Source organism: Schistocerca nitens, chromosome 6 (genome assembly GCF_023898315.1).
Source record: "Schistocerca nitens isolate TAMUIC-IGC-003100 chromosome 6, iqSchNite1.1, whole genome shotgun sequence".
Classification (NCBI taxonomy): domain Eukaryota; kingdom Metazoa; phylum Arthropoda; class Insecta; order Orthoptera; family Acrididae; genus Schistocerca; species Schistocerca nitens.
Window position 1 is genome coordinate 699,620,502 of NC_064619.1, and position 144,179 is coordinate 699,764,680.

The 144,179-nt window shown below is 41.1% G+C and overlaps 2 protein-coding genes across 2 annotated transcripts; both read left to right on the plus strand.

Moving 5' to 3' along the window:
• The first annotated feature begins 3,116 nt into the window (after window positions 1-3,116).
• LOC126263576 (E3 ubiquitin-protein ligase TRIM71-like) lies at window positions 3,117-75,309 on the plus strand. Its single transcript, XM_049960669.1, has 8 exons — window positions 3,117-3,196; window positions 37,950-38,232; window positions 47,385-47,618; window positions 50,821-51,155; window positions 55,280-55,451; window positions 67,002-67,322; window positions 67,857-68,421; window positions 75,212-75,309. Exons 1-8 carry the CDS (start codon window positions 3,117-3,119, stop codon window positions 75,307-75,309), a joined length of 2,088 nt encoding a protein of 695 aa, XP_049816626.1.
• A 5,154-nt stretch (window positions 75,310-80,463) lies between these two features.
• On the plus strand, window positions 80,464-108,128 carry LOC126263577 (uncharacterized). The gene is made up of 3 exons (XM_049960670.1): window positions 80,464-80,479; window positions 89,177-90,465; window positions 108,120-108,128. The coding sequence occupies exons 1-3, from the start codon at window positions 80,464-80,466 to the stop codon at window positions 108,126-108,128; spliced, it is 1,314 nt and encodes a 437-aa protein (XP_049816627.1).
• Window positions 108,129-144,179: the final 36,051 nt, after the last annotated feature.

Sequence of the window (144,179 nt, forward strand, 5' to 3'; positions counted from 1 at the left end):
CTTCAGATTAACTGCTGCGATACTGGAAGGAAAGACATCTTCTGTTTGGTTTTGAAGAAGCTGCTGATGCTCTTTATTTATAACCTCTTATATTGCATTTTCGCAGCAATATCCGAGAAGTGGTTCAGATTTTTGGAATACATTTTGTTCAATTATTTCTTCTCTATTTTTATTTGTCTTTAAGTTTAGATAGTTCTCACATAGCTTATTTTCCTTACACTGGAATCTGTTCGCTTCCATACTGGCAGAGACTTATGTTCCTCCATTATGGACTGTGTTGCCTGGCCGTGAAGAGCTGTTGCATAGCGATTTGATTCACGGATCCAGTTCTATGACTCCTTCAGTGTATAGCTATTTTACGCGTATGACGTGTGGGGCCTGAAGATGGCATCAGTGTAACGCCGAAACTGGTAGCATATAACAAGTTCAAAAAATAAATTTCTACAATACGTACGGCTGTTGGTAAATTATTGTGAGAATGTCTAATGCATGAGGTAATCTTGCTGTTAACTGAGATACTGGCTTTCCAAGGAGCCAGTTCGCAGATCATCTCAGGCTAGTAGCAGTAATAGCCATCCATATTCTACATCTACATCCATACTCCGCAAGCCACCTGACGGTGTGTGGCAGAGGGTACCTTGAGTACCTCTATCGGTTCTCCCTTCTATTCCAGTCTCGTATTGTTCGTGGAAAGGAGGATTTTCGGTATGCCTCTGTGTGGGCTCTAATCTGATTTTATCCTCATGGTCTCTTCGCGAGATATATGTAGGAGGAAGCAATATACTGCTGGACTCTTCGGTGAAGGTATGTTGAAACTCTTGCAGAGTCTTCCACTGGAGTTTATTTATCATCTCCGTAACGCTTTCGCGATTACTAAACGATCCTGTAACGAAGCGCGCTGCTCTTCGTTGTATCTTCTCTATCAACCCTATCTGGTACGGATCCCACAATGCTGAGCAGTATTCAAGCAGCGGGCGAACAAGCTTACTGTAACCTACTTACTTTGTTTTCGGATTGCATTTCCTTAGGATTCTTCCAATGAATCTCTGGCATCTGCTTTACCGACGATCAACTTTATATGATCAGTCCATTTTAAATCACTCCTGATGCGTACTCCCAGATAATTCATGGAATTGACTGCTTCCAGTTGCTGACCTGCTATTTTGTAGCTACATGATAAGGGATCTATCTTTCTATGTATTCGCAGCACATTACACTTCTCTACATTGAGATTAAATTGCCACTCCCTGCACCATGCGTCAATTCGCTGCAGATCCTCCTGCATTTCAATACAGTTTTCCAGTGTTACCTCTCGATATACCACAGCATCATCCGCAAAAAGCCTCAGTGAACTTCCGATGTCATCCACAAGGTCATTTATGTATATTGTGAATAGCAACGGTACTACGCCACTCCCCTGCGGGACACATGAAATAACTCTCACTTCGGAAGACTTTTCTCCATTGAGAATGACATGGTGCGTTATATTCAATTATTCATTCGCCTGAATGGACATGAGCAACACCTAAACAGAATTTATTAAGATTTTTGCACAGCAATCACACTACCCTGGAGGGCAGAAACAGAGTACTTGGAGCAAAGATTGGAACAATTCCTTCTCTTAACATTCTATTGTGAACCACGCTACTCTCCCACGTTCCCCAATTCTTTCAAGGCTCCACACAGACTTTGCAGTGTGCGACTTGTAATTAGCTGTCCTGTAATTTATTAACACATGTACAAACATCAAACTCGCTTGGACGTAAGTCCGCGAGTGCTGCTGAGCCAGAGCAGTGGGGCTGACCGCCTCGCTTGTCTGCCCCGCAGCCACTGACGGCGAACCCAGCGCCGCGCTAGCACGACAGCCGACGGCTCCGCAGCAGGTGACTCCCGGCCTCAGGTCCGGCACAGCCCCGCAGCCAGGCGAGTGGGACGCCGCCTTCACAGGAGGCGCCGCCCAAGGGCAGCAGCAGCAGCAGCGACAAGCGGAGGCGGAGCCGCCCTCACCGCAGCCGCCAAACCCCTACCTGAACAACGGCGACCAGGAAGGCCCGTTGACCATCTACCACGCTCTGTCCGAGGTCTTCGCGAGCTACGAACTCGGGTAAGTTCATTTGCAGCTGTCTGGAAACCCAGAATCTAGTCTGTAGGAATAAACATGGATTCCGGAAACAGCGATCGTGAGAGACCCAACTCGCTTTATTCGTTCATGAGACCCAGAAAATATTAGATACAGGCATCCCAGGTAGATGCCATTTTCCTTGACTTCCGGAAGGCGTTCGATGCAGTTCCGCACTGTCGCCTGATAAAGTAAGAGCCTACGGAATATGAGACCAGCTTTGTGGCTGGATTGAAGAGTTTTTAGGAAACAGAACACAGCATGTTGTTATCAATGGAGAGACGTCTACAGACGATAAAGTAAGCTCTGGCGTGCCACAGGAGAATATTATGGGACCATTGCATTTCACACTATACAGGGTCTCACAAAAAGGTACGGCCAAACTTACAGGAAACATTCCTCACACACAAAGAAAGAAAATAAGTTGTGTGGACATGTGTCCGGAAACGCTTACTTTCCATGTTAGAGCTCATTTTATTACTGCCGCAGTTTTCTTCCTAGCATTGTTCATACTTTCTGTCGAAGGTATAAACTACTTTCAAAGTGCGAATAGGTACAACAAATGAAGTTCCTGTCAAACGCTGCACCCGCAGTGTTTAAACACTGGACTCGCATTCGGCAGGACGACGGTTCAATCCCGCGTCCGGCCATCCTGATTTAGGTTTTCCTTGATATCCCTAAATCTCTCCAGGCAAATGCCTGGATGGTTCCTTTTAAAGGGCACGGCAGACTTCCTTCCCCATCCTTCCCTAATCCGATGAGACCGATGACCTCGCTGTCTTGTCTCCTTCCCCAAAACAACCCAACCCAAACGCTGCACCGTGCAATGTACTTACGGGGAGACAGACGCAACTCTTGAATTCCGTCGCCTATAGATCATACACGGCGGTTCTGTGCCCGCGGATAAATCAAGAAAATTCGCAGGTTTACCCCCACGCACAAACGGACACGGCCTGCGGGCGGATCGGAGAGCTAGGTTCTAGGGCGAGGTGACTGCATGGCGGCGAGTCCTGGAGAGCGCGTGCATGTGTCGCTGGCGGCCTGGCCTGTTCAAATGTCTGCACTTCGATGGAGGAGGTCGGCAGCGCGCAGTGTACGATCGAAAGACTGCATCAACACCGCAGAAAGCACGGTTATTACGGACACCAGCACACGCAGGACAGAACTGCTTCCTGGACGGCAAGTGCTGCTATTTATATAAATATCGAATATGCAGGTATTACAAACATGCGAAACTTCGAGAACCTTCCAGAAACGATGTGTCTGTGACCACATTTGAAATGACCCGCAAAACGCCAGACAGCGACGACAACGCTTACACATACACCCTTAGGCAAAAGTACTGAAGACCCTAGGTAACTTAGTGTTCGGAAAAATAAGAAAATTAAATATACGTAAATATTTAGTAGAGTTTATAATGTTTATTGGTAACACAAAATAAATATTTTGTGGGCTCACCTTTTGCCCTCATTAGAGCATAAATTGTTTTCGGTAGATATTACACCAGCTTTTTACACTCTTCGGCGCTTACGGCGTTCCACACAAGGCCGCCTTAGCCTCAATTCTTCTTTTGAGTTACTGTGTGCCGCCTGACTTAGCGCTTCAATAAACCACATAAATGCTGTATGGGGTTCAGGTCAGGTGATTGGGCAGGCCATTCTAGAAGCTGGATATTATTTTCCCAACAAAGGCCATAACAGGGCAGTAAATCAGATTCTAGGACGGCTGTATACATCGTGGAATCCATGCGACCTTCACATACCACCACCTGTCCCATTTCTGCAGTGCTCATGCAGCACCAGATCATGACTGTTCCTGCGCCGTGTTTTACGGTAGGTACCTGACACTCAGGGTTATATTCCTCAACCATCCGGCGACGGACATATGTCAGACTTTATGTAACAAAAATCTGAATGTTAATAAATATTGTAGAGAATTCATTCATGAGCTTTTGTATTAATACATTTTTTCTACCCAAACTGGTATGTGTTAGAGGGTGAAGTTGACAAACCTACCTGAATGTTTGCCTCTTCAGGTCACACGATAGTTGACCAATCTCGTTCGGTGAACGTTTGGAGTTTCACAGTCCACTCATACCGTACCGCCGGCTGTTCTGGCCGGGCGGTTCTAGGCGCTTCAGTCTGGAACCGCGCGACCGCTACGGTGGCAGGTTCGAATCCCGCCTCGGACATGGATGTGTGATGTCCTTAGGTTAGTTAGGTTTAAGTAGTTTTAAGTTCTAGGGGACTGATGACCTCAGAAGTTAAGTCCCATAGTGCTCAGAGCCATTTGAACCATACCGTACCTTTCTATTCTTGTGAGAGAGCCATTGCTTCTTCCTGGCTTTACAGCCTTTCCGCTCAGCACCGAGGTCTGGAGATGTTGTCTTCCTATCTTTTAGCGACTCTCTTACTATCATTTGGTCTTCACGGTCTGCTATGGTCCCTTTGCGTCAGGTTCTGGGCCTATTAACATGCGACCTGGTCGTGGCGAATCACTCAATAGCATATAGTACTGATCGGCGACAACATTTCACAGTTAACCGAAATCTCCATCTGCTATTTCCCTTGCTCATGCAAAAGCTTTAACTGTGCCGCATTCGTTTCTTTTAGGCATAATGCAGCAGTATCACGATATCACAAATCCGAACAGGAAAAGGGCACTAAGTACCGATACGTGTCGATAACATACGTCGATAACGAGCGAATGTAGCGAACAGATAAGTACACACAGAAACATTCGAACGACAGATTTTATTAGTACATGTGCTTTATTGGTGACTTTGAGGTGGATCACTATTTTTGACCCTCTTCGATGCCGTCATAATCCTTTTTAAACGAGAGTTTATTACTATTACTATTACGTACACCGCACGCGTGTAAAATTTCTAGGTTGATAAATACTTATGGCCAAGGGTGTACTAACAACAGTTCGCAGGCGGGGAGACAATCTAAGCTTTCCTCAAGCAGTTCTGGCACTACACATGTTTGCCGTTTTGGCACGACAGTTTCTTCTTGATGGCTATGTTTTATATAGGTGCTAAATGTTTAGACCGCCAGTGTTGGAAGCGGTCGGATGATGGAGGGACACATACAAAATTGTCAGGCGCTTAAGAGCGTGGTCATTAGCGCTCTATCCCAACATCGTGGTTCTCCTATTTGAGTACTTACTTTCGTTAAAACGAATAGCATAGACCATATAGCTACATCCTCAGTAATGGGAAAAATTCAGCTACAACCTCCAGTATCTCTCTTCATGCCGTTGTCATGTGTTAATCGAATTCATGAAGCAGCGGGCGGCACTCAGATGGTTGGTTGACTGCGGTCACCGTATAACAAATTAAAATCTTAGCCCACTTAAACGGGGCAGAAGTCCTGACGCCACACAAAACGTTAACAATTTGTTATCGTTTCGTCCTCGCCCGAAAGTCGTTCGGTAGACAAAGGCTTCCCTCCTCTGTCTTTTAAGACACATGACGTGAATGGGACGCCCCAAACATTGCATTCTGGTGGATCTCCCTGCCTCAGAAGACTAGCATGCGACTTTGGGCAGTGGTTCCCGCAGCGTCCGATACGAAGGCGAAAGGGGTTACTTACAAGGGAACCTCCCCATCGCACCCCCCTCAGATTTAGTTATAAGTTGGCACAGTGGATAGGCCTTGAAAAACTGAACACAGATAAATCGAGAAAACAGGAAGAAGTTATGTGGAACCGTGAAAAAAATTAGTAAAATATACAAACTGCGTAGTCCATGGGCAACATAGGCAACATCAAGGAGAGTGCGAGCTCAGCAGCGCCGTAGTCCCGTGGTTAGCGTGAGTAGCTGCAGACCGAGAGGTCCTTGGTTCAAGTCTTCCCTCGACTGAAAATTTTACTGGCTTTATTTTCGCAAAGTTATGATCTGTCCGTTCGTTAATTGACGTTTCTGTTCACTGCAATAAGTTTAGTGTCTGTGTTTTGCGACCGCACCGCAAAACCGTGCGATTAGTAGACGAACGGACGTGCTTCTCCAATGGGAACCGAATCGCAAGGTCATAGGTCAACCGATTCCTACACGGGAAAACACGTCTGATACATGCTACACGACACTGGTGACGGCATGTGCGTCACATGACAGGAATATGTTGTCGACCCACCTAACTTGTACACTTAGCGAATGGGTAAAAAGATTCTTCTACCTTGCCCGATTTAGGTTTTCTTGTAGATGTGATAATCACTCCCAAAATAGTGATGACAACGTAAGAGTTTGTCACATAAACTGAAAATAAAAAATTAAAATTTTCACTCAAAGGAAGACTTTAACCTAGGACCTCTCGTTCCGTAGCTGCTCTCGCTAACCACGGGACCACGGAGCAGCTTGCGTTCCAGCGTCTCTGATGTTGCCTATCTTCGCATGGACTACTGAGTTTGTATATTTTACTGATTTTTTTCATAGTTCCACACAACTTCTTCCTGTTTTCTCGATTGATCTGTGTTCAGTTTTTCAAGGTCTATCCACTGTGCAAACTTATAACTAAATCTGAGGGGGGTGCGATGGGGAGGTTCCCTTGTTAGACCCTTCTTGGAGATCGGGAGGAAGTGCGACACGGCCGAACCGTTGGTTAGACCGACCCCGGCTTGTTGTTGGCCACTTCCAGACATTGTCTGTCCCATCAGTCAACAGTCTCATCCACAACACGACAGCCTTTATAAAGGGACGTTAAGTTGAAGTCGCAGGCTGCTTTCGCTGCTTTTTAAGCATCTTGGTTCTCCTCGATTCCCCGTTTTCAGGGACCCAGCAGAATAACTCTTCGCTCTGGCTGTTCAGGAGTTGGGCATTGTCATCGAATAGTTGCTGAGTAACCTGCATAGCTCTAAGCGTCCATGTACACAAACTTCCCTCCACAAAGAAGTGTCATGCACTCCAGTGCCGAACTGACCAGACAGAGTTTCTGCATACAATAAACCGAGAAGTGACTTAGTAGGCATACTTTAATGATAAAATCTTGTAAGTTCACAGAACATCCTATGATTGTCCCCTTGCTTTTAACTGTCGGTAAAAATTACCATGTGCTCGTGAGACTCTGATAAAACGCCGTTAAACCACCATTGTTGGTCGGACACAAATCAGTCGTGGCCTAAAGTCGATTCAGAATAAGGAACCTCTCGTCCAGGGCGTTATGAATCATACGACCACCAATATGAATAACGTCCAAAACCATCTGTGTTTTTCTTCTCCACTCAGAGAAGCATTAAATAGTTCCCACCAAGAAAGAGATTCCAGCCGTGTGTAAAAGTACACCAGCGGCAAGACACCATCAATACCTTCACTACGCAATAACAATGGTGACGTTACGGATGACAGCGCCATTGAAACAGTGACTAAACAGTTTTCCGAAATTCCTTCGCCGAAGATAATGAAGTAAGTATTCCAAAATTCGAATCAAGAAGTGATGACTTCAGTAACTTTGTAGATATTCTCGGTATAGCGAAGCATCTTAAATTAATAAAGGGAAACCCTCCGGTCCAGATTGAATACCATTCAGGTTTCTATCAGAGTATGCTGAAACAATAGTTCAATAGAATAGTTTCAGACTTAAGCAATCATATAACGTTGATTTTACAGTAGGATTTTGGAACACATACTGTGTTCGAACATCAAGATTTGCGAACCAACACGGATTCAGAAAATGTTGTTCTTGCAGAACACAACTAGCTCTTCATTCTCGCAAAGTAACGAGCTATTAACAGCGGATGTAAGATTGATAGCATACACTATGTGGTCAAAAGTATCCGGACACATGGCTGAAAATGACGTATAACTTCGTGGCGCCCTTCATCAGTCAAGCTGGAATTCAATAAGGTGTTGGCACACTCTTGGCCTTGATAGCTTCCACTCTCGCAGGCATACGTTCAGTCAGGTGCTGGAATGTTTCTTGGGGAATTTCAGCACTCCTAAAGTGTTGTACAGGCTACAGGTCAGGACTTTGTACAGGCCAGTCCATTAGAAGCATGTTATTGTCGTGCAACCACTCCGCCACAGGCAGTGCATTATGAACCGGTGCTGGATCGTGTTGAAAGATGCAATCGCCATCCCCGAATTGCTCTTCAACTGTGGGAAGCAAGAAGGTGTTTAAAACAGCTTGTGCAGTGGTAGTGCCACTCGATACAAGGGGTGCAAGCCCCTCCATGAAAAACACGACCACACCGTAACACCACCGCCTCCAGATTTTGATGTTGGCACTACACACGCTGGCACATGACGTTCACCGGGAATTCACCATACCCACACCCTGACATTGGATCACTACATGGTGTACCGTGATTCGTCACTCCACACGACGTTTTTCCACTGTTCAGTCGTCCAATGTATACGCTGCTTACACGAAGCGAAGCGTCGTTTGGGATTTACCGGCTTGATGTGTGGCTTATGAGCAGCCGCTCGACCATCAAATCAGTTGCCATACCTCCCGCCTGTCATATAATGTCGTGGAGGCAGCACGGTTTGTTGATAGAACACTTAGAAAATGCAACGGATCTGCTAGAAAGACTGTTTTCATTACGCTTTTCCGCCCTGTAGATCAAAGAAGGGCAGCTCGTTTTGCATTACGCCGAAAAGAGTGGGGGGGAGGGAGTGCTACGCAGATGATAAGCGAAGTGGGGCGGCAATCATTAAAACAAAGGCGTTTCTCGTTGCAGCAGAATCTTCTCGTGAAATTTTAATCACCATCCGCCTTCTCGAAGAGTGAAATTATTTTGTTGGCTCCCACCAGGGGGAAATGATCATGGTAATAAATCAGAGTTCGCGCGGAAGGATTTAAGTATTCGTTTTTCCCGCGTGCTTTTAGTGTTGAACGGCAGAAAAAAGACTGAATGTCCGATAAACCTTCTGTCAGGCATTTAATTGTGAATTGCAGAGTAATCATGTAGATGTACACCTAAAACTGACTTTCCGTGTTAAAATGGTTATTTTATGAGAACTGTTTCATCACTTTATGCTCATACAATGCCCGAAAAAGTCCACTTGGAAAGACGACGTTGATTTTGATCGAATGGCAGCATATGCCACCTGGTGGATAGTAGACGTACTGATAATGGCTCCATCGTCGTCCGCCAACAACGTATTGACATAGCTAACACATAGCCAGTTGTCACCCTTTAACACAGAAAGCTCACAGCCAAATGGCTCAGTGTGATGCAAACATGTGAAGCAAGCAGGCAATCATCCCATGGAGACGCACTCGTCTTTCCTATGGCCAACTGAGTTGGAAAATGGTCAAATTGTGGTCTTCCAAGTGGTGGGATGGTTCTTCTGCCACACAAGTTGAGCTTGCTACGTCAGTTGTGCAACGATACTGGCATCAGTGGTCACGTGAATGTTCTCAGACCAATAGACGAGGTTCTGGATGTCCTCGCAGCACAGATGACCGCCAAGAACATTTGACCGCCAAGATCATCGTATTGGAAAGGCAGCAGTGGCAGATCGTACAGCTACCACAGTTAACAGGTCTTGTGAGCCCATAAATGACAACTCTAACTGCTGAGAACCGGTTATTAGCAGTGGGACTACGAATCCACACACCTCTGGCCCGTCTTCCACTCACGCCACATCATCGACCTGCACGGCTGGACTGGTGCTGCCAGAGGATTACCTGGAAGATGGAATGGCGCACCATGGTCTTGAGCGATGAAAGCAGATTCTACCTGCACGCAAGTGATGGTCGTTTGTGTATACGACTAGACCTGCTGGGCGCTGTCTCGTAAAGTGCATCCTTCCAAGAGACACTGGCCTCTCGCCAGCCTGGGATGCGAAAAGTTAAAACTGTCGTTCGCCTTTGATGTTTCTGTAGGGGACGCTAACCAGCGCTTGCTACGTGCTGAATGTAGTTCGACCCGTTCTTTTGCCCTTCTTGCATCAGGAAGGCGATGTGTTGTTCCAACAGGATAATGGTACTCCCAAGACCACGTGTGAACGTCAACGTGCTCTGCAAGATGCCCAACACGATCTCTGCCCAACACGATCTCTGCCCAACACGATCTCTGCCCAACACGATCTCTGCCCAACACGATCTCTGCCCAACACGATCTCTGCCCAACACGATCTCTGCCCAACACGATCTCTGCCCAACACGATCTCTGCCCAACACGATCTCTGCCCAACACGATCTCTGCCCAACACGATCTCTGCCCAACACGATCTCTGCCCAACACGATCTCTGCCCAACACGATCTCTGCCCAACACGATCTCTGCCCTTGTCCCCAATAGAGCACGCGTGGGCTATGATGGGACGAGAGTGGCTCGTGCGACCCGTCAACCAAGAGCCCTTCGTTAATAAGGCGAGCAGGCGTGGTATAATGTATCCCAGGACGGCAGCCACAATCTAAACGATCGACTGGATGCTACAGTCAGCAGCTGCATTGCCACCCATGGAGGCTACACAACGCATTACTATGGGTGTTCGAGCATGGGTCGATACCTTGTGCCTCATAACTGCTTGTGTTGTTGCTCTGTAAATGTAATCACTGTATTCACTGTTGCAACAATAAATCTTGAGTTTATTGAAAACCTCTGAAAGGGCACACACACTTTTTTCCGACAACGTGTTTGTGGGCAGTGTAACCTTTTTTGTTTGTCCCAATGTGAAACTTTAATCATTGCCGCTTTCAGATATCTGGCTGTTTCTTCATTAGAATAGGTCGTCACTACTCCCCACCCCTCCCCTCCACCGCAAAGACTTAGACATGAATAATTGCCGCTATTAGAAATGCATTGTGGAATGTATTGGCGCATGCTTTTGAGAGTGTTCTCAGCAGGCGCTACTACGGCACTGTTGTTTCTCTCCACAGGGGACATCAGGGACCCGCAAGCAGCAACTACGTGAACGGTTCAGAGATGGCTGCTTCGCTTCAGCAGAGGAACTTCGGAAGTGCCATTTCGCGGGACTTGCCCTGGCACCAAAGATCGTAAGGCTCTTTCCTTTTACTCTTTGTTTTCACTGCTATATCTGTTACTAGTGCAGGACGTTCAGGGGGGCGGATGTTAAAGAGGGGCGTGAAAAATCTTTAAGATACAAAGACCATAATTGTTGTGTGTGAATGAGACATTCCGTGATCAGGGGTCCATGTTAACACACTGCCCACAAGGTGGGGTGGAAAACCAACCACCTGTTCTACTTTCTGTAGTGCAAGCGGGATGTAGCTTAGGTCTTACCTTCTAGCCCGTCACAGTACTGGAGGGGTCGTGTGCTCCATGGTACGTACCACCCGAATGGGATTCCACTCGACCTTCTTGTTAATGTCCTTATAATCCACCACTACATACCCCTGTAGGATTGACAAGCAAATGTCGAAGGAAGGATACAACGTGAGACGTTAAAAGGGCCATGCCGAGTGCAGCACTGCTGTTATTAAATCAGCCTCAAGTTTGAGAACAGTTTTACCTTTTCGACCATTTTTGCACCTCCAATAGCAACAAAATACTTGTTTGAGGCTGATATACAACTTCCAAGTGGCGTATTGTATGTCAACAATGAGTTCAAAATGTTGTTTAGCTTTTTTCGCAACTCACTCGTTGTGACTTCGCAAATTTCTTGAATGATGAGGATTTGGAGAGGTTGCATACTGTTTACACTGTAAGGTTGCGTGGAAAATGTAAAAACCCTCGAAGCTATTCAAATATTCTTAGTTTTCATACGCGGACAACGAAAACGATTCGAAACGTTTACGTTGTCTGCAACGAGTATGTCATTGAATGATGCACGACACCTAGTTATTTCGTAGCTCTGCTTCAGAAATAGGATTGGTCATGAAGCACTATGAAAGATAGTAGTACACCAACCAACCTTCCCCATGGCTGGCTGTGACAATGCGTTTCCCTGTATCGCCATCACCACAGCAATCGCAATATGTACGTTGCTTCGCCTAAGTAAATCACCCGCTAATGGCGGTACAAGGTAAAAGTTACAGCATTGCGTTGCATGTCGGTGATCACTGTTACTGATTCCATTACAATCTTCTTATGGCATTCTACTGCGGCCGTAACAATTGTGGTATTTACCTTATCCACTGTAGTGACAAATCATTGAGAACTTTTCTTTCCCGCGCTGATAGATTGTTCCTGGTCGGTTTCGCTTCGCGCTGATTTCTTGATACATCGTGTCTTACACCCTTCGCGTGAACCATCGGAACAGGAAAGAAAACTACGTTTCTACGACACTGCTGATTTCTTCTGCAGGTATTTTCTTAGGTCAGTTACGAAATTAGTCAGTACAGAAGAAAGTCCTTGATAAAATTTCTTTAACGAGAAGTTCACCGCCGCACGTTTTGGGTTGAGGAATGAAGTGCTCTGAAAAGACGTCCTTCTCGAATAGCTTCAGCCATATCTATCCACTGTTATAAAGCTGGCTCCTCCATATCAGAGAACAAAGATCATGGATGTGGAAGAATGGCAATGCAAATACCTATACATCCATACAGTTAGGTTTTCCGAAGATCTCTTATGAATGGTCCTTCAATCATGAGTATGGCCATTATTCCATTCTTGTTTATCCTGGACTGTGTTCGCTTTATGTGGATGGCACTATGAATACCCAACAACACTAAAAAAAATTAAAGAACTACAGATTTGTCTTCCGCAGGTACACTAACTCAGCAAGACATCGTGCAATGTGTGGCGGATGGTACTTTGTTCTGTTATTACCCTTATCCTTTGCTTATCCCACTTTTGTGTCAAAAGAGGAAGTTTTCTTTCACGGTAGGGTGTGACCTCTAAAAATGAACTCTGTAGACTCTTGAGTACACTGGGCGGTCTTTCTTTCATCGACATCAGGTCAAAGATTCCAGATCGTCTCGTATATTTTCTTGGGGGCTATGCTGACCAACGTGACTCCCTCCTACTATCACTGCGCCTAGTTCCTTTCTATTCTTTCTCCAGGCCACTTGTTATTTGAGTTCGGCAGTTTACATTTGCACTATACCTTCCCAGAATTCTCCTGACATGGGTGTCCCATTCGCTTTCTGTACTACTGATACCACGTTAATTGTGATATTGTTTCGTAAGTGTTTAAATGACAGGCTGCTAAAGTCTGAAAGGTACTGCAGTCTAATACTGCTATGTTTCCCTTGCTTATCATCAGAACTGGCATTTTCCTCCTATTAAGAGGAGCAGTAACAAATCCAAATAACTATTGTATTACATGGCTTTCTACTCTAGTAATATGGTGAGCGTTTAATTTGTGCCTTTCCGTTATTATTTTAGACTTCTTTTAAAAAATTTGAACAGTGATCGTGTTACATGATTTAGAGTTGAAATATGAGTGAGAATGGGAATTAGTGAGTGGGATTTTAACAGCCTTTGTTATGCGGTTTATAAGTTTAATACTTCCCTAGCCATATTAGTCCCGCCATTCTACAAAGTGCACTAAAACCTTGCCACCGAACATCCTAAACGCCACGCCCCCGCATTTACCACTCTACTTACTGTTGCATATCCTTATCCTGTATGATGCTATTTTGTAAGCTACATGTGTTACCAGGTCCAGAATTAGAGAAGACTGATATGGCATTACATTTAGCTGGACTTTCTGCCCTAAAATACAGACTACCTGTCTGAAGTACAGTCAGTTGGGTACCTTAAATCATTTATTAATAATAAATTAGTCATTTTTTCCGAAATCAACCATAATAGTGCTTAAATTAAAAAAAACAGGAAATGGGTTTATAATTTGGCATTTCTTATGGCATCTAAGTACTCAGTCTTTCTTCCTAATATAATTCTGCTCGATCGGTATGAAGAAAACCATAGCAAACAACATAAGAATAGCACTGGTTGATGTATTTGTATATCCTCATGGTATACCTTGCACTAGTTCCTTGCGCTTACGGCTGTAGCTAGGAATGGGCCTTAGTTGTGCTAAAAAAACCTAACAAAAGCTTGACAGGCAGGAGTTGTATATTTCTGGCCGGACACGACCGTAAAAACGCCCGACATGTCAGACTAAATTCATTCGCCTGGCAACTCTAAGACCACAGTATCGTCAGCGTACAAGGTGACTGTTTTACTGAACTTGAAATTGGAAACAGTATCCATTCAAAGTCTGCAGGCATCAGTTCACTACGCCTCAACTACTTAAAAACCCTAGCTGTTAGCTTACTACCCACTGGTTACACAGACCACATGTTGTGAAACGAATGTATTAACGCAGTTATTAGAAACTGACATGAAGTCAGCGGTAACGACAACTATGCCATTATATTGACCCGGTGTGGGGGCTTACAGTTGCACAGCAGAAATGACGTCTCACTTGTTGCAATGTTTTGTCAGTCCGTTGCTAACTCGCCGGCAGTGCTGAAATCAAAGCTGATGTATAAATTTTCAGTCTGCCTTACATTGTGACACAGATTTGCTTAACCTCCGCTTGCAACGCGATATGTCGAATACCTTGTCTAGAAGATACGGCTACCATTTGTGAACAGAACTAGCAACCGTGTCAACGCACGCCCGCAGTTACACGTTAAGATACCGCCGTACTGACAATGAAGATGGACGCAAGCAGTACAGCGTTCAATCACAGATGGAATTGGTTGGCATTTATCATAAATAATCAGTACTATTAGCCGTTATTTCCCTGATTTGTCAGATCGATAAATAAATAAATTAAATAAATAAATAAATAAATAAATACTCTAAGTCCGTTTCAGTGACGAAGGAATATTTGCAGACGATGGATTCGAGCCGAAGTAAAATTTCTCCGACATAGTACAGAGCAAGCAATTAAATTAGCATTTGTTCCAACAGAACTGCAAAATTTGGTGAATGTTTCATGAGTATCTGTACTAAAAGTTGAAAGAAAGCCTTGAAGTAGTGATGAAAGTTGATCTTCGACTGAGGTAGCAATGGAAGCAGACGGGTGGTGTTGCTTGAGGAAGAATCTAAAAGTGCTTCAGAAAAGAGTAGTACCAGCTGTAACGGTAATTCCTCATTTTTTACTTTAATAAAAAACGTTCGAAAACACAATATTATTAGCTTCAATGTTGAAATACAATCATTATTTTACAAGTAGGGTTGCAAATTATTTTTCCAATTTGGAGTTTAGATAATTATTTCCGACAGTTAGCTATCAATATTATCAAAGCTTCTATAAATACTACATGAGGATCTCTGTAAAAGTCACTTCGTTTTGCAATCATTGGTTTGTATAAAAACATTGCAAACTCTTGTACAAATCTGTTCAAAGAAACTACTTCCTAAATTTGATATATTAGTGCAGCCTGTATTGACTAACAGAGTAGCCAGACAAGAGCGTAGTGTATCACCCATCCTCTTCAGCACATAGCTGGACGATGCAATGCGAGAATACTCCGATGGTGGACGCCCAGTTTAGTCATATTTCCGTGCGACACTTTTGCCGAAAAAGGTGACATAAAAAATAAAATTTTTGTTGGACACGATATGTGAAGGTAAGCCTCATATATCAACAGGAAAATATAAAGCCATGGGTTTTAAGGGGAAAGACCCGAAAGGATCAAACACGGTTTTTGATAATGAAATACTTGAACGGTTTAAATATTTAAACTAAAACCTGACACCTCATAAAAATACGACAGAAACACGCTGAGGTGACAGAAGTCACGGTGTGCCTCCTAATATAGTGTCTGACTTCCTTTTGAGCGGCACAGTGGCAGCGACTCCACGTGTCATCGCCTCAACAAATATCTGGAGGTCCCCTGCAGAAATATTGAGCCATGTTGCCTCTATAGCCGCCCATAACTGCGGAAGTGTTGACAGTGCAGGATTCTGTGCACGAACTGACCTTTCGATTAAATCCCACATATGTTCGATGGGTGGCCAAATCATTCATTGCACAAAATGTTCTTCAAACCAATGGCGGGCAATTGTGGCCCGGTAACATGGCGCTTTGTCATCTATAAAAATTCCACCACTGTTCGGGAACATGACGTCCATGAATGGTTGCAAATGGACTCAAAGGTAGCCGAACATAACAATTTCCAGTCAAATATCGGTTCAGTTGGACCGGACAACACAGTCCGTTCTGTGTAAGCACAGCTCGCACCCTTATGGAGCCACCACTAGCTTGCGCAGTACCTTGTTGACATCTTGGGTCATTGGCTTCGTGAGGTCAGCATTACACTCTAACCCTACCGTCAGCTCTTACCAGGTGAAACCGTGACTCATCTGACCAGGGCATGGTCCAATCGATATAGTCACGAGTCCAGGAGAGGCTCGGCAAGCGAGGTGCTATCAGCAGAGGCACTCGTATCGGTCTTCGCTGCCATAGCCCATTGACGCTACATTTCGACGTACTGTCCTAACGGATACGTTCGTTGTATGACTCACATAGACTTCTGCCGTTACTTCACTCTGTGTTGCTTGTCTCTTATCACTGACAACTGAACGCAAACGCCGCTGCTCTCGGTCATTAAGTGAAGGTCGTCCGCCATTGCGTTCTCAGTGGTGAGAGGTACTGCCTGAAAATTTGGTATTCTGGACACACTCTTGACACTGTTAATCTCAAAATATTGAATTCGCTAACGATTTCAGAAATGGAATGTCCCATGCGTCCAGCTCCAGCGGCCATTCCGCGTTCATAGTCTCTTAATTCGTATCATGCGGCCATAACCACGTCCCTGACCACAAATGACAGCTCCGCCTATGCAGTGCCCTTTCATACCTACGCGATACTGCCGTAGTCTGCATTTCGCTCTCCCACGACTTTTGTCACCACAGTGTAAAAAGACAGTAGGTAAATTTACAAATGTGCGTAGCTCAATAGGCGCTTGAAGAAAATGTGGGAAGAGACGCGATTGATGTTCCACAAGAGCATGGCTGTTGCTACTTTATAGTATGGAAGTGACTCAAGGGCCACATACAAAGAAGAGGCAGCAGAAATTAGAGTTCTCAAACCACTAAAACGATGTAGCGGACTCGCGAAAATAAAATGATTACGTGAACTGAACATCTACTAGTTAGAAAATAAAATCGATGATAACATTACAAAATGGAATGGACACATTAACTGGCTTAGTAGTCAAAGATTGCCTGTCACAAAATCCGGTGCTGAAGGGACAAGATGTCAAGAAAGTGCGAGCAAGAGACGGTTATAGCAACGGGAAATCGCTGACACTTCAATGAGTAGTAGGGGACAACTATTTTAGGTCGGTGCCAAACCTTGTTAGGGATGTTGCTTGACATGCAATGGTGCCCATTGGTAGAGGTGCGCTACAGTAGCGGGCAGAGACGCGGGCGTCCGGCAGTGCTCGGGCAGCTGGCTCCTGTGGGTTCGGAAGAGATGCGGCGGCCGCGTGTGTGTGTGAGGGATGGGACTGTGGGTCGCCTCCCCCCCCCCCCCCCCCAAACCCCCGACCAGCCCAGCAGCACAGCCCTTGACCCACATAGCTGACGCCGCGCCACAGGGGTGAACACGCGCTGCCAACCGCCGGAAGTGCCCAAGCGTAGCTTTCTCTTTCACACAGCCACTTCCGACCACAGCCGTCACATTTTTTCGTTTAATTTTCTTTTGCCTGTTACAATGACATAGAACAGAACGTCAGAGGGACAGGATAATGCTTCACATTTACGCATCGTGTATTTGGCAAGTATAAGTACGAGTCTCCGTGAATATACGTAACTACACATCAACATATCCGCAACATTAATGGATATACGAGGGTGGTTTGATAAGTCAGGTAACCAAGCAAAAATGTTTCGTAGACAACTCACTTCTCGACATAGTCTCCTTTGAGGGATATGCACTTAGTCAAGCGATCCGCCAGTTTTTTCATTCCATCAGAAAAATAGGTTCTGTGAAATTCTGCAAAATACACGTTGACTGCAACCACCACTTCCTAATTTGGTGAAAATTGCTTCTCAGCACTTCGGCCGCGGTGGCCGATTGGTTCTAGGCGCTCCAGTCCCGAACCACGCTGCTGCTACGGTCGCAGGTTCGAATCCTGCCTCGGGCATGGATGTTTGTGATGTCCTTAGGTTAGTTAAGGTTAAGTAGTTCTAAGTCTAGGGGACTGGTGACCTCAGATGTTGAGTCCCATAGTGCTCAGAGCCATTTGAACCATTTTCTTCTCATCAAGCCAGTGTTTCAACTTAGGATCAGGAAAAAAATCAGTTGGGGCCAAGTCGGGTGGGTAGAGTGCATGAAGAACAAATTCAGAGTCCAAAGTCATGTATTTTAGACAGTGGTATCGCTGATGAGGATGGTGCATTATCATGGTGAAAGAGCACATTCTGGCCTGCCAACCTTGTTCTTTTTTCAGCCAACCCAAGTTTCAAACGGCAAATAGTGTTTCATAATGGACCAAGTCACTGTTCTGACTTTTTTTCAAGTAACCTACGAGGATTATTCCTTGGGAATCCCGAAACACACTGGCCATCACCTTACCAGTCGACAAAATGATCTTCTTTCGTGCACTTTCACCAGCCTATGACCATTTTTTTACTGTCGTTTTGACTCTGGTGTGTAATGGTTCAGAATGGCAAATCTTCTGGAAAACCTGGAATTATTTGGAAATTACATTTTTACCTTGGATGAATCAGGGAAATCGCAGGGAATTTCATGAGTTCCATAACATCTTAGGGATTTAAAATTTTTTTGACATATCGTTGAAATTGAATTTTGTGTTTCACAAGCTTAATACTTCAAAGTACGTCAATCATAAGAATATTATTAGATATAAATTATTGATGTTTAGAAACTTAGGTAAAACTATTGCTTACGGTCGGCATACAGCTCATCTGAGAGGGAACAAATATTATTGTGGTATACTTCCCTAACCCCCACTCTGCTCTCAATTTCCATTAATTTATCAGGAGCTTCTTCCCCACATCTTCTTCTTCCCCACATCTTCTTCTTCCCCACATCTTCTTCTTCCCCACATCTTCTTCTTCCCCACATCTTCTTCTTCCCCACATCTTCTTCTTCCCCACATCTTCTTCTTCCCCACATCTTCTTCTTCCCCACATCTTCTTCTTCCCCACATCTTCTTCTTCCCCACATCTTCTTCTTCCCCACATCTTCTTCCTCCCCACATCTTCTTCCTCCCCACATCTTCTTCCTCCCCACATCTTCTTCCTCCCCACATCTTCTTCCTCCCCACATCTTCTTCCTCCCCACATCTTCTTCCTCCCCACATCTTCTTCCTCCCCACATCTTCTTCCTCCCCACATCTTCTTCCTCCCCACATCTTCTTCCTCCCCACATCTTCTTCCTCCCCACATCTTCTTCCTCCCCACATCTTCTTCCTCCCCACATCTTCTTCCTCCCCACATCTTCTTCCTCCCCACATCTTCTTCCTCCCCACATCTTCTTCCTCCCCACATCTTCTTCCTCCCCACATCTTCTTCCTCCCCACATCTTCTTCCTCCCCACATCTTCTTCCTCCCCACATCTTCTTCCTCCCCACATCTTCTTCCTCCCCACATCTTCTTCCTCCCCACATCTTCTTCCTCCCCACATCTTCTTCCTCCCCACATCTTCTTCCTCCCCACATCTTCTTCCTCCCCACATCTTCTTCCTCCCCACATCTTCTTCCTCCCCACATCTTCTTCCTCCCCACATCTTCTTCCTCCCCACATCTTCTTCCTCCCCACATCTTCTTCCTCCCCACATCTTCTTCCTCCCCACATCTTCTTCCTCCCCACATCTTCTTCCTCCCCACATCTTCTTCCTCCCCACATCTTCTTCCTCCCCACATCTTCTTCCTCCCCACATCTTCTTCCTCCCCACATCGGGAATAATCAGATTCCCCCGTGAGTTTTAGTAGCCAATCTGTGATGGGTCCAGATTTCAACAAGTCAGAAGTCTGCTTGCGGATTGCGACTAAACATAGCCAGATATTGTGTTGAAATGGTGTGCCAGATGTGCATTTCGTACACTGTGAGCCATCGCAGTACCCACCTCGCACGCAGCTTCTTCATAGCCAGTTCTCCCTATTATGCACTCGCTCCATTGAGAGGTCTACAATCTCAGGAATATCTCGAACATTTATTCGACGGTCTTGCATTAAAATATCACGGGTTTTGTCTGATTTCCTTTGTGCTGACCTCGATTGAACGGCTGGAGATCGTCTTCGGTGCTTGTCCGACCACGTTTCAATTCATTAAGGGGGATAGGACGTCAAACGGGCCGACTTGGAGCAGGAGAGGCATCACAGGATATTTTAATTTCCACTGTCTATACTTTTACAAATAAATTGATAAGACTTTGTCAGCATGACCAGGAAGGATTCAGAATTTACACTCACAGCAGTGGAAGTTCGAAAACATAACAAATTGTAACGGATGGGCGTGTACGCGTATGGAGACAACCTCATGAATCCATGGACCTTGCTGCAGGGGACCGTTCAAGCTGGTGGAGACTCTGTAGTGGCGTGTGCAGTTAGTGTGATATAGGACCCCTGATACGTCTAGATATGACTCAGATTTTGTCCGTCATTGAAGCAACCTGGAAACTTGAGTGAAATGATCCGCATGTGGAAATGCTCGTGTAAAAACTCCAACACAGTGTTTGCAGTATGTGACCTTGCTCCATCTTGCATGAACCACTGCGTGTTGAAGGGCAAGGTAGTAGCAAGAAGCTGTGGAATGTAGCTATTGCGAAGCATGCTCAAATAACGCTCGCTGTTCAGTTTCTTCAAAGAAAAAGGTCCAATAAGTCCGTGACTGGAAATTGCTGCCCACGCTGTAATCCTCGGAGCATAATGTTGTCGTTCATGAAGCACGTGTGGGTTTTCAGTGGCCCAAAAGCGTACATTTTGTTTGTTAACCACACCGTCTAAATGAAAATGCACCTCGTCTGAAAACTAAACGTTGTTGAGTTTCTTCCCTATCCTCCGCCCACTGAGCAAACAGTACTCTCTGCTGCTTGTGTTCTTCAGTGAGCTTCTGTGCACAGGTCATCTTGTATGGGTACATATGGAGGTCACTTTTAAGAATGCGTTGAACGGAGCGTCTGGATATTCAGAGTTGCGCTGCTGCCTTTCTACACGATTTCCTGGGACTTCCCTGTACAGCAACTCGTACCGCTTCAATATTCTCCGGCGAACAAATAGGCCTAGGCCGAGGTCGCTTCGCTTCCAATACTGTTCCTTCCTGTACAAATTTATCGTACAACCTGTGGATGGTCTCCTTGCAAGGGACCCATTGTGTGTTAAACTGTTGTCGAAAACGCCTCTGAGTTCAAATGGTTCAAATGGCTCTGAGCACTATGGGACTTAACATCTATGGTCATAGGTCCCCTACTTAAATCTGGCTAACCTAAGGACAGCACACAACACCCAGTCATCACGAGGCACAGAAAATCTCTGACCCCGCCGGGAATCGAACCCGGGAACCCGGCGCCTCTGAGTCACAAGGCTTTTCGTTTCATGAAAAAGTAACACAATTGCCGATCGTTGCTGTGTCGTCAGTCTTCCATTGTCAGCCATTGCTGCTTACTAGTCTCCCAGCGGCAGTATCGTGAATTACACGTCATTTCGTAACTCATTTGTTTTTCCAAGCTTTGCTGGTACTGCTGTAGAGATCCCAGCGGGATAAATAATGTGCGTCGTAAATTGTGAAAGAAACAATTGGTAACACATTTCGTGCGCCACCCTGTATAAGTGTAGGATCACTTGCGATGAAGGGCAAGTAGAATATCGTCGACATGCCGCTGTGCTGTAAGGGTACTGCAGATGACAGCCACAGGGGTCCTGCTATGAAAAGGAACGGCACCCCAAACTATCACTCACTGGTGTCGGGCCGTAAGGCGGGCGACAGTCAGGTTGATATCCCACCTCTGTCCGGGGCATCTCCATGTATGTCTTCGGCTTGGAATGACGTTGACTGGAGTAGAATTGTATTCAGTTGCGAGTCCCTCTTCGAACCGGCACGTATCTTGAGAGGTCCTGAACAGTTATGGAGTACCTAGCTGACTGTCGCCTGAGGTGCGGCTCGTGACGCAGGAGTGATGGGCTGGCGTGTCATTTCATCTCGTAATAGGATCCCTTTTGTTGTCATCCACGACACCCTCACAGCACACCGTTACTTCGACGATATTCTACGTGCCGTTATGTTGCCTTCGTGGCAACTGACAAGGAATCCTTGACTTCCATTTCAGCAATATAATGTTCACCCATCCCTTGCATACCGCTTGTCTTCGTGTTTGGCGAACTTTACCTCGGCGAGCAAAATCACCCGATACCTCCCCAGCTGAGAATGTTTGTAGCACTATTAGCAGGGCCCTCAAATCACCTCGGGATTTTGACGATCCCACGCACCGATTGTGCAGAGTTTGGCACGATACCCCCAACAACATTGTCTGTCAATGCGGAACCGAATAACTGTTTTCAATATGGCCAGAGGTGGAGCAACGCGTTATTGACTTGTTCATTTTGTGAAGATCTTCCTACGGAATTAATAATGCAATTGTTTGCCTGTACATGTGCACCACATCTGCCGATTTCCACGCCGTTCGAAACATTTCGTTGATGTAGATCTTTTCCTTGGTGCAGTTTCATACAATCTGAAAAATTTGCCACTAATTTGTTACGCTGTATTATTAATTTTGCTACGGTGTCGTCCATTTATTCTCGTATCAGAGATACAAATAAGTTAATACCAAGTTATTCGACCTACTGAATTAAATCCGTTCTCTTGTCCGACACAAACGCCATCGTTTGCGATTTTTTCTTCTCTGCCAAAAGTAATAAAAATGCGGTCATGCATCGCAATCTGCTCTTTCATGCACAGAACTAAGATTGAAAAAAATCTCATGGAGAGATCTCTCAGCTCTCACAGACGCTCTCGCTCTGTGTGTAAACGCTTCAGACATATGTCCTTGCAAAAATGAGTGTTATACAAAGTACTCCGCAAGTAAGTATCAGTGAAAATGCTCTACTAGTGTAAACGAATCTGCGATTACTGTCTGTAAGTACCAAACTATCGGAGACAAAAAACCCTCGCGTGGATCCCAGATCTTACTCTAGCCCATTCTTCGGCGGGCATCCTGAGTTCGAGGGTGGTTTATACGGTGGCGCACTGAAAGCTTTAGCTGGCTCCAGGCTACTACATACGGTTGATTGCTGCATCGAGTGGGGGGGGAGGGGGGGGGAGGGGAGGGTAGGGAGGGTTGCATGAGGTACGGGAGCTGTGTTCGTGCGTTGTCATCTTAAAGACAAACCTATGACCGAAATGCTGACTGTATGAGTGGGCAGTATCCTGTCTAAATACTGCGCAGCTCCTAAATTACCCCAGATAACGATCAGAGCCGACGAGGAGCCTGACAGTCATACTAGATTACGGTCCGAAACAGGATGCGCACATCCTTCCTCCTCAACGGCTTGTGTAACGGTGCAAAGCGATATGAAATGGAACTAACACGTAGGGTCAGTAGAATGCTTATTGGGAGAATTCTAGGAAAGTGTAGCTCATGTGTAAAGGAGACGGTGTATACCCACTTGTGACCCATTCTTGAGTACTGCTAGTGTGTTCGGAGTCACATCTGGTTGGGTTACAAGAAGAGATCGAAGCAATTCAGAGATGTGCTTCCAGATACGTCACCGGTAGGTTGCATCAACATGAGACTACTGCGGAAATAATTCTCGAAATAAAATGGGAATCTCTGGAAGGAATGCGCCTTTTTCCTTCGGAAATACTGTTGAGAAGTGTGTTTGCATTTGTGGTAGTGTGTAGGACAAGTTTACTGCTATTAACATACTTCACTCAGGAGTACAGCGAAGACAAGAGAAAAGAAATTAGTGGTGCTATGGAGGCATACACATACTATAAAATTTAAATTTGTTGTTGGGGGGATCTAATGTTCTAATTTGTAAAATTAGAAGCAAAGATTGCTTGATCTTAAATAGTTTTTCACGATCAGTTTAGGCAGTAACTAGCTGTCACAGATCTACAATGCACGGATAAAATAACGTTATGATGGTACAACACTTACACACAGGGAACCACGTTATCTCAGAAATATACACTACTGGCCGTTAAAACTGCTACACCAAGAAGGAATGCAGATGATAAACGGGTATTCATTGGACAAATATATTATACTAGAACTGACATGTGACTACATTTTCACGCAATTTGGGTGCATAGATCCTGAGAAATAAGTACCCAGAATAACCACCTCTGGCCGTAATAGCGGCCTTGATGCGCCTGGCCATTGAGTCAAACATAGCTTGGATGGTGTGTACAGGTACAGCTGACCATGCAGCTTCAACACGATACCACAGTTCATCAAGAGTACTGACTGGCGTATTGTGACGAGCCAGGTGCTCGGCCACCATTGACCAGACGTTTTCAATTGGTGAGAGGTCTGGAGAATGTGCTGGCCAGGGCAGCAGTCGAACATTTTCTGTATCCAGAAAGGTCGTACAGGACCTGCAACATGCGGTCGTGCATTATCCTGCTGAAATGTAGGGTTTCGCAGGGATCGAATTAAGGGTAGAGCCACGAGTCCTAACACATCTGAAATGTAACGTTCACTGTTCAAAGTGCCGTCAATGCGAACAAGAGGCACCCGAGACTTGTAACCAATGGCACCCCATACTATTACGCCGGGTCATACGCCAGTATGGCGATGACGAATACACGCTTCCAATGTGCGTTCACCGCGATGTCGCCAAACACGGATGCGACCATCGTGATGCTGTAAACAGAACCTGGATTCATCCGAAAAAATGAAGTTCTGCCATTCGTGCACCCAAGTTCGTCGTTGAGTACACCATCGCAGGAGCTCCTGTCTGTGATGCAGCGTCAAGGGTAACCGCAGCCATGGTCTCCGAGCTGATAGTCCATGCTGCTGCAAACGTCGTCGAACTGTTCGTGCAAATTGTTGTCGTCTTGCAAACGTCCCCATCTGTTGACTCAGGGATCGAGACGTTGCTGCACGATCCGTTACAGCCATGCGGAAAAGATGCCTGTCATCTCGACTGGTAAAGATACGAGGCCGTTGGGATCCAGCACAGCGTTCCGTACTACCCTCCTGAACGCACCGATTCCATATTCTCAACAGTCATTGGATCTCGACTAACTAGAGCAGCAATGTCGCGATACGATAAACCGCAATCGCGATAGGCTACAATCCGACCTTAATCAAAGTCGGAAACGTGATGGTACGCATTTCTCCTCTTTACACGAGGCATCACAACGACGTTTCACCAGGCAACGCCGGTCAACTGCTGTTAGTGTTTTATGAGAAATCGGTTGGAAACTTCCGTCATGTCATCACGTTGTAGGTGTCGCCACCTACGCCAACCTTGTGTGAATACTCTGAAAAGCTAATCATTTGCATCTCTCAGCATCTTCTTCCTGTCGGTTAAATTTCGCGTCTGTAGTAAGTCATCTTCGTGGTGTTGCAATTTTACTGGCCAATAGTGTAGCTACATGTAAGTCTCGTCGCCATACGAGTACTGAGAACATGCTTCAAATACGATAACACGGCTGTTTGTCAAATACATAAAACATGCTAAATAAGATATTTTTGGCACCAATAAGGGGCTCAGGGGCAAAAACAGGTACGTCAGTTAAGATGATGCTTGGACGGCAACTCATATTCGGTGCTTAAAAGCATTATCGCCAGGCGGCACCGCCGCTCCTAGACGACGATGTGTACACGATTATTTAGAAAGTTGTCCTAACTATTTACATTTTTTTTATAAACAGTGTTATTTAATGAAACTATGGACAGGAATGTCGTTTCAACTGGACGGTAAACAGTGACTCAGCTCACACCACAAAACAAGTATATAATCAGGAATAGAGTCGAGTAGATTACAGGTATCCATGATAACAGTATGTAAACATCATATACATGATGGTTGATTAGTATCTAGAGCAAGAACGTTTATTACTTCGTTACAGAAGGTCAGTATATCGAAGAATATAACATGACTTGTCATTTATGAATCCAGTCTTACATACTTTCGTTAATTCGCACTTCATAACTTACGTTACGTGCCTATGTTGTACCTAAGGATGTGCTCAGTTCCACACCACGTTTATATGCTTCCATTTAATGACTGTATATTAGGAAACGTAATAATATATTGCTCTAGGTATGAATTTACCATAACTTACGCATTATCTATGTTGTTGTGTTGTGGTCTTCAGTCCTGAGGCTGGTTTGATGCAGCTCTCCATGCTACTCTATCCTGTGCAAGCCTCTTCATCTCCCAGTACCTGCTGCAGCCTACATCCTTCTGAATCGGCTTAGTGTATTCATCTCTTGATCTCCCTCTACGATTATTACCCTCCACGCTGCCCTCCAGTACTAAATTGGTGATCCTTTCATGCCTCATAACGTGTCCTACCAACCGATCCCATCTTCTAGTCAAGTTCTGCCACAAACTCCTCCCCAATCCTATTCAATACCTCCTCATTAGTTATGTGATCTACCCATCTAATCTTCAGCATTCTTCTGTAGCACCACATTTCGAAAGCTTCTATTCTCTTCTTGTCCAAACTGTTTATCGTCCATGTTTCACTTCCATACATGGCTACACTCCATACAAATACTTTCAGAAATGACTTCCTGACACTTAAATCTATACTCGATGTTAACAATTTTCTCTTCTTCAGAAACGATTTCCTTGCCATTGCCAGTTTACGTTTTATATCCTCTCTACTTGGACCATCATCAGTTATTTTCCTCCCCAAATAGCAAAACTCCTTTACCACTTTAAGTGTCTCATTTCCTAATCTAATCCCCTCAGCATCACCCCATTTAATTTGACTACATTCCATTATCCTCGTTTTGCTTTTGTTGATGTTCATCTTATATCCTCCTTTCAAGACACTGTCCATTCCGTTCAACAGCTCTTCCAAGTCCTTTGCTGTCTCTGACAGAATTACAATGTCATCGGCGAACCTCAAAGTTTTTACTTCTCCATGAATTTTAATACCTACTCCGAATTTTTCTTTTGTTTCCTTTACTGCTTGCTCAATATACAGATTGAATAACATCGGGGAGAGGCTACAACCCTGTCTCACTCCCTTCCCAACCACTGCTTCCCTTTCATGCCCTTCGACTCTTACAACTGCCATCTGGTTTCTGTACAAATTGTAAATAGCCTTTCGCTCCCTGTATTTTACCCCTGCCACCTTCAGAATTTGAAAGAGAGTATTCCAGTTAACATTGTCACAAGCTTTCTCTACGTCTACAAATGCTAGAAACGTAGGTTTGCCTTTTCTTAATCTTTCTTCTAAGATAAGTTGTAGGGTCAGTATTGCCTCACGTGTTCCAACATTTCTACGGAATCCAAACTGATCTTCCCCGAGGTCAGCTTCTACCAGTTTTTCCATTCGTCTGTAAAGAATTCGCGATAGTATTTTGCAGCCGTGACTTATTAAACTGATAGTTCGGTAATTTTCACATCTGTCAACACTTGCTTTCTTTGAGATTGGAATTATTATATTCTTCTTGAAGTCTGAGGGTATTTCGCCTGTCTCATACATTTTGCTCACCAGATGGTAGAGTTTTGTTATGACTGGCTCTCCCAAGGCCATCAGTAGTTCTAATGGAGTGTTGTCTACTCCCGGGGCCTTGTTTCGACTCAAGTCTTTCAGTGCTCTGTCAAACTCTTCACGCAGTATCGTATCTCCCATTTCATCTCCATCTACATTCTCTTCCATTTCTGTAACATTGCCCTCAAGTACACCGCTCTTGTATAGTCCCTCTATATACTCCTTCCACCTTTCTGCTTTCCCTTCTTTGCTTAGAACTGGGTTTCCATCCTAGCTCTTGATATTCATGCAAGTGGTTCTCTTTTTTCCAAAGGTCTCTTTAATTTTCTTGTAGGCAGTATCTATCTTACCCCCTAGTGAGATAAGCCTCTACATCCTTACATTTGTCCTCTAGCCATGCCTGCTTAGCCATTTTGCACGTCCTGTCTATCTCATTTTTGAGACATTTGTATTACTTTTTGCCTGCTTCAGTTACTGCATTTTTATATTTTCTCCTTTCATCAGTTAACTTCAGTATTTCTTCTGTCACCCAAGGATTTCTACTAGCCCTAGTCTTTTTACATTTTTGATCCTCTGCTGCCTTCACTACTTCATTCCTTGAAGCTACCCATTCTTCTTCTACTGTATTTCTTTCCACCATTCTTGTCAGTTGTTCCCTTATGCTCTCCCTGAAACTCTCTACAACCTCTGGTTCTTTCAGTTTATCCAGGTCCCATCTCCTTGAATTCCCACCTTTTTGCAGTTTCTTCAGTCTACATCTGCCCCTGGAAATATCTTACAATTTAAAACCTGGTTCCTAAATCTGTCTTACCATTATATAATCTGATACCTTTTAGTATCTCCACGGTTCTTCCATGTATATAACCTTCTTTCATGATTCTTGAACCAAGTGTTAGCTATGGTTAAGTTATGCTCTGTGCAAAATTCTACCAGGCGGCTTCCTCTTTCGTTTCTTCCCCCCAATCCATATTTATCTACTACGTTTCCTTCGCTCCCTTTTCCTACTATAGAAATCTAGTCACCCATGACTATTAAATTTTCGTCTCCCTTCACTACCTGAATAATTTCTTTTCTCACATCATACATTCTTCAATTTCTTCGTCATCTGCAGAGCCAGTTGGCATATAGACTTGTACTACTGTGGTAGGCGTGGGTTTCGTGTCTATCTTGGCCACAATAATTCGTTCACTATGCTGTTTGTAGTAGCTTACCCGCATTCGTATTTTTTTTATTCATTATTAAACCTACTCCTGCATTACCCCTATTTGATTTTGTATTTATAACCCTGTATTCACCTGACCAGAAGTCTCGTTTCTCCTGCCAGCAAACTTCGCTAATTACCATTATATCTAACTTCTCTTTTTAAATTTTCTAACCTACCTGCCCGATTAAGGGATCTGACATTCCACGCTCCGATCCGTAGAACGCCCGTTTTCTTTCTCCTGCTAACGACGTCCTCCTGAATAGTCCCCGCCCGGAGATCCGAATGAGGGACTATTTTACCTCCGGAATATTTTACCCAAGAGGATGCCATCATCATTTAACCATACAGTAAGTCTGCATGCCCTCGGGAAAAATTACGGCTGTAGTTTCCCCTTGCTTTCAGCCGTTCGCAGTAACAGCACAGCAAGGCCGTTTTGGTTAGTGTTAAAAGGCCAGATCAGTCAATCATCCAGACTCTTGCCCCTGCAACTACTGAAAAGGCTGCTGCCCCTCTTAAGGAACCACACGTTTGTCTGGCCTCTCAACAGATAACCCTCCGTTGCACCTACGGTACGGCTAACTGTATCGCTGAGGCACGCAAGCCTCCCCACCAACGGCAAGGTCTATGGTTCATGGGGGGAGGGCATTATATATATAAATAATTATTATCGATACCTGTAATCTGTTCGACCCTATACCTGGTTACGTACTTCGGTGTACCGCGTCAGTCCTTCTCGTCCAGTTGTAAATACGTTCCCGTCTATAGTTCTGTTCCGTAACACGGTTTATTAAAAAAAATATAAATAGTTTATTTGTACAGTCTTTCAAATAATAGTGCACACATCGTTACCTTTGTGCGGTGGCGCCGCATGGCGACAAAGGTGTTAACCACTTAACATGGGCTCTAAAGAGCATCGGCCCAGTTTTCCTGATTTATCTTCGACGCACCATTTTTACTGATGATGTACCTGTTTTTGCAACTGTACTACTTCCTCGTGCTATGGATATTTTATTAAGCAAGTTCCATGTATTTGACAAATCAGCTATGCTATTGTATTTGGAGCATGTTCTCAGTATCTTGACGAGAGTTACGTCTCGTTATATTCGTATTTCTGAGAAGTATGTTATTTCTATTATTCCGATGATGTTTTCTCATTTATAATTGTTGTACGATAATGCAAATTACTGCAGTCACATTTTTACCCGTACTTTGTAGATCTGAGAACCTGAAGTTGACAGCTAGGTACTGTCGAAATTAGTCGTGTGATAAACTATTTCGCATGAAGCGCTCTTGGCTGAGGCGTCAGACAAATTCAGCACTAATCAACGAACTTGTGACGTCACACTAGTCACCTAGTCAGACATACGAGGGCGTTTTATAAGTAATGCAACACATTCCTTTCTTGGCCAGTTTCGGTCGAAAGAATGCGGAATTTGTTGTTGGACATCGGGGAATATTCCCGCTCAAACACCTATAATTTGATAAAGTTCCGGTAGGTAGCGGCGCTATACGTAGCCTTGAGAATGGGGTCTTCAACGGACGTGCGTTCCAAGCATAGAGCTGTCATTGTTTCATTTGGAGGAAGACCAGAGCATCACAGGTATTCATAGACGGTTGCAGAGTGTGTATGGAGACCTGGCAGTGAACAAAAGCATGGTGTGGTGTTGAACGAGGCGCCCGTCGTCATAGCAACAAGATCGCGCAAAACCATAGGGTCCCCAGCATGCCGTCCGGCTGCATATACCTGTGACTTCCTGCAGTGTTGGAACGTGCGTGTGCTCTCATCCGAGGTGATCGATGGATACAAAAGAAATTCTTCTCCATGACAACTCGAGCCCTCACAGAAGTCTGCGCACCCAGAGGTGCCCACAAAACTTCACTGGACTGTTCTTCCCCATCCAGCCTGCATCTGTCACATTCCGACCTCAGTCTGTTCATCCCAATGAAGGATGCATTCCACGGGAAGCAGTATGTGAATGCTGGAGAGGTAGTCGATACGGCAAGACGTTGGCTCATCATGCGCCAGCTTCAAATCGGTTTGCTTTTTCCAAGCCTGTCGCCCGGCAGTGATGAAGTGCGAAAAGCTAATCAATCTAGTGCCAGCACGGAGATGCTCGTGGGACCAGAAGACACCTCAGTACTACATAAAGAATGTTACCTAAAAGTTGTGGGACGAGGTAGCAATGGAATTAGGAGAGATGGGTGATTTTCTTCGCTCTCGTGCGTTCAGTCACCGACCAATAAGTGCGATGTTTTCCCAGTTTGTCCCAAATTCTTAAAAGCGTTGTTTTGTGTGTAAAGATTTATTACGGTAAAAATTCTTGGTGACGTTAAGAGGCAGGAACTTTCTGACTAGTTCCCTTGCCCATTCCTGTAAACTGTTGTAAGTAAAACTTAACTAAGGCAGGAGCTGGGGAGTGCCAGTGAAAGTTAAACCTGAGGACGAATATTAGAGTGTAACTTCTTGCACCATTGCTGAAGAAATTTGAGAAATTTGTCATAAGAAACCAGGATAATTTGTAATGTCGCAAATTAAGATACTTAAAAAATAAGGCTTAAACTTAATTAGAAGAGACATCTACACAAACACTCTATGTTACACAATGGTGATTTAAGTCTTGTAAAACCACTGTTACAGTCCACTCCAGTGACCCGTAATAGAATCTCATCTCACGTATCGACAAATAACTTCTTAATTTTACAGTACAATACATATGTAAATGGTGACAGTATTGTTTAATAATACAATACGTTGCCAAGTGCTTGATGCTTGGGAGCATAATTTTAAGTGTCCGTCACATACGATTCTCAACAAACAGGTTGTATGCTCTACTTTCACCTTTGATGCAACGGCACTAGTTCTATCATGTGATCTGAAAATTGGTAAAGGCCTGTCGGATTATCTGTTTCATTGCAAAGTTCACAGAGCCTTCTTTGTCAATTACTATATGGTGTAGCATAGTAATTCATTTTTCATAGTATCCTGTTTTGTCAGGGCCAGCGTCAGTTTCTTTCAGTGAAAGACGCCATTTAATTGCCTTTAGTCCAAAAGTACTTTCGACCACGTGTCTTGCGTACGATAATCGTTTACTGAATAACTCAACGGTGATGGCTCAAATTTGTGAAGTTGTAAAGGGATATGGCAGCATGAGAACTTAAAGGGAATGCCTCTGTCACCTAGAAAGACATTTAGTACTCTATTTATTTCTAGGAGGCTTTTTCTCGCTGCTAAATTGCAGAGCCCCACTTTGTGACCGCACTTCACTGTCTCCTCTGTAGGCTCCCCCATTGACGCTAATGAACCTGTAATTAGCTCCCACGGCTGCCTGCAACACAATTGAGAAAAAATTCCTGCAGCTACAGCACGTACTTCCAGAAAGCTTCGGGAACTTGATTCTAACATGTTTGCAACATGCACAGCTTAAGGTTCCAATGTCCCAAGATTTTGTCGTGATGCATTACACTTCTTCTTTTAGATTATGGAAACTGCGAACATTGTATCACCGATACGATGCTGCAAACAGCCGATGCGAATAACCCAAAGTTTCAAATGACGAACTGGTTGCGGCCCTGTAAAATTAAATTACTCACTGTATGAATAACACGAGTAACAGACATCGCAACGATATTTTGTTGTAACTTCAGGAACGAAGAAAAATTGACAGACAGAGGAATTATTTGCGGAGAGAAGGAAAAGATACGAATACGTCTAAACAATGTCCTTCCTTCACTCAGATGATGATCCAGACGGACACTATCAGTCCAAACAATATACAAAACAGAATTATCAATCAAGTATAAAAGAATGCTTCCGATGACGAAGATAAATGGGATAGTGAGGTTGACTCGAGTGCAACGTGTCGTAGTGAAGAACAATTTACTGATAATGATCATTTAGATGGTATTAAAGACAAGGACACAACTGCAAACCACGGCAACGGCTACAATTCAAGAAAAAAATTCAAGCGCCCGTGAAGAAATCAGATTCAGAAGACAGATTATATTGAGAACCCAGCGCTTACTTGAAACGGAAAACAAGCATTCCTTTCTTCAGAATCAGGCTGCACATAACTAAGAGTGATTATTTATTATTTTTGTTGCCACATCGGCGTGACCTTCCTCCACATACGAAGTTATGCAGACGTGGAAAAGGAATTAACGATCTCATAAGGGAGCAAGAACAGCGGCTCTTCCTTCAACAACATTAGTCATCCGAAACAGTCGTATCTTCTGGGTACAACACGACAGACAACAATTCTACAGGTCCTTGCTACAGTGAATTTAATTTTCAGTATAAGTGTCGTTTTTACAGTTTCGGTTTTACATTACTTTTGAACGACTTCTTTTCTAAACAATTTATTTGAAGGTTTTGTGAAAGTACGTTGCAATGAGTAAAACACTTACCTTGGAGTAACTGCCAGAAATTCTTTAGGTGTCAGTTTCTCTGAAGCCACTATATCCTCAGTATGGGTTCGTGGATATAGAAAGGTGTATTCACTTATTCTAAAGTAGGGGAAATGATGCTCATCATTTTCCGGCGCGTTCTTATTTAAGCGAGCAAGTTCTCCATACAAAGTTCACACGGGACTCCCAAAACCAGACTTCATAAAAAATTTCCCAATACCGCTTCTGGCTCATGTAAACACTTCAAATTAGTCTGGAAATACGCTTCTAGTTAGCGGTTTTCCAATTCCACAATCTCTTTTCGCTCCCAGGCTGTCAGATTTCGCCTAATATGTACGGATTAGCTTTTTGTACAGTGAATGATAAGTTGATTTATTAGACTGACGCTGTTTATATCTCGCCTAACTGAAGAGAAATAGCGATTGTTCTGACTAAATCGGAACTGTAACCGCTGGTTTTTCAGACGCTATATATTTAACCGTGTCAGACCTTAGCATGTAAATACGTCAGCGGAAAACTGTTTCCGAAATCCGGTTTTCGGCTTTCGGAAGACGTGTCGCATGTAAACGTAGTGTGTAAGATACATTCACCATTTTTTTCTTTCTTCCGTCCTTTGTTTCTTCGTCTTCTGATATGTCAAGTGTATACCGGTACATGAAAAGTAATTCGAGGAAAGACCTGACACCTTAACTAGCAAAGAGGCCGACTGCACTGATTTGGTCGATAGCGTGACACAAGAGGACCTGCGACGATGTCAAGCGTATTTTTGCACCAGTGGAAACCTAGTCATTAACTGCAACGCGCGCTCAGTCTAAGCTCGTAATGACACACAGAGGCACACTGACTGAACGGCGTAGACAAGCTCCAAACTACGTTCACAAACGAAACTGTGTGTGACGAAAGGTCTGAAACCTGGACTCGGGTAACCATTCTTTCTTGAATGACAGATTCATCTGTCCATAGTAGAAAGTGACAATACCCAACAATACCCACCAGCGCCACTACACCACACGACACCAAGTTGTCCGCTAGAAAAAAGCATTGTTAATGTCTCACCGTGACAGAGGAAAACTATGTAGGAAGCGCAGAATTTGTGGGTTCGCTTATGGTCTGTTTGTCACATAAACAACACACATATTTAAAACCGTGCGTTGCCGCGTCGTATCTAAGCTGGTATTTCGAATTTCCGTAATGTGCAACTGTGAGAATAAGTGAAAAGGCATCCGTTCTGTTCAGACGCTTTCAGCTAGCGTTAAAATAAGATCACATTCGTGTGATTATTTTTAAATTATATTTCATTGTATTTCAAAGATTTTTACGTATGTTACGTGTCTTTCATGTCTTCGTTGGTGTCTCTATCCGAATCTAAATTGTTATTCTGAACTTTTAGCTTCACTTGCACCCCTGACTACGTTTTAGCTAGGCTCAAAATAGCCAGTTATATAACGGCTAAGATATGAAGTTGAACTACAGGTTCCTCTTAAAATTGTTTGGGTGACTGGCGTATAAAGAGCCTAGAATAAAGTGTGGCAATTCATTGTGGTGTTCGAACCACCTTAAGAGTTGATGCTGCCTTCCTCACAGAGTTTCTTCTCCATTTCATTGACGCGTCCTTTAATGGCGCAACGAATGCAGGAAAGGAATTGCTCTGCAGACTAATGGCGGACTTTGCGTCCAAAAAGATCTTCCATTTTTCGAAAATGACAGCAGACAGCTCAGTGTGTTGTTGAAGATAAATTTGTAGCCATGTGATGAGGTATCCACTACCCCAAAAACAAGTGCAAATTTCGCGTTCTGTCAAAGGATATTTGTAAATTTAATTTCTTCTAATACGGATCTGCAGCATGTATGACTTCTTTAAAGGTCATAATTTTGCGCTTGTAGCGGAAAAAAACTTTAACAGCCGTAAGTTGTAAATTTGTGACAGGCCAGAGGCCACAGACATCATAAATGTCAAAATTGCTGAGGAAAAGTGGCTGTATGTGTTTGACCTGTGCTACTCATTCGTGTCTATGAGGGACAGTCAAATGAAAATGAGACCGTGGAATGATTCCATTCAAAGTAATCACTACACACATTAAAACGTTTATTGCACTGGGAAATGTGGTGATCAATTCTTGTTTCCTAGAACGTGGGCCGCTGCTGACGGATCCACAACCACACCCACTCTTGAACTTCCTCATCTGACTAACCCGTGTGTGTGCATGCGTGCATGCATGGATGTGTCTTCAGGTCTCCAAAGACGTGAAAAAAACACAGGATGAATGGTCCTGGATGTATGGAGGATGTTTCGGTTTCCCAACCGAACTGCTGAAGTGTAGCCTCCGTCTGACAGTGGAGGGTGGAGGTATCGTGCGACAGAAAGATTCCGTCAGATAGTGTTCCTGAGCATTTTGACTCTGTGGCATGTCGCAGTCCCTGCAAAGTATTTTCATAGCGCTATGCATTGATTGTGAGTCCACACTCGAGAAACTCGACAAGCAGAGGACCTCTACATTCGGAACTTGTATGAAGAGCTTTGGATTTCTTTGGCAGGGAAGATTTGAGATGGTCCCACTGTTGGCTTTGACATTTGGCCTCGGGCTCAAAATGATTGTCTTGCCTTCCATTGGGATAAATGTGTTAACATGTACAGTGATGACTTCAGAATGCAACCATTCCATGGTCCCATTGTGGTGGGTGTTTATTATTTGACTGCCCCTTAAATTGTCAAGTGATGCTCATTGAACTGAAGTACTTTGCTGAGTTGATACACAGCAGCAAACCTCCCATCCCCATCTGCACTTCCAGTTCTTTAAATACTCAAATTCCCACATATGCAACAGCTTTGAAGATCAAATTAGCTCACAAGCGAATTAGTGCATGAAATATTGGACATTAAGCATGAGAAACCTTTATGGCTGAAGACACAAAACTGTAGTTATGTTGCTTCCAATAGTTCCTAATTATTCACTCGTAGGTTAATGAAAAGCTCGTTTCTCGTGCAACTCAGTGGTTATAACAGTCATATTTCTTGAAATTCTTGCCATACGATGACAATGCCTGCAAAATTTGTCAGGGAGAGAGTTATCAGTAGGCCTATTTAATTAGTAAATTACAACATAATGCCTTGTGCATGAAAAGTGAAGACATAGAGAACAATAAACTTTCCCTTTCATTATTCTGTACATGTGGGTGGGAGGAAGTAGGTGGTCATCAACAAAACATTTGAAATTACATGTAAAGTTTGTTGGGAGCTGTAATAGTATTCTCTCAAATACTGCACGAATATAGTCTGGGTAATGTGTGCATCATGAGTTACACCATCCTAAGATGTACATACGGTTTCTATCTTCAGTACTTCTGTGTCAAACCTTTGAAGTAAGCTTACATCTCTTAAAGAGTAGATTGTGACAGGAATTTAACTGTTTGTTGCCTCGTGGAAGTCATTAGTTGGGCAACTCGCAACTGGCTCTGGATGACTGGGCAACCCTGTTTGCCATTTTGCGATACAGATAATACGCAAAGGTCAGGCAATAACTACAAACTGCTATCTTATGGTATGTGTACCTAAGATTTTAAAAGTAGAGACTAGACTGGTTAAAGTGACTCCATGTGCCACCAAAATGATCCTGCTGACAGGAGTGCCAAGAAACTGAGCATTTCTTCAAGATTCATTTAGCCACAACATACCTCATGATGCACAAACAGCATCTGGGCCCTGAGTTGAGATGATGACAAAGATTAAAGTATCTCACTGATGCATTTTTGCTCCACGGGAAGTGGAAGTGGCTTTGCAGAAGAGCTATCTCATAGTGGTTTACCATGAGAATCAAACTAAATTACGTAAGAAGGCGTAAGAGTTGCTGGAGAGTTGCTCAGTGGAATATTTTCATAGTGTCTCATAAAAGGATATGCATTGATCATAAATTTTCCCTAGGATTGGCTTTTGTGAAAGCTTCTTAAAACGTTATGTCCAACTGTTGATACATGACAATCAATGGTGATGTGGTTTCCTCTTCGAATTGGGAATTTCAGAGTTCTGAGAACAAAAACTGCCTCACCTTTGTAGTGTTGCAGAACACAGCTGTAGCAGATGCAATTTTGGCAAGAGGGATCATTTAGGATTCTCATTTTGGGGAGAACATAGCCCTAAGGATAGTGACTATCACCTTCTGATTTTTAATTTGTTACACACTATTTGTATGGAGTATTCCATTAAGCAAATTCAGAATTTATGTAGTGCTTGCAGAATACACTTTCTAATTGTATAGTTTACAAATTATTATTTCAATTTCTGCGAGGGAGAAAATGGGGCAGAAATACCAAAAAAAGTCTACTTTGGACTGGCATGCTGAATATTACACTTAAACTGCATAAAATGTATGTTACATAGGATTTAAACTCGGCAGTACCCTACTAGGCTTACTTTGTAATGTGCTGAAGTAGTATCTTGTAAAGATAGGCTGTGTATGAAATGTGACCAAGTAAATTCTGATTTAATGAGAAAGTTAATACTTTGTGTACATCTATAATAAGTAGGATAATAATTCACAGTAAAGTCAGTGGCAGTTCATAAGCAAACATTGGAAATTATCTTGTGAAAGGCTCATTTGGGGACCCATGTTTACTGGATGTTTTGTTTCTGCTATTGTACACTTTCTCCTTTAAGCATTTGCAAAAACTGTGCGTGCGTACGTGTGTGCGTGCGCGCGCATTTGCATGCAATTATTATTATTGAGTAATGTGAAGGTAATGTAAATGTTGTATTTTGTTTGCAGAATGGCTGCATCATATTCAAATTTCCAAATGAATCACACCCCTTGTCCACCTCAGCAAATGCAAGATCAGCAACTTTCTCAGTGCCAGCTGCAAGAAGACTATCAGAACTGCCCGTCTCCACTTTTAAATGACAATCAATGCTGCCTGAGCCCTGGATTTCCACCTATTACTGTGCCACCTCAACAAGTGCCTATATCTAGCCAGGTACCATCAGTTACGGGACCACAAACTCAGCAGGATAATTTGAGAGATCCTGTGGACTTAATTAGTGATTTTCTACAGGTATGCTTTGACAGAAAGCTGAACTAGAAAAATTAAATTATACTATTTAGTGATATAATAATGTACACAAAATTGTGGTTGAGAATTAGGAATTATTTAGGAATAAAGGACATAACTCACAGAAAGACAGAAGTGCTGTGTTGTTGATAGGTGCACAAATAAATGGTGCAGAGATTTGCTAGCTTTCAGAATGGACTTCCTTTTCAGACTTGAAGGAAAAACATGCAAGTGCGTGCACACTAGGTTTATGCCAGGGAGGTTACAGGAGCGAAGGGTGTGCTGTAAGGATAGTTCCTGTCTGTGCAGCTCAGAAAGGGGGTGGTGGTGGTGGTGGTGGTGGTGGTGGTGGTGGTGGTGGTGGTGGTGGTGGAGGATCCAGATGGCACGGGTTGTGAACCAGCCTTTGAAATTGTGCACATAGTGCCACTGGGTGGTCCACCTTGTTTTTGGCAACAGTTTTGCAGTGGCCATTCATTCTGGTTGACAGCTAGTTGATTGTCATACCAATGTAAAAGACTGTGCTGTGGTTGCAGCAGAGATGATACATAACATGGCTGCTTTCCCAGGTGGACCAGCCTCTGATGGGGTAGGATAAGCATGTGACAGGATTGGAATAGGTTGATAATGGGTGGGTGGATTTGGAAAAGAAAGTTCATTCCAAAAGTTAGCCAAGCTCTCTACCTTTTGTTTGTTTTGTTGTGCTTCTGCCTTTCAGTGAATCATCTCCTTTATTCCTAAATAATACTATTTAATGGCATCCACAATCATCTGATTCAGTGATAGAACTGGGTAACATTATGTGGCTGCATGTTGTTGAACTGAACATATTTGTGGCCTTTGCAAGTAAACAAACTTTGTACTAATAATAATTTTAATAATAATGAAATCTCTCATAGGTATTTCACATTATGTCATAGGCAGAAATACGTGGGGGTCAACCAAAGATCTAGGTGGCAACAAGATCAACAGTCTTGTGATATGAATGATTCAACAATCTAGATGATGCTAGATTAAATATATGTTAACTTCTCTTCCCTAATTGTGCAGTGTTTGAATTTTTGAACTTTTTCACATTGTCTGTAATTTTTGTTGATACACTGCTGTGCATAATATAGCAATTTTTCACTGTTGTATTAATTTTGAACTGATCTATATTAGCAGCTAATGAAAATATAACCATTGTTTCATGTAAATTATTTTCCAAAAATTTTGTGTTAAGTTTTTTCAAGTCATCTGTACAATGATGCTTATTATATTTTCTGATAGAACTTGAATGCATAATCTATCACTTCATATATCATAAATTTCATGTGCTAGAAAACAGTCATAAAAAATGGAAAATAATATACTTCCAGTGTTTGTTAGCATGACAGCACTTCAACAAAGAAGGATCTTTTGTTCTTCAGAGTGGTAAGTGTGAGTATAGTAATGAGGTTACTCTGTAGCTGGGGGCATTGTACACACTTGCGAAAGAGTAGGTCAACAACATGTGGCACATTTGTCACACTAAAAAATAAATTGTGACAAAACTCAAAATAACGTGATTCAACAAATATCTTGTTAACACATTCCCTGTGGAGGAAGATTTGATGTCTCACCTCTACTGCATATTGGACCACTGGTGACCTGACGAACATTTTTCTGAAATGTGGCTCAGGGCACCAGTGTCCCAAATGCTGCAAGTGTGATTATACCTCTGTATGATGTTACTTCACCACGGCTGGGCTGTCTATAGCAAAGGGGACATATCTCTGCATACGCTGTTGCAGTACTGGCCAGCTAGACCCCAAAAAAACCACAAAACAATGTGTTTTTCTTGCATATTTTTGCAGTACTGCTTTATTTCATAACCACATATCTTACGGGAAACAATACTAAAAAACAGTTTTCAAAATTACTTTGGACTTTCTAACAATTAGGATCTGAAAAAGTCATACTTGATTTTGTTGTCTTTGCTTTTTTGTTTTTGAAGGACATTTTACCCTACTAATTTATTTGCAAACACACACAGACAAGTCATACAAACAATACAAATATTCTGTATTAACATAACCTTTGCAACATTTAAACAGTGCAATCTTAAAAAGTCATTCCTAGATATGGTTTTTAGTGGAATGACTCCCCCCTGCTCACCACTCTTTGGCAGGTACGTGCTTGGCTACTGTGGGGCCCCAGCCTCTGCAGCATCTTTTCCCTTCTGTGCTGGATGTCTATCCTCTTGCCATTCTTTTCCCCTCCCTTGTGGAACATGTCTGGTGTGTTATTGGGAATGTTCTGCTTTGTCTGTCATTGACATAAGAAGTCTCTCACCACTGTTTTTTGTTCCCTTTTCTTTTCTTTGTTGCCCTTCTCCTATACTTCCCCCACTTCAGCATTTGAAGTCCTCCTCCTCCTCCTCCTCCTCCTCCTCCTCCTCCTCCCTGTGTGCTCTTGATGGCTGGCCCATGAATGTGGCATGTAACAGGTGACTAGGTAATCTGTAATTCCCATCCGTGGGTCGACAGGTGGGGTTCTCACACACCCCTGGTACAGGCCAGGCCCAGGGAGGAGTGATTGCCTGAGCTGGTACCTTCCCAAATTGCCGATTGGTCTCTGTCAGGTGTGACTTGAGGTATGAACAGTCACCTGAGGCAGGTGCATACCCTTGTGAAGTGGGCCCCCAGTTGGAAGGAGTGTACCATCTCAGATGATGGCAATCATGGGGATTTTCTAACAATGAGCCAGTCATATTGACAATCAATGTCTATAAAATGTAAACGGAATAAGGCTAATAAATCAAAGACCCTCCCAATTGCACTGCCTCATGGTTCCACATACTGAAGATAGTCAGTCCTTTGCAGTGGTAAATCTGTTAATTATTCACAAAGGTGTTGATGCAATTGCTGGCCCTGTGAAATCCTGCTCTCATTTATGGAATGGCATTTTGCTTTTAGAAACTACTTCTGATTCTCAAGCACAACTACTACATGCCGCCTTGCTTCTCCAGGCTAACCTGTTCATGTCAAGGCCCATAGGCTGCTTGACAGTCTGAGAGAGACCAAAATCCTATCGTACCGCTCTGATCAGGGTGTCATTGCTGTCCATCGGCTGATGAAAATGGCAGATCCCTCATTAGTGCCAACATGCACTGTTTTTCTCACCTTCGATAGAGTGGTGCTTCCATCCAAGATCAAGGCAGGCTATGAAATTATCACAGGCCAACTGTGTATTCCGAACCTGATGCACTGCTACCAGTGTTAATGTTTCAATGACAGTAGAATGCCTTGTCAACATCCAGATGTGTAACCTGTGGTAGGGATGTGCATGACGAGGGCAATTGTCCACCTCCTTCTCCCTGCTGTTTAAACTGCAACGGCAGCCATGCTGCCTCATCTTGAGATCGTCCCGTGTATCTTGATGAGCACGCTGCAGGTAAAAAAAAAAAAAAAAAAAAAAAAGAGACCTTACTCGATCGCTCGCAAGTTATTGGCTAGTAGCAAATCCTGCGCTCTAGCATCTGGTGCCTGTGAAAGGACAGGAGTAGTACTTGCATGAAGGCTTCCTATGTCCCTCCAGCCAACCAACACAAGTCTTCCTTTGCTAACCAGAAAGTCTCTAAGAAGGTCAACAAAGGCAAATGGTCTTCTCCTTGACTGACTCAAAGATTATCTTTGATGGTGTCACCAGAATACCTTCGCCCAGTCAGCATCCGTGTCACTGGTGTGCACCACCAATCATCTTTCTGCATTGGACTCTGCAGACCAACAGCACAAGAAAGCTGATACTTCTGTGAACCTCATGCAGTAGGATCCTCCTTCCTCTGCGTCCTGTAGCAGCGAATCTTCGCAGGCTGGCACTTGGCAACTCCCGAGGTGACACCCCTTCACTTTTTCCTCATCATGACTCCCCCCAAATGAACATTTGTGGCCTTCAATCCCACAGACGATTTACTGCTGCTTTTAGGATCACAGCATTCACTTGTACACTGCCTTCTGGAAACGCTTTGGGCTTTTGCATTTCTTCCCAGTCTGTTTTGACCTTACCCTGATGTCGGCATTCCATCTCGTGGAGGAGTCATGCTGCTCATTTGAGATGACATTCATAGTAAACCCATCTCCCTGACTACCCATCTTGAAACTGCTGCAGTTTAGCTCTCCCTTCCTCACTTCACTGTTTCCCTTTGTACTGTTCACATCCCTCCGTCATTCAGTGACACCAGCGCAGACTTCCTCCAGCTTATTGGGCAGCTACTCACCCCTTTCTGCTGCTCGGTGACTTTAATGTGCACTGTCCCCTTTGGGGTTCTCCCAGAACCTGTCAGAGAGGTGCTGACTTTCTTAATCAACCTCTTCTGCATTAACACAGGAGCACCCACATGACTTTCCTACTTCTCATACGCCTATTCCCATTTGGACCTATCCATCTGCACTGCCTAGCTTGCCCATCCAGTAGTCCATTCTTTTCCGCACCTACTCAAGCAACCATTTTCCATGTGCTATCCATTTCCTGACTCCTGCCCCACCTGCATGCAAGCCCAAATGTTAGCTTACTAAGGCTGACTGGCAACTTTACTCCTCCCTGGCGACCTTTGAAGAAGATAAGATGATTATTTCCCCAGTTGCAATGACAAACTGGAATATAGTACAATCATTATCCTTACCACTGCAGAATGTTCCATTACTCAAACTTTCTCTTTACCATGTCATGTCCCAGACCCTTCCTGCACCAAGGCACACCATAATGCAAATTTGTGTGAACAGACACGCTCTCCGCATTTTTAACTGTCCTCCTATGATCGCAAACTGCATTCATTATAAAAGGTTGCATACAGTGTTGGTGCATTATTTGGGATAGCAGAAAAAGCTAGCTGGATTTCATTCACTACTTACTTTAACAGTTCCACTCCTTCCTTTGTTACGGGGGCCAACATCCGAAGGCTCTCTGTGACCAAGATACGTTCCCCAATTTCTGGCCTGACAGTAGCAGATAGTAATCATGGACCCTATTGCTATCTCAAACACCTTGGGCTGCCATTTTGCAGAAATTTTGAGCTCTTCCCACTATCACCCTGCCTCCCTCCATCGGAAACCAGCAGAGGATGCTCAGGCAATACCCTTCTCTTCTCAGAATCATGAGTGCTGTGCTATAATGCCACCGTCACTGTGAGGGAGCTAGACCGTGCTCTGTTCATTCCGATCTGCCATCCCAGGGCCAGACATTGTCAACATTCAGTTGTTGCAGCACCTCTCTTTTCCAGACAGGCTCTTTCTGCTTAATATGTACAATCGCATCTGGGTAGAGTGCATGTTTCCCAGATGCTGGCGTGAAGCCACAGTCATACCCATACCTAAGCCTGGTAAGGACAAACGCCTTCCTTATAGTTACTGCCCCCCCCCCTCTCCCCGTCCTCACACCAGCTGTGTTTGCAAGGTGATGGATTATATGATTCATGCCCTGCTGGTATGGTGGCTAAAGTCTTGCAATTTGCTGACCACTGCACAGTCCAGATTTTGAGCACATCATTCTGCAGTTTACCATCTTTGTCACGTCATCCATCCAAGTCATTGATTGTTTTCTGCACAAATCCCAGACTGTGGCCATGTTTTTTGATTTGGAGAAGGCCTATGACACATGCTGGAGAACTGGTATCCTCTGTACTCTTTACATGTGGGGCTTCCATGACCCCCTGCCCTTTTTCCTTGAGAAATTTTTAAAATACCGGGTTTTCAACGTGTGTGTGGGTTCTGCCTTGTTGGATGCCTTTATCCAAGAAAATGGTGTACATTAGGGTCCTGTCCTAAGCTTTGTCCACTTTGCTATCACCATTAACCCTATAGTGGCCCGTCTTCTGCCGGGCATCTCCTGCTCCCTTTTCATTGATGATTTTGCCATTTATTGCAGTTCTCAGAGGACCTGTCTCATTGAGCAGCGTCTTCAGTGATGTATTGATCATCTTTACTCATGGAGCAGTGACAGTGGTTTTTGTTTTTCCACTCATAAAACCATTTGTATGAATTTCTGGTGGCGCAATTGGTTTCTCCCACCAACTTTACATCTTGAGCCTGTTGCCCTTCTGTTCATTGAAACTATGAAATTCATTGGGCTCTTGTTTGATAGGAAACACTCTTGGTCCTCCCATGTATCTTATCTGGCAGCCGACTTATTTGGGCCCTCAGTGTCCTCCATGTCCTCAATGGTACTACCTGGGGTGCAGATTGAACCATTCTCCTCCATTTGTACTGGTCCCTTTTCCACTCAAAATTAGACTACAGGTGCTTTGTTTATGCATCTGCACATCCATCCCTATTATACCGTCTCAATACTATCCACCATCATGGCATCCGTATGGCTATTGGCGCCCTTTCTGGTAGCCTGGTTGAGAGTCTGTATGCTAAAGCTGCTGAACTACAACTGTCCTAGCACCGTGACTTTCTCTTAAGCAGGTGTGCATGCCGTTTGTCTGTCATGCATGGCCACCCATCCTATTCCTCCTCCTTCAATGACTCCTTTCATCTCCAGTATGGTGAGCATCCGTCTTCTCTGTTACCTCCTGGAGTCCACTTTTGGCACTTGCTCTGGCAGTTTTATCTTTACATTACGTGTAACTTTCCCAGTGGGTGTGACCCCTTCACCACCTCAGCTTTGTGCGGTGGCCCACGTTCGCCTTGGCCTTCATTCAATTCCTAAGGACACTACTGCAGTCTCCCTCAGTCGCCTTCAGTTACATGACCTTCAGTTGGAACTTCGCGATAGTGTCTTTGTATACACGGATGGCTCTTGGACTGACTGTGGTGTTGGATTTGCCATCATCATTGGTGCCCATGATTTTTGGTATTGGCTTCTGGCACACTGCTCAGTATTTACAGCTGAGATCTTTGCCCTGTATCAAGCTATGGAGTACATCTGGTGACATAGCATTTTCAATCGTGTCCTCTGCTCACACTGTCTGTGCCCTTCAAAGTCTGTGTGCGCTGTACACCTCCCAGGAAACCTGTCACTTGTTCACTCTTGATGGAGCCACTGTGATGATTGTGTGGGTTCCTGGTCATGTTGCTCTGCCAGGAAATGAGGCTGCTGAGAAAAACCCTGTTGCTGCACAATGTGCAGTGTTGCTGAAATTTTCTATCCAGTTCCTCAATTTTTCTCAAAGTATTGACTTTCTCTATGGAGGAGTGGCACAGGCAGTATTTAGACATAAATACAAGGCAATGGACTCTCTCTGAAAATTCAAAATGCCATTCTTCCTGTCAAAGTGGTCTTTTCACAATGCAAAATCAAAGCTTTTTCTCTGGAGGTCCAGAGTAGAAGTTCCATTGCAACTTTTCTCCACCATTTCACCCCCTTTCTTAATAGTGAATAATACCACGCCATCTGGTCACAGCTCCATCACAGCCTTTGGCTTCATTATTACTTCTCCTTTTCTGTTCTCTTTCCCAGAATCCTCTAAAGCATAAGTATGTCCAGAAACTGTTGAAATAATTAGAACTCTTCTTTTATCTATTCTGTTAATTTTTTTTTTTTTTTCATTATCATTCTCTGCTCCACATACTTCCCTTTTTAAGCTGCTTCTCCACAATATTCTTCGGAAATCCTGGTCTATTTTAATGAATTGTTCTAAAAACAAAGATAATGTGACTTACCAAATGAAAGTGCTGGCAGGTCGACAGACACACAAACAAACACAAACGTACACACAAAATTCAAGCTACAAACTGTTGCCTCATCAGGAAAGAGGGAAGGAGAGGGAAAGACGAAAGGATGTGGGTTTTAAGGGAGAGGGTAAGGAGTCATTCCAATCCCGGGAGCGGAAAGACTTACCTTAGGGGGAAAAAAGGACGGGTATACACTCGCGCGCACACACACACATCCATCCACACATGTGTGCCAGCAAGATGATAATGTTATAAATCAATCACAAGGCATAGTGGATTTTCTAATTTTATTTTCATACAGCAGATTCTTTGACAAATAAATTGAATTTTCTGGAAGCTCATTTAACCCTTTAGTTCACATCATGCCACTAAACTTGATAATTCCTTTCTCAGAAATGTCAGCCCAATTCGCTAGTCAATCTGCCCCACCCCCCTCCCCTTGGGTTTTGGACAGTTTCTGTGCTGCATATCATTTGTGTCCAACAACGTACTGTATTGCTGTATTGTTTCATATGTATTGTGTTAACAACATTTTGTGAACATCAGAAGGGATGTCAAAACTGGTGAAAATATTAAACTTCTGAATCCCAATCAAAATTATTCTTGTTATATTTTGTCCAGTTGGTTTCCAACTGTGGATACCATTTTCAACAAAACTATTACCATTATCAGAGTTACATATGTTATGATGAATATCCTCAGAACAGGACTCATTATCACTTACATTTAAATCCAAAGAGGCTCTTGCATCTTGGGACTGTAAGCTTGATCATGAGATGCAGGAGACATATCATAGTCCCTGGAGTCACATTTATTTAGGCATTAGTTCAGATAGTGGTGTGGTCTCTCCTCATCTAATGGTATACCACATCTTTGTTTCCTTGTTACTGGCAGCCCAGAAGTAGGTAGACCCATTTTTAGCTAAACATGAGATGAAACATGATCACTACTGGTGGGCAACCATAATTATTATAGAAGACAAACAATAATTTCATAACCATAAACAATATTTTGCCACATACATTAAAGCAGCTGTTCTTGCCTGCTAACACTAACAGATGTTGGCATTTGAATTTTAATGTACAATAATAAGTGGCCTGTTTTCTCTAGTGTTTGGTGCGAAAAGTGTGCAGCACAACAATCTGGACACAAGGTGACCTGAACCATTGAAAACCAGCATGAAAAAGTGTTATCAGGTCACTGGTGGGCCAAATGGAAGCAATTTGAATTATTTATCTCACTGTAAATAAGTATATACCTTTGAGCTTTTTGTAGCTCAGAATTTGACATAATAATCACTTCTGCAATTTTGGGAAGTCACTGAAATCCACGCCCATCAGGTGGAAGGAAATGCGTCTGAACACATGGTGGGTGGGCCAATTATCAGGGAACATGTTAACATAAGTAACTTGAAGTATAAGAATAAGCAGTAAGAGAAGTGCAACCTGATCTTTTGATTATTTGATAATTGTTTGCTTTTTCTTGGACTGTATTCTAATACAAATCTCTTATTTTCTGCAGGCAGTCAGAGTTGAGTCTCCTTTGGACCCATTCAATTTTAGTAGCAGTGGAAGCACTAGCCCAGGTTCTAATCAAGGTAGCAACATTGCAGTTACACCTTTCGTATCTGAAAGAGGTGACTCAAAGGTGTTCAGGGAAGTTGAAGCTAGCTACCAAACTATCAGAAGTCAGATAGAACATCTGAAATTTATTAGAGAGTGTATTGAACATAGGGCACAGCAGGCTGTATCAGAGGTATGAATCACTGAATTTCATATTTACTATTTATTTAGTATTTTTTCATTTACTTGTATGTTAAGTTTCTTCATGTTGCATAAATTCTGTACATCATGCTTGAAGCTCAGAGTGCCACACATTGTGATGACAATTACTAATCTAAACAGTAAATAAAATAAAAAATAGATTATTCTTAATATGTAAAGATTGATATAAAGTCTAAAAATGTTGATGTAATGAGTGAACCTTCCTTTCATTGCAACTAAAGCACCATATAAGTATGTGCTGTTTGTCTTGGTTGTAAGAGAAATGTATTTTGAATGATTTTCATTAATGTTAGTAACCAATGCAATCAACATAGTCCTAACCAGACTATGCAGTAATAATGAAACTCAATGAAGTATTTAGTTGTCACTGTGATCAATATAGGTCATAGAGCACTGATGTCAGTTTCTAAAACTGATCAGCTCATGGCATTCTATTGTTACAAAGATTTTTGCTGCTTATGAGACATTGATTTCTAAATTTATAACAAAATAAATACAAAGTAAAAGTGTGAAAGAATAGCAGGTGAATAGTGCATCTAGAAATGCAGCATTCATTCATTTTCCTTGGAGGGTACAGCATTCCTCTGTTAAATAAATTTAGCAAATTCTCCTGATTAATTTTTTGTAAAGCTCAGCCTATAGCCATTCTGAATTTATAGAATGCAATAATGTATCGTATGTTAAAAACATTTGTCTCATAATTGTAACCAAAAGTTGAAAATAAGGTGAGATTACAGCCATGATTTTTTGCTGGGGACATGCAGTTCTAGTGTATGCTTAAATGATGGCATCTTCTTGGATAAAACAATGTGGAGGTAATATAGTCTCCCCCCCCCCCATTCAGACTATTCAGAAACACACAATTATCTATCATGAGAAGCAAATCTGGTGCTCTACAGGATGGAATGTAGAATGTTTGCTCCCTTAATCAGGCAGATAGATTAGAAAATATAAGAAGGGAAATGACTTGGTTAAAGTTATAGCAGGCATTTGTAGGAAGTGTGCTGGCAGGAAAAACAGGACTTATATGATTTGGTGAATACACTGTTGTAAATACAAAATCAAATATGAGTAATGCAGGAGTAGTTCTAATAATGAAAAAGAGAATAGGAATGCATGTTTGTAGCCAAGATAAATGCTGAGCCCACACCCAATGCAGCAGTAAAAGTTTTTATGTCATCTAGTTCCACAGATGAAGAGATCGAAAAAATGTATGATGAGAAAAAAGAAATTTTCGGATGATTAAGGGAGATGAAAAGTTAAATTGCAACGGAGGATTTGAATTAATAACAAGAAAAGGAAGATTAGAAAAAATGGGTGATTATGGATTGGGAGAAAGGAATGAAAGCCAGCTTGTAGTATTTTGCATTGAGCACAATTTGATCTTAGGAGTTACGCACAGTGAGCCTTCAGCTGTACATGTGCAACTTTATTTCTTAACTAGTTTCATTTGTTACAAGCATTGTTACTGTGCAGTAAAAAATCAAAATGAGATGAATGTCAAATAGCATATTCCCAACATACTGTCTGTGGAACAGTGACCAATGTAAAGGCAAAAATGCATGTCTTTCATTCTATAGTCTCAATTGATTTGCCAACTGCGTATTGTTTTCAGTACAGTATCATCTTCAGGCCAACGCCTGAGCTGCACACTAGGGGATGGCCTAAAGATGGTACTGTGTACCAAAATGTTAAGCTAATTATAAAAATAAATTAATTGTGAAACATCAATATAGACTAGGGTGTGATTGTATGTTCATATAAATAGATGTCGTGACCAAATGCATACAAACAATAAAACTAACTCCTTTGCGACTGTTGCATGTAGTGAGGATGCTACCTGTATGAACCACATTGAAGACAGCTTTATTGTTTGTTTGCACTTACTGACATTTAGTCATATGGAACATATGATTATGCCCTATTTTATGTTAATGTCATTTTGATTTTCCACTGTATAGGTTTTCCTCTAGTGACAATGCTCATAATACATGAAACCAGTTGAGTAACATTGCACATGTACAGCTGAAAGCTAGAGGTGCTTTACTTCAAATACCTTAGAGCAGTAAGCAGTTAACTTCAAAAAGTTTGTGTACGGTACTTTAATCGTCGCTAACACTTGGTTTAAGAATCGTGAATGAAGTCTGTACTTATCAGAGAGACGTATACACTGAAAGGTTTCATATTGATTATATAATCATAAGACAGTATTTCAGAACCAGCTTTAAACTGTAAGACATTTCCAGGGGTAGATGTCTGCTCTGACCACATTTTATAGATTATGAACTACAGAATAAAACTGAAGAAAATTGCAAAAGATACTTTAATGAAGAGATGGGACTTGAATAAGTAGAAAGAATGAGAGGTTGACCAAGTGAGGTGGCATGGTGGTTACCACACTGGACTTGCATTCGGGAGGATGATAGTTCAGACCCACATCTGACCATCCTGATTTAGATTTTCAATGATTTCACTACATTGCTTCCAGCAAATGCCTAGATGGTTCCTTCAAAAGGGTATGGCTGACTTCCTTCCCCATAACCCAATGGGACTGATAACCTAACTGCTTGATCCCAACTCCCATACCAATCAATCAATCAATCATTATTGGCCCTCAATATTTTCAAAAAAAGTATTGATATATCAATGGAAAAATAAACATGGTGTACTGACCTATAAAAATATTAGGTGCACATTGTAAATATACTGCCAGTTTGAGAGCTGTATATTTAAGTACTGATTTATTGTTATTGGTTTTTATTTAAGTATTGAGTACCGATTTATTGTGCAGGTTCCAAACAGCTCCCTCATGTATTTCATAAAAAATATTGACAAAGATAATAATGCAGCGCAGTTGCGTCACAATTCTAAAACAGCAAACATTCTGACCATAGGCATAAACTCTTGCACGAATGTGCCAGCATGTGTACAGACGCTGTTACTGAATTTGCTGTTCCTCACAAAGGAGAGGAAGTAGAGCCATTTGCAGGTATCGAAAGTCGGACATCATTATTTGGCAATGGAGTAACAGCAGGGGAGGGGAAGAGGGAAGTCATTGCAGACAGGACAGTGGTAGTATCTATACATTCCTTGTTGCAGACCAGTTAACACCCCCCCCCCCCCTCTCATTAAAAAAAAACAATTAAATAAATATGAAAATTGACTGATTTCAGATCCATGCCATGAAACAGCACATTGTATCATCTCTTGATGAACGTGAAAGGCAGTTGCTGCTACTTGTAGATCGTGTCAGGACACTGAAGGGTCAAGCTTTGAATCATCAGTCAGGTACACTGAGTAAGACTTTGGACACTCTTTCAACATGGCTTAAATGTGCTAGAAAGGCACTGCGGATGGGTGGATTGACAACTCAGATGACAGCAGGTGCCCGGAAACTGCTTGCAGACATACGTGAATCACCATTCCAACCCTGTGAAAGTGATGCATTAGCTTTCACACCTGTACCATTCAACAGCATGATCACCATTGGCAATATTTCAAGTTCTGGGTAAGTAAGTAATTAGTCTCAACAATATAAATTGTAAAGTATATATAATTGTTTTAGTATTTTGATATTATGTTAAGTAGATAATTTTTGGGCTATTATTGTTGAAATGTCAGCTTCATACTTTATAAAGATCCAACAATAACACTTTTAATAATATTATGAAAAGGATGTATTACGTGGTCAGAATGCAGAGATGTCATGTATAGTGGAAGCAGCAATCTGGAGTGGGGCAGAGGAGTGGGATAGCAGGGTATGGCTGGTGGGGAGAGTAGTAAGCACTGCCTGACAAAGTATAGGGACTGGATGACCAGACAAGGCCATCTCGCACGGCCTCCAGAGGTTCTGGGTGGGGGGGATATGGAAAAGAAGAGCAACAAAGAAGGGGAAAAGAACAGTGGAATTGGTAGAGGCAGTGTACAATCCTTCCATCACCCTGAAGAACCAGCTACAAAGGTGTGTCCCCTTCATTAATCAATACTTCCCTGGACTGGAAGAACTGAATCACATCCTCAGTAAGGCTTTGTCTGTAACCGTTCCATGAAATGATGGACATCCTACCCAAGATCCTTCAGACTCCTCAGGTGTTTCATCACCCACCCAACCTCCACGCCATCCTTTCCCATCCCTACACCACTCCCAATCCCATCCCATTGCCATAGGGATTGTATCCCTGTGGAAGTCCAGGTGTAAGACCTGGCCAGTCCAGTATACAGTCCTGTCACAGGCTTATCCTACCCTATCAGAGGCTGGGTCAACTATGAAAGCAGCCACGTCATATACCAGCTGTGCTGCAATAACTGAACAGCTTTTTGTAGTGGTTTATCTACCAACGAGCTATCTATCAGAATGAATGGCCACCACCAAACTGTCACCAAGAGCAAAGTGGACCACCCTGTGCCAAAAGCTGAATGTAACATGCTTGATTTCAGTGACTGCTTCACAACCCAGACCATCTGGGTTGTTGCCTCCACCATCAGCTCCTCTGAACCGATTCTCCGCTCCTGAAATTATCCCGGCCTCAACCTGAGGTAACTTACTGTCCCCACACCCTACACCAAACAGTTTCTACCACCTCTGTTCTAATCACCTCATCCGAATTTACATCCTTCACCCTCGCTGTACTCGGCTCTGTGCCAACACCACTTGTCGTTTCCCCTTCTCTGCAGTCCTCATTCTCTGCTCCCCATCCCCACCCCTCCATCCCCCACACCCCACACAGCCTCCCAAGGCTATGCCAGGGCATCATGTCTCAGCACCATTTAGTCCCTACATGCTCTTACCAAGAAGCACTGACTTCTATTTACCCCCACCTGTAACCAGCTACCCCTTCCCCTTCTCTGCCCCATTTCGGAATGCTGCTTCCACTCAATGTGACACCATTTCATTCTGGCCCCAGCAGATGGAGAGAGGAGGCATGTATGTGTTGGATGTGCTTGCTCATGTGAATGTGGGTGTTTTCTTATCTGGAGAAGGCTTTGTCTGAAAGATCAGTGTGTAAGCTCGTTGTGCTTGTCTGCAACTCAACATGTCACCTTTGTGGTGAGTAGCTACCTATCCTTTTCATAATATTGCTGAGATTCCATCCTGGACTTTCCATTGTCTAATTATATATTTAAAACTTTCATTTAGCAAATGAACTTAACTCTTCCAGTTCCATTAATTTCAACCAGAAATTTTAAAGAACAAAATCAGTAATATCATACCATAAATTCTATTTTTCATTGTTACCAAGCTCATTTTCAAAGGTTTCGGTCACCTGAATTCTGAAGTGTTTTGATATAGGTAGATGACAGTTGCAGGTTTTGCTGATACAGCTTCTGATTTCAACTGTTGTTTACGCAGATTTTTATACCCGTAAACAACAGAAATAAAACTAACAAAAAAAGAAACAGATTTATCTTTATAAAAGGAAATATCATACCATATATTGCAGCATAAGAGGCCTCACAACACTGAGGCACGTGAATTATGTGACGTTTATGGTAACATGTAAAAGAGCATGTAGAGAACCTACACAGAAAATAGAACATGTCAAATCATATCTATTTATTCTCTTGTCTATGGAAAAAAGATTTAATCATCCACTAAAAGTATTATTCCAAACTTCCTCATTTATACAACTAGTTTATAATTTTATTTTCCTCTAGTTTTGTTATTATGTAATCATATTTCTTTGTTTTCATGTTCCCTAATACCTCTCACAAAATTGCATGATTACAATATTAAATGAATTTGTACAACTAGTTATATTTTTGAATTATTTGATTGCCTACTATGATTGAAGGTACAGATGTCAGCCCGCCACCAAGAAAGCAGTTGTATGCAGCCTGTATTGTCATACTTTTGAAGTGTCGGTTATGTTTTACTATGTCATGCTGTTCCTTTTTGTGGTTGGTGTACTCTTTGCTGAAACCACATAGATTTTATCCATATATTAAAGTAGCTGCACTAATTACTTCTCCAGTCATTACATATGCAGTCACTCAGGAGAACAAAAGTTTTGGACCTGCTTATGCTTATATTGCTGAATTAAGCGTGGTATCTTCATTGACTCAAATTTTCTGAATTTACAAAAATTAACATATTTAACATATTTAATATGAACACTGAACATATGCATCGTGTAAAATTTCAGAATAGGCCCATAAGATTAATGCAAATTAAGGAAGAGTAGTTGTTAAAACTGCTGATTAAAAATATTTATTTCCTACTACAGTAACTTTAGCAAACTTCACAAATCAGACTATCTTTAGTTGAAAAGTAGATGTTGTTCTTCAAAATGTGCCATCTGTTGCACTTCATCATATGTAACATTGTAAACAGGTATGTCCAGCATAATCTGATGCTTTGCATCCTGTCAAAATTATCATTATTAAGATCTGGGTAGAATGGAAGGATAGAATGTTGTGTAAGGAATTGAATAATTTTAGTTGTGTATAAAGTTGTAAGGAGAGTAATTTGCTTAAAATAGGACTTAAAACAACTAGACAGTGGAATTGCCAATGGCCTTACCTCAGTGATAATACTGGTTCCCGTCTGATCACTGAAGTTAAGTGCTTTAGGGCTGGGCTAGCACTTGTATGGGTGACCATCCAGTCTGCCAAGTGCTGTTGGCAAGTGGGGTGCACTCAGCCCTTGTGAGGCAAAACTGAGGAACTACTTGATTCAGAAGTAGTGGCTCCAGTCTTGGAAGCTGACATAATGCTAAGAGTGCAGTGTGCTGATAACATACCCCTCCATATCTGCATCCAGTGACACCTATGAGATGAGGATGACATGGTGGCCAGTTGGCACTGTTGGGCCTTCATAGCCTGTTAGGCAAGAGTTTAGTTTTAGTTTTAGTTTTAAACAATGTAATTATTTTGATGATACAAAATTGTTAAGGCTTTCGTGGCCACTTGTTGACACACTGCCTAATGGCTTCTGTCTCGGGTTCTTCGGCCGACGTTCGTCTAATGATTTTTCTCGTGCTGGCGAAACGTCAGAAAAATCATTAGATGAACGTCGGCCAAAGAACCCGAGACAGAAGCCAATAGGCAGTGTATTTTGATGATATCTGAACTGTGCCTAGACAGATGTAAATGACAGACTGTTCTGCAAATAGTTAATAATGAAATATTGGAGTGAATTGTGACATAAGTAAAATCAATACCATGGGATAGTAGTAATAAATTTAACTGCTAAAATATTGGTTGTAAATCTGACTCCAATGAAGTACCATTTTTCTGTATCATCAAAAAAACTGCAAATATTTCAAATTCATTTAAATAATGGTGTTTACTAAAGTACCATTCATGTGACAGTTACCAGGAAGGGCAGTAGAAGTGATCCACAAACTACCAACCAATGTCTTCGACACAAGTTTGTTGTAGAAACTTATATTCTGAGCTTAAACAGAATGAGGTATCTGAAACCGAATGATTTCATCCACGCCAGTCAGCATGGGTTCTGAAAACATTGATCTTTTATGTGAATATTTTTCAGGTCACTATTCTTGCTATACTGATTAAATGTATAATTTGTATACATTACCAAATATACATATAAATAAAATAATTTTAAATGACACATACACAATGAAATGAAATGAAATGAAATGAAATGCAGGTTGTTTGTGTTTTAAGGTATGCCCCACAATGTTGTGTGTTGGGTAATGGTGTATCGTCTGCACTGTGTGGTAATGTCACAACTTTCATGGTCAGAGTAAAGGATCATCTTGGAGAACAACGGAGAGTAGGTGGTGATCTAGTTTCAGCTGTTCTGGCTGAGCCTGGTCGGAGATGGAAAGCAGCTAAGGTGAGTTTGAGTAATGATTGTAAATTGACTGAAACATAAAGTATTACTTTTGACACTTTCCTTGAATTAGTTCATTAACTGAAAAATTACTCTGATTTAAGGATGAGTTTTGGGTATCTCTGTGAATTATTTGAGTAATGTTGGACTAAGAATTATCTAGGTAATAGCATCTTAGTTCTATAAAACTATCATGTTTCACTTTGGTCAAGCACTTTTGAGCCTTGTTAGTTCTGAAAGTGTGTACTGTAACACTGTTCTTAAGTTGGTACACTAATATAATTGAATTTTGTAAGAGCTGCATACAGCTGTATTGCATTGACATTTAGAAAAAGGCCTGGTAAAGAGTGCTTACACCACACTTGTCCATACTCTTCTGGACTATTGCTGTGTGGTGTGGGATCTGCAACAAATAGTATTGATGAAGGACATTAAAAAAATTCAAAAGAGGCAGCTCATTTTGGATTATCACAAAAGTGGAGAGAGCGTCATAGATATGATAGATGTATTCACAAAATTTCCATTACAGACTTTCTCTTTTGAATATGAAAATATTTTATCACCCACCTACATGGAACAAATGTTCATTACAATGTGATTGGAGAAATCGGAGCTCACACAAAGATTTAAGTGTTCATTTTTCCTACGCACTGTTAGTGGAACAGTAGAGAAGTAGCTTAAAGTTGGTTTGATGAACCCTCTGCCAGGCACTTAATTGTGAATTGCAGAGGAATCATGTGGATGTTCATGTAGTACTCACATGTTTGGTGAAATGTTGCTACTCTTAAATAAGACAAATTTTTCTCTGAAGTTCTATATATATAGATTGCATTTTCCCTCAAAACTAGTTGAGGAGATTCACAAATTACAGAAGTTTTAGAGCCAAAAATGTTACTTCCATACAAGGCGTATTGTAGAATTTGAGGGCGATGTCCATTGTTCATCTGTTCACCGCAAATGTCCTAGTTTTATTGCGTTTTTGGAGGGTACTGAATTCCTTAGCAGGTTCTAAAAGTTTTTTTTTTAATTAAATGATCCAGCATAAACACACTTATAAATTTTTTCCTTTTCTTCACTCAAACATTACCACTGACAAGTGGCATAAACCAACTGACAACTAACTTCAACTATCCAACTTCTATTGCTTGACACTGGCCCTTACCTAGAAAAATAACAATTATTGTTGGTAAATACACTAATGGTTCTGATGATTTTATAAAGTTCAGTGAAAAAGTGTGCATTCACAAAAGCTTTCCCTAAATGAGAGAAACATTCACCCCCCTCAGTTTCATTGAATAATCTAATTTTTTACACAAATTAGAAAGTATCCAAATTCCTGCTGAAGTACACAATTATTATGATAACTAACATCTACATAAGTTCCTAGTCATATTTTTTCATTCGGCAACTTATTTCATGCATTGTTGCAAATTACTAAACAGTCTTGATTTTTTCCATGTATGCTTTCTGGTAGTTACTGAACAATAATTTCATAAAAAACCACTTTCAAATTCAGCTTTAACTGAATACCACTTCCATCTATCCAACGGCCTCAAACACATGATTGTGTTACAAATGAGTTAATGTTCTAAATATGTGGCATTGAGCATGTGAGAGAGATAAAGCTTAGGAAGCATTAGAAATTATGATTAACACTAAAATGGTGGATTTCCAGCATTCTTAAAATGGCAGAAAGGCTCATTTTGATCTCACATAAAATATTTTCATACTGACTTAAACAATACTTTATTTTAGTGTATGTTAATCCCTACCTTTCTGAGAGTTAAAAGATTAATTATTTAACATAATTATTACATTATTTACTGTGTTATGAAATCTCATCAACTTCCTGTTGTTCATCCTAACATTTTCCTAGATTGCAGACCTCAATATATAAACTAGTTGCCAAACCTTCTATACACATTTAACACAGTGTTCATATCACAACTCATGTGTTCTGAACACAAGTTTCTTGTACTTTTTATGCAAGACTTTGGAATCTGATAGATGCATTTAGCACAGGACATTTCTGTTTTGCCAACACATTTTCCATGCACGTCTTTCAGACATTACACAATTGTTGCTTGTTGCTTTGCAGAGGCTGATTTGACAGTACTTCTGCTCTCTGGATGCTTTTGGTCCTGTATCCTTGTCTTTGTCTGCTCTTTTTCCTGCCTATTTTCCCCTTGGCCATTTGCCAACTGAAATGTTCACTCATTCTTTCCATTTTCTTTTTTGTTACTATTTTGTAAATGACCTATCCAATTATTGCTGCCATGTCCAAGATTTTGTAGAAGACAAGAACAGTTCATCTCTACATGAAACATTTGTAGTATATTTATGGGCCATTTGATAAACCATGTCCACCCTATACTTCGTTGCCTTGTAGACTATGTCGTTTCCAAGTTTCTTCTTTTTCTTATTGGTATTTAAGCATTTATTGCTCTCAGCAGAATATTTTATCCTGCTTTCCTTTATCTACATTCAGGGTGAAATCGGTGTTGACAGTCTGGCACAAGGTGGTAGTGGGGTGTCTTTCAGCTTTCAACTTGTTTACCTGTTGAGGGATCTCATGACTGACCTCCTTCATTGTATGAACTAATGAAGTTTCTTTTTGAGCTTCTTAGCAAGTTAAACATAAAGTAGTGATCTATTGTCAAGTTTCTTCCTTGATTTAAGACTGGCTCCATGAAGCACATAACAACTCGTGTGTCCTTTCATTAGCTATGTGGAAGTATTAAGCTGGCCATTTGCAATCTGATCAATTCTGCAAGTAATACATGTTGTGTAAAAATATGCAGTGTCATTGCACCAACAGTGTCAGGGAGTGGGGCGAAATCTGAGATAGTCGCACTCTGTCAATTAAGACCTCTCATGCAAACTGTACCCTCCATGTCCAGAGAACCACTCTCCATAGCTCTCACAGAAGAAAACTATACTGGCGTTGTCAGGATAGCAGAGAGTACTCAGTGAGTGGTGAGCAGCCATATTACATCCGTAATTTGTGGCATATTTTTAAATTTTACACTACCACATTATGGCAATAAATTTTGCCAAACTTGGGCACATATTAAATGAAAGCATCAACAAAACTGTGTTTTGACCAACAATCTGTCACTGTGGCATGTTTTAAAGTGAAGATATCATCTGTTACACCTCCTATGTGAACAGCATGAGCAGAAAGCCTACTCTGAACGTTTTAGGCTCAAGCAATGCAGTGCAGCAAAGATATTGTAAGAACATCTACGAAAATCATCTACAGACTATACAGAATCAATAAGCAGAAAAAATACTCAGAAGACTCACTCCTACATTTATATGAATGGGAAAGCAGCACATAAACCATTGTTCCACATAGGCACTGCAACTAACAGCTCTATAAATATTTACCAGTGCCAGTTGAGACTACTGCTGTAATGAATACACATGGCAAAGTGAACATCAGCGGTTTTTTGGCAAAAGAAGTATTGAAGAAGGCTACCAGGAAGTGGACTTATGACAAAGTTGTGCATTTAATTAGTTTGTTTTAAGAAAGGCCAGCATTATAGAATGTACAGTTACTTGAATAGAAGAACCAGGATAAAAAGCGAAGTTTGTTGGCTGTAATGCCTACATTGTCTTAGCACCCCCACAGAAGAAATTTACTGGAAAACCCACAATTTAAGGAATCGGGTGGAGCAGTTTTATAGCAAATTAACATAGAAAAAAAGGTAAAGCTATGTTTGAAAGTAATCATTGTGGAACTCTGACAGTGACCAATTACCTTAAAGTAGTATAGCTGTATCTGTAACTTAAGACATGGTATTTAATTATATTATTTCAAAGGATATGAAATAACAGATTTTGAGGAATTTGACTAGTTCACAAAGTCAATAAAAGTAAATATATGTCTGGAAATGCTTAATTAATCAGACATCAAACTTTTTTGGTTTTTGAATGAGTATGGGTATCAAGGTGAAATCCGATATAATGTTAATTTATTGTAATTGTTACTTCACAAAATATTAAATATAATAAATATACTTGAAGAAAGAAATCTGTCACAAGCAGTCTGTCTTCATATTGTATGGATTTATGCATAATAGTGTCTAGCTTGGCAATTTTGGGTCCAATTATAAAGAATATTTGTTTCATTTTCATAAAATTTTGATATTGTTGCATATCTTCCACTACAGGCTGCATGATAAGGTTCCTGCATGTTCTAAAATCATCCCACCACCCTATTCACTTTCTTATCAAACACAAACAGTTTTTTTTTAAGTTTCTTCTTTGCCATTAAAAGTATTAGACGTGCACCTGGTGCCCTACACTCACACATTGGAACGTCTTCCTTGACACACATAACTAAGACCTGAAAACTCAGCTCTGACTCTCTCTCCATGCTGTGTGTAAATGCTTCAGACATCAGCTCTCTGACAGTTCCAGAAATCGCTCCCAAAACAATCTCCCAAAACAATCAGACAAAAATTATTAGCAAGAACCCTCCTGTAGTGTAAAAATTCATGTGTCCCAGCCCTTTATATACATGCTTTGCTACTACACTGACAGCAATCCAGAATTAGAAACAATATTTGTTGGGTTTGTTGGACATAAATTGAGTGAACCTGCAGCTTTCTTTGCTTGCTACTAGCTGTTCACCTATGGTTATATTTGCTATAGGGTGGTGAGAATGAATACTATTTTCCATGAATTCTGATAAAAGACCAAACTTTTTGGCTGCCAGACATCCAGCTCAGACCGATTTTTCATCACAATGGAGAAGTCTGAGAAGGTCCTGTCCTCTGATATGTTGTATATGAAAGTAGCCCACACCTTAATAATGTGACCAGAGGTTGTCCACTGAAAACTTCATGTGAATGATAACCCAAGCATATATGATGGCTATCATCTTTTCCAGTTCTTCGTGTAACAAGTCCAATTACTGTTTCTAATTTTCTCATGGGATGTAGCAGTGCTTCATTAGAAACAAGAAGGAAACCACTGATGAGTGGGTAATGAGTGGGACCACCTCTCTCCTTGGGGAATTAACAACTGACCACCTTAAAGGAGGAGGAAAAATTGGCAATATTCCACTCAGTTCCATCCCTAACAGCCATCTATGTAGAGGCATCCAGTTGAGCCTGCTGTGAGGGATGAGGCTAGGATCTACACTATGTGATCAAAAGAATCTGGACACCTGGCTGAAAGTGACTTTAAAGTTTGTGGCACCCTCCATCAGTAACACTGGAATTAAGTATGGTGTAGGCCCACCCTTAGCCTTGATGACAGCTTCCATTCTCACAGGCATACTTTCAACTAGGTGCTGGAAGGTTTCTTGGGGAATGTCAGCCTATTCTTCATGGAGTGCTGCACTGAGGAGAGGTATTGATGTCGGTCTGCGACGCCTGGCATGAAGTCAACATTCCAAAATGCACCAAAGGTGTTCCATAGGATTCAAGTCAGGACTCCATGCAGTGCTGTCCATTACAGGGATGTTATTGTGCCACAGGCCGTGCATTATGAACAGGTGCTCGATCATGTTGAAAGATGAAGTTACCATCCCTGAACTGCACTTAAAGAGTGGTAAGCAAGCAGGTGCTGAGAACACCAATGTAGGAGTGTGCTGTGATAGTGCCATGCAAAACAACAAGATGTGCAAGCTCCCTCCATGAAAAACACGACCACACCATAACACCACTGCCTCCAAATTTCACTGTTGGCACTACACATGCTGGCAGAGGACATTCACCTGGCATTTGCCATACTCGCACCCTGCCATTGGATCACCACATGGTGTACTGTGATTTGTCACTCCACACAATGTTTTTCCACTGTTCAATCGTCCCCCCTCCCGCGCGCCCAATCATGAAGTTTTTATGTTCACTTGTCTCTGGTACAAAATATATCTTCATCGGTGAAGTAAATTTTGACTTCGACATTGGAATTGTCAGAGAAGTAACATTTCTGAATGAGAGAGATGACACTGATGAGACATTTTCAAAAAGTATTTTAGGGGCCAAAGAATATTACCTGAATGACATAACTGCAGCAGATTGAAATATGGATGTGCTAAGAACAGTAATGAGCAGCATCAGCTGTGCATGATTACCAAGTGTGGCTGCTTCATTGTTCAATTATTTATGTACATTTAGAAGAGTAATTAGTGGTGTCAAATTGGCCACTACATATATACCAGTGTTACCAGTGTTAACACATTTGTGGGCTGTGGGGAATATTCTTAAGTTACTGTGTTTCTTTACTGTATTTAGTGGAATACCTCACAGAACTTCAGTATGCTCCTTGCATCTAACAGTAGTGCACCACACTAACTGTAGTTTCTGTTTATTGTGAAATATGGTTTTTAGGGCCATTGGAAGTGTGCATACCACCAAACAATGTTGTTTAAAAGGTTCTTGGGAAGTGTGGCTACCACCAAAGAACTTTCTCAGAGTCTTGGGGAAATATACTTAAAATAAATTTAGTATGTGTTTTATGGGGCGTAGAAAGCATACTTACCATAAACTTAAAAGGTTTTTATGAAGCTTTGGGGAATGTATCTTGCCACCTCTGGAAGTGCCTGATGTCTTACGGTAGTGCACCATAGCAGGAGTGTAAAAACATCACCAGCAATCAGTTTCTGCTTGTCATATGACTACTGTTGTTTTCACTTACAGTCAGAAACAATTTCTGTTTCTACAGTAGGAAATATAGTTACATCAAAATAGCATCTCACAGCAGCATGGGAGATACTCACACCACCATAGCCTTTGGTTCTAAATTGCAAAAATAGTATTATTGAAAAATAGTCACTAAGTGCTCTTAGTCTCAAATGCAGGTAATTTGCATGGTGTATGCAACAGTTTCTAACTGTGATACTTGTCTTAATGTGTTAAACCTTTAACATAAGATTATACCTCTTAATGAGGAGATTGTGAAAGCATTTTAAATTTTTATATTTGGTTAATTATGTGAAATATAGAAAATAATATTCTGTTCAGTCTGGAAGCTATTAGATAGGCAGGAGGCAATTGGTACTGCCCACTGTGAACTACCTTAGCCATTTACTTTTGATAAACTCATAAATATGTTATTTCAATTTATTGACATATGGTGGTTAATGTTGTGGTGTATTTATCATAAATACCCTCACATAATCATCACTTAGAATATTAAATAACAAATAATAAATTTGAAATGTATTCCTGTAAAAATACAATACTCGATGCAGTGTATTGAGTAATGCTGTAAAACTGTATCGCATACTCTCAACAAATCCAAGGCTGTTAAGTTACAGTGGTCTACCAATGTCAAGAGGACCACCATGGATTTTTCTGAGGTGAGAAGCTGTGGAACAGTCTACTCAGCATAACTGAGCTGATTGAACAGCTGATCAATAAGGAAAGGAACCACAGAAAAACAGACTTGACAAGCTGTTGTTGTATCACCAAATGGAATATGGTGCAGCATTCTGGGAGCATGATTTTGATAAAAGAAAGATGTAGACTGATTTTTGGACCACTGGAGGGAAACATTTTCCTCTCTGTATCCACAAATCTGCTTCAGTTGTGATATTCTTGCAAGAGGTCTATGACCACTATGTGAATACTGAACATGTCTTTATTAACTGCTTTATATATATCTGCTAATAACAATTCATTTATTACTAAAAGAATTTGTGTGCTCTTTTATGGAACAGCCCACGATTGCATCATCATATGAAAGAACTTAATTCATATTATTGTAACACAAGTTTTATCTTGACACTGGTAGTTAACTTGTAACAAGAAGTGAACTATTGATAGTGACCAAATAAAGTGGAGGAAAAAAATGTACTCAGTATCTACATATTACATGCACGGAGTAAAAGACTAGGTCTTCGCTATAATGTTTTTTTCTTCACCGCAGTGAAATTTTGGTACTAATACTTTGATCAGCCTGAACATTACGACCATCTACCTTAATAGTTGGTATTTCAACCTTTGGCATGGGTAACAGCAGTGACGTTCAATGGCATGGAAGCAATGAGGCCTTGGTAGGTCACTGGACGGAGCTGGCACCAAATCTGCACACAAGTCACCTAATTCCTGTAAATCCCCTGAAGAAGAGAGCTGAGCTCAGACATGTTCAGTCACACTCCAGATGTGTTTGATTGGGTTCACATCTGGCAAGCTCGGGGGCCAGCACATCAATTGGAACTTGCCACTGTGTTCCTTGATCCACTCCATCATATTCCTGGCCTTCTAACATGTCACACTACCTTGCTGAAAAACGCCACTGCTGTCAAGAAATAGGATAGTCAAGAAGGGGTGTAAATGGTCTGCAACCAGTGTACGATAATCCTTGGCAGTCTTGTTGCCTTGTACGAACTCTACAAGACCCATGAATTCCCACGTGAATGAATATTCCCCAGAGCATAATGGAGCTGTCATGTGCTGTCTCCGTCCTGCAGTACAGGTGTCAAGGAGCTGTTCCCTGAAAGAAAACAGATTCGTGCGTTAGTGCCCTCCCATCAGCATGATGATGAAGGTATGGGGATTCATTAGACTAAGCAACACTCTGACACTACATCTACGTCTATACTCCGCTAGCCACCAAGCGGTGTGTGACAGAGGGGACAATTCGCACCAAAGTCATATCCCCCCTCCCCTCCCCCTCTGTTCCACTCGCAGATTGCGCAAGGCAAAAAAGACTGTCTGAACACCTCAGTACGAGCTCTAACTTCCTTTATCTTTGAATCGTGATCATTGCACACTTTGAAAGTTGGTGGTAATAAATAATATATGCTCTATATCCTCGGTGAAGATCGGATTTCGGAATTTAGTGAGCAGCCCGTTCTGTTTAGCGCGCCATCTATCTGCAAGTGTGTCCCACTTCAAACTTTCTATGATGATTTGTAACGCTCTCACTATGGCTAAATGTACCAGTCACAAATCTTGCCGCTCTTCTTTGGCCCCTCTCAATCTCTTGAATCAGACGCAACTGGTAAGGATCCCATACAGACGAACAATACTCAAAGACTGGACAAATTAACATATTGTCAGCTATTTCCTTTGTTGAAGGACTGCATCGCTTCAGGATTCTACCAATAAACTGCAATCTAGAGTTCGCCTTACCCGTTACTTGTGTAATCTGCTCATTCCATTTGAGATCATTTTGAATAATCACACCCAGATACTTGACGGACATTTCCACTTCCAAAGACTGGACATTTATTTTGTACTCGTACATCAATGGGATTTTTGCCTTTTTACACGCAGTAGGTTACACTTACTAATATTGAGAGATAACTGCCAGTCATTACACCACGTATTTACTTTCTGCAAATCCTCATTGATTTGTTCACAACTTTCGTGTGATACTACTTACCTGTAGACTACAGCATCATTGGCAAACAGTCTAAGGTCACTGTCAATACCATCAACCAGATCATTTAAGTAAATCATAAAAAGCTAAGGTCCTATTATGCTGCCCTGGGGCTCACCTGAAGTTATGCTTGTTTCTGTTGAAGTTGCCCTGTTCAGGATGACATACTGCTCCCTGGCCGTTAGAAAACTTTCTATCCAACCGCATATTTCATTGGATAGACTGTAAGCGTGCAATTTTTGTAGGAAGTGAGTGTGGAACTGAGTCAAATGCCTTTCGAAAGAAATATGGCACCAACCTGGGAGCCGGCATCTAGAGGCTGTTGTATATCGTGCACAAAGAGGGCCAGTTGTCTCTCGCATGACCACTGTTTCCTAAAACTGTGCTGGTTTCTGCAGGTGAGCTTCTCAGTCTAGAAAGGTCATTATGTCTGAAAACACAATATGTTCCATGATTCTACAACAAATCAATGTCAGTGAAATTGGCCGGTAGAGCACCAGTGTCCAGTGCCAGTGCTCACAAGCCCATTTGTCATAGTTGCTGATGTTGTGGTGTTAACATTGACACATGTATGGGTTGTTGGCTGTGGAGGCCCATTATTAGGAGTATTCGGTGCCCTGTGTGTTGACACACTTATGCTCTGCCCAGCTTTGAAGTCTGATGTTAGTTCTGCCACAGTTCACTGTCTGTCCTGTTTTTACCCATCTGCCCAGCCTATATCATCAGACAGCCATAAAGAAGTGTGGACACCAAACTCCACAATGCCTTGGTTTTACCACATGTTGCACACACTCATCAAAGTGTTCCTTGAACACCTGACAAATCGTGGAATTTCCAAAATGCTCATGCCAAGCCTCTGAGCCATCACACTGCCCTCGGTTAAACCTGAATGGATCTTGTCTCTCCTCCAGTCTACAATGGAAAAATCCAGGATGGAATGTAACATGTAACAATATTACAACACACAGACAGCAACTAATACACACATTACCTCAATCTGTGGCTAGGTTGAGGTCATCCATCTAGTCCTTTTCCTGTACTACACAGCCCTCGCTATTCCACCAACACACACAGTCTTTTTTACTTCTCTCCTTTTCTGCTACTCCCACCCCTCCACACCTCTCTCACACCTGCTCCCTAACCTCCAGGCTGCACTTGGCAGCCCTACTCTCTCCACCTCGTCCCTGCATGCTCCCTAGCAGCACTTCTGTCCCCCAACCCTATCCTGCTAACCTTCCCTCTCCCTACCCCAGCCTCCTCCTTGCCCCTACCAAATTACCTCTCCCATTGTGCACTGCTGCTGTTGCTCCAGGTGTGGCTTCAGCTGGCAGAGACTGTGGTCATGTGTGCGAGTTGTGTTTGCATGCATGCGCATTTGTGTGTGTGTGCATGCATGTCGTCTATTTTTGACAAAGGCCTTGTTGGCCGAAAGCTTATTTTGTGGCAGTCTTTTTGTTGTGCCTATCTGCAATTCAGCGTCTGTGCTATATGGCGAGTAGCAACTCTCATTTTCATAATATTTGTTATATTCTCTATTCTACATCTGAGCAGCACATTCACTGATGCTATGTGCACCATGTGTGTGTCTGACTAGCAGCTGTTCGTCTCAGGTGAAGCTGCTATTGCCTGGACAGGTTTATATTGATAGTAGGTCAGTGGTCATAATGTTCCGGCTGATCAGTGTATATCAACGTTAATCAAGTGGGAAATGTGCTAAAGTAGTTGTGCACCAGTGGATGATGGGAATGGGGTACTGCTGGAAACTCGGTTGTTTCAAACAATAAAGCCACTTCCATTGCACTTGTTTGGTGGCAATCTGTGTACTCATAAACCAGTGTCGGTATTCAAACGTAGGCACTTTCTACAGGCGTTTATGTACAGTAGTTTCTCTCAATTACATCTTGTTCCTTGAAATAGGCTTAGTTCTCTTATGTTCACAAGATATTTTAGAGCCACAAGTTCCCACATCCTGCCTGAGATTCTTTAATTTTATCCTCATTTATTAGTGGGGAAAAAACATGTCTTGGAGTGCTGTAGGAATATGTTAAAGAGTTGAGTTTTTTTTAGTCTGCACTGCCTGTCTCTTCCCACTGTTATTCCCATAAATTTTCTCTAAGCTCCTCACTGGTGGTGTTTAGAGTTACGAAATTTCAATTAATACTGTTGTTATTAAATGTTACAATATGACAGATAAATGTCCCATGATTCTAGGTGGAAGATAGAGGTGATGGCACATACCTGGTGACTTACTGCGCCATGGTGGAAGGTCTACATACAATGTATGTCTACCTGCGAGGGCAACAAATTGCTGGGTCACCATTTTGCATAACAGTTCGGTCTCGGCGGAATTATAGAAGCATATCCCAGCCAGTGATGATAATTGGAAGTGAAGGCACTGCAGAGGGTCAGCTGTGTCGACCTTGGGGAGTGTGCTGTGATTCAATTGGAAACATCATAGTGGCAGATCGTAGTAACAATCGCATCCAAGTGTTTTATCCAGATGGTTCATTCAGCCACTGCTTTGGCAGACAGGTAAGAATCTGTGCAGAAGGAATACTGATAGCAATTTTATAAATTTAACTTTCAGAAAAAAATTTGTGCAGCATAAGTAATTTATGAAGAAACTTAGAAGTAATTATTTTATATGCGGTCCGTATCACATAGCTGCCACAATAAGATGGCGAGTGTTCCAAATAATCTCTCTCTCTCTCTCTCTCTCTCTCTCTCTCTCTCTCTCTCTCTCTCTGTGTCTGTGTCTGTCTGTGTGTGTGTGTGTGTGTGTGTGTGTGTGTGTGTGTGTCGCACACTGGTATTTTTTCCCCCATGAATAGTGGAATGCAATGAGGATATACTGTACATGAGTGTATGCATGAAGGTATAACTATCAAATTGAATTCCTCGCAGTCAAACAAGTATGAGGTTTTCTTTCAAACTTTTCTCTTAGTTCTGTCTCTCTTCTATGATTTGGTGTCACTTCATTTCGTATGTGTGAAGTAGATTTCCCTTGCCCTTACTTTACGAAACGGTTACACTTGAGCACTGTATATACCTTGTTCAATTTTGCAGGGTAAAGGAATAGGCGAGTTTGAACGGCCAGCAGGGGTGGACACCAATTCAGCTGACCACATTATTGTTGCAGACAAAGACAACCATCGTATTCAAGTACTTACATTAAGTGGAAAGCCATTATTAGCATTTGGTGAAAGAGGTTCTGCAGATGGACAATTCTATTACCCCTGGGATGTAGCAGCAGCACCAGATGGACGCATAGTCGTTTCAGACACAAGGAATCACAGAGTTCAGATGTTCACTCCTGATGGGATATTCATATGTAAATATGGTTATGAAAATTGCTCAAATATGTGGAAGCATATGGATAATCCACGAGGAGTATGTTTCAATAAGGATGGTGGTGTTATTATGACAGATTTTAACAATCACAGACTGTTTCTGATAAAACCTGACTTCAGCAATGCAATCTATCTTGGTAATGAGGGACAGAGAGAAATGCAATTTCTAAGACCACAAGGTGTTACAGTTGATCTTGAAGGCCATATTATAGTTGCAGACTCACGAAATCACAGAGTACAAGTGTTTGATCCCAGTGGTGACTTCTTGGCTCAGTTTGGGGGTAAGTGTTTCTAGTTAATTATTTTTAGTTTTACAATGTTTTGAGTTCGGAATTTTTCTAAAAATAGTATTTATGAATGACTACTAATAATGAGTCAAGTAAGATGATTGGTAAATCCTACATTTAACTGGTGAAACCTAAGATTTACCATCATGGTGTGTTAAAAGTCCGAAATTTCTTACTACATGCATAGATTTCAAAGTTTTACCGAGATATGTTGGTAAATCTTAGGGTGTACCATTACCAACTGGTAAAACTGTATTCATTTAAGAAAATAACCAGCTTAGCAATTTATTGAAATAGTTTGTATTTATTGTAAATTTATGTATTTTAAACAGTCTTGCATTCCAATCTGATTGTAATGAGCAATATTCCGTATTAGTGAAAGATGTTGTAAAATGTTACCTTGTGAACATTAACTTTTATTACAACAAGGCTGACTATTGTGGCATTTCGAATTACATAATATGGAAGGTGATTTACGCAAGCATTTTTTAGTTGAACGTTTTGAACCCATGACTTCAACAAAAGATTGTTTGGCAACAACTTCCCATAGACTAATTTCTTCTCCTGTTACTTCTTCGACGTTGATAAAATTTTCCTTGCACAATGTAAATTTGTTCCTAGTGTACAGTGACTTCAGTTTACTAGCTCTGGTATCAAATGATAAAATTCGTCATCCTGAATATTTATCACAACTGCTACATTTTGCATCAGTTTTTGCCCTGTGTATATCTGGTGCTCTCTCTGTCTGTCCAACTGAAGGTTTTGGAATCTTGTCACATGTGGCTGCTTTCATTTTCTTTGCCTGCAATTGAAGACCACCTTTGGCAGCTTCTTGGATCACTTTGTCTTTATTAAAACTGTTGGAAGTTGTCAGTATCTCATCACAATGATCAGCTGGTGCCGGTGTGTCATTGTTCACTGTCATCAAATCCTGTGTCTCTTGTGCTTCCTCACCCGCTGCAGCCACACTTTCTACCTTTGTTCCTTCTGTTCCAGTATTTGATTCACTGGCATCAGTTACTTGGCCATTATTTTCAGTTTCCTGTGAGTCAGAGGAAGTGGTTTTAACATTGTTTCCAAGTCTTCTTCAGTGTCAATATTTTTTATTAAATCAATGTGGAACAACTGAGGTCACAATGCCCATTTTCATTGGAAACCCAAACATGGCTTCATGTGGTGAACATTTGATCCCTTCATGATAAGCCCACCTTTCATTGCTTGCACAAACGCTCAGCCCTTCAGACGATCCAAGTTGATAACATATTTTTGATATATTAATTTGCTGTTTGAACTGATCCCTAAGACTGACTGTGCCTCAGCTTCCTGTGGACTATCTTTATATCGCTCCACAACCAACATTAACTTCGAATGACTTGGTTACAAAATTACCTACCATTATCAGAATGAAGGTTACTTGGCGCACCAAAGGTGGAAAAAATGTCCAAAAGATGATGCGCTACTTCATCAGTCCTTTTCGAAGTTAGTCCACAGAGGATAACAAATTTTGTCAAATGATTTTGGTATGAAACTATTAACACACACTTGTCTGGGTTTGCCCTTTTCTCTGGTTTTTTTTTTTTTTTTTTTTTTTTTTTTTTTTTTTTTTTTTTTTTTACACACACAGTTCACATAATCTCAAATACATAATGATTGATCCAACAATCATATTCTTGTACCTACAATTCAGTTTCATGATCATCCATGTTCGGCTGCCATGGCCTGTAGCATTGTTGGTCTCGTGCAGTACAATTAACAGTCCATCAAAACAAATGTAATAACAAGTGTCTTCTTTCTCCAGCAGACACCAGTGCTATGAGTTTCTCTTTACCTCTGATATTGAGATAATCATCTCTCTTCAAACATCTGTAGTGAGCAGATTTTTTATTGGAAACAATTTTTGCATTTTACATTTCACTTAATAGAATATTACATTGCTCAGCAGTTACATAAAAATTGTCCTACTTTTTAGTCACTGATCCACTTAAGAGTTAATAAAATCTGTTACGCATAATATCTCTCATTCTGATGCAAAGCTGCAGAAGAAATGCCACTAAAACAAGTCACAAAGATGACCAAATGCGTGATGCTCAACATTGATTGAAACTACACTGCACTGAGCAGACTGAACTCATAACTGCCAATAAAGAAACTTATCTGAACACAAAATTGGCAACAATGGAACTTGTCTGAAGCTGTACGGTGAAGGTGGGAGCCTTCGATCCAGCTTTCACCAGTTTGCATTGGTAAATCCCAAGATTTACCAATTTCTCTTGGTAAAAGTTCAAAATCTATGTATACAATGAGAAATTTAAGACTTTTACCACACTGTGATGGTAAATCTTAGGTTTCACTGGTTAATTCTTGGATTTACCAATTATCTTACTTTTACAGCAACTTACATATTTTGTGGACTACCAATGGAATAAAATATAGGTAGAATGCACCTAATATTAGCAAAGAATTTACATAGCTCTAGTACAGTACTGCAATTACTGGGTTTTAGTCTTAAGTAGTTTCACAAAGGTACTGTTCTGTTCAAATGGCAATTGGTAGTGGTCTGTGAAAAGTATTGTAAATGTAAGACAGAAGCTGGATGAAAACTAGATATACATGAAATAAAAACTTAAAGGATGTCTTGATGAAAACAAAATTTTTTAATGTACATTGGGCTAGTTTGTGTGGTGCTTTTTTTTTATTTTTTTGAGAAAAACATGTAGTGATGAACCAAGCTCCTCTTGGACACAAATCAAGGAAATGAGAATTGTCAAAAATTTAAAACTATTAAAAACATAACTTACCAGCCACCTTTGCTGAGTGACTAGCGGCAATATTCATTGTAAGCAAGCCTCTCTCATTCTAAATATAAAAAAGTACTGGTTCTTTAACAAGTGTTACTGTGGTGCTGTAAATGTTATGTCAGCAACAGTTGTTTCTTACTAATTGTAATGCACGAAATCTAGAATGATAGAACAAGCTGCCTATTCCAATGTGATAAGAGTTCATTATAAACAGTGTACTAATATCTTCCTGATAGTCTTCTCATTATCATTCTTCTTCTTCTTCATGGAATGAATGAATTAATTAATTAATTTAATAATGGTTAGGAAATAGCAATTGCATCTGATGGTTGCTTGGCAGTTTAAAAAACCAGTTCTTTGATAATCAGTTCCTGGTCATTGTTAAAATGTTGTTTTTACATGGACTTAATTGTTCTGTGAATTTGTTTCATATGGGGTTGATTCCCTGTTACACCATGATTCAGATTGGTTTTGAACTGTAGGCTTCTTATAATTGGCTGAGTCACTTTCCAGGTAAAAGAAAGGTAAAAATGTTCTAATTCAATTTAGTAAATTTCAAAGGAGCTCATTGCCCTTCATACTAATGAATCATAGTACTGCAGGAAGTAGTAATACATCGACTTTTCCTTCACATGTAAGTCATAACATACATTTTATGAGTGCTTACCAATGGTGCATAACTATAATAGTTAGGTTAATCATTTTTGGAGAGTGGATGCATACAGTATTGTGTGCATAAAGTAATGGGGTCAAATTGTGAGAATTGCAGGAAAGTATAAAATTACATTAAGTATGACATTTTCATTTAGCATGAAAAGCTGATTTGGTAGTAAAAGCATTTAATCATGACTACAAATTATGAAAGGTTCATCCCCTTCCTTGGTGTCAGCAGAAAACACATTTTTGCAAATTATGCAACTGCCATACCCCCACCAGTAACTTGAAACTCCAAAACCTTTATTAAGATTATAGTGTATACCTGATTAAATTTCTTCACAGGTTTAATAACATGCCAGAATGAGAACCAGTCTCTGATTTCAAATGATAACTATATGCAGCATGTTGTAAATGATGTGTGAATATGGACAAATAATGTGTGAATATGGACAAATAATGTGTGAATATGGACAAATAATGTGTGAATATGGACAAATAATGTGTGAATATGGACAAATAATGTGTGAATATGGACAAATAATGTGTGAATATGGACAAATAATGTGTGAATATGGACAAATAATGTGTGAATATGGACAAATAATGTGTGAATATGGACAAATAATGTGTCAATATGGACAAATAATGTGTCAATATGGACAAATAATGTGTCAATATGGACAAATAATGTGTCAATATGGACAAATAATGTGTCAATATGGACAAATAATGTGTCAATATGGACAAATAATGTGTGAATATGGACAAATAATGTGTGAATATGGACAAATAATGTGTCAATATGGACAAATAATGTGTCAATATGGACAAATAATGTGTCAATATGGACAAATAATGTGTCAATATGGACAAATAATGTGTCAATATGGACAAATAATGTGTCAATATGGACAAATAATGTGTCAATATGGACAAATAATGTGTCAATATGGACAAATAATGTGTCAATATGGACAAATAATGTGTCAATATGGACAAATAATGTGTCAATATGGACAAATAATGTGTCAATATGGACAAATAATGTGTCAATATGGACAAATAATTTTAAATGTACATGAGGTTGTAGTCAATTTTACAGGTTCAAATTTGCAGCCATCTGGATGACATTGTACACTGAATTTTTGCTGAAATTTGTATTGGGATTTTGATTTAGGTAGTATCTGCAACTGACAAGTGTGACATGAAATTGAAAGATATAACCAACATGGACGACACTAAAATTTATCTGGCGGAAAGACTTATCTAGACAGACATTTGAAATGGACTGAAAGGGTTAGAACAAATAGCTGCAAATTAAAATCTGCAAAAAAGACAAGCATCAGTGTAGTTACTTTGGCCTTTATTCTAGGTGCTTTTGAAAAGCAGTAAACTCTGAAATGCTGTAAAGCTGTGATGAGATGTCACGATGTTTTGGTCAGTATCAGTGAAATTAAAGATGTGGGAAAAGATGATACCATGGATATTAACAACACAGTGAGATGATTTAACAGATAACAATGCTGCAAAATGAAAGGAGCTTTTTTTCTTACTTTCCAGTACTCCCGGAGTTAATAAAGGCAGAATTTTCTCAGCTGTTCATGCAGAGATCCAATATGGTGTTACAAATAGTTGGTTTTTATTGAACAGAAGCTGAAGGGATTAAAGTCACTAGACACCTCTGATGTGCTGAAGTGCAAAAGGCATTTTAAGCACTCAATGTACCTTTACCATGTAGTTATTTTGCAGTGACTATTCAGAACCTAGCATAAAGAGTTAAAGAGATTTAACAAAATTGCCCAGAAGTGATGCTGGCACGAATATTTGCAAATGAAAATGCAACTGCAAAGTGAAAGCAGATGAAGTATTAGCTCCCATCCCACAATAAGTCGTCTTCAACCATTCATCTATGGCAGCTGAAACAGGTTAGACAGAATTGGTCTTCATTTAAACAAAAGTAAAAATGTACACTTAAAGACTAAGTCAAACTACTCCATCATTCCCAAACATCCATATAAAACTAATAGCAGACCAAAGAAATCTAGCATGAAAGTGTCCCTATTCTAATTGCGTTTGATGGCTCATGCTATAATCTTCCAACACAATTTATGAAATTTCCACATCCCCTGAGGGATTCAGTTGCTGCCCCCCATCCCCATCCTCCTAGTTCCTCCTCATGCCATTACAGCCACTATAACGTATTAGAGAGAAAGTAGGAAAGATAAATAAAAACCCACTTTCTAAAATAGCTCAGGAACTGCACTGAAACATTAACAGATTCGGAACTTGTGTATGGTTCGGATGTCTGGTGTTCAGAATGCTGCTGTGCTTATGTTTGCAGAAAACATTTTAAAGTTAATGTTCTCTAATCAGAAGAGATTGAATGTTCAATAATAGGAGTACCTTCCTGGTCACAGACTTAAAATTGGGTGACCGTCAGTAAGACATAACACATCTGGCTATTGAAATTCATCTATTGCACAAGACGATGGTAACGCTCATGCACACAAGAGAAACTGGTGTGATAAAATTGATATTGAAGTACAGAGTTAGGTTCAGTGGGGGGGGGGGGGGGGGGGAGGAGAGGGCAGAGAGTGACTACATACCACCACTGATAAATTAACTACTCAGCCATGACATTTTATTTATTTATTTATTTATTTATTTTCTGTCCATATAACAAAAAGTTTTTGGACATTGTCAGGAAAATTTAGATTACATTACACATATACAGGAAAATATTTACATTCTTTCAGTAAGAAGGGGTCCTTCTCAGTCATAAGTAGGTAGGGCACACTCTTCCTGTGGCAAGGGGATCCACCAGTGTGTCATGGTGTACAGTTTTGAGTTCATCACATTTTGATATATTTATTGTATGTTTTTTGCTAAAAGGACAAATGTTAATTTAGCAGTGTATCTGCACTCTTATTTTGATGTTCACATGATGATAAGTGCAATGTGAATTTGAAGAAATTTCCGAATTGTAACGGACTTTTCAATGCATCGTCCAGTTTTTCTTTTATAAGTGATTCTTTATCCATACTTAACTAAGATAACTATTTCAGCCTTTATGCTTTTGTTGTTTCCAGAGTTGAAGAAAGTCTTAGGAGAATAACTATCTTTATAATTTTCATATTTGAGTGATTGTGTGTGTGTGTGTGTGTGTGTGTGTGTGTGTGTGTGTGTGTGTGTAGATGAATAAAACACATCCCTCAGACAACTTTTTGTACTTAAATTGTGCTTTGTACACTTCTTCACTCTCTTCTCTCCATGTATGTGCTAATTTATGCCCTGAGCATTAAAACTAAAAAAAATTATTTTTTCTGCAGACATCTCTCTGATGGACCGTCCAAGTGGGATCTGTGTATCACCTGATGGTAAAATCATACTTGTTGATTTTGGCCACCACAGAGTTTTGGCTTTCTGACAACAGGATCTTGATAAGTATGCAGGAAAGATAATTATTCCCTTACGCTGAAGAAAGTCTTTATGATGCAATATAGTTTGCCAGCCACCTGAACAAGACTATCAGTTTACACTGTCTTTGTGATTTCCTTTTTCTTTCCTTTTCTATATTTAGATAGAATATTTGTGCATAATTACCACCCATTTTCCTTTTGAATGTATTACTCGCTTTCATCTTGTAAAATATTTTAAGAAGTAAAGTTGCTGTTTATGCTCATTAACGAGTTAGATGTTGAGATAGAGAGAGAGCATAGCAGTTGTGATGTAACAATATTCCTCCAGTTGTTAGTTTTAAAAATGTTTGAGGTTGTTGTTTAGGTTTAACTGGTGATTATAATCATCAAAGACTGACTTATAATATTGTTTTATTTTTAAAATATTAAGAGAACTCCAGAAACATTCCTGGAGTTATAATTTCAATAGCTTTAGTGCTTGTGCACAAAGACAGAATTGTAACTAATTGTAATAGTTCCTATAAGGTAATACCAAAAACATCTATGAAATTATCAGACAGTTGGCTGTTTTCCCTTGAACATAGTGTTTAAGTAGCAGGACATAGGAACATAAATTATTTTTAAAAAATTGGAAAAGTGGAAGCACCACAAATGAGACTGCAGTCTGTAAATAATGCATATTTATGACTCTGTGGTCAGAGATTTTGCTCAACATAAACAAACATGCTTGATGTTAGTTATATCAAAACTTGACAAATCTTGTAGAGGATGATACTCTTCTCCACAATATTTTGGCAGCTGAAGTGCTCTGTAAGATACTTTGCAGATCATTCACTAAAACAGTGACATTGCTATCTTCCACTAGATTGCAGTATGACTGCATTTAATGTTAGCTGAAACATTCCACCATTTGACAGTTGACAATTTGGACACTATACACTCTGTGTATAATAATATGTATTTTTAAATAGGTCATGCCATGTTGCGTGATACCTCCAGTATGTGGACAATTGACAGAAAGAAATTTCTGTGTAAATCAGGTTGTGGGTTTTTTTCTAAAAACTACACACAGACCAAAGATCCCATAAAAATTCTGCTCTGAGCAAAGAAATTTCCACATGCCTGGTGATATCCTTATTTTAAAATTGAAGTCGAAGACTGCATTTTATATTATACAAAATTTATCCTCTCAAATGAAGATTAATGAGGTTTAGATAAATAGTAGTACTATATTGCATGAAGTTTTATTTCAGAATTTATTTCTAATTTCTTGATATTGTATGTTGTTGACAGAGGAAAAATTTAATTTTTTGCAGTAGAAAACACATCCTGACCTACTTCATTAATGTTTCACAATTTACCAGATTGGTTTTCTGCACTGTTACCTGAAATCTAATTCAACAATGTTTTATGAACTGTTTTAAATATTTTATATATTTATGAGGAGGAACTATATTAATAGTAACACTAACACTATCACAATGCGACATTTGTAAGCATTTTTAAAGAATGTTATAAAGTATATTGAACAGGAAACTCAGGGATTTTCTACGAACATTATTTTGTACATTCTTTTGTATTTAAACGTTTCAGCATACACTGTACAAATTCTGTGCAAGAAGTACGAATATAGAGAAATCCGTTTTTCCAGTGTCTGTTATCTGTAGTTCAGGTCTTAACATTTTACTACAGGGGTATGTTTGCTTGGCCCTATTTTAGTAAGAGACACACAAAGAAGGCAGGAAAAATGGGCACTGGGCCGATAGCCATTAGTCCTTGTAAGAAGTTCAAATTTAGATAATTTTTTTCAGTGTATACTGTGGATATTATAATTGAAAAGATGAAGCTAATATGAAAGGAAAACATTTTTAAATGTATAAATTTATATAATTCTAGTCTCCATTAAATTTTAACATCAATACAATGGACTTGAACTTTCATTGTCATTGTTAAAGTAAGTGATAGTGTTTTACAGAACATGAAGTAAACAGCATTTTAATACAGTATGTCTTGGAAACTTTCTTTTATAAAGAAGTTACGCTCTCTGTACTATCTATTCATGGGATTGTTATTCAGAGATAAGTATTAAAGAGCACATAATATCCCTCTACTTCGGTTTTGATGTCTCAGTAAATTGATGCATGTGTGCCTTCTTGGTAGAACCCATTGATATTAAGATGTGTGTAAAATTTCTTTGCCAAACCAAAATAAAAGGGAGTGAATTGGAAGATCAATTGTGGTGAAGAAATGAGAAATTTCTTCTAGTAAAAGAAAAATCATTTCACCATTAAGTGGTATATAGGTGTCTGTAACTGTAATTGAAACAAAATTACATATTCATTGTCATTTTTTCTGCAAAAGCTCTTCCAATATTTAGTTTTTAACTGGACTGGCTAGTAAACACATGGGCAAATTATAGCATAAATTCTATTGAAATAAACTATGTTGGACATGTATGAAAAAAGGAGTATACTAAATAACAATGGCAATAATTAAACAGGTAACATTTCACTGGCTCCTGCTTCCTTTAAATGTTATGTCAGTTACTTTTTATCTCCTGTTTAATGAATATTGTCACAGAACTAATTGTCTAATATGATCTGTACCTGTTCTTTCGTTTTAGAAAATTAGTAACCTTTGGCAAATAGAATTTGGTTTCTGAAGTTAAAATTTAAATGAGTGTTACAGAAACTTGCTGAAGTTACTAAAATGAAGTAATTTACTGCAGCATCAAAGACTGTAAAAATGAAAAGGTGGGAAATATAAATGTAAAATGTAATTAGAAAAAATACTCAAAAAACATCAAATGTACTTGTCAATTCATTTCTCGGTGTTCACTGAAAGTTGATTCTTATGCTTTAATAATAAGAAAATATATAAAAACAATTTGATAAATATGCAATTACATTTTTATAAATTACTGTAGTTTGCACTTAAATCTCTTCGCTATAAGAACATTGTCCCATAGGGCAGCAATAAGTAATTTTATTGATGAAAACCTCACTTTGCACAGTAAAACGTCTCATCTTGGTTAATGAGCAGCCATGTCACATTAAGTAAATGCCAGAGTAATCTTAGTAGTTCTCAACCAGACAAGAGAGGTCAGAGTCTCCAAATGGAACTTCTCATGCAAAATATATTCTACACATTGTTCGGAATTTCTTGTTTTCCAGCTTTTTCCCTAAATTAAGGATATATGAAATTATTTTTCCAATAAAACCCCCATGCATTTGCCCTGCAAATGTTTAAAAGCACTTGTTTTGTAAATAAAACTGCCTTTTCTTGCTGCAATTAGATTTATTTTTCCCACACACATTTCACCTTATTCTTGCTCTAGGGCATTATAAGTGGGATCACTGATGATGCCTTATAGCAAGAAAAGGTGAAGTGTGTCTGGGAAAAATTAATTAAATTACAGCAAGAAAAGGTGGTTTTATTTACAAAACATGTATTTCTGTGCTTGCTGTGGACTTGGCCACACAAACAAACTTGTTTAAAAACTCATTACGGTTTATAAATGTTTTCTTAACAGTTGATCACATGCCTATCGTAGTTTTTTTTTTAATACTTCTTTCTGGATTTTTGTGGTAGAATTTATTTTCTCTCTCTCTCTCTCTCTCTCTCTCTCTCTCTCTCTCTCTCTCTCTCTCTCTCTCTCTCTCTCTCTCTCCCCCCCCCCCCCCCACACACACACACACACACACACCCGCCCCTCTCATGCACATGTGCATCTAACATGTTTTTTCCCCATGGCATAAGTGGTGTGTACCAATCTCAATTCTAAAGCTGCAGGCTAGGTATATTTATCACATACAGTGGGACGGTAATATAAACAACTGAGAACACTTCACATCCAAGAAGGAAGTGTCTAGTAAAAAAGTATTTAAATGGTCAGTGAAGGGGTTACATACTATATGGTCTCAAACTACATATATTTAATGTTTTAATGTTCCTTTGTTAATAATATTTTTATTGTGTTTCTCTGTTCCTATTAATTATGAACTGTAAGCTTATATAAAGCAGTTCATTTTATATTCAACACACATACTGCACTACTGAGTAACAATACACATTTGTAAGAGTTCATCAGAACATGTCAATGATATTTACTTGTCTTTTTGACTAGGTAATTCAAACTGTAATTTGATTATTCTTTTAATGTACTATACAGATTTTAGAATAGGCTTTATTTTGTGTGTTGTGAAAACAAGGAAAAAGTTTATTGGTGTAAAAAAAAAAAAAAAAAAAATGGAATATTTGGAATTATTTCTGTGTCCATCATCTTGAATTATTATTATTACTATTATTATTATTACTATTATTATTATTATTATTTACATTAATGTTTTACACTGCGCACAGAGCAGTAAACTAGGCATATGAGCAAGCATATCTCACCAATGAAATGCAACGATTACAGAAATAATAAAAATGTATTTATCATAATTAACCCATTAACTAGTGTTCGGACAATGTGTCTCAGTTGCTGTTCTTGGTGCTATCAGTTTATACACATTTTCATAGCACGCAGTGGGAACAGTGTGTAATGAAGAAATCAGAGGAGATTATTAATCTTTCATAAGTAATACCAAAAATAAATGTCATTAAAATATCAATATTTAAGGGTCAAGACTATAAGTAACCATATAGTGTGCATATTTTGATTTCCTACATTCTGTTTAAAAATTGTTAGTTTTGTAAATAGAAGAAAGTATGGGCATTATTGACACAGGTGGTGTTGGATAAATACTGTTCATTAACTCCCGGAAGCAGATCTGCTTACCAAAGAGAAGCTGATTAAGACTGAGTAATATTTACTGTTTGTCACTGAAATTTATTTCCAGGAGAAAGTAAACAAACTAGTATTAAGAAAGCTAGTTTTGAATGATAATAAACATGTATATGTGGCTAAATTTTCTCATAGTACATTCCTTGAACAGTAAGACTGCAAAACAAAGAGTACAAAATCATAATTGATCTTTGTTTCACTAATGTTAATAATTCTGACAATACAATTGTAGTTCACTCTTTGAGATTAGTGGAAGAATTTGACAAACTTTTTAGGCTGAAGCTCTGTAATATATGTAGTACTTTTCCTGTCCCTTTTGTAAGCAACTACATGCCATACTACCCCCTACAGAAGTACAAAACTGTTTCTATACATGACAACTCCATACTGTAAGTTTTTAGATTTTTCTGAGGTATAATCTTGCTGGTGAGAGTTGTTCAATATATTATAATTGGAAAGATGAAAAAAGGGAGAGGACTGATCGACATATTGCATACAGTCATGTTTTAATATGACCTGTACATTCCTTCAAGTTGTCAGATAAGAAATAGATATTTTTACTGTTTAATAATAAAGTCTATTCCACAGTTGTTAAGCAGCTGAAATAGGAATGAAACTTTGTAGCAACATTCAAATTTGTTGCAGTAATATTGTATGAAATTTTGTTAGTATGAACGAAACAAAAGCGATCTTGTGTTTTCGTATTTTCTTTTCAGTGTTTTCATGTTGTCACTCTGATATAATGTTGTCAATTTAAGAATAATTGCTGATACCGATTACAATAAGTTTGAAGAAACTGAATAAAGTTGAAATGCTGAGCAGTGCATTTTTACTTCAGTATCAAACAGTAATAACTGACTTCTGAGAATTAACTTTCATTGCTTATGTTAGCTATACTTAGTTATAAATGTGATAAAAAACAGAAGCTCAAAATGTAAGGGAAGAATGATGAAGCATGTCATGTCTTGATGTAGAAAGTAAACTGATATTGTCAAAAGTAATGTTTGGAATTAGAAGCATGGTTTAATAAATAAATAAATAAATAAATAAATAAAGCCATCTTAGTAAATGTTACAGATGTTATGGTATGTGATAGGGACTGATGATTGAGGGTAGTGACATGCATTCCAAATGATAAGGGCATTATGTGCAAATTCCTGAGAGCTTTGAGCTATGCAGTAGGTAATAAAAACTGGTTCCAGAGATATGTAAGACTGTGTTTTTCCTGTAACTTTTTCATAAGGCTCATAAGTTTACCAATCATCTCTCTTTTCTAAATTCTCGCAAGGGTGTTTTTTAAACTCATTCTAATGCAAGAGAATTGTTGAACACTGAATTAAGAGTATCTACTAGTATATCTTCCAATCTGTCCAGTGTGTTTCCTTAATTTTAATTTAGACTTTTTTTATAAAATTTCAAGTAATGTTCTTTGTTTCACTCACTTCAAATACTGACTTTGTTTCACACGTCTTTGATATCAGCTTATAATGTGTCTAGACTATGAAATTTAAGATGGAAGAAAATTGGTAGAAATAAAGAATATGAAGTATATTTGTTGATCTCTCTTTTTCCCCCATGTTCTGTATCTATTGTTTAAATATGTATTAACTTTTTATAAATCTGTTCCACTTAAAAGTAACTGGTTGTATAATAGTGGTAGCCCCTACTACAGATGCTCTTCATCAGGAAAATTTTCCATGTGCTTCTGTGTCAGAAATGATAAAAGAATTGGCTTTTGAGAACTTAAGTGTTACCTTAATAGACTGTATACGATAAAATTATATTGTGTTGATCATGTGATGGTTGTAGTGGTAAAGGATTGATAGCTTAGCTTGTCATAACACATTTGTGTGGGCTGGATTTCTTTTTGTTTGTGATATTTCGTAAAGATATTAAAAGTATATTTAAGTTGTGGTTATATTTTTAATTCTTTATGGACTAACAAAGTTCCTTGGTTGTTCAGTGAATGCTACAATTTTTAAATGTTAATGCTGCAGATTGAATCTGCAGTGTATAATATTTAAAGTTTATGTTCACATTTTTTTGGGAATTGGTTATGATATATGTTATGCAGAATCAGCACTGAAAGATTATGAGACAGAGGTCATCTAAGTCAGTAAGAGGAATGTATAATGCAATATTTGTTCTTACATAAAAACATAGGAACTACTGGTTTTATACAGTGTATTCAGATTGTATTATGCAAACATTAATGTAATAATTTGTGAATAATACATAGTTTATGTTCCACGATTGAAATGTGTTTGTTCTTCAAATTTAGCTGTAATTAGTTCCTGTGGAGCAGTTGCAATAAAACGTTAAAATGTTTTGTATCAAGAATAACTGTGTCAGTTTATTTAACCTATAATATTTTGTCAACTAGGTTATCCATTATTTTGCTTAGTATATTTAACAGTCCTACATTTAGTACAGGTAAGAATCATTGGGGCCAGGGTGATGGTACTTAAAATTTTTCTTTTCAGCTGAAAACACCTGGCACATCAGCTGGGGGCTTCAAATTGACAAATTGAAATTTTTCTTAATATAATGGAGGAAATGTTTGTTCCTGGATTAGATCAACAGTAGTGCGACTGCAATCTTCCCTATTTTCAATGACATACAAAACCAATTCTGTAAGCTACTGCTTATGTAACCTCATACTGAAAGCAGTGTGATATTTGGAAATCCAGTCCTAGTTCAAGGAAGCTATGCAAGTGGGAGAATTAATTGTCCTGTTTTGTCCATAAAAATAATTATTTTTCTGCTGTAAACCTGTATTGAAGGAGGGAAGTTAAGGTATATAATCTGAAAAGTTGAGTTCAAATAACTGTTAACACAGAACATGACAATGGCTGAATAAGACAATGACTGAATAGCAGTACTGCCCAATGCCAGCACCAAAGAAACTGGTATACACATGCATATTCAAATACAGAGATATGTAAACAGGCAGAATACGGTGCTGGGTTAAGCAACACCTATATAAGAAAAGTGTCTGGCACATTTGTTAAATCAGTTACTGCTGCTACAATAGCACGTTCCCAAGATTTAGCGAGTTTAAATGTGGTTTCATCATCTGAACATGAGTGCGAGACACAGCATCTCTGAAGTAGCTATGAAATTGGGATTTTCCCATACAACCATTTCATATGTGTACCATGAATATCATGAATCTGGTAAAACATCAAATCTCAGACATCACTGCAGCCAGGAGAAGATCCTGCAAGAATGGGACCGACGACGACTGAAAGGAATCATTCAACATGAAGGAAGTGCAATCTGCAATCCTTCTGCAAATTGTTGCAGATTTCAGTGCTGGGCCATCAACAAATGTCGGCATGCATACCATTTGATGAAATATAATCAAAATGAGCTTTTGGATGCAAAGGCCCACTTGTGTATCCTTGATGACTGCATGACACTAGTCTTTACACATCACCTGGGCCTGTCGACACTGACACTGGACTGCTGATGACTGAAAACATGTTACCTGGTCAGACGAGTATTGTTTCAAATTGTACCAAGCGGATGGACATGTACGCGTATGAGAACCTCAAGAAGGCTCTGTAATGGTGTAGGACATGTGCATTTGTTGTGATATGGTGCCCCCTGATATGTCTAGATACAGCTCTGATAGGTGACATATACCTGCATCCATTCATGTCAATTGTGCATTCTGAAGGACTTAGGCAATCCCAGCAAGAGAAAGCAACACCCCATACATACATACATACATACATACATACATACATAATTGCTACAGAGTTATTCTGACTGGCAGCATGCCTGTTTTGAGTATCTTTTTCTAAGTCTCATTAAACAAACAACATTTTTTTTATGTAGACTTTCATGATATATGCTTAGACTGCCTGCACAAATAAGTACAGAAGAACTAGAATACTTCAACTGGGAGGGCATTTGTGCATTTGAATTTTATTGTGGCTCCATATTGGAGAGAGCAACAAAAGGGATATGATACCATAGTCTGCTGATTCAATGTTACTGCTGCAGTTAAGAAAATGTGGCAAATGAACATTTGTGCATGACTGGAATGTGAACCTGGATCTGTTGCATATCGCAAGCTGTCCGTTTAACAATTAACAGGCCTGACTCAAATTTGTAATGTTACTGATGTTTCCTTCTCATAAGTTTCAAATGCTACAATCTGAGGTTCTCTGGATTTGGCAATAGCTCCACAAGGGATGGCTTTGTTGGGGGGCTTATAGTTTTATAGAGATGCATACTAGATGAATTAAATTCAGAGAGATGAAATAACTGGTTTCATACCCATTGAGTCCAAATAAATGTAGTGACATGAAGTTACACAATGTAAATGTACTCATAAATGCAATAGAATTAATATTTTGTGTCAAAAGCAGGTGTGAGCATGTCGTGTAGGAATGCTCTGATGGTCTAAATGCTAAGGCATCAGCTTGTTGTGCAGTGAGAAGTCCATACACTCATACTGTGAGTGTGGATAGGTCGTGAGGTGCACAGAAATAGTTTGTAAAGTTGCGGTAACACTGTGTCCTAGATGCCGCAGTGGTTACCACACCTGCCTAATAATCGGGAGATCTTGGGTTTCAATCCTGGTCCAGTACACATTTTCACTCATCACTGCTGATTCCGCCTAATGTCCCACTGCAGCCGACTGCAGTGATCCCCCTTCAGTTTACATATAGGGTTTCACAGCTGCTGGATCTGCATCATGTCTATTCTTTCAAAGGAACAGATACTGTGCATTCAAATAATAATTTATCCTATGTCTAATCATATATTATATTCAGCCAAATGCTGGTGACAGCTGTTGTACAGGCCCTTCCTTGTTCCTGTTATGAATATTAGAAGTGATCTTGCTTACATCTACTCATAGGAAATGCAACTATCATTCCTGTCAATCATTGACACATCTGTGGCAACATGGACACTAAAATATTTCATTAGTGATCAGTGGTGTCAATTTACATAACCAACAATGATTTTTCATTTTAGAGTGACAATGTGTAATGATTGTCACACACTGAACGACATTTTAGACTGACCTGAAGATGCTCATCAATGAGCCAAAACTGGTAACCAATAAAATAAGTTTGTGATCTGTTGATTTAAAATGTGTGAATAAGATCATGTGTATCCCCACAGCACCAAACCATAACCATTTGGATGAGGTTGCTTGAGCTCTTTGATTGGTCCAATATAAGTCAGTCTTTTGTACAGTTTTCTAGTAAAAGATTTTGAAGTTTTATGAGCTTAATTAGAACTAAATCTCTTTGTCATGTCTCTGCCTTAGACTACCCTTTGTTTCTCTAAGGTTTTCCTAACAGTTTCTTCCCTCTCCTGTAATGTGATACTTTTGCATGCAGGATATTCAGTAAGTTTAGTTAAAAGGTTGCCTGGTTATCTGCCATAGGGAGAAAGACTACTGGAAAGTAGTTGTAAGCTATTAAAGATGTACTGAAGACCGTTAACACATTCAATCCAATTTGAATGACTGTAGCAACAGTAAGTTCTACTTATTCACCCAATTTCACTCATATATCTCAGTAGCATTACCTGAAGGGTGATAGGCAGAAATTAATGTGGGATTTATTTCCCCCCCCCCCTGTCTATTAAGGTTTTCCAGGTTTTTGAAGTGATTTGTGTTTCCTTATCATAAAGTATGGCTTTAGGGAATCCAACATTTGAGAAATACCAGAATGAATTTTCACTCTGCAGTGGAGTGTGTGTGTGTGTGTGTGTGTGTGTGTGTGTGTGTGTGTGTGTGTGTGTGTGTGTGTGTGCTGATTTGTGACTTCCTGCCAGATTAAAACTGTGTGCTGTATGGGGACTCAAACCTATAACCATTGCCTTTCATGGGCAAGTGCTCAACCTGACCACTGAGCTTGCACATGAAACATACCAAGCTCCAAAAAATCTGGCTGTTCTTCTATCGCTGTCTCTTCAAGTGGTTATGGATAATTGACTGCTGCATCTTTTGACCCTGTGGCTTTCCCTTTGCTTGCTGAACCCTGGGAGGACGACCGCTACCTGGTCTGCACTGGGACACATTCACCACCACAAAGCCATTATTTTTTTTTGTGGAAAATATCAAGGACATGTTTTCTGAAGTGGAATCGCTCAGTAAGATTGGTTGGGTTCCCTGTTGATTAAAACTACTTCTGCTGCCCAATCTGCAGCTCTTCAAGCTTGTGATCACCTTGGCAACATCTGGTGTCCATTATACCTTGCCACTCTCTGAATATGGTCCAGGGATACATTTTTCATAGGGACTTCAGCCTTCAAACTAATGAGATAGATTCCAGATGAATGTGGAATAATGGGGCATTCATTATATTTGCTGTGTGCAAAAAGGTCATAAGGACAATTGCACTGAAACCGATGCCTTTATTCTAGCATTTGAGGAAGGTACCCTCCCAGAGAAGGTCAAGATTTTATGTTATCGGTATGATGTGAAGCTGTATATTCCATCACCCATGAGGTGTTTTCGATGCTTGTGTTTCAGGCACATCTTCCCAGTGTACGGCACACGCTCTTTGTGGTGACTGTAGACACGCACTCCACGGGAGAGCCCATATGTTCTGCCACATGTGTGCTTTAATTGTCATGACTGTCATTCTTCATGCTCACCAGATTGACTGGCTTACTATAAAAAAAAAGAAGATGCAGGGGTATAACTCCATCAATTGTTTGTCTTACACTAGGCTTGTCAGAAATTTGACCAACTTAATCCTGTGTAGTGACTTCTACTTTTGCCTCTGTGACATCCTTTCTCCCTCCTCTTCCTCTTACTCCAGCTTTGTACCCATCTCCCCTCCCACTCCCACTCCCACCCCAATGCCCCCCCTCCCACCACCACCACCACCACCACCACCACCACCACCACCACCACCACCACCACCACCACTCTGGAAGCTGCTCCCTCTCCCCAGCCAAAGAAGTGCCCACTTTTTCAGTGTCTGCCTGTGACGTGGTTCTCTTGGGACCCCTCTCCATGGCAATCTCAGGCCAGATACCTGCTACCACAACTCAGCCATGGGACAGACAGTCTGTGCATCCCAAGGTTGCTCATTCTCTTTTGGTTCTGTATCTTGCAGATGCCTGCTCTCCCCCCTGTATCATTCCCTCCTCAACTTACAAAAGATAAGAAGAACAAGTACAAGGCTACCCTTGTTCTCCCAGAGGCACCATATCCCTCCTTGCAACCTGAGTCTGACCTCTTATTTGGGGATGCTGCCTTTCCCCTATTAGTGACTGATGGTGGCCTGGTGGCATGATTGGCTCCAGCCAATTTGCCTCCCATTTGGATACTCACTATGTATTTATTCAATGGAACTGTAATCTATGGTACCATCACCCCCCGGGGTTGCAATCCCTTATTACCTTTTCCTTGGTAGCTTGTGTCATTCTCCAGGAATCTCATTGACCCTTTGTGGGTTCCATGTTTTCTGTCTGAACTAGTTGACTTTGTCTTCTTCCTGGCAGGCTACCTACATCTGCTGCACTAACTGTATTCTTTCAGCAATTTCCCTCTCTTTCCTCCTCCTTGGGAATTTTAATGCCTATCACCCTTTTTATGGGGCATTGCTTTTTCATCTAGCCAGGGCTCCTCATTGACCAGTTTGTTGTGGACCATGACCTGTACCTTCTTAATGATAGTTCCCCCACTCACTTTAGGGCCATGTATGGCACTTTCTCTGCCACTGATGTTTAGCTGTTTTCTCCTCTCCATCTTCCTTCCTTACACTGGTCACCACAAGATGATCTCTAAGATAATGGTGACTTCCCATTGATTCTCTCATTCCCTTCCCACCTCCTGATGACCAGGTTAACCCGCTGGGTTTTCCATCATGATTATTGGCCTCTATATACATCCCAGGTCATTTTTCCACCTTGTTTGAGAGGTTTTATTGCTGAAGTCACCTGTGATCTGTCCAATAAAATAATCCATGCTGCTGACATTGTCATTCCCCACTTAACAGGCCATGTTTATCATCTGCCAGTTCTGTGGTGGAGCACAGCCATTGCCACTGCTATCCATGATCATTGTCATGCCTTGCAACATCCAAAGTGGCACCATTGTCTGCTTGTCTTATTACCATTAAACATCTTCATGCCAAAGCCCATTATTTAATCAAACAGAGCAAACAAGTGTGTTTCCAATGCTTTGTTTGCTCTCTAGGTTATTCTGTCCCTTCATCACAGGTGTGGGGTACACTCTGCACCCTCCAAGGTTGTCAGCAGCTAGCACCTTGTTTAATAAACTTCATGCAATCAAGGAGGCTCCCACCACATGGCATTCTTCCCTCTGCCAGCGGGAATCTACTATCCTCTGCCACCTGTGCATTGACCATATTAGATTGACTCGTGGTTTTTTTTTTACTCTGCAATGAGCCCTCACCCTTTGTAGTTCCAGGCCTCCCCTCACGGCAATCTGTATTTTGCCATACTGGCCCTGCCTTTTGGTGCTTTGCACTAAGTATGCCTTCCCACCTTTCTTGTCTCAGGTGTTAGCCCTTGCATGGTTACAACCGTCCTTGGTTTTCTTCACAAAAGTGATTTGCCCTCTCAGTATAAGTCCTTTAATTTTCCTCTGGAATCTGAGACACTCAGTTAACATAGACATTGGTTATACAGGCCTTGACCTTGCCTCCACACCGGTCATGTTCTCCTCCACCTTTCTGCCACATTTTGTCTAGCCTGTTGTGCTATTTTGTTTCTCCTTTTCTTGCATCTTCTTTCCCTGGTGTTGTCCCTGTTACGTCATGATAATGGTATGGTGTGGGTGTTGATGGCAGTGCTGGTGTCCTATTGCACTTAGCATTTCTGGGGCACCTCTGCTCTCCCCATTTCCTCCCACCCCCCTCGTATTTTTTCCTCTTCCTGCTACCCTCGCATCGCTTTTTTCTCTCTGTGTGCAAATTATCCCTTTCCCTTGGTGCGACTGTGCTGTTACTCCCTAGATTTCTGCCATCCTTGATCATGGGACTTATGACTTTGCTGTTTGGTCAGTTCCCCCCACCCATTCCAAACTAACCAACCATCCATGCATGTCTCATAACCTGCCTTCTCAGATTTATTTCCATCAGTACCTTACCCATCAGTACCTTACCCATCAGTACCTTACCCATCAGTACCTTACCCATCAGTACCTTACCCATCAGTACCTTACCCATCAGTACCTTACCCATCAGTACCTTACCCATCAGTACCTTACCCATCAGTACCTTACCCATCAGTACCTTACCCATCAGTACCTTACCCATCAGTACCTTACCCATCAGTACCTTACCCATCAGTACCTTACCCATCAGTACCTTACCCATCAGTACCTTACCCATCAGTACCTTACCCATCAGTACCTTACCCATCAGTACCTTACCCATCAGTACCTTACCCATCAGTACCTTACCCATCAGTACCTTACCCATCAGTACCTTACCCATCAGTACCTTACCCATCAGTACCTTACCCATCAGTACCTTACCCATCAGTACCTTACCCATCAGTACCTTACCCATCAGTACCTTACCCATCAGTACCTTACCCATCAGTACCTTACCCATCAGTACCTTACCCATCAGTACCTTACCCATCAGTACCTTACCCATCAGTACCTTACCCATCAGTACCTTACCCATCAGTACCTTACCCATCAGTACCTTACCCATCAGTACCTTACCCATCAGTACCTTACCCATCAGTACCTTACCCATCAGTACCTTACCCATCAGTACCTTACCCATCAGTACCTTACCCATCAGTACCTTACCCATCAGTACCTTACCCATCAGTACCTTACCCATCAGTACCTTACCCATCAGTACCTTACCCATCAGTACCTTACCCATCAGTACCTTACCCATCAGTACCTTACCCATCAGTACCTTACCCATCAGTACCTTACCCATCAGTACCTTACCCATCAGTACCTTACCCATCAGTACCTTACCCATCAGTACCTTACCCATCAGTACCTTACCCATCAGTACCTTACCCATCAGTACCTTACCCATCAGTACCTTACCCATCAGTACCTTACCCATCAGTACCTTACCCAACAGTACCTTACCCAACAGTACCTTACCCAACAGTACCTTACCCAACAGTACCTTACCCAACAGTACCTTACCCAACAGTACCTTACCCAACAGTACCTCACCGAACAGTACCTCACCCAACAGTACCTCACCCAACAGTACCTCACCCATCAGTACCTCACCCATCAGTACCTCACCCATCAGTACCTCACCCATCAGTACCTCACCCATCAGTACCTTACCCATCAGTACCTTACCCATCAGTACCTTACCCATCAGTACCTTACCCATCAGTACCTTACCCATCAGTACCTTACCCATCAGTACCTTACCCATCAGTACCTCATCTCCTACCTTCCAGTTCCCCCAGGCTGTGGCTAAGCCGTGTCTATGTAATATCCTTTATTCCAGGAGAGCTAGTCCTGCAAGGTATCCAGGAGAACTTCTGTGAAGTTTGGATGATAGGAGATGTACTGGTGGGAGTAAAGCTGTGGGGGTTGGTTGTGCTTGGATAATTCAGTTAGAAGAGCATTTGCTGGTTACAGGCAAAGGTCTCAGGTTTGAGTCCCAGTCCAGCACACAGTTTTAATCAGTAACAAAGTTTCATTTGGGGAGTAGTCTCTCATAATCTTTATAACAATTGTGAGTGTTCTGTACTGTACCAATGGTATACTGCACAATTTCATGTTAAAAAAAGCATACAAAATGAATCTGGATAAACTGGAAATACAGATTAATGAGGGCTGAGTTAGTGAGGTTCTCATATATAATCAAAATGTTGAAGAAATAATTCCCAGGTAGGTATTCTATTGTGAGACAGTTTACACTTATGTAGGTGACTCACACCTTTACAGTTTGACTATTCTCATCAATAATATTTTTCCAAAGTAAATGTCTCCCAACCTTATGTCACTTGTCTGTCATAAGGCAAAAGGATATTGACAAATCGAGTCAATGTAAATTTTTACTCACAAAGCTGTTTCTTAATCCCCTTGAAACCATCCAGACAAATATTATCCCAAACACAGACATTATTTTTCTTTAACATATTATTTAAACATGCTACAGTCAAAGTCTGAGTGCTGATAAATTTTCAACACAAACCACAGAATACAAAGATAGGTTTTAACTCCTTTTTTTGTTTACATGATGGGAAATTTTACAATAACTTCAACTCATCTTTTTCAGGCAAAATTCCATCGTCTGAAATGCTTTGTTCCAGAAATTTAAGGTGCTTCACAATAAAATTTACAATTTTCTACCTTTAAAGACATACCTCTTCCTTAAATACTTCCTCTTCCTTAAATCACCTTCCCCAACCACTCCAGACTGCTGCTTGCATCCCCTGTTGTGTTGCATTCCAGCCCGAGATGCTGGAGTTGGCAGTCATGTGTGCATCATGAGGGTGTGTGTGTGTGTGTGTGTGTGTGTGTGTGTGTGTGTGTGTGTGTGTGTGTGTGTGTGTGTGTTCTCTCTCTCTCTCTCTCTCTCTCTCTCTCTTTCTCTTTCTTTACTGATGAAGGCTGTGGCTGAGAGCTACATGTGAGTGTCTTTTTAATCACACCATCTGCAATTTAACATGTCTTTAAAGAGTAAGTAGCAATCTATCTTTTCCTGAATTGTTGATATACCTCTTCCTTACTTTTTCACAAACTTCCCTTGGCAATTCAAGCACAATTTCTCCAAGTGATTAATATATCATCAACTAGATGGTTAATTTGGCAAGCTTATCTTTCCCTAAAACAGTCAAATGCATGAATGTACAATCTGAAGTGGAAATTTCTGAAATAGTTAGGAGGGCATTGAATATATACTGAAAAGACAGACTGAACACCATAGCAGGAGAAGTGTCACTGCTGTTGACAAAAGTATTGTCTATTAAGGTTGGAATTGAATCCGATTGTATAGCTATATGGACACAAGTGGCAGGCCTAAGTGAACCCATGTTAATTAATGGATACCTTCACTACCCACCTGGTTCTGCCATAACAGTTGTTGAAATCATTCAAGAAATGTCTACACACTGCAGCACAGAAATATCCAGGTAATGCAGTATGTGGTAACTCTAATCAGCCGAGTTTAACTGGGATACCAATGCAGTCATTGCGAGTGGCATGGATAGGTAGTCTTTATGAAGTATTTTTGAATACATTTTCTGGAGACTGCCGTGAGCAACTAGTTAGACAAATATTACACAAAGTAAATATTTTATACCTTGTAGCTACAAACAGACCTGACCTTGAGTGTCAGTATAGATATAAGGATTAGTATAAACTGAATGCAAATTGTGCTCTGGAGGCATGTATGCCAAGTAAGTGCATTAAGGATAGAAAGTATGGTCTTAGGTTTAATAAGGAAATGTTGAGAAAACAGATTATTGCACACTCAATTCAAAAAAAGAGTATGTAAATGCTGACAGGCAAAAAGTTAGCAGAAAATTATGCATCCATGAGATAAGTGGATGAACCACACAGTTTCCATTGTTATACACTAGTGAAAGATCTTGTCTAGTAACAGACAATTCTCGTCATACATACAAGCACTAAGCAGGATGAAGGCTTCTATCCACACTCTTGTTGACCAGTCTGGGGTCAGAAAAGAAGACATCGAGAAGGAAAGTGAAATTTTAAATTTCATGTTTAAGAATTCATTCACATAGAAGGATAATACAAATATACCATCATTTAACTGTTTTACACCCTCTTGGAGGGTGAGCATAGAAAAAGGCATATGTGGTGTAGAGAAGTTACTGAGAGAGTTAAAAAACAGATGTCACCAGGTCCACATGGTACCCCAATTCCATTTTACAGGAAGTACTCTGCAGCATTGGCACCTTACTTAACATTCATTTGTCACAAATATCTCAACCAGTGAAAAATCCCAAGCAACTGGAAAAAAGTGCAGGTGACTCCTGCATATAACAAGGATAAAAGAAAGGAACCACATAATTGCAGACCAGTATCCCCAACATTAGTTTGCTGCAGAATTCTAGGACACAGAGTTTGTGTATAATAAATATCTTTGACACACAAAAGCTTCTGCCCACAAATCAGTAAGGATAAGGATTTAAAAAGCATTGCTCATGCAAAACACTGATTGCTGCTTTCTCACATGATATGCTACAAACCATGGATGGAGGGCAAAAGGCAGATTCCATGTGCCGAGATTTCTGCAAAGCATTTGACATGCAGCCAGAACGCATTTAATCACAAATTTTCTTTAATGTGGACTGGAATTTGCTGTTTTCTTCAATGTAATTTATTATTCCAAAAAAATCACAATCTTTGTTTTCTCTCATACTTCACAGTAGTACAAAAAAATTACAAAAAAATTGAACTTTACCTCGAATCTTTGAACTGAACAGTAGTTTCTGTCACTGTGCACATGTGTAGAGACACAGAAATCCAACGTCTATTATAATAATTGTTTGAAAGGACAGACTCTTCCTGTAGGACTATTCCATAGGATAGAGGATATTGCATTTATATCAGAAAAGGAAGAGAGCACAAATCAAGACATGACCGTAATACAGTAAGTGAAGACCATCCCTTTGAAATATCAGGTATTGATTTAACACAGTTTGATATCACCATAAATTAATCATTTTTGGGGGGAAGGGGGGGGGTATTGATCTGCCAGTGGCAGTGTCAACACTTTTTCAATCAGTTAACAGTTGTTCTAGATAAAGACTTAAATACAAAAGTCAACATAATTTTCTGTGGAGAGACAAACATAAATACAAATATCATAAAGGAAACTAACAGCACCCTCATAAGTATCCTTCAGAGTTTTAGCATGTCACTGTTAGTCAGTAGTGCAACAAGGATTATTATAATTACAGTATCAGTAAGTGACCAAGTGGTCACAAATATGGATAGGGACAAGTGTGACGTAACTGTAAAAGATCTTGGACCATCGGACCATTTCTGCCAAATAACAACAATCAAATCGCACAAGGAAAAAATCTGTAAACTGCAAACTATGATAACACTTATCAGAAATCAATGTATGTATTTTTCCAGTATTGAGGAGAATTTACAACAGACATTCATCAAAAAAATATAACAATTGTAAATAATTGCACTCTTAAGTGCAATAACGTTACTATCAATAACAAAGCTTGAAGTTAGTAAATCTGTACAAAAACAAAAAAATAAAAAGGTGAAGTACTGAAATATGCATAGAGAATGTGCCCTGAAGAAATATAATAATTGAATTCTTCAGATTAGGAAAATTTCCAGAGTATTTAAAACAGGCAAGAGTTGTAGCTCTGCTAAAGGTAGGTAATGCAGAAGACATAAAAAAAAATACTGGCCTATTTCCCTGCTGTCATCATTCTCAAAGATAATACAATCAATTATGAATAATAAATTACATGATAATGTAATAATAAATTACATGGTAAATACAATCTTACAATGAATCACATTTTGACTTCCAAAGTTGTAGTAGTTCAGAATCAGCCATAGCAGGCATCACAAAATTGTTATTTGATGTTCTTAACAAAGATGAGTGTGTCACAGGTATAGTTTTAGGTTTTTCTAAGACTCTTGATAAACTGACTGTAAGATTATACTAAATAAGCTAGAAGCATTAGGAATAAGCAGACTAGCTAATGACTTGTCACAATCGTACCTAGCAGACAAGGGTACAAAGACTAAAGATAATATGTACAGTACCTCAAATAAGTCTTAAATTTTAGTATAACATTTATCAGAACAGAAATACAATAATACAAAAGTTCCTCAGGATAGCATATTAGGACCAATACTCTTCCTGATGTACATCAATGACTCTCTCTGTAGTGTTAGTCATGGAGAAAAAATTATATTCGCTGATAACAGCAAATTATAGTCAGTTAGAAACCAAAAGAACTCCCTGCAGAGAAAGCAAATTAAATCCCCAAGAAAATTTTAAATTAGTAAGCTATAAAATGACACTGAACATGAAAAAAAATAATGCCATGAATTTCAGTTTGAAGATGGAAAATGACATTTCAGTTAAATATAGATGGTACCTCTACAGACTGTGCAATGAATGAAAAATTTGTAGGATTTAAGATTGATTCTCAGTCGAAGTGTTATGAAAACACAGAGATACTTGCAAACAGAATGTCATCAGCATGTTATGCCCTTAGAGTCCTGTCATCACAGTGTAGTAGCCAGTGTCTTTTAGTTACATGCTATTCATATATACAGGGTGGTCCCGAATTCATGGTACAAACTTTAATGGTAGGTGCAGGACATTGTAACAAGGATATATTGTATAGGAATGTATAGTCCCAGGTGACGCGGTGAGGCGTAAACAGGGGAAATAACGGCCGAAAGGAAAACGAAAGATTTTATTGAAATCGTTGTTGACAAGTGTCATGTTTACAGTAAGTGTTCAAAATTGCGTCCACCATGAGCGATACATGCTTGACAGCGTCGGTGCAGCGATTGGCGTACACGTTCAAAGATGCCTGGTATTTCACGCACACCTGCAGCAGCTACAGATATGCGAGCAACGAGATCCTCATCTGAGTCAACTGGAGTCTCATAAACAAGGCTCTTAAGATGTCCCCATAAAAAGTAATCAAGGCAAGAGAAATCAGGAGATCGGGGTGGCCAAGGGACTGGTCCACCACGCCCAATCCATCTAGCACCAAACGTGGCATTCAGGTAATTCCGTACAGCAGTGCTGAAGTGTGCTGGCGCTCCATCGTGCTGAAACCACATGCGGTTACGAATGGCGAGCGGAACATCTTGCAGCAGTTCTGGTAACACTTCTTGCAGAAAAATAAGATAGCTTTCGCCACAGAGTCGCGTGGGTAGTAAGTATGGCCCAATCAAAAAGTCATTCACAATACCAGCCCACACATTAATACCGAAACGTTGTTGATACGCATGTGGACGCGTTGCATGTGGATTATCTGTTGCCCACACATGGGAATTGTGCGCATTAAAGACACCCTCGCGTGAAAATGTCGCTTCATCTGTAAATAGCACATGACCTACGAAATCCGGCTGCAACGCACATTGCTGCAACAACCACTGGCAGAAGTTCACGCGAAGAGGATAATCTGCCGGATTCAATGCTTGTACTTTTTGAAAATGGAAGGGGTGTAAGCGATTTTCATTTAACACTCTGCATACAGTCTGATGACTCACATGTACGTCACGCGCAACAGTTCTTGTGCTTGACTCGGGTCTATCAGCCACTATGTTCAAGATGCGTTCTTCCAGTCGTGGAGTGCGTACAGCTCTTAATCGACCAGCGTCATGTCTGTTGACGTCGAACGTACCTGTTTCACAAAGTTGACGATGTAACCGTTGAAAAATTCTATGATCCGGCATTCGTCGATTAGGATACTCCGCGCGATACATTCGTAACGCAGCTCTGGCGTTACCATTTGCACGGCCGTACATGTAATGCATGTCTGCTTTTTCTGCATACGTAAAGTCACCCATCGTCTACGGCAGCACAATTGTGAATGGCGCTTGTCCCTACTGCGATACATCATGTTCATCTACTGCCCTCTACCGGCAGTGACACCAACCGATCACTCCATTTCTCTTTCCCCTGTTTACGCCTCACCGCGTCACCTGCGACTATACATTCCTATACAATAAATCCTTGTTACAATGTCCTGTACCTACCATTAAAGTTTGTACCATGAATTCGGGACCACCCTGTATATGCTCAGTTCTTACCTACTGCATTATTTTCTGGGGAACAAACACACAAAATATGAACATAATTTTCAAACTGTCAAAAAGTACCATAAGAATAATAATGAAACATAGTAGTCAAGCTCACTGTAAAGATCTGTTCAAAATACTGGGGATTTTAGCTGCACTGTGTGAGTGCATTTACCAGTCAGTTGTACACATCAAAATAATGTTGATAGTGAATGCACAAACTTCACTATCCATGATCATGGAACAATAACTAGACTGGACTTATGTTTATCAAAAAAGACTAAACACAAAATTCAAAACAACATTTTCTACTAGGAAATAAAACTCAACAATGAATTACCAAAAGATGTCAAAGAAACTGCTAAAACAAAATATAGTTAAAAAAAGTACCTGTTAAGCAATACAATCCAAGCATTAAGGGATTACTTAGATAACACAGAATAGGGATCTAATAAAAAAATGTGACACAAGTAAATAATAATGATAATAAAAAATCTACAATTCCACATCACTTGCCACAATATATTTTTTATTTCTTTTTCTGGAAAAGATGTTGTTGTTGTTGTGGTCTTCAGTCCTGAGACTGGTTTGATGCAGCATTCTACTCTATCCCGTGCAAGCTTCTTCATCTCCTAGTACCTACCACAACCTACATCCTTCTGAATCTGCTTAGTGTATTCATCTCTTGGTCTCCCTCTACGATTTTTACCCTCCACGCTGCCCTCCAATACTAATTTGGTGATCCCTTGATGCCTCAGAACATGTCCTACCAACCGATCCCTTCTTCTAGTCAAGTCGTGCCACAAACTCCTCTTCTCCCCAATTCAATACCTCCTCATTAGTTATGTGATCTACCCATCTAATCTTCAGCATTCTTCTGTAGCACCACATTTCAAAAGCTTCTATTCTCTTCTTGTCCAAACTGTTTATCGTCCATGTTTCACTTCCATACATGGCTACACTCCATACAAATACTTTCAGAAACGTCTTCCTGACACTTAAATCTATACTCGATGTTAACAATTTTCTCTTCTTCAGAAACGCCTTCCTTGCCATTGCCAGTTTACGTTTTATATCCTCTCTATTTCGACCATCATCAGTTATTTTGCTCCCTAAATAGCAAAACTCCTTTACTACTTTAAGTGTCTCATTTCCTAATCTAATTCCCTCAGCATCACCAGATTTAATTTGACTACATTCCATTATCCTCGTTTTGCTTTTGTTGATGTTCATCTTATATCCTCCTTTCACGACACTGTCCATTCTGTTCAACTGCTCTTCCAAGTTCCTTGCTGTCTCTGACAGAATTACAATGTCATCGGCGAACCTCAAAGTTTTTATTTCTTCTCCATGAATTTTAATACCTACTCCGAACTTTTGTTTTGTTTCCTTTACTGCTTGCTCTATATATAGATTGAATAACATCGGGGATAGGCTACAACCCTGTCTCACTCCCTTCTCAACCACTGCTTCCCTTTCATACTCCTCGACTCGTATGACTGCCATCTGCTTGCTGTACAAATTGTAAATAGCCTTTCGCTATCTGTATTTTACCCCTGCCACCTTCAGAAATTGAAAGAGAGTATTCCAATCAACATTGTCAAAAGCTTTCTCTAAGTCTATAAATGCTAGAAACGTAGGTTTGCCTTTCCTTAATCTTTCTTCTAAGATAAGTCGTAGGGTCAGTATTACCTCATGTGTTCCAACATTTCTACCGAATCCAAACTGATCTTCCCCGAGGTCGGCTTCTATCAATTTTTCCATTTGTCTGTAAAGAATTCGCGTTAATATTTTGCAGCTGTGACTTATTAAACTGATAGTTCGGTAATTTTCACATCTGTCAACAATTGCTTTCTTTGGGATTGGGATTATTATATTCTTCTTGAAGTCTGAGGGTATTTCGCCTGTCTCATACATCTTGCTCAACAGATGGTAGTGTTTTGTCAGGACTGGCTCTCCCAAGGTTGTCAGTAGTTCTAATGGAATGTTGTCTACTCCGGGGGCCTTGTTTCGACTCAGGTCATTCAGTGCTCTGTCAAACTCTTCACACAATATCATATCTCCCATTTCATCTTCATCTACATCCTCTTCCATTTCCATAATATTGTCCTCAAGTACATTGCCCTTGTATAAAACCTCTATATACTCCTTCCACCTTTCTGCTTTCCCTTCTTTGCTTAGAACTGGGTTTCCATCTGAGCTCTTTATGTTCATGCAAGTGGTTCTCTTATTTCCAAAGGTCTCTCTAATTTTTCTGTAGGCAGTATCTGTCTTACCCCTAGTGATACTCACTTCTACATCCTTACATTTGTCCTCTACCCATCCCTGCTTAGCAATTTTGCACTTCCTGTCGATCTCATTTTTGAGACATTTGTATTCCTTTTTGCCTGCTTCATTTACTGAATTTTTATATTTTCTCCTTTCATCAATTAAATTCAATATTTCTTCTGTTACCCAAGGATTTCTACTAGCCCTCGTCTTTTTACCTACTTGATCCTCTGCTGCCTTCACTACTTCATCCCTCAGAGCTACCCATTCTTCTTCTACTGTATTTCTTTCCCCCATTCCTGTCAATGGTTCCCTTATGCTCTCCCTGAAACTCTGTACAACCTCTGGTTTAGTCAGTTTATCCAGGTCCCATCTCCTTAAGTTCCCACCTGTTTGCAGTTTCTTCAGTTTTAATCTACAGATCATAACCAATAGATTGTGGTCAGAGTCAACATCTGCTCCTGGAAATGTCTTACAATTTAAAACCTGGTTCCTAAATCTCTGTTTACCATTATATAATCTATCTGATACCTTTTAGTATCTCCAGGATTCTTCCATGTATACAACCTTCTTTTATGATTCTTGAACCAAGTGTTAGCTATGATTAACTTGTGCTCTGTCCAAAATTCTATCAGGCCGCTTTCTCTTTCATTTCTATGCCCCAACCCATATTCACCTACTACATTTCCTTCTCTCCCTTTTCCTACTGACGAATTCCAGTCACCCATGACTATTAAATTTTCGTCACCCTTCACTATCTGAATAATTTCTTTTATCTCATCATACATTTCTTCAATTTCTTCATCATCTGCAGAGCTAGTTGGCATATAAACTTGTACTACTGTAGTAGGCGTGGGCTTCGTGTCTATCTTTGCCACAATAATGCGTTCACTATGTTGTTTGTAGTAGCTTACCCGCACTACTATTTTCCTATTCATTATTAAACCTACTCCTGCATTGCCCCTATTTGATTTTGTGTTTATAACCCTGTAGTCACCTGACCAGAAGTCTTGTTCCTCCTGCCACCAAACTTCACTAATTCCCAATATATCTAACTTTAACCTATCCATTTCCCTTTTTAAATTTTCTAACCTACCTGCCCAATTAAGGGATCTGACATTCCACGCTCCGATCTGTAGAACGCCAGTTTTCTTTCTCCTGATAACAGCATACTCTTGAGTAGTCCCCACCCTGAGATCCGAATGGGGGACTATTTTTGTGGTGTCACCGCCAGACACCACACTTGCTAGGTGGTAGCCTTTAAATTGGCCGCGGTCCGTTAGTATACGTCGGACCCGCGTGTCGCCACTGTCAGTGATTGCAGACCGAGCGCCGCCACATGGCAGGTCTAGAGAGACTTCCTAGCACTCGCCCCAGTTGTACAGCAGACTTTGCTAGCGATGATATACTGACAAATATGCTCTCATTTGCCGAGACAATAGTTAGCATAGCCTTCAGCTACGTCATTTGCTACGACCTAGCAAGGCGCCATTACCAGTTTATATTGAGATTATAATTAATGTATCATCAAGAGCAATGTTCTCCAATTATGGATTAAAGTTAAGTATTCAAGCAACTACGTTCTTTATTTATTAGACTCAACTCCTTTAATTGTTCCAGACCTCACGCCAGTCTGCGTGAGCTTAAACGCGTGCATTTCCGCCTCCTCTAGCAACACGGTGTTGGCTCTTCTGTCAACACATCAATTTTACCTCCGAAATATTTTACCCAAGAGGACGCCATCATCATTTAACCATACAGTAAAGCTGCAAGCCCTCGGGAAAAATTACGGCCGTAATTTCCTCGTGCTTTCAGCCGTTCGCAGTACGAGCACAGCAAGGCCGTTTTCGTTAGTGTTACAAGGCCAGATCAGTCAATCATCCAGACTGTTGCCCTTGCAACTACTGAAAAGGCTGCTGCCCCTCTTCAGGAACCAAGGAACCACACGTTTGTTTGGCCTCTCAACAGATACCCCTCCGTTGTGGTTGCACCTACGGTACGGCTATCTGTATCGCTGAGGCACGCAAGCCTCCCCACCAATGGCAAGGTCCATGGTTCATGGGGGAGGGGGGGAAGATACACAATGTATAATACCTAAACTTCATCCTCTTTCTGAGTTCATCTTACTCATTGTAGAGGGATGCTGATTCAGTTTTTCAGGCCAATAAATGGAAAGTTTCAGTAAACAAAATGGTCCTGATGTCAGCTGACATTGTGTATAGTGTGTGTAATATTATGAAACAATGTGTGTGTAGTATGTGGGGACCATGCATTGACAGATATTCCCCCTAGGGGTTTCACCACAATTTGACGGGTTCATGCTTGGCTACCACGGGGCCCCAACCTTTGCAACATAGTTTCTCTTCAGTGCTGGATGTCTATCCTCCTGCTCCTCTTTTTTCCCCTCCCTAAGGAAACATATCTGGAATGTTTTTGGAAATGTGTTCTGCATTTCCAGTGGCCAATATCAGAACAGTCTCTCCACTGTTTTTCATTTATTTTTTTCTTTCTTCATTCCCCTTCTCCGATCCTTCCTCCGTTTCGGCATTTGAGGTTCCCCTTTTTTCTTATTTCTCCCTATACATTCCTGAAGGCCAGCCAATGCGTCTTGACATGTAACAAGTAACTGGGTAATGCACAATTCCCAGCCCAGGGTTGACAGGTAGGGTTCACTCATACTCCTGGTACAGGCCAGGCTCAGGGAGGGATGATTGCCTGAGCTGTTACCTTCCCAAAATTCCAACTGACCCCTCTGTCAGGTGTTTGGGAGGTGTGACCTGAGGTGTTAACAGTCACCTAAAGGTGGGTGCACCCCCTTGAGAAGGAGGCCCCCAACTGGAAGGAGCTTGCCATCAGACACTGGCTATCATGGGAAATTTTCTTCTTCACAGTCAATGTCTACAAAATGTAAACGGAATGAGGCTAAGAATTAAAAGGCCCTCCTGGCTGTACCATGGTTCCTCATGGTTTCACGTACTGAAGATGGTCAGTCCTTTGCTATGCTCAATCCGTTTATTATTTAGAAGGGTGTTGACGCAATTGCTGGCCCTGTGAAATCCAGCTCTCATTTACACAATGGCACTTTGCTTTTGGAAGCTACTTGTGATTCTCAAGAAAACAACTGCTTGCTGCTTCACTTCTCTGCAGCTATCTTGGTTGTGTTGAGGCCCACACAACTCTCCCTTGCCATCCATCAGGTGATGGAAAAGGTAGATGCATCCTTAGTGCCTATATGCACTCTTTTTCTCACCTTTGATAGAGTGATGCTTCCATTCCAGATCAAAGCAGGCTATGAAGTTATTGCAGTCTGATGGCACATTCCAAGTCCAATGTGCTGCTATCAGTGCCATTGTTTAAACCACAACTGAATGTCTTGTCAACACCCAGCCAACTGTGTGAGCTGTAGTAATGTGCATGAGGGCAATTTTTCACCTCCTCCTCCATGCTGTATCAACTGCAATGGCAATCATGCTGCCTCCTCTCGAGATTGTCCCCTGTATCTTGATGAACAGGCTGTCTAGGAGATCTGGGTGAAGGAAAAAGTGCACTGCCCAGTCACTCAAAAGTTACTGGCTAGTAGCAAGCCCCTTATTCTACCATCTGGCACTTAAAGTACTGTTCTTGCTACATCTTGCTCCGTGAAGGGCATGGCCACACAGACATGCAACCTCAAATTTGCCACTGCAGTTGTGAAATCGCCCAGTGTCATGGTAGCATCACTGTCTCTTCTTCCAGCTGTGCAACGAGCCACCAAACATTCACCTCCCAGGGTGATGTCACCTGTTACACAACTAGCAGGCTGGAAGGGACACAAGGAATACTCCCACGAAGACTTCATACATCCCTCCAGTCAACCAACATCTTAGTCTTCCTCTGCCAACTGGTGAAGCTCCAAGACATTAAACAAATGCAAATGGTCTTCTCCTTCACTGATTCAGGGATCCTCTTCAACAGTGCTGCCATGTGATACCCTTGTCCGGCCAACCTCTGTGTTGCCAGTGTTCACCACTAACCATTTTTCTGCCCTGGACTCCACAGATCGAAAGAGGGAGAATGCTGATGGCTCTGTAGATCTGATGCAGCAGGATCCTCCAGTTTCTATGCCCTGTAGCGGCAAGTCTTTGGAAGCTGGCACTCAGCAGCCACCAAAGAGACTCCCCTCCATTTTTTCCTCGTCCTGGCTCTCCTCCAATGGAACATTCACAGTCTTCAACCCAACAAAGAGGATTTAAGGCTGCTCTTAGAATCACAGCATCAACTTGTAATCTGCCTTCAGGAAAGAAAATTGCAGCCTGACAACCACTTTGAGCTCTTGCATTTCTTTCCGGTCCATTTTGACCTTCCCCCCGAGGCTGGCAATCCATCTCATGGGGGAATCATGCTGCTCATCTGGGATGATGTTCATAGTCAACTCATCTCCCTGACTACCTGTCTTCAAGCTGTTGCAATCCAGCTTTTCCTTCCTCATTTGACCTTTTCCCTTTGTACTATTTACATCTCTCCATCATTCGATGTCACCAGGGCAGACTTCCTCCAGCTTATTGGACACCTAGCTCATCCCTTTCTGCTGCAAGGTGACTTTAATATGCACCATACTCTTTGGGGTTCGCCAAGAACCTGTCAGAGGTGTGCCCTCTTCGCTGAATGATTCAAATGGCTCTGAGCACTATGGGACTTAACTGCTGAGGTCATCAGTCCCCTAGAACTTAGAACTACTTAAACCTAACTAACATAAGGACATCACACACATCCATGCCCGAGGCAGGATTCGAACCTGCAACCATAGTGGTCGCGCGGTTCCAGACTGTAGCGCCTAGAACCGCTCGGCCACCCCGGCTGGCTCTCTTGGCTGACCTTCTTAATCAACTTAACTTTGTCTGCCTTAACACAGCAGCACCCATGTTCCTTTCAGACTCCATGTATACCTATTCCCATTTGGACCTATCTTTCTGTGCTGCCCATCTTGCCCATCGTATTGAGTGGTCTGTTCTCTCTGACACACACTTGAGCAACCATATCCTGTGTGCTATCCATTTGCTAACTCCTACCCCACTTACGTGCACACCCAAATGGCAGCTTATTGAGGCCAACTGGAGGCTTTACTCCTCCCTGGCAACATTCAATGAACAACATTTCCCCAGCAGTGATGACCAGGCAGAATATCTTACAAACATTATGCTTACTGTTACAACCATTCCCTTAATGGACTGAGGCATGCCAAGATGCAATGGAAAACTGCATTCATTATAAACAGTTGCATGCCCAGTGTCATCGCCTTCTTTGGGATAACAAAAAAGCTACTTGGATTTCATTCTCTAGTTCTTTTAACAGTTCCGCTCCCTCTTCCATTGTGTGGGCCAACCTCTGATGGCTCTCTGGGACCAATATCCATTCCCCAATTTCCAGCCTGACAGTAGCAGACAATGTCATAGTGGACCCCATTGTTATCTCCAACACCTTGGGCCACCATTTTGTGGACATTTAGAAATGCTCCCACTATCACCCTGTCTTCCTTCATCAGAAACAAGCAGAGGAGGCTTGGGAGATATCCTTCTCTTCTCAGAATCGTGAGTGCTACAACACCGTCTTTAGTATGAAGGATCTAGATCATGCTCTCACTTCATCTCGATCCTCTGCCCCAGGGCCAGACGCTGTTCACATTCAGTTGTTGCAGCACCTTCCTCTTGTAGGCAAGCTCTTTATGCTTAATATGTACAATCTCATCTGTGCAGAGGGCACGTTTCCTAGATGCTGGTATAAAGCCACCGTCATACCCATACCTAAGCCGGGTAAGGACAAACACCTTCCTTCTAGCTACTGCCCCATTTCTTTCACCAGCTGTGTTTGCAAGGTGATGGAACATATGATTCATGCCCAGCTGGTATGGTGGCTCGAGTCTCACAATTCGCTAACCACTGTGCAGTGTGGATTTTGAGTGCGTCATTCTGCAGTTACCCATCTCTTCACTTTGTCTACACATGTCATGAATGGTTTTCTGTGGAAATCCCATATTGCGACCACATTTTTCGATTTGGAGAAAGCCTACAGTACCTGCTGCAGGACTGGTGTCCTTCGTGCTCTTTACATGTGGGGCTTCCATAGCCACCTGCCGGTTTCCTTGAGGAATTTTTAAAAGTCTGAGTTTTCAAGGTACATGTGGATTCTGCATTGTCAGACACCTTTATCCAGGAAAACGATGTGCCTCAGGGTCCTGTCCTGAGCTTTGTCCTCTTTGCTATCTTCATTAATCCTATGATGGCTTGTCTCCTGCTTAGTGATGTCTCAGTCATCTTTACTCATGGAGCATCAACAATGGCTTTTGGTTTTCCTCTGACAAAACTGTTTGTATGAATTTCTAGTAGCATAATTACTTTCTTCCATCGTGATCACATCTTGGGCCTGTTGCTCTTCTGTTCATTGACACTACAAAGTCCCTGAGGCTCCTCCCACATGTCTTACCTGGTAGCCCTCTGTACGTGGTCCCTCAATGTCCTATATATCCTCAGTGGTATTTCCTCGGGAGCAGATCAAACCACCCACCTATGTTTGTACCATACCCTTGTCTTTAACATATTGCAGCGTGTCAGCAACTGTGAAATGTACAACAATTAAACAATTTTTTCAGCCTTCAGTTGCAAGGTAATTTTATTCGTTTACCTAGGTTTCGATTCCAGTAATGGAATCTTCTTCAGAACCTATAAATCAAACCACATACAGACATATGTTACTACTACAATGCATTATCAGTCTAATGTTGAATATTAAAGAAATTGGGATACTTACAAAAATTAAATTATTTTGTGAGCCAAACTCTGGCCATGTCACAGATTAAAAATTAACATTAACGACGCATAATCATAAGATTATGTCAGTCAAAATTAACACCATTGAGGCGAACGTGGACGCTACGCCGGCCAGAAATAAGGACCACACGTAAGCGGCTCGAAAACTAGGCGTTGTGAGCCGTTACGTGGCGAGGCTGGCCGCGGCCAAGCGCATGCGCAAGCGCAGGGGCGAGAGACAACTGTCTCAAAATTACTTAGAGCAACTATACATATAAACAAAATGTGACTGAAAGCCGTCCTAAATTGGACAAACCTATCTATTAGTATAGCAACATTAAACAAATTTTTTTTTTTTTTTTTATATATAACGTAGTACAAAGATACACATGTACAATTGCATTATAATAAAGGGACGAAGCAGATGGGGAAAACAGCATCGGTCATTCGAGGCGGACTGTTGGTCAACTCCACTGGAGTAAAGGTTGGAATCCTTCGAAATAACTTCTATTTTTTAATTGCAGCTGATCATTAAGTAAGTTGTCTCTATCAATACTAAGATGTTTAAAAATTTGCAATTCTTCGAGGGTGTCTAGCCTACATCCCTTTACTTCATTATGCAAAAGCTCTGCGTCTTTTAGAGGCTTGGGAGCATGCGCCTTTTGGACCAGATGTTCAGCAAATGTAGATCCTCGAGTTCCATCACCGCTTTTTGTCGGCAGATGCTCTTTAAACCTAACAGACAGGGCCCTTCCTGTCTGGCCAATGTAATAAGAAGGGCATTCAGCACACGTGATTTTATACACACCTGACAGCGATGATTTATCATTACCTTTAACCAGGGAATGAATTAAGTTCTTTTTGAGGTTGTTGGTGGTAGAGTATGAAACTTTGCACCCTAGGTTTTTTAATAACCTACCTACCTTATAGGAGATGTTACCTATAAAGGGAACTGATATGTATTTCGTTGCCTGGTGTTGATTGTGAGTATCTGAACTGGAAAGAGTGGTAGTCTTCTTTCGTGTTTTTTTATTGAACAACTGTCTCACTATACTGGGATTATATCCATTATTCTGAGCGATGTTTTCGAGGACTTTTAATTCGTTCTGTAAGTTGACTGGCGAAAGTGGAATGGAAAGAGCTCGATGGATACTCGAGTGAAAAAAGGCCATTTTTTGGGCCTGAGGATGGGTGGAATCAGCTGGGATGATGATGTCGGAATAGGTTGCTTTCCGAAAAATTTTAAAATCTATTTTGTTGCCAATAATGGATAGAGTCAGATCGAGATAGTCTAAGGTCCTATCAGCTGTCTGATTTTCTTGCGTGAATCTGATTTTTTCATGTAGGTTATTGAAAGTGGTAAATAACAGTTCTAGCTCTTCATGGGAACCTTCATACACAAATAGCAGGTCATCTACATATCTCGCATAGAATATTATATTATTTGCCATATCTGGATAATTCCGAAAAAACATCTGCTCCATTGAGTTTATAAAAATATCTGACATGATACCAGCTAACGGGCTGCCCATAGCTAGACCACAGGGTTGCGAATATATTTTATTATTGAAAGAGAAATAATTGTACTTGAGGGTGGTGCGTAACAGAACCATTAGTTCATCGATCTCAGGGGCCGATAATTTTTTATGGTATCGCAAATTGGATTCTATAATGTCCATCGTCTGTTCAACGGGTACATTAGTGTATAAATTTTTAATATCAAATGATACGAGTTTTGTGATGTCAGAACAGGCTAAAGTTTTAAGTTTGTTGGCCACGTCTACCGAATTTTTGACGGAGAAATTTTTTTCAAACACAAAATACTCTTTCAATTTACGGTGTAGGAACCAAGCTAGTTTGTGGTATGCACTTTTGGTGCTGTCAACGATCGGACGGATAGGTTGGGAAATTTTATGAACCTTAAACTGGCTTCTCAAAATAGGCGGTTTCGGATTCATGTTTATAAGGCATTTTTTATAAAACTCGCCGATTAACTTTTTTATACTGCTAAGAGCCGACCTTATCTCTTTTTGGATCACGGGTGTGGGGTCCACCTCGATTGGCACGATGCCATTTTCCTCAAAAAACATTTCAGTTTTACGGATGTATTCGCTTTTGTGGGCGATAATTAGGGAATTGCCTTTGTCGGCCTTAGTTATTAGTGCTTCATTATTTCTAAGCTTAAGATTAATGCTCTTCAACGTTTGATGTACAGCAGAAACAGGATTTTGAATAGAGTAATCTTTTTGGACTATTTTACAGGCGTTATAAGCTATTCTTGTTTGCACATTTTTTGCTATTTTAGAACAATCAAGCCCAACTTTGAGGTCGACAATTAAATTTTCTACACTTTGAGAAGTACATTTAGGTTGTACATTAAACTTGAAACCTTTACATAAAAGCTCGTTCTCAGCTTTGGAGAAACAAATATTAGTCTTATTCACTACGCGTTCGTAAAATTGGGTTTGGGTGGCCGCCCCTTTACATGTGTTATGAACGCCAGAAACATCACCACATTTTAATAATTTGGCTAGCTTTCTTTCATGTCTAACACTAATTTCGGTTTTACGGTTTGCTAACCATAAACTAATTTGCATCCAAAAAGAATCAATTTGAAAATTATAGGTAGTCTTAAAAATTTTTGAAAGTTCAAGATACAGTTCATAAGCTTCTTCATTCAGGTTGTCTTTCTTGGAGTACAATTCAGCACTTCTTTCATTTAAAATCTGGTGTACGAGTTTCCTTTTAAGACCAGGGGACTTATTACAAACTTTGTTATTAATATAGCCTTTTACAAAATCAGGTACTACATTTGACAGCTACATTGCTTAATGAAAGATATTGCCATACCTGTTTTCAGTATTTTATACACTATGTCCATATATCTGTTAGCTGCATTACTTGCCTCGGCAGGTACAAATTTACAAATCTTTAACATATTGCAGCGTGTCAGCAACTGTGAAATGTACAACAATTAAACAATTTTTTCAGCCTTCAGTTGCAAGGTAATTTTATTCGTTTACCTAGGTTTCGATTCCAGTAATGGAATCTTCTTCAGAACCTATAAATTAAACCACATACAGACATATGTTACTACTACAATGCATTATCAGTCTAATGTTGAATATTAAAGAAATTGGGATACTTACAAAAATTAAATTATTTTGTGAGCCAAACTCTGGCCATGTCACAGATTAAAAATTAACATTAACGACGCATAATCATAAGATTATGTCAGTCAAAATTAACACCATTGAGGCGAACGTGGACGCTACGCCGGCCAGAAATAAGGACCACACGTAAGCGGCTCGAAAACTAGGCGTTGTGAGCCGTTACGCGGCGAGGCTGGCCGCGGCCAAGCGCATGCGCAAGCGCAGGGGCGAGAGACAACTGTCTCAAAATTACTTAGAGCAACTATACATATAAACAAAATGTGACTGAAAGCCGTCCTAAATTGGACAAACCTATCTATTAGTATAGCAACATTAAACAAATTTTTTTTTTTTTTTATATATAACGTAGTACAAAGATACACATGTACAATTGCATTATAATAAAGGGACGAAGCAGATGGGGAAAACAGTCCTCGAAAACATCGCTCAGAATAATGGATATAATCCCAGTATAGTGAGACAGTTGTTCAATAAAAAAACACGAAAGAAGACTACCACTCTTTCCAGTTCAGATACTCACAATCAACACCAGGCAACGAAATACATATCAGTTCCCTTTATAGGTAACATCTCCTATAAGGTAGGTAGGTTATTAAAAAACCTAGGGTGCAAAGTTTCATACTCTACCACCAACAACCTCAAAAAGAACTTAATTCATTCCCTGGTTAAAGGTAATGATAAATCATCGCTGTCAGGTGTGTATAAAATCACGTGTGCTGAATGCCCTTCTTATTACATTGGCCAGACAGGAAGGGCCCTGTCTGTTAGGTTTAAAGAGCATCTGCCGACAAAAAGCGGTGATGGAACTCGAGGATCTACATTTGCTGAACATCTGGTCCAAAAGGCGCATGCTCCCAAGCCTCTAAAAGACGCAGAGCTTTTGCATAATGAAGTAAAGGGATGTAGGCTAGACACCCTCGAAGAATTGCAAATTTTTAAACATCTTAGTATTGATAGAGACAACTTACTTAATGATCAGCTGCAATTAAAAAATAGAAGTTATTTCGAAGGATTCCAACCTTTACTCCAGTGGAGTTGACCAACAGTCCGCCTCGAATGACCGATGCTGTTTTCCCCATCTGCTTCGTCCCTTTATTATAATGCAATTGTACATGTGTATCTTTGTACTACGTTATATATAAAAAAAAAAAAAAAATTTGTTTAATGTTGCTATACTAATAGATAGGTTTGTCCAATTTAGGACGGCTTTCAGTCACATTTTGTTTATATGTATAGTTGCTCTAAGTAATTTTGAGACAGTTGTCTCTCGCCCCTGCGCTTGCGCATGCGCTTGGCCGCGGCCAGCCTCGCCGCGTAACGGCTCACAACGCCTAGTTTTCGAGCCGCTTACGTGTGGTCCTTATTTCTGGCCGGCGTAGCGTCCACGTTCGCCTCAATGGTGTTAATTTTGACTGACATAATCTTATGATTATGCGTCGTTAATGTTAATTTTTAATCTGTGACATGGCCAGAGTTTGGCTCACAAAATAATTTAATTTTTGTAAGTATCCCAATTTCTTTAATATTCAACATTAGACTGATAATGCATTGTAGTAGTAACATATGTCTGTATGTGGTTTAATTTATAGGTTCTGAAGAAGATTCCATTACTGGAATCGAAACCTAGGTAAACGAATAAAATTACCTTGCAACTGAAGGCTGAAAAAATTGTTTAATTGTTGTACATTTCACAGTTGCTGACACGCTGCAATATGTTAAAGATTTGTAAATTTGTACCTGCCGAGGCAAGTAAAGCAGCTAACAGATATATGGACATAGTGTATAAAATACTGAAAACAGGTATGGCAATATCTTTCATTAAGCAATGCAAGCTGTCAAATGTAGTACCTGATTTTGTAAAAGGCTATATTAATAACAAAGTTTGTAATAAGTCCCCTGGTCTTAAAAGGAAACTCGTACACCAGATTTTAAATGAAAGAAGTGCTGAATTGTACTCCAAGAAAGACAACCTGAATGAAGAAGCTTATGAACTGTATCTTGAACTTTCAAAAATTTTTAAGACTACCTATAATTTTCAAATTGATTCTTTTTGGATGCAAATTAGTTTATGGTTAGCAAACCGTAAAACCGAAATTAGTGTTAGACATGAAAGAAAGCTAGCCAAATTATTAAAATGTGGTGATGTTTCTGGCGTTCATAACACATGTAAAGGGGCGGCCACCCAAACCCAATTTTACGAACGCGTAGTGAATAAGACTAATATTTGTTTCTCCAAAGCTGAGAACGAGCTTTTATGTAAAGGTTTCAAGTTTAATGTACAACCTAAATGTACTTCTCAAAGTGTAGAAAATTTAATTGTCGACCTCAAAGTTGGGCTTGATTGTTCTAAAATAGCAAAAAATGTGCAAACAAGAATAGCTTATAACGCCTGTAAAATAGTCCAAAAAGATTACTCTATTCAAAATCCTGTTTCTGCTGTACATCAAACGTTGAAGAGCATTAATCTTAAGCTTAGAAATAATGAAGCACTAATAACTAAGGCCGACAAAGGCAATTCCCTAATTATCGCCCACAAAAGCGAATACATCCGTAAAACTGAAATGTTTTTTGAGGAAAATGGCATCGTGCCAATCGAGGTGGACCCCACACCCTTGATCCAAAAAGAGATAAGGTCGGCTCTTAGCAGTACAAAAAAGTTAATCGGCGAGTTTTATAAAAAATGCCTTATAAACATGAATCCGAAACCGCCTATTTTGAGAAGCCAGTTTAAGGTTCATAAAATTTCCCAACCTATCCGTCCGATCGTTGACAGCACCAAAAGTGCATACCACAAACTAGCTTGGTTCCTACACCGTAAATTGAAAGAGTATTTTGTGTTTGAAAAAAATTTCTCCGTCAAAAATTCGGTAGACGTGGCCAACAAACTTAAAACTTTAGCCTGTTCTGACATCACAAAACTCGTATCATTTGATATTAAAAATTTATACACTAATGTACCCGTTGAACAGACGATGGACATTATAGAATCCAATTTGCGATACCATAAAAAATTATCGGCCCCTGAGATCGATGAACTAATGGTTCTGTTACGCACCACCCTCAAGTACAATTATTTCTCTTTCAATAATAAAATATATTCGCAACCCTGTGGTCTAGCTATGGGCAGCCCGTTAGCTGGTATCATGTCAGATATTTTTATAAACTCAATGGAGCAGATGTTTTTTCGGAATTATCCAGATATGGCAAATAATATAATATTCTATGCGAGATATGTAGATGACCTGCTATTTGTGTATGAAGGTTCCCATGAAGAGCTAGAACTGTTATTTACCACTTTCAATAACCTACATGAAAAAATCAGATTCACGCAAGAAAATCAGACAGCTGATAGGACCTTAGACTATCTCGATCTGACTCTATCCATTATTGGCAACAAAATAGATTTTAAAATTTTTCGGAAAGCAACCTATTCCGACATCATCATCCCAGCTGATTCCACCCATCCTCAGGCCCAAAAAATGGCCTTTTTTCACTCGAGTATCCATCGAGCTCTTTCCATTCCACTTTCGCCAGTCAACTTACAGAACGAATTAAAAGTCCTCGAAAACATCGCTCAGAATAATGGATATAATCCCAGTATAGTGAGACAGTTGTTCAATAAAAAAACACGAAAGAAGACTACCACTCTTTCCAGTTCAGATACTCACAATCAACACCAGGCAACGAAATACATATCAGTTCCCTTTATAGGTAACATCTCCTATAAGGTAGGTAGGTTATTAAAAAACCTAGGGTGCAAAGTTTCATACTCTACCACCAACAACCTCAAAAAGAACTTAATTCATTCCCTGGTTAAAGGTAATGATAAATCATCGCTGTCAGGTGTGTATAAAATCACGTGTGCTGAATGCCCTTCTTATTACATTGGCCAGACAGGAAGGGCCCTGTCTGTTAGGTTTAAAGAGCATCTGCCGACAAAAAGCGGTGATGGAACTCGAGGATCTACATTTGCTGAACATCTGGTCCAAAAGGCGCATGCTCCCAAGCCTCTAAAAGACGCAGAGCTTTTGCATAATGAAGTAAAGGGATGTAGGCTAGACACCCTCGAAGAATTGCAAATTTTTAAACATCTTAGTATTGATAGAGACAACTTACTTAATGATCAGCTGCAATTAAAAAATAGAAGTTATTTCGAAGGATTCCAACCTTTACTCCAGTGGAGTTGACCAACAGTCCGCCTCGAATGACCGATGCTGTTTTCCCCATCTGCTTCGTCCCTTTATTATAATGCAATTGTACATGTGTATCTTTGTACTACGTTATATATAAAAAAAAAAAAAATTTGTTTAATGTTGCTATACTAATAGATAGGTTTGTCCAATTTAGGACGGCTTTCAGTCACATTTTGTTTATATGTATAGTTGCTCTAAGTAATTTTGAGACAGTTGTCTCTCGCCCCTGCGCTTGCGCATGCGCTTGGCCGCGGCCAGCCTCGCCGCGTAACGGCTCACAACGCCTAGTTTTCGAGCCGCTTACGTGTGGTCCTTATTTCTGGCCGGCGTAGCGTCCACGTTCGCCTCAATGGTGTTAATTTTGACTGACATAATCTTATGATTATGCGTCGTTAATGTTAATTTTTAATCTGTGACATGGCCAGAGTTTGGCTCACAAAATAATTTAATTTTTGTAAGTATCCCAATTTCTTTAATATTCAACATTAGACTGATAATGCATTGTAGTAGTAACATATGTCTGTATGTGGTTTAATTTATAGGTTCTGAAGAAGATTCCATTACTGGAATCGAAACCTAGGTAAACGAATAAAATTACCTTGCAACTGAAGGCTGAAAAAATTGTTTAATTGTTATACCCTTGTCTGTTCAAAACTGGACTATGGGTGTTTGATTTATGTTTCTGCATGTCTGTCCTAATGCCACCATCATGGCATATGATTAGCCACTGGTGCCTCTTACACTAGCCCAGGTGAGAGTCTGTATGCTGAAGCTGCTGAACTACTACTACCACTGTCCTTCTGCCGTGACTTTTCTCTCAACAGATATGGATGCCATTTGTCTGCAATGCATGGCCACCCATCCTGTGCCTTCTTTGATCACCAGTTTGGGGCACATGTCTCTTCTCTGTTACCTCCTGGGGTTCATTTTAAACTCTTGTTCCAGCAGCTTAACTTTGTGCTACCTGCCACTTTGCCAGTGGGTATGAACCCTTCACCACCTTGGCTTCGTGCGGTGGCACATGTTCACCTTGGCCTTTATTCATTTCCGAAGGACACTACTCCAGCCTTGCTCTATCACCTTCAGTTGCACAACCTTCACACGGAACATTGCAATAGTACTTTTGTGTATACTGATGACTCGCGGACTGACTGTGATGTCATTGGTACTGAAGTTTTTTCATATTGGCATTCAGAATACTGCTCAGTATTCACAGCAGAGCTTTTTGCTCTATATCAAGCCATCCAATACATCTGGTGACACAGGCTTTTCAGTTGTCATCTGCTCTGACTCTCTCATTGTTATTACCAAACATAAAAATACATCCAGTTCCATCAGAGGCATGCCCACTACTTCTCATTCTGCAGTACTAACACTATTCTAAAGAATTTACAAAACAAAAGAAGAATCTTCATCAAGCTATATCATTATTTTATAAATGCATCCATAAATAAAATTAATAAATATCATCAATTTGTGAAATTAATAATATGAGTTTTAAGTATGCCAGGTAATTTATAAATTCAAATATTTCTAAAAGAAGAGTAATTTTAACTGTACATACTCAGAGTTAGTACTTATCAGTTGTAATAAACTAATTTCTTTTTATACATTTTAGCCTGAAATGTAATACATCATGTACAAAATCAAATGCGATTCTTTTAGTGAAACAGCTGAGATAATGTTAACCTATACAAGATTCAAAAATATTCCTGGTATCAGCTATCTCTAATAAAGAAAAGTAATGTTAGATGAGGGTGTTGTTGTTGTCTCTGCAGTCCAGAGACTGGTTTGATGCAGCCCTCCATGCTACTCTATCCTGCGCTAGCTTCTTCATCGCCAAGTAACTACTGCGCCCTACATCCTTCTGAATCTGTTTAATGTATTCATCTCTTGGCCTCCATCTAAGATTTTTACCCTTCACACGACCCTACAATGCTAAATTGGTGATCCCTTGATGCCTCAGAACATGTCCTACCAACCAACCCCTTCTTCTAGTCAAGTTGTGCCACAAATTCCATCTCTTCCCAATTCTATTCAGTACCTCCTCATTAGTTATGTGATCTACCCATCTAATCTTCAGCATTCTTCTGTAGCACCACATTTCGAAAGCTTCTATTCTCTTCTTGTCCAAACTATTAATCGTCCCTGTTTCACTTCCATACATGGCTACACTCCATACAAATACTTTCAGGAATGATTTCCTGACACTTAAATCTATACTCGATGTTAACAAATTTCTCTTCTTCAGAAACTCTTTCCTTGCCGTTGCCAGTCAACATTTTATATCCTCTCTACTTCAACCATCATCAGTTATTTTGCTCCCCAAATAGCAAAACGCCTTTACTACTTTAAGTGTCTCATTTTCTAATCTAATTCCCTCAGCATAACATGACTAAATTTGACTACATTCCATTATCCTCTTTTTGCTTTTGTTGATGTTCATCTTATATACTCCTTTCAAGACACTATCCATTCCGTTCAACTGCTCTTCCAAGTCCTACGCTGTCTCTGAAAGAATTACAATGTCATTGGCAAAAACCTCAAAGTTTTTATTTCTTCTCCATGGATTTTAATACCTACTCCAAATTTTGGTTTTGTTTCCTTCACTGCTTGCTCAATATACAGATTGAATAACATCGGGGAAAGGCTACAACTCTGTCTCACTCCCTTTCCAACCACTGCTTCCCTTTCATGTCCCTCGACTCTTATAACTGCCATCTGGTTTCTGTACAAATTGTAAATAGCCTTTCGCTCCCTGTATTTTACCCCTGCCACCTTCAGAATTTGAAAGAGAGTATTCCAGTCAACATTGTCAAAAGCTTTCTCTAAGTCTACAAATACTAGAAACGTTGGTTTGCCTTTCCTTAATCTAGTTTCTAAGATAAGTTGTAGTGTCAATATTGCCTCACGTGTTCCAACATTTCTATGGAATCCAAACTGATCTTCCCCAAGGTTGGCTTCTGCCGGTTTCACCATTTGTCTGTAAGGGATTCGTATTAGTATTTTGCAGCTGTGACTTATTAAACTGATAGTTCAGTAATTTTCAAACCTGTCAACATTTAGTTTCTTTGGGATTGGATTTATTATATTCTTCTTGAAGTCTGAGGGTATTTTGCCTGTCTCATATATCTTGCTCACCAGATGGTAGAGTTTCGTCAGGGCTGGCTCTCCCAAGGCTATCAGTGGTTCTAACTGAATGTTGTCTACTCCTAGGGACTTGTCTCGACTTAGGTCTTTTAGTGCTCTGTCAAACTCTTCACACAGTATCATATCTCCCATTTCATCTTCATCTACATCCTTTTCCATTTCCACAGTATTGCCCTCAACTACATCGATCTTGTATAGACCCTCTATATACACTCCTGGAAATGGAAAAAAGAACACATTGACACCGGTGTCTCAGACCCACCATACTTGCTCCGGACACTGCGAGAGGGCTGTACAAGCAATGATCACACGCACGGCACAGCGGACACACCAGGAACCGCGGTGTTGGCCGTCGAATGGCGCTAGCTGCGCAGCATTTGTGCACCGCCGCCGTCAGTGGCAGCCAGTTTGCCGTGGCAAACGGAGCTCCATCGCAGTCTTTAACACTGGTAGCATGCCGCGACAGCGTGGACGTGAACCGTATGTGCAGTTGACGGACTTTGAGCGAGGGCGTATAGTGGGCATGCGGGAGGCCAGGTGGACGTACCGCCGAATTGCTCAACACGTGGGGCGTGAGGTCTCCACAGTACATCGATGTTGTTGCCAGTGGTCGGCAGAAGGTGCACGTGCCCGTCGACCTGGGACCGGACCGCAGCGACGCACGGATGCACACCAAGACCGTAGGATCCTACACAGTGCCGTAGGGGACCGCACCGGCACTTCCCAGCAAATTAGGGACACTGTTGCTCCTGGGGTATCGGCGAGGACCATTCGCCACCGTCTCCATGAAGCTGGGCTACGGTCCCGCACACCGTTAGGCCGTCTTCCGCTCACACCCCAACATCGTGCAGCCCTCCTCCTGTGGTGTCGCGACAGGCGTGAATGGAGGGACGAATGGAGACGTGTCGTCTTCAGCGATGAGAGTCGCTTCTGCCTTGGTGCCAATGATGGTCGTATGCGTGTTTGGCGCCGTGCAGTTGAGCGCCACAATCAGGACTGCATACGACCGAGGCTCACAGGGCCAAAACCCGGCATCATGGTGTGGGGAGCGATCTCCTACACTGGCCGTACACCACTGGTGATCGTCGAGGGGACACTGAATAGTGCACGGTACATCCAAACCGTCATCGAACCCATCGTTCTACCATTCCTAGACCGGCAAGGGAACTTGCTGTTCCAACAGGACAATGCACGTCCGCATGTATCCCGTGCCACCCAACGTGCTCTAGAAGGTGTAAGTCAACTACCCTGGCCAGCACGATCTCCGGATCTGTCCCCCATTGGGCATGTTTGGGACTGGATGAAGCGTCGTGTCATGCGGTCTGCACGTCCAGCACGAACGCTGGTCCAACTGAGGCACCAGGTGGAAATGGCATGGCAAGCCGTTCCACAGGACTACATCCAGCATCTCTACGATCGTCTCCATGGGAGAATAGCAGCCTGCATTGCTGCAGAAGGTGGATATACACTGTACTAGTGCCGACATTGTGCATGCTCTGTTGCCTGTGTCTATGTGCCTGTGGTTCTGTCAGTGTGATCATGTGATGTATCTGACCCCAGGAATGTGTCAATAAAGTTTCCCCTTCCTGGGACAATGAATTCACGGTGTTCTTATTTCAATTTCCAGGAGTGTACTTCTTCCACCTTTCTGCTTTCCCTTTTTTGCTTGGAACTTGGTTTCCATCTGAGCTCTTGATATTCATACAAGTGGTTCTCTTTTCTACAAAGGTCTCTTTAATTTTCCTGTAGGTATTATCTATCTTACCCCTAGTGATATATGCCTCTACATCCTTACTTTGTCCTGTAACCATTCCTGCTTAGCCGTTTTGGACCTCCTGTCAGTCTCATTTTTGAGACGTTTGTATTCCTTTTTGCCTGCTTCATTTACTGCATTTTTATATCTTCTCCTCTCATCAATTAAATTCCATATCTCTTCTGTTACCCAGGGATGACTGCTAGCCCTTATCATTTTACCTACTTCATTCTCTGCTGCCTTCACTATTTCATCTCTCAAAACTACCCGTTCTTCTTCTACTGTATTTCTTTCCCCATTCTTGTGAATTGATCCCTAAAGCTCTCTCTGAAACTCTCTACAACCTCTGGTTCTTTCAGTTTATTCAGATCCCATCTCCTTATATTCCCACCTAAATCTCTGTCTTACCATTATATAATCTATCTGATACCTTTTAGTATCTACAGGGTTCTTCCATGTATACAACCTTCTTTCATTATTCTTAAACCAAGTGTTAGCTATGATTAAGTTATGCTCTGTGCAAACTTTTACCAGACGGCTTCCTCTTTCATTCCTTACCCCCATTCTACATGCACATACTACTTTTCCTTATCTACCTTTTCCTGCTATTGAATTCCAGTCCCCCATGACTATTAAATTTTCATCTCCCTTCACTATCTGAATAATTCATTTTATCTCATCATACATTTCTTCAGTCTCTTAGTCATATGCAGCACTAGTTGACTTATAAACTTGTTCTACTGTGGTAGGCGTGGGCTTCGTGTCTATCTTTGCTACAATAATGCATTCACTGTGCTGTTCTTAGTAGATTATCTGCACTCCTATCTTTTTATTTTTTATTTATTTTTATTTATTTATTTAATTTTTTGTTCATTATTAAACCTACTCCTGGATTACCCCTATTTGATTTTGTATTTATAACCATGTAATCACCTGATCTGATGTCCTATTCCTCCTGCCACCAAAATTCACTACATCCCACTAGATCTAACTTTAACCTATCCATTCCCTTTTTAAATTTTCTAACCTACCTGCCGATTAAGGGATCTGACAGTAGAACACCAGTTTTCTTTCTCCTGACGACATCGTTCTCCTGAGTAGTCTCCACCTGGAGATCTGAATAGGGGACTGTTTATTTCTGGAATATTTTACCCAGGAGGAAACCATCATCATTTAACCATACTGTTAAGCTGTATGCCCTCAGTAAAAATTATGGCTGTAGTTTTCCCTTTATTTCAACTGTTCACAGTACCAGGACAGCAAGGTCATTTTGGTTAATGTTACAAGGCCAGATCAGCCTATCATCCATACTGTTGCCCTTGCAACTAATGAAAAGGCTGCTGCCACCCTCCAGGAACCAAACATTTATCTGGCCTCTCAACCGATACCCCTCTGTTGTGGTTGCACCTATGGTACGGCTCTCTGTAACATTGAGGCATGCAGACATCCCAACCAAGGGCAAAGTCCATGGGTTCATGGCATATATATATATATATCAAATTCTAAAGCACAAATCTATTACAGAACATAATTATATACTGTATCATAGATTTTAACTCAGTCAATGGTTAAGACAGAGCTTTAAAAATCACATCATCTTATGTACTAAATTCCAGACAAAGAGAACACAGTTATATAGTCTTATGAATCTGCAGACAGAATTAATGGATAAGATAGAACTTTAAAAATTATATGATCTTACATACAATATTCATGACAAACAAAACACAATTAGATATTCTTAGAAATCTACAGACATAGTGTATATTTTGTTATAGACTAGGTTGTTGCCGTTGTTGTGAACTTCAGTCCTGAGACTGGTTTGATGCAGCTCTCCATGCTACTCTATCCTGTGCAAGCTTCTTCATCTCCCAGTACCTACTGCAGCCTACATCTTTCTGAATCTGCTTTGTGTATTCATCTCTTCGTCTCTCTCTGTGATTTTTACCCTCCACGCTGCCCTCCAATACTAACTTGGTGATCCCACGATGTCTCAGAACATGTTCTACCAACCGATCCCTTCTTCTAGTCAAGTTGTGCCACAAGCTCCTCTTCTCCCCAATTCTATTCAATGCCTCCTCATTAGTTATGTGATCAACCCATCTAATCTTCAGCATTCTTCTGTAGCACCACATTTTGAAAACTTCTATTCTCTTCTTGTCTGAGCTATTTATCATCCACATTTAACTTCCATACATGGCTACACTCCATACAAATACTTTCAGAAATGACTTCCTGACATTTAAATCTATACTTGATGATAACAAATTTTTCTTCTTCAGAAACGCTTTCCTTGCCATTGCCAGTCTACATTTTATATCCTCTCTACTTCGACCATCATCAGTTATTTTGCTCCCCAAATAGCAAAACTCCTTTACTACTTTAAGTGTCTCATTTCCTAATCTAATTCCCTCAGCATCACCTGACTTAATTCGACTACATTCCATTATCCTCGTTTTGATTTTGTTGATGTTCATCTTATACCCTCCTTTCAAGACACTGTCCATTCCGTCCAACTGCTCTTCCAAGTCCTTTGCTGTCTCTGACAGAATTACAATGTCATTGGCGAACCTCAAAGTTTTTATTTCTTCTCCATGAATTTTAATACCTACTCCGAACTTTTCTTTTGTTTCCTTTGCTGCTTGCTCTATATACAGATTGTATAACATCGGGGATAGGCTACAACCCTGTCTCACTCCCTTCCCAACCACTGCTTCCCTTTCATACTCCTCGACTCATATGACTGCCATCTGCTTTCTGTAAAAATTGTAAAAAGCCTTTCGCTCTCTGTATTTTACCCTTGCCACCTTCAGAAATTGAAAGAGAGTATTCCAATCAACATTGTCAAAAGCTTTCTCTAAGTCTACAAATGCTAGAAACATAGGTTTGCCTTTCCTTAATCTTTCTTCTAAGATAAGTAGTAGGGTCAGTATTGCCTCACGTGTTCCAACATTTCTACCGAATCCAAACTGATCTTCCCTGAGGTTAGCTTCTATCAATTTTTCCATTCCTCTGTAAAGAATTCGCGTTAGTATTTTGCAGCTGTGACTTATTAAACTGATAGTTCGGTAATTTTCACATCTGTCAACACTTGCTTTCTTTGGGATTGGGATTATTATATTCTTCTTGAAGTCTGAGGGTATTTCGCCTGTCTCATACATCTTGCTCACCAGATGGTAGAGTTTTGTCAGGACTGGCTCTCCCAAGGTTGTCAGTAGTTCTAACGGAATGTTGTCTACTCCGGGGGTCTTGTTTCGACTCAGGTCATTCAGTGCTCTGTCAAACCCTTCATGCAATATCATATCTCCCATTTCATCTTCATCTACATCCTCTTCCATTTCCATAATATTGTCCTCAAGTACCCCTTCCACCTTTCTGCTTTCCCTTCTTTGCTTAGAACTGGGTTTCCATCTGAGCTCTTTATGTTCATGCAAGTGGTTCTCTTATTTCCAAAGGTCTCTCTAATTTTTCTGTAGGCAGTATCTGTCTTACCCCTAGTGATACTCACTTCTACATCCTTACATTTGTCCTCTACCCATCCCTGCTTAGCAATTTTGCACTTCCTGTCGATCTCATTTTTGAGACATTTGTATTCCTTTTTGCCTGCTTCATGTACTGCATTTTTATATTTTCTCCTTTCATCAATTAAATTCAATATTTCTTCTGTTACCCAAGGGTTTCTACTAGCCCTTGTCGTTTTTACCTATTTGGTCCTCTGCTGCCTTCACTATTTCATCCCTCAAAGCTACCCATTCTTCTTCTACTGTATTTCTTTCCCCCATTCCTGTCAATTGTACCCTTATGCTCTCCCTGAAACTCTGTACAACCTTTGGTTTAGTCAGTTTACACAGGTCCCATCTCCTGAAATTCCCACATTTTTGCAGTTTCTTCAGTTTTAATCTACAGATCATAACCAATAGATTGTGGTCAGAGTCAACATCTGCTCCTGGAAATGTCTTACAATTTAAAACCTGGTTCCTAAATCTCTGTCTTACCATTATATAATCTATCTGATACCTTTTAGTATCTCCAGGATTCTTCCATGTATACAACCTTCTTTTATGATTCTTGAACCAAGAGTTAGCTATGATTAACTTATGCTCTGTCCAAAATTCTATCAGACGGCTTCCTCTTTCATTTCTTAGGCCCAATCCATATTCACCTACTACATTTCCTTCTCTCCCTTTTCCTACTGACGAATTCCAGTCACCCATGACTATTATATTTTCGTCACCCTTCACTATCTGAATAATTTCTTTTATCTCATCATACATTTCTTCAATTTCTTCGTCATCTGCAGAGCTAGTTGGCATATAAACTTGTACTACTGTAGTAGGCGTGGGCTTCGTGTCTATCTTTGCCACAATAATGCGTTCACTATGCTGTTTGTAATAGCTTACCTGCATTCCTATTTTCCTATTCATTATTAAACCTGCTCCTGCATTGCCCCTATTTGATTTTGTGTTTATAACCCTGTAGTCACCTGACCAGAAGTCTTGTTCCTCCTGCCACCAAACTTCACTAATTCCCACTATATCTAACTTTAACCTATCCATTTCCCTTTTTAAATTTACAAAACCTACCTGCCCCATTAAGGGATCTGACATACCATGCTCCGATCCGTAGAACGCCAGTTTTCTTTCTCATGATAACGACGTCCTCTTGAGTAGTCCCCGCCCGGAGATCGGAATGGGGGACTATTTTACCTCCAGAATATTTTACCCAAGAGGACACCATCATCATTTAACCATACAGTAAAGCTGCATGCCATCGGGAAAAATTATGGCTGTAGTTTCCCCTTGCTTTCAGCTGTTCGCAGTACCAGAACAGGCCCCCAGGGGGTCCACAACTCTTTTGTGGATACGTGCGTAGCGAGCACGGGACCCCGAGCTAATGTGGCCTTCCTTCCTTTCCGGGCTGCATACCTTCCCTTTCCCCATCCTTCCCCATCCCCCATCTTCGACCCCCCCCCCCCCATCACCACTGGCTCTTTCCTTCCCTTTCTCCCCCTCTGGGAGTATGGTTTGTGCCTACGTCCGTAGGCGGACGCTCGAAACTGTAACAAACTCTTTGCTTTCTCTGCTTGCAAGTCTTCGTCTTTCCTCTGTCCTTCTCTTCTCCTTACCTCTTCTCTTCGCCCTTTTCTCCGCTGCGGCGTTTGAGACCTCTCTTCTTTCCATTCCCTTTCTCTTTTTTCCTCCCTGTGCATGTCTGAAGGCCGACCCACGCATTTCCATGCGTAGCCGGTGACGGGGTAATGCGTAATTCCCCGCCCCGGGTAGACAGGTAGGACACGTACGTACCCCCTGGTAATGGCCAGGCCCAGGGAGGGGTGATTACCTAAGCTGATACCTTCCGAAAGTGCCAATTGGTCCCTCTGTCCGTTTGTCGGAAGGTGTGACCTGAGGTGTGAACAATCACCTAAGGCGGGAGTGCCCTCAGAGAGGGCCCCCACAAGGGAGGAGCGCGCCATCGGAGACGCCGGTAATCATGGGGCATACTTTCACAATGGTTTCCTCATCTTCTACTGTGTCAGCTCACAAGTGTAAGTTCAATGAGTCTCAGCCACAGACAGTCCTTTCATCGTTGCCACAGTTCCTTGTTGTTTCTCGGTCTGACGAAGGTCACGACTTCTCCACGGTCAACCTTTTCATTATTCAGAAAGGTGTCGACGCAATTGCGGGTCTTGTAGAGTCTTTTCCAGATTACAAAATGGCACCTTGTTGTTAGAAACAGTCAGTGCCCTCCAGGCACTAAAATTGCTGCGTACTTCACTGCTACACACCTTCCCTGTCCGGGTGGAACCGCACCGTACTTTAAATTCATCACGTGGGGTCGTTTATACATGCTCCCTCGACGGATTGTCCGACGAGGAAATTCAACACTACCTGTCTGACCAGGGCGTAACGGCTGTTCATAGAGTCATGAAAAGGGTTGACACGAACATCATTCCAACCCGTACTGTCTTCTTGACATTTGACAAAGTTCAACTCCCATCGAAAATCAAAGCAGGCTAGGAGATAATTTCCGTTCGCCCTTACATCCCAAACCCTACGCGTTGCTGTCGGTGTCAGCAGTTCAATCACACCAGCCAGTCCTGTTCCGGCCAAATGTGTTACATGTGGCAAGGATGCCCATGAGGGTGCTTGTCCACCTCCATCCCCTCGCTGCATCAACTGTATGGGTGACCACGCTGCTTCCTCTCGAGATTGCCCCATTTTTAAAGACGAAAAGCTCATTCAGGAAATCAGAGTGAAGAAAAAGGTGTCGACCTATGCTGCTCAAAAATTATTCGCCAGTCGACAGCCCACCGTGCCTCAGACAGGAAAATACAGCACTGTCCTTGCCTCTCCTCGGCCAACAAAGGAGGCGGCCACGCAGACTTGTGTCCGTACCTTTAATGCCACGGTCGTCAGATCGGCCAGCGCAAAGATCGCCCGTTCAACCTCCCCACTTTCGCCTGCCCACTCTATTGCTCACCCTTTATCGGGTTCTGCTAAATCGTGAGCCCAAAAGTCAGACACCAGGACTTCGAAAAAAGAGCATACTCGTGAAGATTTTTTACGTACCCCAACTTCCGAACCATCGGTTCCTCCTTCATCTAAACATCATGTTTCCAAGAAGGCTAGTAAGAAACCCAGTTCATCTCCTTCTCCGCCAAGGCATGTCTCATCTACAGCACCACCTGGCGGTAATTGCCCTCGGCCGTCTTCTGTGTCGCCGAGGCGCACTGCTGGCGGCCGATCAGCCGGCCGATCGCTGGTGGCAGGAGCTGCTCCTGAACAACCTATGGATCAGGATCTTCTGCCTTCGGCTGAATGCCATTCCATGCTGTCGGTCGCAAGCTCTGAGCAGTCGCTGAGTTGACGGCAACCTTGGTCACATTCCTCCATTTTCTGTTCACCCTATGTCCATTAGCCACTGGAATATCCGCGGCCTTCGAGGCAATCGGGATGAATTGTCGATCCTCTTACGATCCTACTCGCCATTCATCTTCTGTCTTCAGGAAACAAAGCTGCGTCCCCATGACCGCTTTGTTCTCCCCCATTTTCAGTCCATCCGATTGGATCTCCCCTCTGTTGAAGGCACTCCAGCACATGGAGGACTCATGATTCTTCTCCATGATACTCTCCATTATCACCCAATCCCCTTAAACACTTCCTTCCAAGCTGTCGCTGTCCGTCTTTCCCTTTCTGGATATACCTTTTCTCTTTGTACTGTATACATTCCATCGTCCACACCAATGGCACGAGCTGATCTCCTTCATCTTCTTGGTCAGCTTCCACCCCCCTATTTGCTGGTTGGGGACTTCAATGCCCACCACCCGCTTTGGGGATCTCCACATCCTTGTCCATGTGGCTCACTATTTCTAGACGTCTTCCACCAAGCGGATCTAGTTTGCCTCAACACTGGGGACCCTACATTTTTGTCTGCCTCCACGACAAATTTCTCTCATTTGGACCTTTCGGTCGGTACTGTTCCTCTAGCTTGGCGCTTCGAATGGTTCGCCCTTGATAATACACACTCGAGTGACCACTTTCCATGTGTCCTTAGACTGCAGCCTCAACAGCCATATATGCGCCCGCGATGCTAGAAGTTTGGCGAAGCCAACTGGACAGTTTTTTCGTCTCTAGCGACATTCGATGACCGTCACTTTCCTAGCATCGATGATGAGGTCACACATATTACAGATGTTATTCTAAAACCTGCGGAACGTTCAGTACCACGCACCTCTGCATTGCCCCGGTGCCCCCCAGTTCCTTGGTGGAATGCGGCATGCCGTGACGCAATACGTGAGCGGCAATGTGCTCTTCGCGTTTTCCGCCACCATCCTACTTTGGACAACTGTACCCGCTATAAGCAGTTGCTAGTGCGATGCCGTCACGTCATCCGCGGTAGCAAGGGGGAAAGCTGGAAATTCTTTACTAGCTCATTTAACACCTTCACTCCCTCCTTGGAAGTTTGGAGTCGGATTCGATGGTTCTCAGGCGCGCCATGTTTCTCCCCGGTCTCTGGGCTCACTGTCGCGCATGATACATTAGTGGACCCCGTCACAATTTCTAACTCATTGGGTCAGCACTTTGCTGAGATTTCGAGCTCTTCAAATTACCTGCCAGCGTTTCTCCTGAAGAAACGTGTAGAGGAAGTGCGACCTCTTGCTTTCTCCTCTCAAAATCGCGAAAGCTACAATACTGTTTTCTCCATACGGGAACTCCAACATGCACTCTCTTCTTCTCGCTCCTCCACCCCAGGACCAGATGGTATCCACATCCAAATGTTGCTGCATTTATCATACCATAGTCTGCGTTACCTCCTTCACCTTTATAATCAAATTTGGACCGATAGTACTTTTCCCAGACGATGGCGGGAAGCTATCGTCGTTCCTGTTCTGAAACCTGGAAAGGACAAACATCTCCCCTCTAGCTATCGCCCCATTTCTCTCACGAGTAGTGTCTGTAAGGTTTTGGAGCGTATGGTGAATTGCCGTTTAGCTTGGTGGCTGGAGTCCCGCAGTCTTTTAACACCTGCCCAATGTGGTTTCCAAAAGCATCGTTCTGCAGTTGACCATCTTGTTGCTCTCTCCACTTATATCATGAACAATTTTCTCCGGAAACGCCAAACAGTAGCAATATTTTTTGATGTGGAGAGAGCATACGATACCTGTTGGAGGACAGGCATCCCCTGCACACTGTTCTCTTGGAGCTTTAGAAGTCGGCTGCCCCTTTTTCTTCACGAATTTATAGCAGAGCGCACATTTAGAGTGCGGGTGAACACCACTCTCTCCCGTACTTTCTCCCAAGAAAACGGGGTACCCCAGGGCTCCGTGCTGAGTGTTGTGCTGTTTGCCATTGCCATAAATCCGATTATGGATTGTCTCCTTCCTGATGTCTCGGGCTCCCTCTTTGTGGACGATTTTGCGATCTACTACAGCTCTCAACGGACCAGCCTTCTTGAACGACGTCTTCAAGGATGTCTCGATCGCCTCCACTCTTGGAGCATCGAAACCGGCTTCCGTTTTTCTCCCAGTAAGACTGTTTGTGTTAATTTTTGGCGACATAAGGAGTTTCTTCCACCCTCCTTACATCTACGACCTGTCAACCTTCTGTTTTTGGACGTCGCTAAATTCTTGGGTCTTATGTTTGACAGAAAACTGTGCTGGTCCTCTCACGTTTCCTATCTTTCGGCTCGCTGTCTGCGATCCCTCAACACCCTCCGTGTCCTGAATGGTATCTCCTGGGGAGCGGACTAAGTGGTCCTTCTCCGCAACTATCGCGCCTTAGTGCGCTCGAAATTGGACTATGGAAGCATAGTTTACTCCTCTGCTCGGCCGTCTATTCTTCTGCGTCTCATCTCTATCCACCACCGTGGATTACGTTTAGTGTCTGGAGCTTTTTACACCAGCCCTGTGGAAAGCCTCTATGCTGAGACTGCTGAACCTCTGCTGTCCAATCGGCGAGCTGTCCTTCTGAGTCGTTATGCTAGCCATCTGTCTTCCATGCCTGCTAATCCAGCCCATGATATTTTTTTCAACGCCTCCTTCGATGCAGGGTATGCAGGCCGCCCGTGCTCCCTACTTCCACCGGGAGTCCGCTTCCGTCAACTGCTCCATTCTCTTTCCTTCTGCTTTCCTAAAACCTTCTTGACAACTTGGGGTACAGCACCGCCTTGGCTCCGTCCCCGGATCTGCCTGCTTCGTGACCTTTGTCAATTTCCCAAGGATGGTACCCCCTTCACTTGTTTATCGTCGGGCATTTGCTGCTCTATGTGCACAAATGAAGGAAGCCACATTTATTTACACTGATGGCTCGAAAACATCATTAGGTGTAGGGAGTGCATATATTGTTGGCGACACCCCAAATCAATTTCGGCTTCCCGATGAGTGTTCTCCAGGTTGTCCACTACATCCACCGCCATCAGCGGATACAGTATGTTATGTGTTCAGATTCTCTCAGCTCTCTCCTCAGTCTCCAAGCTCTTTACCCTGTCCACCCTCTGGTCCACCGGATTCAGGACTGTCTGTGCTTGCTCCACCTGGGGGGCATCTCAGTGGCGTTCCTCTGGCTCCCGGGACACATTGGTATCTGTGGAAATGAGGCGGCCGATATAGCGGCCAAGGCTGCAGTCTCTCTTCTTGAGCCAGCTATTCAATCGATTCCCATCGCCGATCTACGGAGCGTTTTATGTCGTCGTGTTGTTCTTTTATGGCACGCACATTGGTCGACACTTCCCCATAATAAATTGCGGGACGTGAAAACTCTTCCTTGTGCTTGGACCTCTTCCTCCTGAACGCGTCATAGGGAGGAGGTAATTTTAACTAGACTCCGGATAGGGCACTGTCTTTTTAGCCATCAACATCTTTTTGGCGGCCATCCTCCCCCACTCTGTCCCCACTGCTCTCAGCTGTGGACGGTAAGACACCTTTTAATTGAGTGCCCCTATTTTACTCTGTTACACGCCCGTCTACAGCTGTCGCCTGATATATCGTCAATTTTAGCAGATGACACATGCTCGGCCGATCGCGTTCTCGAGTTTATTAGTGCCAGTGAAATGATGTCAGTCATTTGAAGCTTTTTTTGTGGACAACCAACCCCTTTCTGTAGTGGATTTTTAAGCCTTCCTTCTCCTTTTAGTTTCTCCAATTTTTTGAGTTTCATTCCCATTGCTGCTGGTTTCCAATTTCGGTTTTTACTGTTTCCTAAGTCACGGACCAGGCACTAATGACCATAGCAGTATTGCGCCCTTAAAAAAAAAAAAAAAAAAAAAAAAAAAAAAAAAAAAAAAAAAAAAAAAAAAAAAATTGGTACCAGAACACCAAGGCCATTTTGGTTAGTGTTATAAGGCCAGATCAGTCAATCATCCACACTGTTGCCCCTGCAATGACTGAAAAGGTTGCTGCCCCTCTTCAGGAACCACACGTTTGTCTGGCCTCTCAACAGATACCGCTCCGTTGTGGTTGCACCTACGGTATGGCTATCTGTATCGCTGAGGCACACAAGCCTCCCCACCAACGGCAAGGTCCATGGTTCATGGGGGGGCTAGACTAGGTATCATTATACATTCACATACCTAGTGATACCTACACTAGGTATCATTATACATTCACGTTCATAGGTCTTGTCCTCTATACTAAACATTGAAAGTATTTGTTATTTTACCAATTTGCTTTGCTTACCTGCAGCTCCTCTTATCTTTACACCTACTACTGGTATTTCCACAAAATTGTTACTATACTTAACTTCATCTCTAAATTGTTCAGATATGCCACAAATTGGGCTACCTGCATCAATCAAACTGATCAATCTTAATGTTAATGTAAGGACACCCTGTAGTGTCACTGCCAGACACCACACTTGCTAGGTGGTAGCCTTTAAACTGGCCGCGGTCCGTTAGTATATGTTGGACCCGCGTGTCACCACTATCAGTGATTGCAGACCGAGTGCTCCCACACAGCAGGTCTAGTCTAGAGAGACTCCCTAGCACTCGCCCCAGTTGTACAGCTGACTTTGCTAGTGATGGTTCACTGTCTACATATGCTCTCATTTGCAGAGACGACAGTTTAGCATAGCCTTCAGCTATGTCATTTGCTACGACCTAGCAAGGCGCCATATTCAGTTACTATTCTGAACAGATAATATTGTGAATCATGTACCGTCAAGAGCAACGTTCATCATTTATGGATTAAAGTCAAGTATCAAACTAATTACATCCGCTTTCTGAATTCTAATTCCTTGTCATGTTCCAGACCTCATGTCAGTAGAGTCCTTCCCTCCTCACGGCAGCCTGCGTGAGCTAAAACGCGTGCATTTCGGCCCCCACTAGTAACACTGTGTTGGCTCTTCTTCCAACACAACAACCCAAAATCTGAATCGTCATCTACAGTGCTTTTTTTCTAAAAAAAGTTTGAGAGTACTCCGACATTAGATAATGCAGTGAAAATTACTTATAACTGAAGCATGGGATACCACCCGTATGCTTTTAGCCACGTCATCAATATGTGAAACTACAAAATAATGGTATTGGACTCTTCAGTTGAAGTGCTGCTCAAATGAAGCAGGCAATACCGAGAAACACCCAAACACACAAGAGAATGTGGTATCGAACACTTCAGTTTACATCAGCTCAAATGAAGCAGGCGATTCCCATCAACCCCTAGTTTTCTGCTCATCTATCACCTCCAACTTAACTTACAATTTGCAACCAAAGACAGGACACACTGCAAAACTTCACACACTGACGAGAACAGCAAAAGCAAACAAATAAAGAATAACAAAACAAAGATGGCAATGAATTGCGAAAGATGGTAGCGGGACCGTAGAGACATGTATCGGTAACTCGGCGCTTGAGTGTACGCATATCCATTTAGCACTACCATCGCCCACTATTAGCGGGCGAGGGCACTACATGTTTGTCTAACTGGCTACCAGTGGTCCAGTTGTCGAGAATGGTTGCCGCAGCTTCGAAATGCTTGAAGTAGTCAATGGCATCGCTTTTCCCACCAAATACTGCACTGGTACCGTTCGTATTACATCCATGAAATAAATCTTTGGCACTCTTCCAAGTTCTCAACATCATAAAAAAATTACTTTGTTGACGGAAAAGTTTAGTGGTACGCATCCCCCAGAAAAACAGCACTGATCATCTTTCTTATCAGACACTTCATGTAAAAGATCACTTTCAATTTCATCAGATGCTACATCCACACTGGTTTTGCAGGGTTTTATCGACTTTACTGGTATCATAGCATTACTTTGGTTACTTGTGTTGTCAGGTAAAGATTGAACACTGAATGGGTTCCATAGCACAGATAACATCACTTATTATGGAAGAAACACAAAATATATTCCTGTCAAAATTACATTTCCTACTTAGATCTTCTTTCACTTCATTCCAACAATTTGGATAGAAATTTTGACTAACCACAGGTAACATATTCCAGAATGCACATTTATCTATGGCATCATCAGTCTGGTCCCAAATAAATTTCAAAAAGTTTTCATCTTTATTCTGTAGGCTTATAGATAACTCACCTTTACTGTTTGGATCATTACTCTTCATGACATTAATGAAAAACTACTTTGACTGGACTGGTATCCCATGACTCTCACTTACATTATCACATACATCACTTGCCTTATTTGTATTCACAAATAACTCTAAAACTTCATTATTCTTAGTCAACAAATACCTGATACTCATCACCACCATCTTTCATCATCATTATCATACTCTTCCAGAATTACTTAATCAACAACATCATTAACAACACAATTCTCATCACCATCAAAGTCACACACCTCACTTACATTCATTTGCAATAAGCTACCAGTCTCAGACTTACCAGCTCTCATTCAGATCTACATCAAAAATGCCATCTAATTCAGATCCAATACACTCATCACCTATTTTACATACATCAATAGCACTGTTTTCTGACCAAGAGAAGACATCATTAGTATACACTACATCAAAATTCTCATTACTCTCAGCAACTGGTTTGTGATTAGTATCTACATCACTATAGTTAAACATATTAACCCAAAACCTTTGGTCAAAACATAAGTGAGAAATCTGATTTTCCTTCTGTTCAACGTCAGATACCTGTGCCACATTATTAACATTTTTATTATTGTCTAATTGCAAGTGTAAATTGGGGGTCCTGTACTTGTGTTTTCTCACACCGAAAATGCAGATCTTCATTGAGGCAAAATTGCCATTTCCTGAATAGTTACCTCTATAACTGTTTTTTCCATTAAATTGCCCGTAGTTGTCCTCATTATTCCTATTCTGCTGATGTTCAAAATTTCTGTCTCTATTAAAATTTTGACCCTGATACAAGTAACTATTTGTTGTGAGTCGCCGATCTTTCAAAGTGCCGCCGCACAGTTACGCGCATCCTCTACATGCGGCGCTGTCTGCCAGCCATGCAGCAGCCGCGCCACCTAAGCGGCCAGCCAGCCAGCGGTCAGTAGACTTGGACTCAGTGCTGATTTGACTGTTACAGTGTACACACGTCTTACTTTGTTTACTTGATCTGTGACTTACATGTATTGTGTCGTCCTAGAAATATATTTGTTCAACTTGATGTTATAACAATTGGAGATGAGGTAGTGAATTTTTCTTTTTCATTGTTGACCCACAGGTTTCCATGGCTACTTTAGAGGAGCAACTATTGCAGGGTCTCATTGAACAACAAACGCTTCTCACAACTGCGATTCGTGATTTTGTCGCGGCATCAAATGCGGGGCATCTCTCGTCGTTGTCTCTACCTCCTTTTCCTCCTTACGACGAGATGGCGGAAGACTGGTCTGGTTACGAAAAACGCCTTCGACAGCACTTCTTGGCATTTCATGTCACGGACGACCAAACATATAAGCCTCTGTTCCTTTCATGGATTTCTCCTCAAATGTATCAGTTGTTGTGCATTTGGCTCCTTTGAAAGATCCTGAGTCTTTGTCCTTTGCTGAAACTTGCTCACTTCTGTCCATATATTTTCAAAAGCATACGCATGTGGTAGCCTCTCGTGTTGCTTTTTATCATTGTCAAAAATGCCCAGATCAATCCTATTGCGCTTGGGCTGCTGAACTTCACGGCCTCAGTCGAAAGTGTCAATTTGTTACTGATGTTCACAAAGAATCCTACACCGATTCCATGGTACGGGATGCTATTATCCGGTCGGCGCCTGACATAGAAGTTAGGCAACGTGACCTTCAGTTGGCAAATCTGACTCTAGATGAAGTCCTATCCATCGCTCAGTCTTTTGAAATTTCTCACACCGCTGGAGCGCAATTAGAGGCATGGGGTGACGTCAGGGAAGTACAACCTCTGTGCGCTGTTGACGAAGCATGCGGCATGTCCCCGCCGGCCAACGTGGCTGCAGTATGCTCCCAAGTGCAGCCTCAGCCTAACCGTAAACAAACCTCTAAGAAACTGCAGCAAAACCCACGGCAACTTCCTTCATGTCCACCGTGTTTTACGAAACATTCATGGGAGGATTGTCCCCAACGTGGGGCCGTGTGTTACGAATGCAATAAGAAGGATCATGTGTCATCCATTTGCAAATCCGACAGCATACCTGACATTCATGAACGTGACGCTGATTCTGCTTCTATGTTGTCTGTCAAGGGAAGTTATTCCTCACTGTCCAAATCCTTGGTCGGGATGTTCGCATGCAGGTGGATACTGGTTCTGCTGCCACTATCATCAATTCTCAGATATATCTTCAATTGGGTTCTCCAATCCTATCACCTGTCACCAGGCTATTATGGACGTACAATAAACAGAAGATTTCTCTCTTGGGACAATTTAATGGTGAGGTATCTTACAAATCTGTTGTTTGCACTGTTCCCATATTTGTGGTCGACTATAGTAATGCGGAGAATCTTTTTGGTTTCGATGCCTTTCGCGTTTTTGGGTTCTCCATAGATGACTCTGTCAATATCATCTCTGATGCTATTCCTTATGCTCAATTGGATTCCTTGTCGATGACATTTTTGTCCCTTTTTTCTCCTGGGTTAGGTCGTGCAAACGACTTTGAAGCTCATATCACACTCAAACCTACTGCTCAGCCTAAGTTTTTTTGGGCTCGGCCCATTCCTAAGGCCCTTCATGATCGGGTCAAATGGGAGCTGGATCATCTCACTGCTTCAGTGGTCTTGCCTCCTGTCACTTTCTGTGAGTGGTCCTCTCCTGTCATTGTCGTTGCTAAGCCCAATGGTGATATTCGTCTCTGTGGCGATTTCAAAGCCACTGTGAATGCTCAGTGCCTCATCGACACTTACCCTATGACCCGACCTGAAGAATTGTTCACTAAACTTGCTGGAGGCCAGTATTTTTCTAAATTTGACCTGTCTGAAGCTTATCAACTTCCTCTCGGCGCTGCTTCCCAGCAGTTCCTGGTCCTTAACACGCCTTTCGGCCTCTATCAATATCAACAATTGCCATTCAGGGTTGCCAGCGCACCTGCTCTCTTTCAGCGATTCTTGGAACAATTATTGCTCCCTGTCCCTGGGTGTATAAATTACATGGACGACATTGTTGTGACTGGATCCTCCACTGAAGAACATCTTCAGAATCTCCACACACTTTTTCATGTCTTACAGACTGCCGGTCTTAAGTGTAATCTTCAGAAATCAAAATTTTTTCAGGCATCTATCACGTTCTTGGGGTTTTAACTCTTTCGGGGTGGTATTCGTCCACTTCAGCAAACTGTCACTGCAATCGATGCCCTCCCTCGCCCTACATCTGTTAAGGAACTGCAGGCCTTCTTGGGGAAAATAGCATACTATCACAAGTTTTTACCGTCTGCGGCTTCGGTGGCTCAGCCGTTGCATCGCCTGTTGCATAAAAACGTGCCTTTTCACTGGTCCGCGTCATGCGATGTGGCTTTCCAGAAATTGAAGACAGGCCCCATGCCTGGCTACTTATCGTCCTGGCAAACATCTTGTTCTTGCCACGGACGCCTCTCAATACGGGGTTGGTGCAGTCCTTGTGCACCATTTTTCTGACGGTTCTGAACAACCCATTGCTTATGCCTCCAAAATGCTCACGAATGCCCAACAAAAATATTCTCAAATTGAAAAAGAAGCTTTGGCTATTATTTACTCTCTTCATAAGTTTCGTGTTTTTCTCTATGGATCCAAATTTCATCTTGTTACGGACCACAAACCACTTGTTTCCTTGTTTCATCCATCAACGTCACTTCCCGACAAGGCTGCACACCACCTCCAGCGTTGGCCTCTTTACTTGTCTCATTTCAATTATGAGATTCATTTCCGCCTGACGGCTCAGCATGCAAATGCTGATGCACTGTCTCGCCTTCCCATGGGTCCTTATCTGGCTTTCGATAGGGATGAACTTTTGTGTTTCCACCTGGATGTTGCCGAGCAGCAGGTTGTGAACGGGTTCCCCATCACCGGGGACCGGCTGGCGGCTGGTACTGGTTCTGATCCTACCCTCTCCCAGGTTTTACGCTGTATTCAGAAGGGTTGGCCAGATCGTTGGTCCGCTAAGGCTTCTGATCCATTGCGGAACTAGTACGCTTTGCGTTACCGCCTCACGGCTAGGGATGGTGTTATCCTCCTTTCCACCAACAATGCTTCGCTGCATGTTGTGGTACCTGCGACTTTATGTGCTTCGGTCTTTTGCCTCCTTCACCAAGGGCACTGGGGTGTCTCTCGCACAAAATCTCTGGTGCGCCGTCATGTGTACTGGCCCAGCTTCGACTCTGAAATCACACACATGGTCGCTGCCTGCGGCCCTTGTGTGTCACAGGCCACCGCCCCAAAGTCATCTTTGTCACCGTGGCCTTTACCTGAGAAGCCCTGGGAGCGTATTCATGCTGACTTCGTGGGACCTTTTTTAGGTACTTATTGGCTTCTCGTTATTGACGCCTACTCTAACTTTCCTTTCATTGTCCGTTGCACGTCGCCTACCACCGTGGCAACCACCAATGCTCTAGCTCGCATTTTCTCTTTGGAAGGCCTTCCCTCTACTCTTTTTACTGATAATGGTCCACAATTTGCCGGATTTTTTTGCCCGTCACGGCGTCGTGCATGTCAGGCCCCTCCGTTCCATCCACAATCAAACGGTGAGGCTGAACGACTGGTCCGCACATTTAAGGCTCAGATGAGGAAACTCCTGACTTCTTCTGCTGCTGCTGCTGATGCGCTTCTCCAATTTCTGGCTTCTTACTGTTTCATCCCCATGGGCGACCACAGCCCGACTGAGCTCTTACATGGCCGACAGCCCCGCACGCTACTTCATCTTCTGCGGCCTTCCACCTCACGGCCGCGGGTGCCTTCACTAGGCCGGTTCACTGCCGGCGACCTTGTATGGGCACGGGCAGATGGCAGGCCTCCAAAATGGAGTCCTGGTCTCTTCTTATGACACCGTGGCCGACACCTGTATGAAATCCAGATGGACAAGGGTGTTGCAGTGTGTCATTCGGACCAGTTTTGGCCTCGTGTGCTGGCAATGCCTGTTCCGAATGCCGCTACACCACCTTCGGCTATACCTGATGCTCGGGATCTTGGAATCTCTCACAACGCAGTCCTCTTACCATCATCTCGATGCCAGCACAAGAAATGACGCCACCAGGAGTCGTGCCCATGCAGGAACCAGATGACCATCATCTGTCGGAGCAACTCTACTCGTCTCCTTCTCCTATGGACGCCGACACATCACCCATGTCTCCTGTTATAACAACCAGACTTGCCACAACAGGCAGATTGGGGCACGGGGCCCCAGCAGATCGACCCCCACGTCTCCTGTCATCTCGACCTGTTATCATCGGGGACACTTCCGTCCGTACAGGAGGCCTCCTCCTCGAGACTTTACGGCCAGTCAAACAACACCTATGGATACGAGGTTCTGGCAGAAGTAAATCTGTGAGGACGGGGCATGAGTCATGCTTGGGTAGTTCTGCCAGTAGAGCACTTGCCCGCGAAAGGCAAAGGTCCCAAGTTCGAGTCTCGGTCCAGCACACAGTTTTAATCTGCCAGGAAGTTTCAACACCTATGGATGTTAGCGATCTACAGGCGACCTCCATCAAGACCAGCACAAAAAATTTAAAGGGGGGAAAAGTGTTGTGACTCGCCGATCTTTCAAAGTGCCGCTGCGCAGTTACGCGTGTCCTCTAAATGCGGCGCTGCGTGCCAGCCATGCAGCAGCCACACCACCTAAGCGGCCAGCCAGCCAGCAGCTGCTAGACTTGGACTCAGTGCTGATTTGACTGTTACAGTGTACACATGTCTTACTTTGTTTACTTGATCTGTGACTTACATGTATTGTGTCGTCCTAGAAATATATTTGTTCAACTTGATGTTATAACACCATTATCTCTGTTTCTGTAGTTATTACCATTGTGATCTCTATCATTTCAATTGGTATGGTACATACTTCTTTCTACTGCTGTATCCAGCTGTCAATATATCGTAAAAATTGTTCAAGACAATTGTCAGATCCATGTACCAAATCCCACTGCAACTGTACTGATAATCTCCTATTTAGTGCATCAATCAATGTCATTTTGTCAGATGGTTTGTCAAGATAGGTTCATTTCTTAAGCTGATTCTTACCAAACTCTTTCAGGGTACCATCCCTATTCCTATAATTAGGACCATTCAAAAATTCACTTTTAATTCTCCCCCTGTTCAACTTCTGACAAAAATTTATTTAAAAACTTTTTTCAAAACTTTGATATGTTTCCTACCGACTTAAATTTAGATTTACCCAAGACAGAGCTTTGCCTTGAAGACATCTTTTAACAAATTTAATTTTTTAATTGTCACTCATGCCTGACACAAAATAATCTCTGCAGTGGTGCAGAAAATCCAGTGGATGCAAATTGTCTGATAGAAAACTTTTGACTGGAATGTTGGGCCATGCAATACCATTGTTTGAATACAGACATTTATGAATACAGTTTTCCTGACCTGCTGAAATTTTTTGACCTAGAGCATTTACATTAGTTTGCATACTGTTTCAACGTTTAAACTTTTTTGATGTAAACTACTAAAGTTCTGTTCCATTTTTTCACCATAGCCTTCTGTCCAACTCTGACATCATTAACATTCTTTGTCTGTTGTGCAGGTTCACTTACTAGCTCATTTTCCAAAACAATAAATTTATTTTCTAAGACCACGAATTTTTCATTCATACTTTTTAATCCCTCTGAAATCTCATTTTTAGCTCCAAAACCTGATTACTGAGTTGGTTTATTTGGTATTGTATCCTGTCCATTTTATTATTGTTTTCAGTTTTTAGGTAATTTAATTGTCCTTGTAGTGAAATAAATTTGGTATCATTGTCCGTCCTTATTTCAGTTAACTGATCATTAACTGCACTAAATTTGCTATTGTTATCTGTCTTCATTTCCTCTAGTTTTGCCAAAATTAACTGCAAAATATTGGTTTTCACTGATTCTTTGTTGGCTACTCTTTCAGTTGGTTCAAACATGTCCTGGCTGGGTTCTACAGCTTTCGCTTCCACATCACTACTACGTTGTCTCTATTCATTTTCCTAGCAATCACATGAGTACACCAAAAACAATTTCACTAATAGTTTGTACTTATCTTTTGTTTTTGATGTCCCTCATCATAGTTGTAATCTTTCAATTGATCTGGTCCATCATTGTAGATAGTATCTTGTCACTATTGATACGACGTTGTTGGGCAGCTCTCAAGTTTTCTTTCTTCTTGTGATCAGGACTTCATGTATATACAAACATCAAATGACACAAATCACTGTCCTTTCTTCTTCTGCAACAGACAAGACTTCATTATCAGACAACTGATCTTGGATGATGCCCATGATTGTAATCTTACCCGCCCAAACATCACCAGTAGTTTTTTAGTCTCTTCGAAAAGATTAATTTCTTTGTTTCAAATGCTTTGAGAGGAATAAAATGTACAAATAATTTTGTTACTTATCTTCATTTTCTCATTGTTGGCTGCAGTTCATCATGTCTAGGGGTAGATTCGTCAGGCTGAAATGTTTTAACTTGGTGGGTTCCAGTACATGATAACACATGAAGTAATTTCTGTTTCTATGACAGGGTTATAAATACAGAATCAAATAGGAGTAATGCAGGAGTAGGTTTAATAATGAATAAAAAAACAGGAGTGTGGGTAAGCTACTACAAACAGCATAGTGAACGCATTATTGTGGCCAAGATAGACACGAAGCCCATGCCTACTACAGTAGTACAAGTTTATATGCCAACTAGCTCTGCAGATGATGAAGAAATTGATGAAATGTATGATGAGATATATATAAGAGGAGGATATATATAAGAGGATATAAGAGGATATAAGATGAACATCAACAAAAGCAAAACGAGGATAATGGAATGTAGTCAAATGAAATCGGGTGATGCTGAGGGAATTAGATTAGGAAATGAGACACTTAAAGTAGTAAAGGAGTTTTGCTATTTAGGGAGTAAAATAACTGATGATGGTTGAAGTAGAGAGGATATAAAATGTAGACTGGCAATGGCAAGGAAAGCGTTTCTGAAGAAGAGAAATTTGTTAAAATCGAGTATAGATTTAAGTGTCAGGAAGTCGTTTCTGAAAGTATTTGTATGGAGTGTAGCCATGTATGGAAGTGAAACATGGACGATAACTAGTTTGGACAAGAAGAGAATAGAAGCTTTCGAAATGTGGTGCTGCAGAAGAATGCTGAAGATAAGGTGGGTAGATCACGTAACTAATGAGGAGGTATTGAATAGGATTGGGGAGAAGAGAAGTTTGTGGCACAACTTGACTAGAAGAAGGGATCGGTTGGTAGGACATGTTTTGAGGCATCAAGGGATCACAAATTTAGCATTGGAGGGCAGCGTAGAGGGTAAAAATCGTAGAGGGAGACCAAGAGATGAATACACTAAGCAGATTCAGAAGGATGTAGGTTGCAGTAGGTACTGGGAGATGAAGAAGCTTGCACAGGATAGAGTAGCATGGAGAGCTGCATCAAACCAGTCTCAGGACTGAAGACCACAACAACATGATGAGATAAAAGAAATTATTGAGGTAGTGAAGGGAGATGAAAATTTAATAGTCATGGGTGATTGGAATTCAAGAGTAGGAAAAGGGAGAGAAGGAGACATAGTAGGTGAATATGGATTGGGGGTAAGAAATGAAAGAGGAATCCATCTGGTAGAATTTTGCACAGAGCATAACTTAATCATAGCTAACACTTGGTTCAAGAATCATGAAAGAAGGTTGTATACATGGAAGAAGTCTGGAGATACTAGAAGGTATCAGATAGATTATATAATGTAAGACAGACATTTAGGAACCAGGTTTTAAATTGTAAGACATTTCCAGGGGCAGATGTGGACTCTGACCACAATCTATTGGTTATGAACTGTAGATTAAAACTGAAGAAACTGCAAAAAGGTGGGAATTTAAGGAGATGGGACCTGGGTAAACTGACTAAACTAGAGGTTTTACAGAGTTTCTGGGAGAGCATAAGGGAACAATTGACAGGAATGGGGGAAAGAAATACAGTAGAAGAAGAATGGGTAGCTCTGAGGGATGAAGTAGTGAAGGCAGCAGAGGATCAAGTAGGCTAGTAGAAATCCTTGGGTAACAGAAGAAATATTGAATTTAATTGATAAAAGGAGAAAATATAAAAATGCAGTAAATGAAGCAGGCAAGAAGGAATACAAACGTCTCAAAAATGAGATTGACAGGAAGTGCAAAATGGCTGAGCAGGGACGGCTAGAGGACAAATGTAAGGATGTAGACCAGGGCTCTCCAAACTACGGCCTGCGGGCCGAATCTGGCCTGGGAGAGCCGGCAAACCGGCCCGCGTCAGCTGGCCGGACATCCTCGGTATCAGGCCTGCCAAATATTTGAGGTGGTACGTATATACTGTCAACAATTGAGTTTCGAGGCCTATCACGACCAATACACCGCAGCATTGTCGGAGCTCTATCTTTACAAAGCGGAAGGTCATGGTTAAACTCGTGGCTATCCACAATAAACAGACAGACCATTCTCCGTGCGATAGCAAAAAAAAAAAAAGAACGATTGACAGACTAGTTTGGCGAAAACATTTTAAGTGAAAAAATTCTTTGCATTTTATTCTACTCACGAGTCTGGTGCAAGTCTTTCAAATGGGCACCACTTCGGCGACTAGACTTAGTAATCAATCATTATGGAAGATGCTTCTTAAGCGATGTTTTACTTTCTTTTGATTATGTTGTAAAACACACATAGCAAGTAAATCGTATAAAATATTTTTATTTAAAGGTAATTTAAAGAAAATACAATACCTGGTGTACATAATGATATTGGATATCTTAGTTGTAACTGATGTATAAAAATAACTGCAATTAATTTATATCTTGAAAACTCACAGTGTTACAGTATTCACGTAAAGAAATTTAACATCTTAGTGATAATTAGTGACTTTTATGTAGCTGTAACTTTCCTTTCATAATCACCTCCAGTTGCGGATCAAGTTTATTGGTAGAGATAATCATCAGTGACTTCAAATGCTAATCACTTAATTTTGATCTGTAAATACTTTTTGAATGTTTCATTTTGGAGAAAGTTTTTCGCACAAATAAGTAGTGCTAAAAGCGGAAAAAAGCCATGGGTAAATTTATGTAAATTTGGAAACTGTGTGAATGGAAGACACTTATACAATTCCGGTAATGTTGACTTTGAATGTTTTTCTTTAAAAAAGTCGCTACATTGCAAATCAATAATTTCAAACTGAAGTTCTGCGGGTAACGCTTCTATATCGATGTCAAAGGGATTTTGAAATATCTTGATATCGTTTGAATTTGCATCGATATCTGAAAAACGTGATTCCAAATTAATTTTTAAAGCGCCCAAAGCTTCAATTGTGAAAGTTACAGGAAACGGAATCTCAGCTTGCTGACTGAATGTTTGGCATGTATGAAAATGCGTGAATCATACTTTGTTCAACTGACATTGAAACAAAGCAATCTTTTGTCGAAAGGACTTAACATGCGTGTATCAATCAGGCAGAAGCTGGTTTTCACCTTCAATTTTAAATTAAGGTCATTCATATGTTTCGCTAAGTGTGTATAAAATGCTAGCTTCCATAACCAGTCACTGTTCCGTAACTCAGCCAGAGGGCGATTCCTTTCGTTCAAAAAAATTTCAATTACTGTTCAGAGGTCAAAAAAATGAGTCAGAACTTTCCCGCAGCTAAGCCAGCGCACTGCAGTATAATATGGCAAGTCGCTTTCCTCGATATCTTCAAGAAACTCGCGGAACTGGCGATGATTGAGTGCATGGGATCTGATATAATTAACAACTGAAATAACTGGCTTTAAAACTTCTGACATATCTAAATGTTTTCCACACAAAGACTGTTGGTGAATAATACAATGTACTACTAATGGTTTTGAGCCACCGTTTTTGCCACCATCAGTTGTAATACATTTTAATTTCTTCCACTGAAGATTGTTTTTCTGAACTGCCCTTTCAACTCCTTTAAAAATGTCTTTGCCAGTGGTCATCCCATGAATACTGTGAATTCATACACTTCATAATTTTTGTCAATCCCTCGGATAAAAAGTAGTACTTGAGCAGTATCTGATACATCTGTTGACTCATCCACAACCAAAGACAACCAGTCTAAGTCTTAATTTTTGTCACGCAGTTATGCTGATATATTTCGTGCAATGTCATCTATTTTTCGAGCCACAGTGTTTGCCGACAAACTTATGTTTTTAAATAAATTAACTTTTTCTGGACACATTTCTTCTGCTGTTTCAATAATGCAGTTCTTAATTAATTCACCGTCGGTAAATGGCTTACACTGTTTCACTACTAAATGAGCCACACGAAAACTAGCACAAGTTGCTGCATGTTGTTCAGCATTTACTTTCTCAAACAGCCACTGCTGGGTTTTTAGCTGGCGTTTCAGTGACACATACATTTCTAATCGTTCGCATTCTGTAAACTTGGAGTAATTCTGAGAGTGCTTAGTCTCATAATGACGTTTTATATTGTATTCTTTGAAGACTGATACTGCTTCATTGCAAATAATAGACATTGGTTTGTTGCTTGACACCACCACGAAATATTGACATCCCCACTGCTCTTTAAAAATCCTACATTCACTGTCAACCTTTCGTTTCTTTTCCATATTTGTACAGAACTTCACAAAAGAAGGTAACCTGAAAATAAAATTGTGCTATTTAATACTAATAAAACTAGGGAGCAGTCTGCCTAAACAAAATGCAGTGAATTTGCTTTTAAGGTACTTTAATTACTAAATTAAATACTCACAGTTACACTGTAGGTCCACTAAAAAATACAGTGAAAAAATACTCAAGTCGTGCTATACGTATTTTGATTTTCAGATTTTCCTTGTCTCTTCGAATACAAACTTTAAATTGTCCCCCACTTCATCGTCTCACCTACTAGTACAGCGCATAAAACACTAAAAAACTCGTGAGACACTCGCAACATAGACACAATCATGCAACAGAACTATCAAATATATGCTCTGGCACTGCTACTCGCTACAAGACTACATAACTAAACTTATTGTTGCGCAGCTTGAAATAACAATCCATTGACATACTCTACCTCTGTTACGTCTTGCAGTAATAGTGTTGCTAACAATGACTTTGAGATTTCATTAACTTTGCAGGACGTTTTCGTGAAGAATGTGCAGTAACATACTTTTTTTGTCGGTGAAATTCGCCAGAATGAAATACGCCAGAATTTTGATCAGGTACGTTCACCAATCAACATTATGTAATTAAATAAAAAACGTTGTTTGTTTCAGTGCTAGCTATCCCCACAACCTTAGATTTTTGCGATTTCATCTTTCATTTAGCTTTAATTGTGGAGATCATGGACTGCTAGGGTGCTTTAATCCCATTAGGTAGATCTTGGCCCTTATGACTTCGTGGAGGAGTCAATGTGGCCCGCGGACTAAAAAGTTTGGAGACCCCCGATGTAGAGGATTATCTCACATTGGGGTAAGATAGATACTGCCTACAGGAAAATTAAAGAGACCTTTGGAGAACAGAGAGCCACTTGTATGAATATCAAGAGCTCACATGGAACCCCAGTTCTAAGCAAAGAAGGGAAAGCAGAAAGTTGGAAGGAGTATATAATGGGTCTACACAAGAGCAATGTACTTGAGGACAATACTACAGAAATGGAAGAGGATGTAGATGAAGATGAAATTGGAGATATGATACTGCGTGAAGAGTTTGACAGAGCACTGAAGGACCTGAGTCGAAACTAGACCCGGGAGTAGACAACACTCCATTAGAACTACTGACGGCCTTGGGAGAGCCAGTCCCAACAAAACTCCACCATCTGGTGAGCAAGATGTATGAGACAGGTGAAATACCCTCAGACTTCAAGAAGAATATAATAATTCCAATCCCAAAGAAAGCAAGTGTTACAGGTTTGAAAATTACTGAACTATCAGCTTAATAAGTCACAGCTGCAAAATACTAATACGAAATCCTTACAGACAAATGGAAAAACTGGCAGAAGCCAACCTTGGGGAAGATCAGTTTGGATTCCATAGAAATGTTGGAACACGTGAG

Coding starts and splice junctions, on each gene's coding strand:
- LOC126263576 (XM_049960669.1), top strand. CDS start 3,117: ATGGCGGCGAGTCCTGGAGAGCGCGTGCATGTGTCGCTGGCGGCCTGG. Junction 47,619..50,820: donor CACAGCAGGCTGTATCAGAG/GTATGAATCACT, acceptor GACTGATTTCAG/ATCCATGCCATGAAACAGCA. Junction 51,156..55,279: donor GGCAATATTTCAAGTTCTGG/GTAAGTAAGTAA, acceptor TTGTGTTTTAAG/GTATGCCCCACAATGTTGTG.